Consider the following 111,558-nt stretch of genomic DNA (forward strand, 5'->3'; position numbering starts at 1 on the left):
AGGGAGCTATATAGCTGTAGCTGAGAATGTGTTGCCCTTGTAAAGCCTGATGCAAAAGCAAACATGTTTTAATTTTCCACCTCCTGGGTATGGTGAATGCAGAAGGATTTAAAATCAAACATTTGTGGATGGGAAGATGGAGAAACTAAGATTTTTACGTTTGGTAGAAAATGTAATGTACTGAAAACCGAACAGTCCACTGAATCATAATTTTGATGCATAAATATTTTCTATGTTGAACATTTCTCTTAAAAACAGCCACTCATTCTCAGAGAGTGTGATAATTAGCAGATTTGAATGATGCAGTTATTTTGCTTACCAGATGCAATGAAAAATGAAAACATATTTTACTTTTTCACAAAAAAATTAACTAAATATAACTAATATTTGTGCCTGATGGTGCATTGTGATTACATTGTTTATAGCTACTAACAGGGGGCTATTAACAGTTGATAGCTTTGATCTCAAAAGGCTAAAAGGATCTTTTCTGAAGGGAACGCTCATAGAAAATGATAAATACATTAAAGTTCTACAAGACTGAACAGACTTCTCTGCATCTGTGAATGAGAGCTGCTTGGACCACGCTTACTCCCTGCACCTGAATTCATAAGTTCAGTTGAGACCTGCACTGTGATATAAAGTTTCCATCATAGCCTTAGTTGTGTGTGCTGCACTTGTTGGAGTCTAATTTCTGCATCTTTGTTTCTTTCCTCAACAGGGTACACTACAACTCATCTGTTTAGCCTGTATGCAGATTAACATAACTTTATACTGTTTGTAAAATCACACCGAACATTACCTATGCAATTTAATACTGTCCAGTAAAAATCTTAAACTGTTGACCGACATGCTTCTCCTCTTACCCTGTAAATACATTGCCAATAAAGTCAATTTTGACAACAGGAAAGTTGTCAAAATTGACAACCTCAATTTTGACAACCTTAGTTCTAAATTTGAACAGGTCAGCCTTGATTCTATTCTACTTTAGTTCAGTCTCTTCTAATTATTTTAGTTAATTTTTAGTCCTCAGTTCTTTTGTCTTGAGTTTTGATTTGACAGTCCCCTGTTTATTTACTCTCACCTCCTCTGCCTGTTCTTCCTCTTTCTCTCCTTAGTCTGCCTTCTGCTCTCTCCCCTCACACCTGCAACCCATTAGCTAATCAACCATTCTTCCAACATTCACTTTCCCGTCTCAAATCACATCTCTCCTCCTCTCACTCCTTTCTGTTTTTTCCTGTTACTTTACCAGGTTCTTGCTCCCTGTTACATCCCACCGTGTGCTTGTTTTTTTTTTTTTTTTTACTTTTTCATTAAATCCTCGCCACATGCTGCCTCAATCTGATCTGCATTTGGGTCCTACTCCACCTACATCGTAAAAAAATAAACAATTTTTTAAGGACAAAGGACATATTTTCTTTGACATATTTCTTGACAGTAGGGCAGGAAGGAATACTAACATATTTGGTGCTTTGTTACACGCTTGTTGCACAGGGCTGCTTGCAGTATTTTCCTCTCGCTGTCTCGGCCCCTCCCGTCCTGCCACACTTTCAGAAACGCCCCTGATTACGTCCGGTTTTCCCCCGAATTCACCTGATTGGTCCGCTATTCAAGCTAGTTTGTAATGATGGCAGTTTCCCGTGTGATACTAAAAACCGACGCCACCTTTCCGCCAGTATTGCCTTGCACTGCAGGAACTATTACAATAAAACTGGAGGTTTTGTAATCCCTCGCCTGTTCCTAATGCTGAGTAGCTACAATCACTTTGGACTGATTAAAACAAAAGTAAAAATACGTCTACTTTTGTGCGCCAGCTTCTCCGACGTGGCAAGCCGAAAGTCCTGGAAGCGTGTGACGTCACCGAGTTAAAAGTTACTAGTAAGAACTACTAAATTTTATGTTACTGAAATAATCATCTGTGCTCCATAAAATTAAAATGTTATACTTGTCCAGTGCAGAAAAGAAGAAATGGATTCCTGCTTCAGGCAAGACTATCACGTGACCTGTAAGTTTTTTATTTTGTTGTATTTTGTTGTTGTGATATTTGTAATTGTAAGCATTTTAAAAGTGCACGTTATATTATATATATATATATATATATATATATATATATATATATATATATATATATACTGCTCAAATAAAATAAAGGGAACATTTCACTTTAATTTTGTGTGTGGCTCCAAATCCAGGCCTCCATTGGTTAATAAATTTGATTTCCATTGATGATTTTTGTGTGATTTTGTTGTCACCACATTCAACTTTGTACAGAACAAAGTATTCAATGAGAATATTTCATTCATTCAGATCTTGGATGTGTTATTTGAGTGTTCCCTTTATTTTTTTGAGCAGTGTATATATATATATATATATATATATATATATATATATATATATATATAAATAAATGGAAATATTTTGTTGTCATTCTTTGTACAAAAAGGTTTACACTTTTGCAATGTCCATGTGTTTATATAAAAATACAAGGGTAAATAATTTTTGCAAATCCTTATAATCTTCTAATGTGTGGGGTATAATTAGCATGTTGTCTTACATTGACTTCCTCCATTCAGTGTACTAAACATGGCTAATAAATTTTAAAAAATAGCTCAAAAGCTTATTTTAGGGAAAAGGCTACTGCTAATGGGGGCAGAAGCTATTGCTAATGTGAATGCACTGTCTTCTGATTTTTACTTTTGCAAAAGTAAAAATCAGATGCACTTAGTTACCAGAAAATGTGCTCATCTCTTAGCAACCGATTAAAAACAAATATTGTTATTGTTCAAAAAAACATAAGATTTCTTCTGCTCTTTTGAAATACTACTTATTTTATACTACTTAAGAATTGTGCAGTTGGTGAATTTTGCAGAAAACAAAATGTTTCTTTTTGTTTTTGTCATTGATGGTAAATATATTATAAAACAGACATTCAATACAAATCTTATTTATACTTCGTGGCATTTCATTACAAGAAGAAAACGCTCATTTCTTAACACTAAAGTAATTATTGTTCATAAAACATACACTCTTTTGAAATACTGCTTATCTGCTCAGAGAAGAAATTTACGGTTGATAGATTTTGCCACAGCAAAGATTTGATATTTACTTTGTGGCACTTGGTTACCAGAAATCGCGCTCATCTCTTAGCAACAGATTAAGAGCAAATATTGTTATTGTTCAGAAAAAGTAAGATTTCTTCTGCTCTTTTGAAATACTACTTATCTTACACTACTTAAGAATTGTGCAGTTGGTGAATTTTGCAGAAAAGTGACAATTATAAAACAGACATTCAACACACAAATTTAAAAATCTGATTTATACTTCTTGGCATTTCATTACCAGAAAAAAAAAACAACAACAAAACACTCATCTATTAACACCAAATTAATAACAAGTAAATTTAAACGGGGCCTGCCAAAGTGTGCTCGTCGGTTGAAACCCAGTGTTGTGATGCAAAAAATTAGCATCAGTGCTAATCCATAATGTAGTCAATAGTATGTGGAGAATTACAAGAATGCCATATTTAATATATTTAAATCAAAACCCAATAAATAATTATCTATTGACTGATATGAAACTCTTACATTGTGATATGTTTTTCAGCCATATTGTCCAGCCCAACTTTGAAGTAATTGAACACATTGGTCCTCTCATTTGTCCTTGAAATTCGGCGTGCTGCTTAACGTCCCCATTTGTATTTTTAGTGCATCTTCTGGCCAGCATCATCAAGGGTGAGATTTTCATATACACTTTTGCCCGTTTCATTTAAATAGTTCAGAAATCATTTTATCCCTGCCCATTAATCTCCCATTTGACTAATTATCACTGTTTCTAATTACAAAGCTTTTAGTTGAAGTGCTTCCTCTGCCTGTGCCTCCCTTTATTATGATTTTTTTTTTTGGTCTTCCACTCATCATCTTCACATTGCCAGTCACAGTGAGGACTCATAGACTAGCAGTGAGCAAATGCTTAATGAGCGACAACTCCAGCTACAACAAAATGATTAAAATGATCTTGAAATAGACATTTAACTCAGCCAATCTTTACTCCTGAGCAGAAAGTGACATTGGATAAATTTTTCTGCTTTGCTATTAAAGTACCACCCCCACTTTTTTTTTTTCCTTTTTAGCAGATGTCTTGGTTGGAGCTGGCTGCACATGTCTGGCCATCAAGCTGCTATTTCTGCCCGTGCCAGTCGCTCCAGGATTGCAGCTATGAGAAGAGAGCTTTGAAGAGCTGTCCAGGTGAGAGCTTGGCAAAGGCAAAGTGTTTCCGCTCTTTCACAACACAGAGTGCCCTTCGAGGACTCAAATTGCCCTGCAGTGTTATGGATAATACTCAAATCCCCACTGAAATTTCACAAAACACACATGCAGACATACAAAAATCCCATTTGCAATGCAGACATACAAAAAGCTGGTTTGTGAGTTTGCCTGCACTCACACTCTTCCAGGAACACAATTAAGTTCAAGTTAAAATGTAAGGTTGAAGCATAGAGGGAAAGGGGAGGAAATTTGTCTCAGACTGCATTCCCTCGGGGCTGTTTCAAACAGACTGGAATAATGATGATAACAAAAGTAATAAAAACTATAAAAGTCTATTTCTCACTCTGGACTTAAGTCCTTCCCTTTTTTCATTCTCATTTATTTTTACTTTTTCTCTTTGTTTCCATCAGATTATATAATGCAGATTGTGAGCACATATGTGCTTGAGTGTGTGCTTGTAATTATTGGCATCAAAATTTGCTTTTCTTTGTCCAACCAACTCTGTAGATACACAGAATGTAGTAAAAGTTAATTCCAAGTTGGGCTCAATAGTCTGAATACTTTGGAGCAATCTTGTGCAGGACTGATGTTTCCTCAGGGCAAAAGTTTATTTTTGTCTGTCTCCATGTATGTGCTTTGCACCAGGTACAACTCTAACAGGCCTTCTTTTTCCCCACCTCAGAAATGGATGATCATGAAGTGTCTCTGGTGTTTGTGGAAAGCCTATTTTCTGAAACTCTGATGTCCTTCACAGCAACTCGCGAAGAGCTTTGTTTGAGAATTATTTTGCTGGCAGAGGCCTTATGCATTGCTTGAGGAACAAAAACAAGCAGAACAAATCAAGTGTTACGCGCAAACAGGCATTAAACAATTTACATGCACAACACCATTAAAAAAAAAACAAAAAAAACAAAACAAAAAAAAAAACAACTAGAATCAAACGCAGACAAAGATCTTCTTACATACATTTTAAATTAACCCCTGGAATCATTTGCAGCCTGCATGTTCACAAAGATGCAAATTGCTTCTCCAAGAGAAACACTGTGGGTAATAAATCATTTCCCGCTCACGTAATCTCAGAGATGACAAACTACATATATCTCAGAATGCTTTTGTTCATGAAAGTATGCATAAGCCTGGTGACATAAGTTTTTTTTTTTTTTCATTTCTGTTGAGATGGTCTGTGTGTGTGTGTATAAATACATCTGCAAGCCGAATCAAAGGAGTGTGTGAACTGCGACATCAAGACCTGGAGACACAATTTTAAGCCACAGCCCCAGGATTGCCTCTTCACTTATTAAGTTAAACAAGCCAGATACTCCGGTGCACCTGGTGAGCCAATGTGAATGGATGATATGATGATTCATATGCAGCAATGCATTTCCATTAAAGACTAGTATTTGAAACATTGTCTTATGGTAAGATGTCAATACAGATAAACACTAAAAAGTCTTTGTGATTTTTTTTCCCAGGAAGAATTGAAAACCAAAGTTTACATACACCTAACAAAAAGACACATGCATTTTTCTCAACTTCTGAAACTTCTCTTGTTTTAAATCAGTTAAAATGATTGAACTTATTTATATTTGTTGAATGTCTGAAAACCTAGTGAGAATGATTTTTAGAGATTTTCTTGCAATTTTCTTCAAATTCAGAAATGTACATACAAATGATTTATGTTTCTCTAAACAATGAAGGAAAACCCAGATGATGATGTCACAGCTCTGATCCACTGATAGGATAAGAGTTAATTTGGAGACACACTTATGAATGCATTTTAAGCCCACATCTGGATCAAAGAGTTTTTTTTGCTCAACACAATTGAAAATTCTAAAGAAATCAGCCAAGATATCAGGAAGGGACTTGTGGAGCTGCAGTCTTCTTGCTCATGCTTCGATGAACCAGACTTGGTTTGGTGTGATTTAACTTCAGAAGGTGAGAAAACAATTGCAGGCATCTTTCTATTCCATGTATGTAAATATATGGTTTCAACTGTCTCTCAAGTTACCCCAAGCAGATTTAATGCGTGTACCCAGACAGATTAAAAGTTGAATTTAAAAAATAAATAAATAAAAAGACATGTCTACATGTCTTTTTTTCTTTTTCTTTTTAAAGTCCCAAGAACCTTGAATCTTCACCAGCGTGTGTAGACTGTAATCTCAAATTCTGTTTCACTTGTTTTTGGGCATACATTTTCCAGGTGATACATGTGATTTATGATTTTACAACTGGACATTCTCACTACAGTTAGACAAATATATTGATTAAAGCTACGCTGTGACATGAACCATTTTTTACACCAGCATACAAACTAAAGTAGCAGATCCAAAGTCAGTCTCATGCCTAAATTAGAGCACTTAGTAGCAAAACATTGTAAACGAGCCTTAATGAGTTTCACCAGCCTTTATTTTCTGCACTATTAGACAGCCCTATGGCAGTGCTGAGATATCTGCCGCTCCTGCTGGGGCTAATATCCTCTAACCGTCATGATGACACTGCCACCGGGCATCGAAGCTCACAGGTAATTGCATGTGCTCAAGACGCACAAACAGACCTAAGTATGTATGCACAAGTCATGCAGGAGACATTGCAAATGTGGAACAATGTGCTCTTCACAGATTACAACAAAATTATACTTTTGATAACCTTTGACCACCAGACATGTGCTGGGGAAAACTAGCACTGCCCATCACGCTGAACATGCTGCTCCCATTGTGGAACATACAAGTGGCAGTATCATAATAAGGGGATGCTTTTCTTAATTAAGGACCTTTTTCAGGCATAGTGGATTGGAAAAAATGGATTAAGCTAAAGACAGGGCAAGCCAGCAACAAAACCTATTTTAGACAGGGAAGGACTTTCACTGTCCAGCAGAAAATCAATCCTAAATACACAACCATAGTTACAATGGTTAGATCAAAACTCATTTGTTAGAAAGGAACATTTAAAGTCTAGGCCTAACCCCTAATGAAAATGTGTTGCAATCCTTGAAAATTGCAGCTTAAGGTTGCTTCCAATCTGACTTAACTTGAGCCAAAACTTTCAGTTACTACAGCTACAAAAGGGTAACATACCCTAAAACAGTTGGAGCTTTAATCGCAGCAAAATGCAACTAAATATTGACTTGAGTGGTGAAACAGAAATGCGAGCTACAGTTTTAAGATCTTATGAGAAAAATGTAAAATCAATTCATATTTTACTTTAACTTTGTTTTGTCACATAAGATCCCAATAAAATACACTGATGTCGATAGCTGTAGTGTGACAAAATGTGAAGAGATTTAAGGGATATCAAGACGGTGGCAGCTTATTATATACTTTGTTAAATGCATTAACAAATGCTAATACATTTTAATAAAACACTCCCTTTCCTGAAGGAGATTCACAATTTTTAAGTGGAACATAATTTCTAGTGTGTGTGCGTGTGTTTGTATGTGTGCATTTATACAACATTAATAATCTCATGACTCATCTGAATACTTAATCTCCCTTTCCAAAACAGCTAAAATCATCATCCATAAAAAAATAAAAAACACTAATAAAAAACCCCATCATGTTCATATTTGCAAATCTGTCAGTCCCCTAACAACGTTTGCCAGGAAGTCATGGAGATGAGTTATCCGAATGTGGGACGGCATCAATTAATCATACGATATTAAATAAAGTGACAGATACTCATATCAGCATTTACATAAACAGAGTATAAGTCGAAACATAGTAGCTTAAAGTATTGATGATGCTAAGAAGTCAATTTACGCTTTTTTCTTCCCGTCATCTTCTTTTTATTCATACTAGCACTTATTATGAGGTAAGTATAGAATTAACTTTTTAGGTTATTGTAATAAAACTGATTACTGGCAATGCTTGAAGGTTTTCTTTAATGTTTCTTGTTTCATTTTTTGTAGTGGTTATGAAGTTAAAACTGCACAAAATTATGTTCACGTTCACTAATTATAGCTACTCAAAAGTAACCTGATTTTGGAATACTTTTTTTTTTCAGAGAACTGTCTGGACGGCACAAAAGGCTTGTTTCTCTGGATTCAACACAAAATATGACACTTTTATTAGACTGTAAAAACTAAGAGCTGGCAAACATTAAATTACGGATTTTTGTCCGTCTGAAGTGCCATTGACATTCAGGCAAACAGCTGTTTGGTTGGTGAGGTTAACTGGTTGAAATCTATGTGTACCGCAGATGTTTCTGAAGTGTAGGTGGCTGTGTTGATTCTTATAAATTTCATTTGACAAGTTTCTATTGTCCCAAAAGACAATTATGTTTCAGATGACTACACTGCAGCATTTAATGTTCTCTGAGAACATAACCAGATCAATTAGTGGTGCACTATATCCTGTTCACATCCAAGTATGCCAGAGTAAAAACAATTAAAACTGCGAGGATGCATGGAAACCAGGGTGTCTGAAGGCCATTAAGTTATTAAATTGATTGTGTCAGATTTAGAGCCTTAAATTGCATCAAAGAGTAACTAAGCCCCAAATCAACTTTTTATGCAGGTAAACTGTCTAAATCGGTCCTTAAGGGTGCGATCAATATATTTCTGTGCAATTTTTTACATTTTTGTGTACAATATTCGGCCTAAAACTGTGTTAGTGCTGACTTTCATGCATTGAACGGTGGCTGCTGCAATCAAATTTTTCCATTACAACAGCACTGCGTGGTTGATGTCTATATCACTGGTATAAAACCATCTCACTCAGACACATGCTTCAGTGGCAATTGCAGAGTTGGAATAGCCAGCATGGCGAGCATTGATTGATCAGCATCTTTCTGTGCTAATCAGATCACTCTTAACATCGACACACAGCAGGAACATTTCTTGAGATTATCTTCAGAACCATGCCAGCAATCAGGGCATCCTTAAAATTGTTGGAAGAAACAATAATCGGTATAAAAACCTTGCTGTGTGAACTTGGCATCAGTTAGCAAAGAGGCTATCCCTACACATACCAGATATGCTTGGACACAACAAAACAGTTTCAAGATTTCTTCAAAATATCTCTACTTCAGTCTCTCAAAATTTCAAGTTGAACCAAGTTCAACCTTCTCTTCTAGTTTTCTTGTGTTCCTGAGATCACATTTCAAACTTTTCTCCAATTTTGTTATACTGAAGCAAAGAGGAAGAATAAATCATCCACAAAAGTTGATTGTTGTTTTCTAATACTTTGCATTCTCTGAACTGTTAGAAGTGAACTTAATTTCCTGCAATTTTCAGTCTCATAAGACTTTTAATATACAGCATGTGGGAGATATGAAAAGTAATAAAGCAGTTGTTCCTTTTAAACCTTTTATTTAATTTCCTACGTCTCTTAAATTTATGTCGGCTTTCAGGAATTAAGCAGTGCTTTTGGATCAGTTTTATGGCATCTTGAGATCTATTTCAATCTTTTTCTGATATCTGTCAGTCTTTGAAATGACCAACAAAACCAGGAGAAGGTCTACGTAATTTGAAAGCTCATTCTCAGCGCTTTTCAGATATTTAAAGGCAACAGTGTCAAAGCAATACAAATTCTTTCTAGTGAGTTATTAAGAGCGTCATATATCTTACAATTTATTATACAATCTGATCCTTACAGTTAAATTCAGCATGTATTGTTTATTCCCTGGTTTTGCGTGTAATCACTTTATTAAAGAATACAACATTTACATTTAAGTTTGACACAATCCAGTTAATATTTACATTTTAAGACATTTCAAATCTCTCAATTTCGAAATGACAAAAAAAAAAAAAAATATATATATATATATATATATATATATATATATATATATATATATATATATATATATATATTTATATAATTATTGACATCACTGGACCAGTGCTTGCATGAGCGAGAGTCTGCTTTAGCAAATACTTTCATCCTACAAAGCCATTTTGAGTGACCTTTGAAAAGGTAGTTCTGCAGATTATGTTTCTCTTCTGTTGTTTAATGACTTTTCCATATTTGTGAATTAAGCATGTGTACATTTTATAGAAAGGAGTCTATGTGTAGATGATGGTTACATGCTGGAGGGATTACAGCAACTGTAATAGGTGGTTAAGGAAGTGATAAATGTTGCTTTAGTACAACTGAATGCACCCTAATCTGAGGGTATTTTCACATCTTAGTACTAATCGTCTTAGAGGAAAAAGCAAACAAAAAGCCATTCTTAGTCAAGGAAGTAGGAATGTTCAGCTTAAAATGTTGATTTTGTTGTCTGTTTTGATGTGAAGATTTAGTTTCTCGCTGACCTTTTTTTAGGAATTCTTTAGCCGTCATAGCACCATCAGATTGGCACAGGAACTGTCAGTCATTCTGAAGGAACCTTTGGCTAAATGATAATGCATTATAAAAAGGCATTGTCAAAAGGATTATAAGATGTTAATTTTAAGTACTGAATGGCTGTATATTTACAAAGGCAGCTTGCATGATGGATTTGCATAACAATTTTGACTCAGAGACTATTGTGTTGCACATAAGTATAAATTTTACTATTTTATCTTTTGTCTTAGTACAAGTGGAGAGGAAAAGAAACAAACAGGCATTAATTTCTTGCTGGAATCTCGATCCCTGGTCCACTTCCTATTTCCGGTTTTCCTTCCGTCACACTGCAGCTAATGGAAAACACCTGTGCCATTAGTGAGTGGTCATTTCTGGCTCGGGTAAGAGCTTCAGCTTCACAACTAAACATGAATAAATTCAAAAATGACTCAAAAACTAAATAAACATGAAACACAAACTTAACTAAACCCAAAGAGAGATAGAGAGAGAAAAAGCAAAATATGCATGTTACCCAAATGATCACCCTCTACATATATAAAGATACTGAATTTAATTGAATTATAGCTGTGAATAATTACTTGATGTTTTATGTGTAATTTGGTTTCATCACTATTGTCATTTTTTTCTATTTAAAATGGGCTGTTTGAATTGAAAACAGCCTCGGACTGCTCTTGCGTTGATTGTGGATTAGTTTGCCTTTCGTTATTTTGCAATGGAGTGTTTAGAAAGTCTCATACGGCCATATGTATTTATGTGTATTATTTTTGCATTTGCTCAGTTTCTTCCCCACCTTTCTTTCATTTCTTTTTGCCGTTACCTCAGCTCTCCTAACTCCCACCTCCTCTCTCCTCCTTGCTGAGTCGAGGGCAGGGTAGGGGGAACTGTCTCCTCTTTGAGAGAGGAGCAGTTTGATCTCAGAAAAGTATGGGGAATCTGGATAGCATACCTTGCTTTGCTTGAGGGAATCTGGCTTTATGTATGTGACTGTGCAGACGCCCACATGTGTGTCTACATTAGATTCTAGAAGAAGATAAAAGCTGCTACCTCGACACTGCTCAGCTGTGCTAAGTAAAGCTACAGGAATAGTTTACAATTTTCAGCTGCACAGCGGCAGCTTTGACTTCATAAATCTCTCAAACTGCTGTCGTGATGAGTCACATACATCACATGTCCTCACCTTATTACCCACAAAAATCTACCTTCTATGACTGCATGGGTGTTTTTACTTGGACCTTTTTGTTAGGTGGTGGAATGAAATCCAGTGAGAGATAACAGCAATAAATCATGACATCACAGCTTGGAAGGACAAAAGATAAAGAGAAGATCACACCTGAAGATTTCTGTGCCATAATTTCTTTTCACTTCAGTTTAGCTACAGAAATTGTTCAGCTTTTCAGTTTTCTGAGAAGCAGAATAAATCAAATGCAATGTTTGTCCTTGAATTTAAAAAAAAAAAAGCCATTTTGTTTTCAGATGCATGACCTCACTATTTGATCAACTCTCATTATTTCCTGCTGTTATGCATCGTTCTGAAAACCTCACTTCCCACACATTTTCAAATGCTATTAGATAACCAATAAGTTTTGTCTCACAGAAATATGTATTTCTAAATGTGTGTAGCTTTTAGACTAGTCAGTGATTTTTTTCCCCTAAGGCTTGTGTGTGCGTCTTGCTGCCGTTATCATTTTCTTCCTGTGCATTTGGTACAGGAGTAGGTGATGTGTGATAGAAGTGCACTAAGCATCAAGCCAAGAGTTGCATGTTGCTGGATGATTGTGTTGTCAGATGAAGCAGACAGAAAGTGGGAGACAAACAGAGTTGAGAGACAGCATTGAACTGAAGTAACCCTCCTACAGTGTCTCACACTTTGAATTTAACAAGGATTTACCTGAAGTTTAACTTTCTTTGTGTTGCAACCTGAACTTTTTCTGAATATTGAAGCTGTTTTAAGGTAGAAATGCAACAATAGTAAAGCTTTCTGCAGCTTTACTATTTGAGATAAACACCTCTGTTAGAGGTTGAGGTTACATGGTATACTTACTGAGCAGTGAATTGTTATAGTGCAATGCTTGAATGACAGTTATCTATCATTTTTCTTTGACAGAAGCTGTCCCGTTTGTCTTTATTTTCAAGTGTTCAAGATTCCATGAAAGTCAAAGTCTTTCAGTGGACATGCCAGGGAATTTTCTGCCATGCCAGGGAATTCTTTTCATTCTCCTGTTTAGCTACAGGAGACTCAACATGAAGGTATACATGAATTATGTACCTATAATTTTTCATATGGAATAACTTTTCCCCCAGTCAGTGATGTAGGCTAATGTTTTGCACTGTTTTCACTGATCTGCCTAACTTGTATTATTAGTTTGGTGCACCCACATTTTTGACTTTATTGCATATATTACTGCAGTTTTGTAGGTTCACTTTTATAAACTACCATCCATAAATTAAATATTGACTTAAAAATGATAATCAATCCAGTAAACATCAATTTATTTATTTGAAGCAGAATTTTACAATACAGGTAACTTACCGAAAAGTGTTTAAATATAAACTTAACGTCTCATATTTTGCAACATAATTTCAAACTTCCACGTTTATTTTATTTTATTTTTTCTGGATTTATTTGTTGCTGATCAACATGTAGTAATGCATTATGGTTTAGTGGAAGACAAATTATAAATAGCAGTCAAATGTTTCATATAAAGACTGCAAGAAGTGTGATTTGTGGCTCAGTTAGACTTAAAAAAAATGGTTTTAAAATGACAAAACATGAATAAGCTAATACGTGCCAATAATTTAGCAAGATGCTCTGCATGGAAGGGAAACATTCAACATGATCCATTTTTATATCTGTGGCAGAAATGTTTCATTTCTTTAAATTTGAATTCACTTTAATGCAGTTTTAGAAATGCTAGAACACTTTTCAAGACATGATACAGCATGACAGTCCAAATCTGACTTATTGGTCCAAGTTCTGCTTTGACTCCTCAACCGAAGGGAAATAAACATACATCTCACTGATTTCTAAGTTTTCCACCTTGGGTCAAAGGCAATTTTTTATACTTTTGGGCTTTTGAGTGACACCTAATTGTATGCCCTAAAAATTTTTTTATTCTTTATCCCTTTATAAGTAGAAAAAAAAATGAATACAACAAAATCCTTTTTCCAGTTGAATATAAATATTTCATACTTTTCTAAAAATAAGTAATGCACTATTCTCCAAACAAACAAATAAAAGTCAGTCGATGAGTGTACTTTTCTGTTGAACTGATTTACTCTCCCGCTCAGCTCCATGCACCTTTCATACGCAGTGGGGCTTCTTTGCATAGCCTTGATCCATGACTGAAGGCTGACTTCACTCTACTGTGTCAGAGCTTAAGGTGTCACGCAGGCACTTTTATCTAATTTTACCTCACATTCTGCTCCTTCTTTTGTACAGGCATCTAACTCTTTTTAAACTTGAAGCATATGTCATTCACAGTGGACTAACCTCACCTTGAAATGCACAGACAAATGATCAGTTTTGCCTCTTGCCACTGATTGCCATGCAAAAGACATATCACAAGCTCAGCAGTAAATGTCATTTACATTCAGCAGTCAGGATTCTGATCTTTTCTTAAAAGTACAGCAGCTATGGTTATGTATCTGTAATGATAATGAGAGGAAAGGAGAGGGAAGTCCCTTCATATCGTTCCTTGTCCGGTGTAATTTGGCAATCTGGGGTGCACCATTTAACACACCCCTACTTAAGTGTTCACAAAATAGTGCACAGGTGTGCTCCATTTTTAGCTGAGTGTTTTTTCCTGTTTGGGTTCTGCTAAAAGGTAGTGAAAATGAAAACATACACAATGACACCCAATCACACACACCATTAAGAAAGCTGCTTATACATACTAATAGAGTTACTTTATCTGTCTGAGTGCTTTTTTTTTTTTTTTTTTTTTTTTTTAAATACAGTTTCGTTCAATTGGCTGGATGCCGACATACGGACAGCTACAGTGGATGGGGATGAGGTACATGAATAAATACCATGAGTTTATCACTAGCAGCATGCGGTCCTGTTTATAGGCAGTCTGAGGGAATTCAAATTGACTCCACTCTGGCTCCGACTCCAGGTTTCTATTGTTAGACCTAAAAAGATCGAGTACCTTTCTCTTCCCCCTTCACGCTACTGACTACATTTTCCTAGTTTCTCCGCTCGTCAGACTTCCCAACTTTCTGTTCATAAAAAGATGTTGAATGAAATTTGTTCAGAGGAACAGACTTTAACACTTTACAGTCACGGTAAAAACCAAAACGTAATGCTTAATTTACAAAAGCATTACTTACCATAACTCATGATCATCCAGTTCATTAATAAATAGAAAAAAAAGTATAATTTGCTTTGACAAGTGACAATGTCAAATTAAGTTGTTGAATATGCAATAAGAATATTAAAAAACCTGATCATTTTTGGAATGACCTCTTGTGGATCTTCCATGATTTTAATTGCACACACATGTTGAACTTAAAACTGAGTTTACTTTTGGTCCCTGCTTTGTCCTGTGCACCATGTTCTTGTCCCCTGACATGGTCTTGATTGTTCTTATCATTATTGCCTGGCTTTTGTTGGTGAATGCTTTGAGGCTTATCTTTAGTTTGGAGTCTGTTCTTTTGTGTATTGCAGCTGAGATTGAGTCCTTTGTTTGCTTTTCTTCTGTTTGTTTAGTTGGTGTTATTTCTTGTTTTATTTTCAGGGGCTTTTCCATGGCTCATGTCCCTCCTGTTCAGTTTGTAAAGTTTGAATTATTCTTTTTAGATTTCTGTTTGACTCCGTTATTGGTCATTTACGATGATGTCCTGAGCTGCCATCATCTTAACTCACATCACATAATGCTAATAATAATAATTTCTGCCAGACTCTCTTTTGATGTACAGTCTTGTTTTCTGTTGGTTTTATCCTCAGCTCAATTCTTTTATTTTTTATTCAAATTCCTTTTCCCTGATTTTGTTTTTGCTGTCGATTTTCAGTTTAAAAAATATTTTATTTCTGTCACTGATTAATCTCAAGCCTGTTTAGTCTCAGTATTTGGGCAATCTTCCACTGTATTAAATGGAAGTCTTTGCAACAGAGCATTCATACAGTCACCTACTAATCTATTTCATAAACTACACCATCTATTGATTGGGATGCAGAGCTCATATTCACCACATCATAGATTAGAATAGACTTCCTTGGTGGTGAAATTCAGGTGTACAAGCAGCAATGTGACAGATAGTATGAAAATATGAATGAAAAGACTGTACAGGGAAGGAAAAATATAAAGAAACACAATAGACATTTGTTATAAATAGAATGGATAACTCATTGCAATGATAAACTGTTTGAGCTTTGTGTTCTACCTGGCATTTAAGCAATGCTCAATTGCACTGGTGTTTGTTTATTTATAAAACAATCATAGGTAAGTCCCTCTTAGCTTTTCTCATAACTCAACATTTCCAGCAGCTGGTGGTGCTGAAGTTATGCTCTGGCAAGTTCAGCACCACAGTTACCCCAAAGGTCTAAACCTGCTGTGGTCAGTTCTTAATCCGGCTTCATGTCCCTAATTTGTCCCAATTACTGGAATAAGCTGAAAAAAAATCCTTAACTTGTTATACGTACATCCTATTGTCTACCTTTGGAAACATATTAACGATGAGTGCTTCTGAACTTTGGAGCTGAATGTATGACATTCAGACATTTGGAGATGGATGAATGTCATACATCTCTGAATGCATGGCATTCATTATGCATTATATTTTCTGTGTGTGTGTGTTTTTTAAAACTGCTTAAAAGAGTGTTTTTTCTAATATGATTGAGTGTATTAGCTTCATAAAATAAAAATAAAAAAGGGGCATGTGATTACATATTGCAATGGCAAACACATAACTCAGATGTTGAGAAGCTACTGACTATTTGGGAACAATGCACTGCAAATGAAAACAATTCAAAATGCTTAAGTCAAGAGCCAAGTGGAACCAATTATGTCTTGAAAGGTTCATTTCATCCACTATTTTATGAGTGGCTGTTAGAAAGGCTTAAAGGCTTTAACATCCAAATCCAATACACACAGGTGAAAAATGGATGATCTCTTGTTTCCTTTTTTCTCTTGAGCAGAGGGCAGTAAGATGTTAAAGTCTTGACAAAATTGAAGGAACAATGTATTGTCAAAAGTAGAGTACTAGGCCATCATAAATGAGAGAAGAAAAATAAGGGATAGACATGATCACAGTAGGAAGAAATTTGTATGAATAAATCTAAATTAAAAAAATACTCCACAGTAAAAATCTCAAACATGTTTGTGGTAAAATGTAATTAAAATTGTGGATTTTATAGGGTAGAAAGTGACATCCTGTTCCCTCCCCCCCACACCTTATTGGACAGAAATAGGGAAACTCCGAAATGACATTGTCAAGACTAAGTGACAAAAATGGCTCGAACCCAAAAGGGGCACTGTCCTGTATAGGCTGTTTCACATTAAGAATTTATTCCAGAATATCTATTAATCTGCACAATAGCCCGCACAAGTCAAATATTTATTAGCTCTGATTAGGAAATTCATATTTTAGATGTGACTGTGTCTCATTCTTCTCGGCTCATAAATATTCACATCATTCTTGATGATAACTCCAGAAGATGTGAGACGAGACAGATTTTCTCTGTCAAAGATTAGCCTGTCCAGGCAAGTAACAGATCTTTAAAAGTTTGTTTGAACTTTATTTCACTGCATGTAGGAATAACTGCTGGATGAATATTTGGGACGCTTGTTTACATTTAGTTTAATTTGCAGTCCTGGTGGGTTGGAATATTTTTGCTTTTACATTGTGTTCTACTTAAACTAATGGCAGTTTCTGTGTGTTTCTAATGGAGATCAGAAGTGTACATATACTCACCACCAACTGGATAACTGGACGAAGAAGGTGGGTAACAATTTTAATCCGTAGTGGATTTGTTAGTGTGAACAAACTCCATACTAGTAGCATGTTGTCTTTAGAGGCTTCAGACGCCTCCAACTGTGTGCTGCACAGGACATGGGGACTTTCTCTTTCGCTGCATTGAAAAACTCCTAAGACACTCCACCACACAAACACGCAGAAAAAGCAAAGTGATGTGGTGTTTCTCCCTGCTGCTCCATCTCAGTATTAAAACTACCCTTTGGAGCAGAGTGGTAGAACATCATTTTGCAAAATACTTTTAAAATTTCACATGCATCAACCAATCAAGAGCTGAGGGGCTGGCGGGGGATTTTTAGAAATTTGTGGATTGAAAGCAAAAGAGAATTCAGAGTGTTGGCCAGGCCACCATGTGTCCAGTGGGTTTAATGAGCCGCTCTCCACACACCGAGACAGGCACACAACACTGAACTTCAGGCGTCAGCTGTTGTCGCTTGTTGGTCTCTCATATGCAATTAATAAACCATTCCTGGTAAGTTTTACAAAGCTTTTGTGTTTTCACCTGGTTCACTTCATCTTGAATTTACACTTGTAGAATTATTGTCTTATTGAGAACTTTACCTGACTGCCCTTTAGATTTGTTCTCTGCTTTTGCTGCGAGGGAAAGTGTTTGACCTGTAATAAGCTAATCCGTGTGCAGCCTCGGTGAGAGACGGTGTTCTCTCAGGCTGAACCATCACTGCAAAGTCGCCTCTCACTTAATGACTTTGCGCTTCATGGAAAAACCCGGCCAAAAGAGATTACATATAAAAAAAAAAGGCAGAGAGAGAAAGGAGGACAGAAAAAAAAGACACTAAAAAGCAATGCAGGGAGAAAGAGTGAGGGGTGAGCAGCGGAGCATGTCAGGTCTACTAAGGCTGTGTAAATTGGTTCGGACTGGTGTTGATCTTGATTACTGATTGCTCTTGTGACTGTTCTGTCCAGCAAGTCCTCCAACCTGAACTAGGAAGGAGATTGTTTTCCATTCCCTCTTTGATTTGACCCAAAGACATCTGATGGCATGTATTAAACTTATTTTTACATTTTTGGTTAAATGTCTTGACAAATATTTACAGTCACTGTAGATTTGCTATATAAAGCAGGTCCAGTAAATAGAAATTTTGATTGTATACACATTTTACTTTACAATGTTTGTTTTTCCAAGTTAAAAAAAAACAACAAAAAAACATTTAGGATGCCTTACTTCTTGTAATTAATAATTGTTCCAGGGGGGAAATGAAATTCATTATATTGGAAAATTATTTTCTGAACTTTTGTGTGTGAAATGGTGCCTCCCATTTGCCTATTCATAGATTATTTTACACTATAGAATAATTTTTAAACCCTTTGACAGCTGATGATTTACAGTAATTGTGTGTCATGTTGTCAGTGTCTACTGTATAAGATGATATCATATTTCTGATATTGGGATTTTGCTGCTGTTATAACTACAATAAATGTAAACAGTGTGTAAATTACAGCCTTTGGGAATATTTTTTAAAATGTATTGTAAATCTAATTTAAGGACTTACAAAGTATTTATCTTCATAATTTGCTAGAACATTTAACTACCAAAAGAAACAGATGTATAGTGGAATATATGGACAGGAAATGTTAAGTACATGAAGCTATTAGAACACAATCAGGATTAAATGACAGCACTTGAGTATGCTTTCATGTCGCCTTTAGATTTTATATGCAGCAATAATGTTTGCTGCATATTCATGAATTGGTCAATTTAGCTTACAACATATTCAAAAGTTCTTTTATTAGTATTTTTATTAAGATAAGAAACAAACAGATTGTAGCCAGGGGTGACCAGATGGTGGCAAACTATTGGATTGTAGCCACAGCTGCCCTGAGACATTCTGAAAGAGGTAAGGCTGCCATGCACTGGCACCACTGGACTGTCTGACCATCAAGCCGAGTAAAGTGTCTGGACAAAACGAAAGAGAAAGAGTGAGGGATCGAACCGGCAACTCACCTATTACAGGATAAACTCCTATCACCGTTGCTCCCAAAGTAATCAGTTTTACACTTCCTTCTTGTTCCTTGTAAATTGATTTCTTGGCAGCAAGTCAACCGTGACAACACTGAAAGTTTACACTTTAAATTGCGGTACACCAAGATTTTGAAGAGAGGTTATAATCTGTTTGTGTTACACAGATAAATAATAAAACAATTTGACGCTTCTCTTTCAGAAACTCAATTTCCGAAAGTTACATTAATGATACATCGGCATATATGACTTTAATATATCTAACTTGTGATATTAACTGCTATTTGTTGGCAAAAGGAATCTGTTCATAAACAGATAAGTCAACTTCAACAGATATTCTGTGTACTAAAAATGAGCAGTAAAGTGGTACTTACTCAGTTATCAGTCACAAAATATGGTTGGTTGTGGATGATCCATATGCAGACAAAGGGCATCAGAAGTGGAGCAAAAAAAAGTTTAATAAAACAAAATGCAACTTACTAAAAGAAAGTAGAAGGTCCACAATCCAGAGAAAATAACTGAAGATAATAAAACAACAAAAAAAAAAAATCTGGACCAAGATGAGCTGTATTTAGCAGATGAACCAGTAAAGAACAATGAAAGCTAGTGATCTTTTCATATCTCCACTCTTGACGGAAGAGCAGAGCATGACATTGAATCCAGGTGAGGTAATCAGGGAATTAGGAACAGCTGTGGAACAGAGCGAGCAGGGAGATTAAGGAAAGATTAATAACTAACACAAACAAAGCTGGACTACGCCCAAAGAAAGTACAAACCAAGCGGGAAAAGACTGAGATATTGCAAGAGAATTACAGCCAAGTGCACAAAGAACAAGAATAAACAATCTGCAAACGAATGAATGAACAAAACTAATAGCAATAAACAACTGAATATGGCAATACATTTTCCAATAATAATTAATCAATCCAGAAATAATTTGAGGAACTTCAAAGAAAACCAAAACATTTGTCTTTCAGTTTACTCTATTCTAATTTTAAATCACCCCTAAGACAAGCAAACAAATTATTAAATATAGCTAAATAACACTACAAAGATGCAATTGTGGTGAGAAACTGTTTCAGATGAGAGCGTGGAACCCCTTTTGATGCAAATGTCTTTCTGAACCTGAAAGCTAACCAAAGCCAGGTCTAATTTCAATATCAGATGCCTAGGTCCAGAAACAATGCATTTATTATGCAGGCAGGTGTTGTTCAAATAAAAGGTAGATCAAGATACTGACAGCTCTGTAAAATGTAGTCCTTACTAAGCAAATTAAATAAGTATTTCTTTTTTGCCTCATCATGCCTTACCCTCTTTCTTCTTCTCTGCCAATTACAGGCTGAGTGGAATCAGTTTTGTCTCCGCAATCTCTCGTCCTGTGACCCCTAAACTCATTCTCATTCTAAACTACTTTTCATTTGCTAACGATGTGGCAAGACTTCAGTCAGCAACTCTGAATATGCAAACGGGGTTCCAAAGGTAGAACAGGTTTTATGGAGATGTGCATCCATCGCCGTCGCTTCCACTTACACGCTCTTCTCCGTTTTTGATGACCGCGCACTCCATGTGTACAGTAACAGTATTTTTTGCGAGTTCATTTACTTTAATTGTGTTTGTATGTGCTGTTTGTGTGTGTGTCTGTTTGTCTGCGTGCTAACCTCTCATTTAGTCACCCCTCATTTGGTCATTATGTCCACTAATGCAGAGTATGCATGGCTCTACTCATAATCACACTTCTCTGATATGCAAAACAAGCTCTCAACTGCACCTGGCATACAGACACACACTTCTCATCAGCAGCAGACTCCTCTCTCTAATTTGCTTCCTGTTGAAATGTAATTGGAAACTACTCATTCAGACAAAGTGCAAAGGGGTTTTTTGCTCAATGTGGCTGTGTGTATTTGTATGGAACAAAGCCTTTATTCAGCAACAAGACACAACAGGGAATTGGAAACAGGAAACAGGCTACAGATGGAGATAATAGAGTTGTTACAGGTGTGTTAAATTTTGCACATGCAAAATAAATTTGCCATTGTCTGCATCAGTGTTGTGCAAAGCACCCTAAACAACCAGCACATATATTAATTCAGTGAAATTACTTTCAATACACATGGTAATTAATCATTTTTGCGACTATTCATATTAGTTCCAATGTCCTAAATTTTATCTGTGTGTGTGTGCGTGTTGGTGTGTGTTTGCGTGTGTGTTTATCTGTCTGTGTGAGCACAAGATAGAACAGAAGGTGTGAAAAGCGGATGTGACCACAGGCTCCAGATAAGACAGCCAAGCCTGTCTATCCACAATTCTGCTTTTGCCCGTCTCTTCTCCTTGACTAAATCTAAATAAGATCAGTTGGGTGTTTAAAGCCCTCTCAGCGGCCAAGTCCTCACATCTCCTCCTAATCGATTCAGCACATATCAACCCCTGCATTTTATTGAGTTAGGTTGCAACTTAGGTGGTGGAGCATTAGGACGTATGATGTAGGACAGTTTACATAAATAAACGAAATGTAAAAGAAACCAAAATATCTCAAATTAACTTCAAAATAAGTGTTAGGTTAAATGTAAAATGCTTTGTGATGCCTTTACATTTGGCGTCAGCATAAGAATATAGACCCTAGTCACTTTCTTATGTACTTTCTTATGTAGGTTGGACCCCTTTTGTCAGCAGAACTTTCTCATTTATTATGGCACAAGCTAAAGACGATATTGGAAACATTTCTCATTTGTTTGCTTTGACTTCACAGCATCATACAACTGCAGCAGATTTGTCAGCTCCACATCCTTAAATCTCCCCATCCACTGCATCTCAAAGATACTCTAATGGACTGGGACCAGCTGACTGTGGGGTTACACTGATGTGCAAAAAACCTATTATTGTGTCTTTAAAATAACAGTCTGAGTTGGTGCAATGGCACATTGTCACATGGTGCATTCTTTTTCTGTTGCCATAAGTGGGTGGACACTAAGGTTCAACTTGAACCAAGGACTCTAAAGCATGATGAGAAAATTTCCATTACTACCAAAATCTGGAACTGTTACAAGACAGAATGGATCCATCTTTTGATTGACTGAATTTTGCAGCTAAAATTTCCCCCGACCTGCGAATTTAGGTGAACTGGTGTGATTTGTAGCCTTGGCGTCCTGTTCTTAGTTGACAGGGTTGGCACTCAGTGTGGAACTCTGTATCTATAGCCAGTTGCTTAATCTGTCATTCATTCAGAGATGGTGTGAAAAGTACCTCGTTTGTAACAAGTGGTTGTTTGAGCTGCTATGGCATCTCTGTCATTTTGAACTAATTTTTTAAATTATCTCTGACATTAACGGGATGGCATGGTCTTCCTAACTGCCACACACTTGATTCTTCAGTAAACCGAGAGTTGGTTAGGTGTGGAAAATCTCAATAGATCAGCAGTTTCCTTCCTTATGATTGGTTTATTCAATATTTATGTAAAACAATTTGATGAGGTGTATGTAATAAAGCAGCTGGTGAGTGTAAACTTAACATGTCCTTATAAAGATACACTAAATATATTTGGGATTACGGTCCACCCTTGCCCATCCTGTCCAGATTGTCTTTCAGTTTGTAATATGTTGTATCTTCAGTGGTTGCTCTGCTGCATGTGTGTCATATATTGAAGCAGAAACAAACCCCACATACCTATCTAAAAAAAGGTTGGGAAGGGACACATCACCATGACAACACAGGGAGGAGTAGAATGTACGCCATTAAAAAGATGGAAGCAATGTTGTGTATCTAAGTCTCTCATTTCTGCGCAGAGGCAGAAACATATACCACCGTATGTGTGTAGGGATAAATTATCGCACGCTCGCATGAATGCAGAGAAACGTACACAAGAAATATACACACACTCAAGCATCCTTCCAACACACAACCATGTAATGTGCACATCCTTTGTGATCCATTTAGTCTGTGCTTGCCTAATTTGCCACAGTGATGACAAACTCAAGTAATTTCTTCTACGTCTTTTTATTCCAGTTCAGTGAACTCTTGAACAATTCAGTTTGAACTTTTGATTACTTGCTGCTCATTTGCATAATTTTGGTTTAAGCCCATAAGTCCTCTGTTAAACAGAAATAGAGTGACTGGTGGAGAACTTTCAGCTGTTTAGAAACAAGTTCTACATTTACTTTTTTATTTTTGCCCTGAAAACAGTTTGATGACTAAACAGATCTTAGTTATTGAATAATTTTTACAATAATTCATCTTAAATAAATCATTATTTTTAGCTTTGAAGTTAATTTAGATGCTGATCGAACTGTGGTAAAATGACACTTTAATGCTATGTTGGATTTTTTTCAAGTACAAAGTTTGTCAGAAAGAGTAAAAAAAATAACAAAGAGTTAACAGTGTCATCTGGTGGCCGTTTTAAGTATTGAAGGTTTTATTGAAAAAATGTTCTCTGCTTGTTTACCAGTTTTAGATTCTCCCAATGGGAGTGCATGAAATTTTCCCTTTGTTGTGCTTTGATTTCTCTTTATTTATTTATTTATTTATTTTTTAAGTTGGAGGCCTAGAATCTTTTTAAAAATCTTCATGTGTCTGTATGCACATGTACACAGGGAGAGACTCGCCCACTCACACAGATGCAGGCCTAGGATAGCTGTATTTTTCTGTGACATCAAATTTATTTAATCAGTTCTACACAAGCTACCCAGCTGTCCAGCATGAAGTGTTTCCCAATTATCTTAATGTGATTTGCTCCCTGCTGTTGGGTGCTAGTATTCTGATTACGATGTAATAAGATGACGCTGGGTGAAACACACGCATACTCACGAACACAGACATACACACTCTTTCTCTGCGGTGCGCTCGTGTCGCAAGACAGACACCCTTAGAAGCGATGGGACAAGCTATAACAAAGAACTGGGGAGAAAAAACGCAAACCAAAGGAGAATAGGGGTGATAGAATGAAGAAACGGGATGGATGTGGGGTACAAAGATACAGACAGACAGAGCGCACTGTTCTCAAAGCAAAACATACGTCCAGCAAAAAGGCAGAGCAAATTTCATCCTAACTGCGTGTTGACAGGGTTGACGAGACATTAAATGCGCATTAGGCAGGGGGGATGTCACAACCCCTATTGGGCAGACAGAACATAACAAGACAGAGAGAGATGACAGATCAGTATATCAACACTGGGCCCTGTGAGCTCTCATGAATCCCTGCAGGCAGCCCTGACTCTCCCAGTTCCTCCCTTCAGTTTAATCCTACACGGAAAAATACTAAAGAGATTGCAATTTTGACACCTATGTGACTTTGTAAAGACTGTCCGGACTCGACTCAGGCATTAACATGACATCAAGTACGTGGTGGTGAAATGTACACTTTATGTGTAGTGTATCACGGTTGAAGCAAAAAGCAGAGCAGTGAGCCTGCTGTCATCGGGGAGGCACAGTGACAAACGAGGGGAAGGAGGGTTAAACTACGGAGAGAAAAATTGTGGTTCTCTTAGGTATTCTTTAAAGACCAAAACAGAGGGCATGGCTTGAACCCCTGAGATGCATCCTTCCTGCTGACTTATCTTTGGAACATGGTGCCAGAGGACAGAGGATTAAAATGTGTTGCTGGTCTGTTTTTAGAGCCTTGAGGCTACAGGGACAGGTAACACAAATAGCCAAGAGCCCTGGAGTTGGAAAAGGATACAGAAGCAAAACATAGTAGATGAAAGAGCTTGGTCAGATATTATCAGGTTGTTTGTGTATGGCAATTAGCGAGAAGATGTGTGTGAATGTGAGTGTTATTTATTTGGAGAAAAGGGGAAAATGTTTGTCACAATTTGGGAAAGTTGAATTTCTTGTGTGTTGATAAAAGGCAGCGCCTGTGTAAAGGAACTCTATGAAAGTGTTCGACTTAAACCGTTTCACATAAAATCACTTTATCTTAGATGTGGAGATAAAGTGGTCCATAACTTTGAAGTGGTTTTCAAACTTCTTTTTGCAAAAAAACTTAAAAATAAAATAAATAAAAATAAAAAAACCCCTGTAAATTCTCATGTCTATTTATATTTATATTTAGCCCTGGGATCAATAATTTGTAAAATTGACTTTCACTGCAATTATAGTTAAAATAGTTAAAAGTTTTTTTTTTTGGGGTAGATCTTCACCAGCTTTCCAGATTTAGTGACAGGAATTGCCACAATTGCATATTAAGTACATCTGGACTGTGAATAGGTTAGTGTAAAACACAAATAATAAAATGATTATATTTTTCTAGTTTTTTTCTAGTCATACCATAGTGTTTTACAGCCATTTTCACCCAGTTACACTCAATAACCCAGTTGATAATTATACCTGAGCTGTGGATTTCAAAAGCTTCTCCAGAGTTATTCATGGGCCTCTTGTTGGCTTCTCTGATTAATGCTCCTCTTACCCGACCTGTCAGCCTGGGCGGATCCCCATGTTTAGGTTTGCAGATGTGCCACATTTTTTCCATGTTTGTGTCATATGAAGAGCAATGCTCCACAAACTTTATTGAACTTGGGATGTTATTTCATAAGCCAAGCATGCTTTAAACTTCTTCAGAACATTTCTTCTTGACCAGTTCTGTGTTCTTCATTCTCAATTATCCTGTATGTTACTTAATATTTTCTAAAAAGCCTTAAAGGTCTTCAAAGATCAACTATGTATGCTGAAATTAAATTAACTTGTATTGCCAATTTAGCTGCCTTGTAGAAGCAGTAATTGCAATGAATTTTTTTTAGGGACATCAGAGTAAAGAGGGCCGAATACAGATCGATGTCAGACTTTTAGGGTCAAATGGAAAATAAATAATATAAATAATACCATGAAAATAAATTCCTCTCTATTTGTGTTGATGGTTTATAACAGGGGTCCCCAAACTTTTTCCTGCGAGGGCCACATAGCTGTTCCTTTCTGTGGTCGGGGGCCGGTCTTAGTTTTTGCAGTAAAAAAAACAAAAAAAATTCTTGTCTAGGGGGGGTGGGGGTTGTTCTCTGTATTTGAAACTGTCGAGCGGGGGGGGGGGGGGGACGACACATTCGCGCTTTTGGATAGATTTTTACCCAGAATGCAAATGGAAAAAACCGTGAGTGAAACGGTGACTGACGAGTATATATTCCATTGAGGGAAAGTAAGTTTCACATTTGCTTAAAAGCCCCCTGGTGGTTGAAGAAAAATCCACATATAAACCGGAAAATACAATATATGAAAAAAAACACTGAATGCTCTCTGGTATGAGCAGGCGGGCCGGATCCGGCATTGTTCAGGGGGCCGGACCAAATGACGTGGCGGGCCGGATCCGGCCCGCGGGCCGTAGTTTGGGGACCCCTGGTTTATAATCTCAATACATTTAATTTTATTGTGTTTTATGGTTGCAATATAACAGATGTGATATAGTTAAGGTGTTTTTACAAGACAAGACTTGTTTTTTTCTCTGCCAGTACCTGCACTTTTCTCATTATATTTCAAACAGTGATTGTTACTTCAGCTTTAACTTGGTAGCAGTTGTAGTCTGACTATTTCTAGCTTGCACTAGAATTTAAGCAGCTTTATTTTCAGGGTTTTATCAGTAATTACCTGTTTGCTCAAGGATCTCTTATTGTATTACCTAATGTGACAGCAAGATCTAAAGTGTTCCAAACATTAACACATTTATGGTAATTCACTGCAGATTTTTCTGACACATATGTGTGCATCGGTACCAAAAGAGGGGGAATAAATGATCTTATTTTGGGACTGACTGCCCACGTAAGTACAACCTGATCCCATACTGAACTGCTGTCATAAAGTTACATTGCTGACATGCTAATGGTATCCCTGTCAGTGTTTTCAATTTCACAGTCAATGGCCTCCATGTGGTTAGGCTTAATTGTAGCATTATCAGGGGAGTTTTGAATCTGTATGTCTCTCTGTATTCACAGGTATGCGTGTGTGTGTGTGTGTGTGTGTGTGTGTGTGTGTGTGTGTGGGGGGGTTTGTGTGTGTGTGTGCAATTGTGTGTCAAAAAGAGAGCTGAGCTCCATTTCAAAAGTTGCAGCTTGAATCTGAGATTGATGTCAACACTGAGTTGAATGCATTCTGGTAGGAAGTTGTTTATTATTTTATGTTTTTTATGTTTTTTTTTAAACATAGCAATTCAAGACACTATTAATATAACCCTTTCTATTTTATACATGTACATACCAAAGGTACACATAGGTATTGTCCAGCACTTTATGTATTACTGATTTAAGAAGATGCAAGTCATCAGAAGTTCTAATACTTTACTGGCAACTTTCTGTGTGTTTTAGATGCATATATAATGAAATTCTGAAATTTGGGGTTCAGGGTCCTCTTTTATTTTCAAATGGATCCTACTTCACCCTTTTATTGGGAGAAAAATGTACCTAACAAGTTTAAAACTTCCTAGAGTGCAGAAACAAACAACACTCCATGATTAATTGCTCCGTCGGTAACTGTGTAATAAAAGGCCTAAAAAACTTAATCTATTCTCACAGCAGCTTGTTTGCACACTGAAAGATTAGTTGGAGTTCTCAAATCCTAATCTTTGATCTTCTCATTGTGCGTAGCAGAAACACTAACTCAAGTCCTCAACCTGCCTTCTTTAACAGAACTGCGGGAATGATTATCTAACTATGGGCAAGAATAGACAAGTAGCTTTTCTCTAAGATATTTCCTCAGTAATAAGTCCCCAAGTTTTATATACTCAGCTGACTTTTAATGCAGAGTTATTGTTGGGATCAAATGTATAAAAATGTATCTGAAGTTGACCAAAATGTACTGAAATTAGTTTGTCTTGTTTAATGCCCCAGGTTGAATTTATTATATTCTGGGTTTATATAAATGACCTGAGTTTAACTCACATAGGGCTTTATTAAATGTTGTAGCTTGCTTTTTCCATTTTGAAGAGTTTGTAAAAGAAACAGGTTTCTGTCAGATCACATCAGTTTTTCACACCAGACAAACGGGAAGTGCTGAAAATTTGATAAAAGATCATAAATACTGGTGATCTCCAAAATCTAAGTGGAAAATAAAATAATGTTTCAGTTAGGGTTTATTACATAGAGACTGTTAGAGGTGCAGCTAATTGTGAATTGCAAAAAGGTATTTCTGTAAAATTCGACTCTTCTTTCCTTCAATTATTTACCCAGTGATTAAATTTACTTAAACTAAATGCTGAGTTTCTAAACATTTTTGTTTGAGATGCTATTGCAATAAAAAAGGAATTTATTTTAATACTTTTAACAGCTTTTTTAGGAGAAAAAAGCACCTTCAAGTGTCCTCATACATGAAGACACTTCAAGCTTTTTAAGACATCCATTTAGGTTGTTTTTGTGTCAAAAGGTAAAGAAGTAAACAAATAGAGAAATGCCTTCAGGGGCTGCTTCACAGTTTGGGTATTTACTTCAGCAATGCTTGAATCGGAGGTACTTTTAAGCCAAATTACTCAGAAGTTTCAGGCCTTGAGGCTTTCAAAAGCCTAAATGACTTGACCTGCTGGGCTCAACATAAAACCTGAGAAGAAGATTTTGGGTGATCACAAGATAATACCAAATATCTACTCAGTTGGGACTGAAATCTGTGGTTAAGATCTTGCATAACCTCTAGTCCTCACCACCAAGATATTAGTAACAAGAGGGACTCTGTAAAGAACTCCTCTGTGGACACTGTTTGGCTTTTGTGATACAGGCTTACAGTATTTATGTTAGTTTTCATGAATGACAGGATCTTCCAATAAACTACATCTTTCAGATTTAGAAAACTATAATAAAAAATAAACTTTAGACTAATATTGTGTCTTTAATCAAACACTGGATTTGTCTAAACTACAATGTTTCATCTGCAGATGAAAGATCTTGTGAAATTGCCTTTATAAAGAATGTTAATGTGAAATACATATTTCATATTGTTTGAGGTGTGTGCGGCTCACAGACATCAAACACATAATCAAACTATTTCACTGACCAGACATCAAAGGTTTCAGTTCTTTTCCGGCTCCATCTGTACTCTCTTTCCTTTCAGTCACTCCCCAGACACTGGGACATTTTTGGGTAGTCAACGGACCATTTCCTTTTAAAAGTTATAGTAAAATTTAGTGGTCTCAGAGGGAAAGTGAGCTCATGAAACAATGTTGGTAACAAGAGAGTGGGAGTGATGCTCAGTTCTTTCCAAGTGATCCTTGAAAGGAAGCCGCAAAGCACATATTTTCATTTGTTTAAACATTGAAGTTCAATTCATAAAACCTTCCTTTTCTCATTGTGGTTGGTAGTCAGCCATTAATCTGAAAGTGGCTTTACACAGGAAGCTGTGTATTTATTGAACCATTTGTGTTGTAGTGTCCATGTGCAGAACACTCCAGGTTTATATTGTTAATAAAGAAGACAAGAGCTGTTTCTGTAGTGACCTCTGAAGACTAACAGTTCGAAGGGGAACTTTATACTATACAATTGGAATTGTATATTTTAAGCATAGTGTATTGGATACTTGAGTTGGTGTAGTGCAGTGGTGCCCCCAAGTATTAATTTCTGAGTACGTATATATTTATTTCTTTGGTTTTACATTTATGTCTTGATTGAAGAAGATGACTGACTCTGAATGGCTTTATATAAACTTGACATAACTCTCTGGGAAGATGGTGAGATTATTATGATCTCCTGATTTCCAAAAGGCCTAAATCGGATTGCTAATCCACTTTCAGAATGTTTTTTTATATATATATATTATTTTTATTCATTTAATGTGTTTATTTCCCAGGTGGAACAAGCTGACTTAAATTAAAAGAAGCTATTGACATCAATCAAATAAAGAAAAGATTGGACCACGCGGGTAGACACAAGTTATTTTTATTTTGATCTGTTTTTTATTTCTAACATGATAGCAGTATAGAATAACAGACATGAACTAGAAATGCAAAAGACACATACTTTCATACCACAATAATCTTAACATGCTTGAAAATTGACAAAGAATGACCACATCTCCTTACAATGGACTAGGAATGGGAGACACTTTTGCTACTTAATTATCAAAGCAGGCACAAAATGCTCCTGGCGAATATGAATTGGTGCAAAACTTCCTGTTTCAGACGGTTGCAATTTACCCCTGAAAAGTAAGGATGAAAAAATTTAAACTTCTACCTGTTCCAAAAAGAACAAAGTGGTTAAGGGATAAATTCACCTGCTTTTGTTTGTTTCCTGTAAAGAAACAAAGAAAGAATGAAAGAAAAAAAAACAATAAAAAATGAATACATTTAAATGTCACATTTGCTTACTGTACATTTTTAGGAAGACACATTGACTCACAGGCCAGTGAAGTTCAATACACATTGGAAACAAACAAAATTAAAATGAAACTATAAATTCCACACAAAAAACTATAAATTTCACACAAAAAGCACAAAGATTTTGCCCCTGCAAAACATAACAGTTCAAGATTAATTTCTTAGCTAACATGTTGTTTTTCTTCTTCACTTCTTACTTTACAGAAAAAAAGTCATCTCAGATATTCCATTAAAAAACATGCATATTTTAAAGTCCTTAAAGTTTTCCTAAACCACTGACTCAAAAAGAGTTTTTAGTATTTTAGTAATGCTAAAATCAGTATTTGGAGGAGGTGAGGGGCTGTATTATTATCTACATTCCTTGTGGGTATATGACCTGCGTTCATGTCAAACAGAAACGCGGAAACAAGTCCTGCACTGCTCAAGCGTTATTCTCTTAATTTTTTCCAGACTATTGAATCGACAGCATGTTTTCTCAAACCTGCATTCGACCTGACAGTAATGGCAGCATTATGAAAACAATATCCTTCATAGGCAAATAATGTCAACATACTTGAGGGGTAAGATGAAAGCTGGGTGTGTCCCAGGCAGTGATACGGTACATTCACTGTAGCTGCCAGCTATGTCCTTTTTAAGAGTCTGGAGAAAGAACAGAAATGCACACGAGGCAGTTGGTGAACTTCAGTCAGAAAGTGATAAACAGCAGGAGATTGTGCATCTAATGAGCTGTCTTCTTTTTTTATTCAACCCATGTGTCAGTTGAACAGGTGTGATGTATCAAGCTGCAAAAGATTGCACTTGAAAACTTGAAAGTCTCATTCCCTGAGAAAAAAATGATTTTTCTCTTTATTTCTGGTGTGTTTGGAAGCCTGCATCTGTGTGGTGTGCCTGCATGCACATTGAGACAGGAAGCTAATCAGCTGCAAAGCATTCCATATTAACGTGATATATTACTGCTGTGACGGCTAAATCTGATCTTGTAGACTGTCGGCAGAAAGAATTAATCTACTTCAGTTCTAACTAGTGACACATGTTACAGGCATTAGGATAAGATATTTCCTCATTGCTGACTAATTGTGGTCCTCTTCTGTACCCTGAATACTTACAGTGTAGATGAAGTCTGCTCTTTTACTTTGAATTAATTGCATAAATAGAACAACATATTACACATGTTCCTTTCAAACTCAAGCATGGAGTTTGAAAGGAAATTTAGTGACAATGCAAAATAACTGAATGACTGAATGAAATACCCAGTGTATCTAAAAAAAACTATGGGAGCAACAGAAAGCTAATACTCACACAAGGGCAAAAGGGTCAAGAAGTTAAGAGCAAGGCAGGTTAAGCTGTCAATGAGAGAACTGCCATTAATATGTTCTAACTTTGGATATATTAGATCACGTTGCATTGAATATCAACACTTGTTTTTTATGAAAGCAGATGAAACAGCTGGCTAGCCAAAATGCTAGCCAGCTATTTCTGGCTAGCATTAATGTCATAAATCATGTCGGTGTTCTACACAGCAGATAGTTACACAGTTACACAGTCTCGATTCAGTGGTTATGATGGCAACACAAATGCCTTGGCTATGCAGCTTTGTATTATTTCCAGAGATAAAAAAAAACCTCTTGTTAGCAAACTAGAAACAATGAATACTCTCTTACACACTCTCATACGTAAGTATTCAGGTGACCCCATGGTGGACATCTTGTGATTGATTACCAGCCTCAGGCTATTGCTTTCTCTGAATTTCCTGGGTTTTAACTCTAGCTTTCTGGAAAGATCCTTGCCCTTTTTTGTTGCCATGAACTCACCAGGTTGAAGTCATGATTCATGCTGGGGTCTTCCACCCACTAGAGATGAGACTAGAGGCAGTTCTGCAGCTGGTTTGACATAAAGACAGAGGTGAAAGAAGATATGTCTATAATTGGGTTGACGCCTTATTTCTTGCATTCACTCTAAGTGTGACTGTATGTTATATATAGAAAGTTATATGTGCAGATCAGTTCTGTCTTTGAACAATTAGTATTTGCTCAATTTGTGTGACTTATATTGGCAAAAAAATTACATTTAGTATCGACTAAATTTTTTTTTCTTGATCTATTTTCCAGCAGTGGTGACCTCTATATGGCTTGCGATAAAGAACTGTTGCTGAAAACGACAACAACAACAAAAAAATATTCCGTGACTTGCAATATTATTTTCTTTCATGTAGTGGGATCACTTGAATCCCAGACTGCCAGATGGCTGGCAGTTTCTAATGTGCTTCATGCAACTTTGTATCTTAGAGTAACCACCTGCACAACTTGTGCTTTGGGAATGAAGAGAGTCAGCCGTGGAAAATTGTCCCTGAAGTTTGCAAGTATGAACCGACTTTGGATTCACTTGAGATAAATGCTTTTTCGGCAGTATCTCAAGAAAGACAGATATGGAGCGAAGTGGCAAGTTTACATATGAAGCCAGGTATCCCTGTAATCATAGATTTTAACCTTGCCTTTTTGAAGTGCTTTTTGAATATCAACTCTATTGGTGTCCTTAAAGTATTATCAGGGACTAATAATTATTGGTTCACATAGACCTTCAATTTATAATCTGCTAGAATCCTATTCAAATGCTTGAAAATGATTTGCATCTGTGTGGTTTGTATGCATGAGACAGGAAACTAATCAGCTTAAATGTGCAGGGAAATTCATGGGAAATGCACAAAAAATCTGAAAAGTAAATAATGCCATCAAATTAAAAAATGCATGCTGACTTTTATCTGTCATAATGTATATATTTGCTTCTAATTCATGCTGCACTTTCTTCGTGGAGTTTTCATGTTTTTCCACTAAATACAAGACTTCTTTTTTTTCCCCAGGTTGTCTATTTTTTTCTTCTAGAGTCTAAAATCATGTATGTAAAAGTAATTTCAAGGTCATTAACTAACCCTATTAATGAGTGTGTATTAAAGGGTGTGATTGTGTCTGTGTGTTTGCCCACTGATGGACTGGTGAGCTGTTCAAGGCATATTCTGTTTTATACCAGGTGACAGCTGGATTAGGGTCTAGATTCCCTGCCATCAGGAGGGTAGGAATTGATTAGGCATCTTCATAATTGTACAATGCATTTGAGCTACTAAACCAGTTTTATCATTTCCATTGATTCACCATGAGCACCTACAAAAATGTGTTTGTGAAATGGAAACAAGCATATTATGGTATGTACCACAACACTGGGTTTTGTAGATATTACAGAGGAACCAGTCTTTACTCGTAGAGTATAGTCTCATTGCACGGCGTGTAACCTTTATATCTATTTTATATGTCACTGTTGAAAATTAGGGACCTCAAATAACCTTGTTATTTGTTAGTTTGCTAATTGCGTTCCTTCTTTTAAGAGCCATGTGGTATTGGTTTTGGTGGCATTGCTCCAATCTAATGAGCTATCCCTTGAGGAAGAAAAAAATAAAACCCTACAGATTTATAACCACCTCCTAACTGAATCTTGAAATTGACCCTGTAATTTGAAAGGTTAAAAATTTACTGCAAGCAACCCACAAGCTCAGCTAATGACCATTACTGGAGACGATAAGCAGATAAAGGGTTTCCTATTACAAACTTTATCACTCCTTTTCTTTCTCTTAACTCTGTCCTGTTTCTCCCCTTCCTCTTTACTGTCATGCAAGTGTCAAAGTCAGATGGCTTAATGTCAAAGAATAATGTTTGTTGTTTGCAGAAGATGACGTGAAAGGATGCGCATCAAAATGATTGTTTCGGCCATTGTTTTTATTTGAACTTCCCACATCCTACAATGCAAAACTCTGACATTTGTCCTAATTCAATGACTTGTAGGACAAGCATTCAGACTGAAGTAGCTTTGGCAAACATCATCCAAACAGAATGTAGGTACTTCAGGCAAAACACACAAAATTTAGACAAAACAAAACATGTTGGAAATAAAGTTGTTGAGTTACAGAACCATAGATGAGGTCGCTTTGCAAATAATTATCTTGGCCACAAAAACCATCTGAAATTCAATTTATCCCATGCACTGCAGCTTGGCAGTTACATTGGTTTAACAGTTCAAGATTACGTACCGAACACATATTTGATACTGTTTTCCACACAGCAGTGCAGCTGTATTCATGCAATGAGCTGCTGAAGATTATTGTTGCGTGAAACGATTTAGTGTTACCAGGCTGTGACAGTGTGCAGCAGGGAGGTGTGCTAACATGGTGCAAAAGGGGATTTGTACCGCAGAGAGTGAAAGTCCACATTTAGAACCGGGGGCTGCAACTTTATCTTTCTCATATGCCACCACACTTGTTTAGAGATGAACCCGGTACAAGTCATTTCCTGTTTCAGCACCAACACCCTCTAGGTTAATGAGTGCCACCGTTGAGGGAAACCCTGCCACCACTCCTACCACATTATTCCACTCTGTCCAATTCCTGCTTTCACTTCACAGTGACTCATTGTACAAATCATTCCTCATTTCCTCTGCAGTAAGGGTTTTGGGCTCTGTGGTGGCAGTCAGAGTATGCCAGACAGCCGCTTAACACAGCACTCATTATTGCCTAATGGACGTAAAGGTGTTTTAATGGCCAGGTCTGGCCGGTTCAGCTGGTCATTTTCCATCTGCGGCTTTCTGTGAGGCCCTTATTACAAATGTCGTTCGAGTTTTACGCAACTATTTACAGATCCAGATCCATGCTCATGCAAACCAACATGTGTCTACGTCTTGGATATCTTGTAAACTACTGAATAAAATGTCTTCAATTTTATTAACTCTTCTAACTGCTGTAAATTGTTTCCAATTTGCTCAAATTGGTCAGTTAAGTTTACAGTTTACAGAGGACCTGAATGTGTTATAGAGTCACCTCAGAATGAATTGTGACCATATTAGCACAAGAATTTTCTTTAACTTCTTTAACAGTGCAAGGGCTCAACAGTAATAAGAACGCATTGGTAATTGGGTGCTTAACTGCTCTTAATTGTTCTCAATTGTTTTAAAATACTTTAATAGAGTGATTTATTGCTGCCAGCAAACCAGGCTCCCTCAGACATCTATACTGAGTGTCCTAAAGTGAAGCATGGAGATTGAAAACACACCTGAGGCAGACTTTGGGGATATGGGACTCACGCTTCAGTGAGCGTGCACATTATCATCAGTATTTTCCTCTGAGACCTTCAGGAAGGTCATGTAAATGGATCCTATTGTTGTAATGAATGGGTGCAGAAATACAAGCCCAATATCAACAGACTGAGTGGTGGGGGATCAGTGGAACGTTAAAGAGGATTAAAAGTAACAGTGGAGTTGATGCTAGCTTGTATCAGTAACTTGATCACAGTCCAACTTTGTTTCTAGTGTTAGCGTGTCTCCTCCAACTTTGCGTGAAGGGTTAGCAGCTCGAAACAGAGGCCAGCTGGTGCTTGATTAAGTTAAATGAATTACATACTTTCTGGTATTTCCTTTTGAAAGAAATACACAAGCACTACGGGAAAACAGTACCAGGGCTATTCTTCAGTAAGCAAAAGTTTCATTGGCACATCAGACTGTCCCCAAACCTAAACATTTGCAGCATAACAATGAAGAATACACGGCTATATGGATGTATTTTACATTTTAGTTTATTTTTTCTGTCTTTGCTTATCCTTCTTTTGTTCCGTGTCTGCTTACATTTAATGACCACGGTATTTGACAAGACTTAAAATGTACTAAAACAGCAAAGAGTGTACACAAATTTAGAACAATTAAATTTATTTTTCTGGAATTCCAGCAAGTAAATAGTGTGTCCACACACGCACTATTTACTTGCTGGAATCAGGTCAACAAATGTTTGCTCCAGTGCGCTGAACCTCAGCTCTGTCTTTGCAAGCAACTGGTCTGTGTTTATGAATGTGGGCCCACCTTAGGGACGGGTCCCTCACTTGGTGAACTTAAATGTTTGGTAATCTGTGGGAACTCTGTTGTAAACCCAGCCTGATCAAACTTATCAGCAGTTGCCTCACATTGTTCTTCCTCTCCCACACTCTCATTGCTTTTAGATTTAGATATGTATCAAAAGTGTTGGAAAAGAAGGAAAGTGAGTAATGGAGAAATGATCAATCTGCTGCTGACAAAAATAAAACTATTCAACAGAAGCTTAAATAAGCTGCTGCGTCTGACACATATAGAAATACAAACACACTTAATATGATGAGACTGCCTGTTCTTTTCTGTTGTTTCTGTGTTCAAAAGTAAAAAAAATTCCAGATCCCATTTTAGAGCATTTGTCTTACAGAGAACTGACATCTCTACAAAGTACTTCATCTGTTCTCTCTGTCTTGTCTTTTACAGTACCAGTTATTTCATCTTTTAAAAATTATTATGTAGGCAGATTTCTTAAAGGTTGGGTGAATCACTAAAATACTTCATGCACCCATATTTCCTACTTACAAAGTTCAACATATGCCCACACATATCTGCCATGAAAAAAAATATTTACCACCATAAAGTTTTCTTTGGGTTTTTTCCGTTTTTTGTTATCCTTTTTTGCTTCCCTTAAATTTTTCATCATCTACAAAAGTGAAACTCTAAGAGTGCATGGAAAACGCCTCCATGAGGTAACAGAAGATTCCCAAACAATATCCAAACTACGAGCCTTGCCTGGCTCAGTCAAGGCCAATATTGGTGTCTACTGTTGACCTGAAAGAACACAAAAGCTCACACACATCTTAAGAATTACTGTGTCTAGGTGCCAGTTTGATATTTTACTTAGTGATGCATGTTTGACATCCTGAAGGCCCCATATTCTTCAGACTTGTTAATATGCATGCAGAAAGGAGCAGATGTGTGTTTTTTTTTTAATTAGCAAAAGTTTATGTAACTATAGATGAGATCTGTCACACGACATGTATTTGTCTGTTACTGTTTCCAAACCTCACTCAAGAGTAGGGTGGTCGAGAGGTTAAAGTCATCGGCTTAGATTTCTGCCAACATATTTTACATGCTTCTATTTGTTTTTACTGAACAGTCATCTTTTAATAAACACTGGAGATAAAATTAAGTATAAAAATGTCAGATTTTTGAACTATTACTAAAGACTCTGGATTTATGCAGTCCAAACTGGTAATGGAGGGAGGAGGCCTCCTTGATAATTTAACACAGAACACAGCTGGACCGTATCACACAGACACACACAAACACCACTCACACACACACGACACAGGGGAGAATGTTGTTAGATGTGTTTTGTTGAAAGACTTACTGACAATCTGAGGTTGCATGTCTACCTCCTACCCCTAAGGGTCTAATTCACACTCTTTTCCTCTTTGTCTTTCTTCTCTTTCTTCTAGGAAGCACCGTTGGCTAACCAGATGAGATCCCCAGATGTTTTTCTCACAAGGGAGGAATGTGAGGACCTGTCAGGATTTGGGACAGATGTCAGACGAGCTATTTAATCTGGATGCACATTTTATACAGTGTGTCTGGATCAGACGTAAGGAAAAGCATGACCTAACCCACAGTTATAACTTATGTATGACTTGGAGATGGTAAAGGTGTCTGATCATTAATCTCCAAAATCCCCTTTCCATTGTAAAGCTTAAGCATTGTGGCTAACACAGTCTTTTTAGTGGACAATTTTCTTTAGAATATTAACCAAAAAATAAAAAATCCATAGTGGAATTCTTCTTTTACCAAGTGGACAATTTAATAAGTCAGAACGTTAGTAAGATAAGTTTTAACAGTAGACATAAAAGCATTACAGGTAGCATATTCTTTCCTTAATTTGTGCTTTCTAAGGATTTCACCATTTGAACATTATAAATATTAAGAATAATTCATGGCAGCATTTGACAACATTAAATAAATTTCTTTTTCCACAGTATATTAATTGTGTGGTATATGTACAATGCTGTGAAAACAGCTTGCCTTTTTACAAGAGGGAAAAGCTATTTAGCTAGTACAGCATTTTAGAAACAGAATACCAAACATGGTGGTTGCAGTGTGATGGCCTTGGGCTGCTTTGCTGTTTCACGACTTGATATAATTCCAGGAACCATTAATTCTGCTCTCTAACTTAAATTTATGAAGGAGAATGTTGTCCAGTAGTGATATAAGAATTTACCATTGGACAAAAATCCAAAGTAAGTCCACTTTTAAACTTCTCAAACTAAAAGTTTTGGAGAAACTGTTCTGAAATCCAATTGAGATGCTGTGGTCTGACTTTAAACAGGTCACCCATGCTTGAAAATTCTCCACTTTGGCTAAATTAAAACAATTCTGCAAAGAAGAGTGGACCAAAATTCTTCCACTTAGATGTAGAAAACTCATTGCGACTTATAGAAAACACGGTAGCTGTTCACTTTAGCTTTGGTTTTTAGCTTTGGTTTTTAGCTTTCGAGGACAGTTGCTTTCCAAGGTTGATTTGAAAACTGTGAATTAGCTTAAAGTTTATATGTGGAGATAAGAGAGGAAGTATCTGTTCAGCTGTGTGACAGAGTCAAATAATAAAGACTATGTGTTGGGTTTCTCAACAATTTTAACTACAACATAATTGACTTTCTCAAAGCAGTTACATTGACAAAATCAATGCAAATGTTACACTGACAAAACTCTGGCATCATAAATTGTCTGTCCATGCTGCCAGACAATTGTTATAAATCAGTTGTCTGGCAGCATGCAGAAGAATAAAACAGACACAGCGCGATAGACAAGATCGTGTCGCGTCTTGCAAGCTGTTGCTACAACAAAAACATTCATGAATTTTATATATTGGTCATGATACTAACTCTCATATCATCCCAGCTTTTCCGTCAGATCTTTTAATCCTTAACTACTGAGACTGTTTCTGTGCAACCTACAAACCTGTGCATGGATAAATAAATAATCCCATGCTCAGACACTTATTGCACACTAACAGATTCCAGAAAAAAAAAACTAAAAAACAAATAAATGTAGGTAGTGGAAAACAAACTCATTTATTTTCTCACCATACTCTCCTTCCCACTCTTCCCACTCTCTGAGTTTATGTTTTTGTTGCAGTTTCAGGATAATGGGGCAGTATGTTTTGTATTTACCTTTGGCAGTATGGCTTAGTGAATTCCAAATGTTTCTTTTGAAGTATGTGTGTGTGTTTGTGAGAATGCCTCTAATTGGACTCTGGGTTTACAGCTCGTACAAGACTGTGATGTTTGAGGCTTCAATTGTTTGCCTCCCAGTTAGAAAAATGCAGTAACCATTGTTTTCTTTCAGTCCGTTTATGTGCACCTGTTTATATTTCTCATTTTGTGAGTCCTCAGATCAGTTGACACATTCATATTTGGGTATCAGACTCCAAAATGCAAGATTTATGGCACATTTTAATCCACTCTTTGATCAAACAATGTTTTTTACTCTACAAACTAAATATATGATTTTGACCCTATAAAGATCAAGCAACCAACAAAGTGTCTTCTAATGACTGAATACATTACAGATGCCCTTACATTAATAATGCCCATTTCCAATACTCTTATACACCAATTGTTGACATTTATACCTTTGTACATTTGCTTCTCTTCTTGTACATTTCTGTTGTCTGGGAATGTTCAGGCCCCTTCATTCCTTGTGACACATCTACTTGATGGCTAATAAATGACTCTTATCCCTATTCATTGATAAGAGACAGTCATTGACAATTAGCTCTGCTCCATTTGCTTTAGAGTAGGACTAGTCTGTTGGCAGCTCCTGTTATTGAGATCAATCAGTTAAAGTGTAGCACTAAAGCTTGGAGGGCAGTATGCGTGTTTGTGTGTGGGTGTTAAACTCCCTGTGTGATCAAGCCTGGATGACTGCCCTCTTGAGATCTTGAGCGATTAGTGTGGAAATTACTCTCAGATTGCTGTGCATTGTGCCCCATAGACTGCATGTGTTCCTGTGCAAAAAGCCATCTCCCCTAGGAATACGCACAGGCATGTAAGAAAAGCTGTTTCCTTCTTTAAACACAGAAGTATTGCAAAGTCACTAATTAATGGCAAATAATATGTAAATTCCTGTACTCTTATTTCATTCCAGGGTGCCCTTTAGCTGAGTCAAGACTAAAGGTTAAACCTGAGTATTTTACCAGCTGACAAAAAGAGAAGATAAGCCTTTCACTATAACATGATATTTTTGCTCTTACTAATCCGGGAGCACATATTTCATACACAGTTGGGCTATTTACTCTTAAAAAAGTATAATTGCGGAGACGTCTGCACTCCCTGGATGTCTGTAATCTTCTGCTAAAAGTTGCTCCAACAGTTTGACAGAATGGAAATCACTTTCCAGACTTGTTAGTTGTTGGAAACTTCTGCAGCTTCCCACCTAATCCAGAGTTAACATTGGAAGCATGAACACAATTAGACATTGTGAAAATTACTGGGGGTCTTTTTATTTTTTTTTTAGCAAAATCATATATATGTGTGTGTGTGTGTATATATAGTATTTCTGTGCAAATCTCCACATGACAGGTTATGGTATGTGAATAGTTGCATTTTAAGTTACCGTAAACCATATATTTTACATAGTGCAAAAATAACAAAAAAAATTGCAAATAAAAATGAGACAAGTGATTTACACGCTGGAACCAAATAAATTATTTTTGTTATGTCTCTGTGAGGTTTTTCTCTTTCTGCCTGAACTGATTTCCAGAAAACCCCCCAAAAACAAACAGAAAAAAAACATGGGGTTTGTGGAACATTGTGGCTTCTGAGAAACTTCTACCACATCCAATACAGAAAAAAAAATCCACTTAATTTGTAAAGAGAAAATCAACAAAATACACAACTTAAAGTAAAAAAAAAAAAAAAAAAAAAATGACTGGTGTCAAAAGTGATGATAAAAGTTGCATTAATATGCTATCCCTAACCAGCTTCTGGTCTTCCTTTTAGATTAAATTGCCATGACATGTTACATCAAATCATTGTGGTTTTATCTGTCTGGCTTAATTCTAAATTAATACTTTTGCTGCTTTTTAAAGTATACAGCACCACAAAAATAGTATAATGGGGCTATTTGTGATTCTACAAACACATACAGGGGAAAATATTTGCTGCTTGAGATAGGGATCACATTGGCTTGAAAAAAACATTCATAAGATTTGAACAATTTCAAATTGTATTTTACTGACATTTTATGCAACAGACAAACACACATGACAGTGATTTGAAAGGACAGGAGTTTATGCTTTTCAGAGTTCCTTGTAAAGGAAAATCCATGCAATTCCATGCCTATGTGGACTAAGCTGAGTTACTTTGCAAAGGAAAAGGGAGGTGATCTCTAAATGTGGAAAAACAGGTAGGGTGATACTCTAAGCTGCAAATGTTAGTATTTGCATGTATTTATCGCCTTAAAAAAGGATAAATACACGTTCATACATGGTCCCCCAGCATTTAATGTAACTCCCGGCTGAGTGGGCCGGGATGAAATACACCTAAGCTCCTCTTTACAATTTATGTCATCATTGCTGCTCATCACTAATAGTTTTGCTATTGTGCGTGTGTTATCCTGAGGAAGTGGACACCCTGACATTGAAAACGGTATCCTCCCAATCGAGTGGGAGGATAGTGTTTTAATAATCTATAACCTATAATCCTCTCGAGTAGCTTGGACGCAGTCACATCTGCCAAAGAACACACCCAAAGACTGGAGCAGCAGTGGGTCATAAAGGTAGGAGAGGGTTATATCTGACTTAACGTGAGTTGGAAACATTCTAACTCTCTTTTCTTGGTTCACAGATCAAAGCTTTGATCTCATGTGGAAGGATTTCTCTGTATTCTTGGCACTGACCATTCCACAGCTTGCGGTCATAAAAGAATGGACTCACTCCCGCCTGTATGTGGAGACATATAAAACAGCCAAGTTCACATAGGAATCACCTCCTCTATCAACTCCACACTTCGGTCTGTAAGTTTTCTGGTCAGCAAAGGTATTCCACTCTGCAGTAAGTTGCTGCCTGAGCTGAATATTAAGTAAAGCTTCAAGTTTACATGGTCATGGTCTTTGATTTGATATACATTAGTACATGGTTATACATACATTAAAACTTTTGAAGCATTCAAAGACTTATCTCCAGGATTGTCATGTATTTTAAAGAAATCTAATTCTATTAGGGTAAAATGTCTCCAAAGGCAAAATATCATGTCCTGGTTTAAAGAAATTCAAGAACATTTAAGAAATAGTTTATCACTCCAGTTAAGGTTACAAAGCTTGGTAACACTTTATTTGAAGGGGGGTAAATAAGACTGACATGACACTGTCATAAAAACCTGTCGTGAATAAGCCTTCATGAATATTTATGACTGTTGTCATAAAGCGTCTTTCGGTAAATTATGACACTTTTAATACAAAGTTGACATTATTCAAAATGTCTTTGTTACGACAACTTGACATTAACCAATAAGTCATTACTGATATAAATTTGTTATAAAAGTATTACTGATTGCACTTTAAAAATTAGGTAACTTTATGTTATTAAAGGTAAAGTTTAAACAGTAATGATTTCTTGGTTAATGTCAAGTTGTCATAACGAAGACATTTTGAATAATGTCAACTTTGTATTAAAAGTGTCATAATTTACCGAATGACGCTTTATGACAACAGTCATAACTATTCATGAAGGCTCATTCATGTTCATGACAGGTGTTATGTCATGTTTATGAAAGTGCCATGTCAGTCTTATTCACCCCCCTTCAAATAAAGTGTTACCCAAAGCTTTGACGATTGGTTCTGGATACCAGCAAAGCCACAGTGAGAACCTTTATCCATAAGCTGAGAAAATGTGAATCAGCGGTGGAGTTTCTCAGAGATGAGCTAAAATTACTTCAAGAGTTCATCCATGACTCATCTAGGAGGCCACAAAAGAACATCTACAATGCCTCAGTACAGTGATGTCTGACTGATTCAAACAAACAAACAAAAAAACTTACAAAATGAAGGTATTGTTATAACCTAGACAAAGTGTGGACATAATGGGTTAAGAGGCTTTGGTGTGACATGTTTAAAAATGATTGAATATGCTTGGAGTAAAAATAAATCTGCAAAGAAAGGGTTTTAGAATGGAAAAATCTGATTGCCAGCTAATTTAGTGGCAGCTGTTGTACTGGTAGGGATATGTTACTTTGCTTGTACTTCTGACTGGACCTTTGTTTCTATTCACTAAAACTGAAGGTGCAAGGGTCTGTCCAGAAATAATAACCACTGCTGTTTTCTAGTTATTCATTTCATGACTCTCACTGTCCCTCCATTCGTATTCCTCTGCTTTTTCTTATGTTTTATCATGCTGTTTTATCACATGCAAAACACACAGCAATAAAAACGTGATTTGAAAGTTTGTTGGCATTTAATCAACTCAATATTAACAAACTATTCAATGTTTATTATTGTAAAACAGCTCTGTGAAATTCTCCTTGTATGACTTTGGCTTTATTGTAAAGTTAAACAAATTTCAAAGGTTTGTCCAGGTCAAGAAAGCAAACCTTTAATAAAGTTTCCAGACTCATTAAAATGCAAGCTGATTACGTGGGAGTTATTTATAATAGCCTATTATTTTCTAAAACGAAAAGAACTATTTTGTTCCCATGTGTTTTTCCTCATATTTAGTTAAGTAAAAATATCAGCAAATACCTGGCTGGCAGCGGTACAGATGCCGAGGGGCCCCTCCCCTTCAGCGGTAACATAACTGGGAGGCTGCAGTCAGTCTTTCCCGGGGCGAGCCGCCGCACAACCTAATAATCCATCCATCTAAAACACACACCAAGCCTCACAGAGGACCGGGAGTTCAAGAGCGCTTGAACAAACACTGAGGGGAGTGGAAATATCTTGGGGACGTGCTCGGTGCACTCTTCTTTCACATGCGAACTTGTGCAAGTGCAACATCCATACTGGTGCTTTATTTTCTTGTGCGTCGGCCAACTTAAAAAGGAAGAGAAGCGGTTCTGCGGGCTTTTGTTGCGCACGGGAAGTTGAACGCGCTTTCAGGTGAGATGAAAACCGCATCAGCATGCGATATTACATACCGACCGATATCTTAAACTGCGTTGTGCCGTTTTGAAAATATTCTTTTCCTAAAGATATGCCTATGCATTTGTTAAGCAAACGTTGCTTATCTGTGGCAGAGTTTAATGAGCCGCTGTATGCACGTATTATGTGGCCGTTTTGTTGGTGTTTAACATTTTTTTAAATTGATTAGCTAACTTAGATCATTTATTTTAAACGTCGTTTTAGACTATAGGGAAATGTCTAGTAATCAGTTGCCAACACTATATCATGTTGTTATCCACTAGATGCAGCTGTCTACTAAAGGTTTTTAGAAACAAAACTTTTAAACCTTTAAAGAATAATAATAATAATAATAATAATAATAATAATAATAAACCTTTTGATTAAAATATATATATATATATATAGATCTGAAATGCAAATCATTTTTTTCAGATTTGTTTTCCTCCAAAACTGGAAAAAAAATGACCTATGTCAATCGTGGCTCATCACCCAGGGTGGGATGACCTGAGGGCGTGCCATAAGTTGTGTTGCAAACAAGTGCCTGATTCTTATTTTGAGGTTCAGTAGGGGTTGTAAGAGAGTATTAATTTACACCTCTGGTTGTTGTGGAGATGCGGATTAATAACACTATGTTAAAGGGCTGCCTCTCTTTTTTGAGAAATCTGGATTGAATTTGATAATTTGTTGTTCATTACCTAAGTCCTTAGAATGGTCAAACCTCAGAATAATGAGGTAAAAAACCTCAGAAATTCTTTATATCTATCTGTCCATCCCAGGCAGCTAGCTATAATTCCTCTTATAAAGCATAAGCTCTCAAACAATTTCATATATGGTTTTTTTTATTCCTTAATAGCTTTTATTTGAAATTTCAGTGGTGTGCCAGTATTACTGCAAGTTGAATTGCTTAAGATCACATGTCACCTGCATATCCATTCTAAATTTTAATTTAAGCTGTCTTTAAATCCTCAAATTATTCAGTGACTATTGTGTTATATAGAGGTATACGTACTGGCACACTGAACTAACACCACCCACCTTTAGTTGAGTACATTAACATATAACAACAAACATGGGCTACTCACCAAATAGAGATGTCTATATTTTATGGGTTCAGTGAGTCACTCCACTCACTGTCCATCTGATTTTGATCCAATTCCTTAGAAGGAGCTTTTTATTGAAGGGAGTGTTTTGAGTACAGTGATAAAAAGCTGATGAAGGAAGGCAGCAAAAGTAAGAACTTACCGTTGTGTGAGTGCTGATTTTGCTGGCTGTGTTTCAGAGTTTTTGGTCAGCGTGACAGAGATTGAGAAGAATTTCTACTTCAGGCCAAACGAATAGAACTGCTACTTTTACAGCGCTCCTTTGTATCCTACACTCTATTTACATATTGAGATGTTGCCAGTTGCAAGCTACTGTTACCGTCAGAAGCGAGTCCGATTTAAGATGATCGCAGAGATTTTAACATGTCTGAAGTTACTGCAGTATAAATTAAGGGAAATGTGTGTAAGGAAAAAGCAACCCACAGTTTTCCTTTGGTTTTTATGACATGTCTGGACTGATCCAAAATCTCTATTCAGATGTGATTTTAATGTTAATGTGCTGTTTCTGTTACGCTGAGGCCTTTGTTTGGACAGCGATGAAAACAGCTGAAATACAATGGTTTTCTCAAGCCAACAGGTTTTTTAATGTGTTATTCAAACATGTTATTGTCACAGTGGGAGCCTGCCTGGCTTTATATGATTATGGATTCCAGAAATCCTCAGTACCAATAAACAAAGCAACTAAAGGTACCTAATGTTAGTATGAGTCTACAGTAACGGTTAGGTGCCAATGACTTGCAGGCAGACAACTTGGCTGAGTTTGGCCTCTTCGAAACTCTTTGGTGTCTCTGCATTCTCCATATGTAAATTCATTTTCTAAAGGTTTGTGTGAACATCATCCGTGCTGCTTCGCTTGAGAAATACAGACAACAGTGGTACTCTTGAGAGGAGACGGTGCATTGCATGCATGGGTGTTTCCCTGTACCTCTAGGCAATCAGGGGACAAGTGAAGGCACTCCTATATGTCAGTCAACTGTTGTGTCCAAATGCTCCCATCAGCCTGCCTTTAGGATGGTATTAACTAATGCTCACAAAAGTGTCAAAACACACAGACACCTCTGCACATTTAGACTTGATCCCTCAGGTCATAGCCTATTCAGGATGTGGAGAATTACTTGATTTGTTGTCAACCTCCAACAAGCCTATCATCATGTTTATCTGTTTTGTCAGCTTAGTTACATTGTTCCATCTCTGTTTTTATTAACTCTTGACTTTTTTCCAGTCAGGAGGGTTTTTCTTTTCCCCACTGAAGAGTTGACTCACAGATCAAGTATCACTTCGAATCCCACCCCCCACTAATCTCCCTCCTCCAAATAAAAAAACATGAACCCGTTTTTGAATCAGTAGACATGCGCTGGTTCTGCCCAGTTACAATTTATGTTGTCTGGAGAACTAATTCACAACATTAAGCATAAAGGGAGTCTCTAATAAAAGGGACACATACATCACTGTCGATTTGGGGTGTTTGGTTACCATAGTATGCAGTTTCCTGTGGCATTATATGACAGCTGTTTTGAGATAGCACATTTAGAGATGGACAAAACATGGACAGACAGAGCCTAAGGGCTAGAATTTGATCCATATCGATTCCCTTCAGTAAAGAGTTCTTGTGGCATTGGATTAGTATTCACAAAATTTCAAGAATAATTATATAATTATCATGTGTGGTTAATTATTCTATGTAATTTAATAAATGTGTTTGTATGCCACTAATCTCGGATTACTATTCAAAATACACTCATATACTTATTTGTTGTGGAGAAAGTGCTGTCCTGAGTCAACAATGCATAGACTTCTATAAGAGAGGCAATCATGTGTAAATTAACCCAACAAAAAAATGGGAAGACAAACTTCTGTAGGAGACGCTGCCTTTTCTTAAAATAAATTAAATAATTCCTTTAGTCATCCTGGGAGAAATTTCAGATTTCCTTACCTCAAATGTTTTGCTCATACATTTGCAGACTACGTAAGTTTAATCTAACTGTGTTTTCAGCTCCAAAGCCTGACTTTGTCATCATCTGGATGATTTAGGAGTTTAATCTTTATATGCAAGTGGATATTGTGGCAATATTCGGTATTGAATCATTGGGTCCAAACATAATTTCCCAAGAGAAACGCATGCTCAGCAAGGCGATACTTTGTTGTAGTTAAAACATCAAAAAAAGTTTGAGTAGACTAGACAGCGTAGAAAGTACCAGAGGTGGGACCAGGTCATTATTTTGAACATCTCAAGCAAAGATAGTCAAGGCAGAGTCAAGTCCCAAGTTTGAAACTTGGAATTTCTTTCAAGTCTTTTTTTAAAACAATCTTGTAACTATGATGGAAGTTCAGGAACAGAAAGAATCAAAGTAACACTCCAGGTAATGGTTTTGATGAAGGGATAACATTATAACATAAGGCTCCAAAAAGTCAATTTTACACAATAACGCCCTTTTAAACTATAAATTTTCTGAATAAACCCTCAGTAAAAATGCAAGAACAGATCTCCATGTTCAGACTGAGTACACTGGCTGCAGTAAACAGTATATTTATTCTCCATATGATTTGCCAACACAGATCTCATCAAATATAATATCCATCCACTGACATAACTAGATATGTATTAATGTTATGATTGAGGTTCGGGGCGAGAAACTCTCTTCCTTGAGTTGAGGTGAAGAAACATCTTTCTGAAACATCCGCTTGCAATCTTAAGCAAACAAGCTGCATGTTATTCTTGGATGCACTTGTAGGACTTGGGTTTAAAATAGTGTGACAAAAATAGCACACACGTTAATACCAAACAGTACCATTAAATATAGCCTGGAGAATACTTACTAATCACACAAAATTAGCTAAAGTCAGCTAGCTCATCATAGCAAAAGAAAAGTAATGCCTCCCAAATTCACTTAGTCGTTAGTGTAACAATCCAAGTCAAGTCACCAGTCTGAACATTTTTTCAAGTCAAGTCCAATATTAATGACTCAGGTCTGACTCGACTCCAGGTCATGTGACTCGAGTCCACACTTCTGGAAAGTACTAGCAAGTTGTGATACAAAAGTTGCCAAGAACATGTTATTGTAATATAAGTCAATGTGAGCTTTTCTGTTGAGAATCATACTTTTAAGTACTGAGCACATTTTTAATATTTACTTCTTCTCTGCAGATAGTTAATTCTCAGACTACACTTTAACGTGACAATTTTCACACAGATTATGTGTGTTGTTAACACTTATTTGACAGAGCTGATGTAAGCTCTGTACCCTCAGGATAAATGTTATGAACAAGTTATGGAAACAAACCCCAGAGTGCTATTTTCAGTCATTTCTAGTCCTTCAGTTTGTTATTGGAAGTTAAATTAATGACTACATCTCTGATATAAACTGTTTATTTAAAGCATGATGAAATAAGGAGTAAGAGCTTATCTGAATGAATTATGGCTTTTACAGCAATCTGTAATTAGAGTGATAGTCCAGAGATCAATTTTTGGAGCACTGCATGTTACCGTCGAATAGTTTCTGGAACTTGCAGGTTACTTTTACAGAATTTAAAAGTTACTTTCCAGAAATTAGCAGGTGATTTCCTAGAACTTGCTCTAGGTGAAAAAAAAAAAAAAAAAAAGCTAAATTTATAAACAAACTCCATTTGATTTTGTAAATTAATATATTTTTTTCTTTCCTCTTTCATCTGGGTAGTGGCATCTGGTCTGACAATTCCAGTCACCTTGTAAAACCACAAAACAATAGAAATGAAAATAATGGAAGGAGGAGAGAGATGCACCTTTTCAAGCTGAAAATACAAACTGTTTTGAGTTGGAGTAGGGTTACACTGTACACTGTGTGCTGGCGACAAAGTGCTGTTGTTATGCCCTTGAAAATAGGGGAGACAAAATAACATGCAGCAGTATAATGCAAAGATGAGAGAGTGTGAAAGCCCCCTTGTGGAGGATGAAGTCATTACAAATCGATCCCAAAATAGGCTTATTAACTGACTGCAGTTTCCATGGAAAATTACAAACATTACTACAGCAAGAAAAATGACACCTTTCAAAAATGTTTGTACTGTATTTACATTATTAGTTTCCCGTTAAGTAATATGAATTAACATTTACTGTAGACATTTTTACTGCCAATTGTAAAGCTGAAGAGCTTGGCTGGACACTAAAGAGGACATTCTTCCCTCAGACATGTTTGACTCTCCCTGGGTGTCATTTTTATGTTGAGGCTATAGAGGTTGTCATAGGCAGCTGCTGAATGTAACTAATAAAGTAACTTGTGAACTAACTAAGTTACTTTTAAATAGTCAGTAAAGTTATTAAGTTACTTTTTCAAGGAGAAATTGGTAAGTAAGTAAAAGTAACTATGGCATCACTGTTGGTAAATTACAAAAAAGTAACCAGTGTACTGGATAAAAGTTCCAGGAAAGTAGTGTGTACTTTCCAGAAAGTCTAACATCCAGAAAGTAACCTCCTGTAACGTATGGATACGTATTATGCAATGTTATCTAGTTTTTATACTTAATTCCTTTTGTACATATCCGGAAAGCCTGTTGTTTTAAGGTATCTTTAATGTACCCAGGGGGTAACTGGTATTATAGCCAGCAGAAAAAGCATTCAACAACAATAAATACAGTACATACACTAAAGAAAAGCATCACAGTATAGACATTGAAACATAACTGCTGACAGACACACACAGATATGGTGTGTGTAGCATGGTGGTATAGTACATTTTCCCACTGAGACATGAACTCACACACACTCACAGGGGAGTTACATGCTTGCTTAAATGCGGGGGTTAAAAAAGATGACTGACTATTGCCAAAAAAAATAATTTATGTCTTGAGAGTTAGAAACAATTACCTATGTTGTTCTGCCAGGTCACTGCCTGTGGTCAGAGAATGAAGACAAATAGCCCTGCTAATGCACTCTGTCCTGTGGAGATGGAGGGCCTTGATAATAGCGTATTAAACAGGGCACCTGGGTGTTGCTAAATGCCTCATTAGGGTGAGGGATTGGGGGGTGTCTTTGTGTGAAAATGCCTGTGGCCAAACCATCTGCTGCTTTCTTGTGTGGCAATTTCTGCCACGGATATTATGTCTTTGACTAAGCTAATTTTAGATGTCAAAGTTTCCTAATTTTCTTCATAAAGCGTCTGATTTATTAGATTCTGCCTGTGTTAAATAATCGAAGCTGTGCAAGTTGCGCTTTATGGTCCGCGCCTTGTTTGATGTGAACTCAACTAAAAAACATTTATATTTCATGTAGTATCTCTAAAAGAGACAAACGTCTTGTGTAAGATCAGAAGCCAGCAGTGCTTGGCTGGCAGGATCAAATCTGTCACCATCTCTATCAAGATTGTTTCCCATCACCCCCTGCACAGACTGCCAGCCAAGCCGCCAAAGACAACAGGGACTGAAGTAGTCAGGAAACAGCAGTGTTAGCGTAACCTGCATGGTACAAGCCATCTGGTTTTTTGTTCTATTTCTCATGTCTCCCTTACTGTTCTCATACTTCTTCATCTTTGTTACTAGATTTTTGTTTGCTTTTGGTGTTCTGTGTTCTTTCATGATTCTTTTCGCAAAAGATGAACTGTTTTTAACAGATCCCGACGTCACGATTTGTTCTGTTAGGGAATTCTTGCAGAAGTTGGCTGCACACGTCTGTACTCAAGCTCTCAAAACAGATCCATTACTCAAATGCTTCTCACTTGGATAAAATCATGTCACTGTCATCCTGGAAATACGTTAGAGGGGATAAGCATTACCATCCGCACCATCACCATTGTTCACAAAGTGCAAATGCCGCATGGATTGAACCCTTCTCCATCTTTCTCCCTCTCTTTGCTCATCCATCACAGGGAGCTCTGTATCTGTATTTCTAACCCCAGAGGTGTGAAGTTGTCTCAATTTGTCATCTTAAGTAAACTGCAGTGTGTTTATCAGGGCCTAATAGTCTTGGTTTTAAAGCAAAGGGAAAGTTGGATCAATGCCACTTTGCCCTTGTGAGCTTAGAGTACATTAAACAGTAAAAAAGCACAGAAAAAAAAATCCACTCTACGATTAAACTTTAAAGACCAGATGACAAAACAGAAGGGCGAAAGTAAAAGAACCCAAAATAAGATCTAGTTTCCCAGCTTAAGTTTTCTTCCTCTTGATCATGGACTGAATATATGTGTTTTCATTATATAGCTCATCATAAATTATTCAAAAGGTGCTGCATACATAAAAAAAAAAAACGACAACATTGTCCTTGAAAGCAACTTTTATTGTCTTTTATTGGTTCCCTGTGCAGTCCGTCCATCTGGAAGAAGCATGTTGCCTTTCAGATGTGTAGGTTACATTTGCATCCAATCTATTAATTTAGCTTGACATTGTTTACAGCCTTGTTTGACAGGTTGATGTGTGCAATCTGCGGTGGGTGTGGACGGAAAGTAATGAGGGGTGCTGAAAGGTCAAAGGAGGATTTCTTGTGATCTACTGATTAATTTCTTCATCAGTTGTCTGCTTAATTGGAAGCCGTATGGCTGTAGGGGGTGAGTTCTAGTAAAACTTGTGATACTGAGATGGGACTCTTATGATGGGGTGAAGGTTTATCATGGCTCTGATATATCTAACAGTCAAAAAAATTAGATTAGGTGATTAGGTCGTTTTATAGTTCTACACTGAAGTCCAGGCAGTGTTAAAATACTTATTTTTAGTCTTTTTTCTAACCCACCAAATTGGTTCATAACTTGTTACCTGAAGTTTGATTCTAGTTTTCAGCCAAAAAAAAAGTCAGTGTCCCTTGAATTTCTTACTACTGGTTTCTCAGAGTGTAAAGTGATGTATGTATGTTTCTCCCTCAAGTCTCTTTAATTGGCTACAAAGTCCTCAACAAGTCTTTTGCTTGGTGTAAATGAAATTGCTACTGGGTCGTCAGGCAGTAATGAATCTGTATGCCATGGACAGAACAAGTAAAGAAATGAATAAGATATCTGTGTGAACAGGAAATGGAGAGAGAAGCTGAAACAGGAATGGTCTGTGGCGAGATAGCAGGGTGTTGCTGTTTGGTTGGTGTGACCTTTGTTTTGAGCAAACGCAGTAAAAGAACACAAAAGGAAAGCTATTGACATACAACAGCTGATGTAGGATGAGCAAAGGAAGGGGAGATGCTTGATGGGCTCCATGGTGAAACAGCTGAATGGTGACAACACAGATACACATCTTTTGTGAAGTTAGATGACACTGCACGTTGCTCCACCCTGTTGACTCTTTCCACTGGTCTCTCCCTTCAGATCTGAGAAGAGTGAAAACAGAACAAGGCTGCTGCACGCATCATGGCAACAGAAGACTCTTTAAGTAAGAGGAAGAATAAAGCTTGGACTCTGTTTTGCTTGCCTGTCTGTAATTGTGGCAGGGAAGGACGAAGGACTTTTGTTTCGTTCCACCCACTGGTTCTGTTTGTGGGGCTTATTTTGTTGGCCAGCCTTCCTTTTGGAGCGAGCATCAAACAGAGTGTCCCCAGAGTCAAACTCAGCAACAGAGGTAGGACGTTAAATATTGTTCATGTGTCTGTTGATTTTACTGTCATTGCATATTTTTTAATCTCTTACCTAAACATGTGTTTCATCCAGGTAAAAACAATGTAAAATTAAACTAAGTTAATCATCTCTGAATTGGCTTTTCATAAACGTTTTTTTTTTAACTCTATGAACAATGGTAAAAAAAAAAAAGAAAAAAAAAAGAACCATATAGAGAGCATTGTTGCAAAGCATCACATTTAAGACTGACAACCTGTCATGAATCCACTTTTGCCTCTTAAATGTGTGCTCACTTTTGTTGTAAATAATTTGGGGCTCAAGGTGTTACAGTTTAGATTTGTGTTGTGTTGTAGTTCAACCAGTTCTTTACTAATAAGTTATCACTTTTATAAATATTGGGTTATGTTTGCGACACGTTCATGTAGCTATAAAAAGGACTTAAAGGGCTAGAAGGAAGACAGTCTCACATTCTGAAAACTGACATTTGAAATCTTCCCGTGAAAGCCTAGTAATGGTCGATTTGTGGTGAAAAGGCATAGCAAATGTCTATCCCTGCTTGAGTTATTGTGAAGATGCTCATGACGAATGGATTGAGGTAATTGAGAAGGGGCGCTCTCACATCTGAGGATGTTAAAATATACATATTCTTGGAAAAAATTCTACTTATATTTCGCCTGGAGCCTCAGTCATGGGGACACACTTCCAAGCACTCCAGAGTTCAAGATGTTAAACCTGAATGGCCTCATCCAGTGAAACATGTAACAGTTGATTATAGTTACAATGCCAAAAAAAAAATGTTTCATTTTGAAACAAAATACTATTGCTACAGTTTTTCAATCTATATTTTAGTTATCTGCTACAGTTTATGTCAATATTTCTGTTGATTAAGAAACAGCCATTCAATCTGCTCTCTAATATAATCTCTCTCACATTATCTGTCAACTCTGTTCATGCATTTAACCTTAAATTAGGTCAGTTTACTTTATGCCACTCAGGAAAAGCAAAAAAGGGATTGCACTCTTAAAACCCACTCTAAACTCCAGTGCGATCTTTACTTCAAAGTCCTCATCTGTCATTCAATGTGCGAGCTACAAAAAAAAACCTACACAAATGAACTTCAGTCTTGCTCCATAAAACTGAATCCCCACTGTGACCTAAAAGTAAACTCACCCTGACTTCAACCTCTGAAGGCCCTCTTTAAGTTAAGGCTTCCAAGCCCCCAATGTGGCTGGGAAGAGACATACACGTGTGTTTTTTAGGAGTCCAACATAAATACATTCAAGTAGCTGCAGGAATAATGACTGCAATGGACAGTGTTTATTTAGTAATAGGGGCAAGCATTTAAATCTGCTCTTTGTCTTATTTTATGTTTCTTTTAGAGGTAGTTAATAAATTATTACATTTTAATTGAGATACTTTTATATTTTATCTTTTCTTTTTCTCCTTAGCTTTGTGAATATGACTGACTTCAGAGTTTATTCATGCGTCTGACTATTAAGAGGCTTCTTGTAGCATGAGGAAAATTTGCAGTGAAATGCCCATGTTTGGCTTTCTTGGCCAGCCTAACCGAGGCTTTAATAAATCCATCAATAGCAAATCCTTGCCTCAGCACTCATAGCATGCGCACGCCGTCATCATCTCATCAGTTCGTTCTGGTAAAATGCAACACCGACCAGCAGTGATCACTCATTGTACATCACGTCACATCATCCCCCACCCGCCCTGTGAAAACACAGCCTCAATGAGTGAAGGGTGAAACGATCAAAGTGAAATCATCCCTGTTTGAGTGAGCATCTTCAAAACAAGAACCTTCAACTGTTTGAACTCTACCCGGAAAGTCCCACACTGATAGACAGGTTTCAGCCAGCGTCATAGTTAAGCTGCCCTGGCTCTCTGCTAATGCAGAGGGAAATCATCTAAACACAATGTCAGTGGCTCTAACTGTTTTATCTGCTGCATTGTTAAAATGGGATTTCCCCAAACTTTTAACTACCAACCCCCCACCCCCCAAAAAAACAAACTAATATCTAATTTTTATCATAAATATTTGTTTTTATTGGCATAATAAAATGGCCTTTGTAAGTCAGGTTTTGTCATCCACTGGGGTGGACAAGGTTTCCATCTCTGTATTGACAATCCATAAAATAGTGAATGCAAGAGATGCCACAAATTAGCTCATGAACCAGTTCTTATCAGTCTGCTGGAAGACGAAGGCCTGAGCCATGAGCCATTTGTAGCAGAATGTTGGATGGCGTTCGCTGCTTTGTTCAACTTAATGAGCAGAACATAGCTTTTATTTCTAGCTTAACTATAATCAGATGTTAATGATCTGATTATTGCCAAAAGCGAGCCAAACATATGCCGGCATCTTCATTGCAATCATTGTTGTCATTGTGGCTGCAGAGGAAGGGTTGTGTTAATTACTGTTAGATATGAGTTTAAAAGAATCAGTTGAAATAAATGGAAAAATCACAGTAATAGTAACCTGCATAATTCTCCATATCAGTCTTTGACCTTTGGTCATTCAACTTATTAAGCATATCTATATCACAGCTTCACTAAATGCCAGGTGGGGAGCCCAACAAAAGTTTGTCAGGTTGCTGAAGACTAGGTGTGGAGTACAACACTGATGAGCAACTGCCACACACACTGTTTCAATACACTTGGTGTGTGTTTACAGAACAGATTACTGCTAACCAGAGGCTAGAGGGTCTAATCTCTCTTTGAGGTTTAGACTACATGGGGCATGAGGTGTGTAGGAGAGAGAGATATGACTATGTGGGGGGTTTTGTCCCGGTGAGGCCTGTGTATATGAGGAAGGCATAAGGCAGCTTGGTGTGGAGGGTTCCCAGAAGTTCAAATATTGAAGGTTGCTAACCTCTCCAATCCTTCACACCAAGAGTGTAATCACAATGTCAATCTTTTCAGAGTGACTCCCACAGGACGCCCCTGCTCTGAAGTGTTTACTCAAGGCATGTTGCTATACTGGCGCACTGAAAAGAGCTTGGTGATGGAAAAGATTTCCTCAGATCAGGAAGATCAAAGACTCAGTGCCGAGACCAACATGGAGCTGTGCTCACCTCCCAGAGATCCCTCTATAAAATGAGCTACAGACAATGGGAAACCAAGACGAACTGTGAAAGCAAACTGCAGTTGAAGCGAGATAGTTAAATAAATAGTCACTGTTGAACACTAAACCATGCTAAATATTTGCTGTTTTAAGTTTGTTAGTATTTCCAAAATTATTTCTATTTTCTGAATCCCAGAATATTAAGGTTCATGTGTAGATGCATGTTAATAAATATCTGTTTTAGAGATCTTGTATTACTTTCCATGTAATAAGACTATTAGGTCTTCAAAACAAACTGACAAGCCAGGATGATGGCTCTGACAACTTTTGAAAGGTTAATTCATAACATTTAGTTTAAACTTGGGTGAAAAATGTGGAAAAGATACCAACCTCAGAAGGAAATGCGAAGGACCGTTTGATGATGCTGGCGAAAGCATTATCCACCGTAAAACAAGTTATTTATTGAAGTATTTTGAGAAGAGAGCACTTTCCAACATAGATGGCATCATGAAGACATAATATCATGTGTTAATATGAATGAAGCCTTGCATGATGTAATGTCTGAGCAACATATGTTCGCCGTTCCCTTATCAACTCTGCAGCCACAGCTCACGTTTATGATGCCCAGTCATCTGAAAATCTGAAAATGACGCTTTCTGGACAATTAAAGCAAAGTTCAGTAAAACACACAATCGCCTGAAATATTTGCTTTTAAAAACTCAGAATTGAACTGTTAGGTGCTTTGTCCTGAAAGGCAGTGGTAGAGACATGTGCACTTATCACCAGTGTCAATATGTCAGCTCTTCATCACCGAGTGTAGCTGGAGTGTTGAGCCAAGGTGGATTAAGTAAATCCAAGATGAATTCAACACACTGTGTTTTTCTCCTAATCAGGCAACCTTGTACTGGTCTGCAAACAATAATGTTCCTCCACTGAAATGTGCACTGTAATTTTATCCAAGATGGTGCATTTTTTTACTTGTAAGCTACATGTTTGCAAATAATTTTAATCTCCTTGTTCGTCTCTTTCTTGTCTCGGATCAGAATTGCTTCAGGCTGGAAGTATCTATCTGTTTGCGGGCCCTGCCGATGGCCTGCACTCCCACTCTCTGCTGCTGGATGAGGAGAGAGGCAGTCTTTTGCTCGGAGCTAGGGATCACATCTACCTACTTGACCCGGACAATTTGGGCAAAACCCCAAGGAAGGTAACAGCTATACGGAGGAGAAATATACAATGCGTAGAAGGCAACAGAATGACTGAAATCTGAACTACAAACAGTTGCTCATTTCCTGCATCCAAGACATTGCTTAGGAAGACCTCAAACTATTTACAGGCTCTTCAAACACTCTTTGATGGAGCAGTAATTGTAGAAAATAAATTAAAGCATGATTCCTCCATGCGTATTATCTGAACTATTCAGTTTAGATCTATGCTTGTAGACACTTAAAACTCCCTGACCTCAGGTATTTGCTGTGAGTAGGAAAATGGAACATTCAGTCATTTAGTTTCATCCCATGACACTTGAACCTCTCCTACCATTAAGTGGGCTGACGTAAGGCACTTTTTTTTTTCCATTCTAATTTGGCTGAAAGGCACTCAGGCATGTTTTGTTTTAGAGAAGCGCTCACCTTTCAGTCAGCAGCAGTCTGCATCTGTCTGTCTGCTGAGGTCAGGGTCGCCATGTTCGAGGGCACATGCGTGCACGCTCTCCGACAAATGCGCACATAAACATACGCACACTCGCCATTTTGCGTCTACACAAACACATGCGTTCAGATGGGTGCCATATGTTAGAGATTGTGGATGTGAGCGTGTGTTTATGCAGCTGAGGTTGATCCATCAGTGAACGGACTGTTTATTTGATCTTTATCAAGTTGTTCTAACTGATAGTCATGCTTTCAAAGTGTTGCCTTTCTGGTCGCCTCTTGGGCCATCGAAGGTGATACCGACAAAGATATGAACCAAAAGTTTTAATCTTTGAGACTTGTGCGATCGGCCCAGACTGTGAATGTGATTCCTACCTGCACACGTAGTGTCTCCGAGAGGAGATGCAGCTGATATAGGATGAACAGAAAAAGAGCATAAATATTCCAGGCGTTCCTGCCTTATTGTTGATCTTTGGTGTGCTGGAAAAGTTTTACTATATATTTTTTATGCTTGTGTAGAAGCAGTGACAAAACCAGGTGCGAAAATACTCTGTATATGCTTTAACCCCTCAGTTAAGCCTTCACACATCCACCGATTGTATTGTAACACTGTAGTTTCTGTATGAATTCCTTTTCTATGAGCAGTACTGACGATAGCTCTCCTTGACAGGGCTACAGGAGGTATCAAACTAAGCAGATAAGCCAGTTATAACACATGTATGAACAAGGTGGGGGACATTGAAAGGGTATTGGAGAAGGGCTCTCTGTCCTTCCAGAGCTTAAAACGTTGATATAGGTCAGACGTTTTTTAGTTTGAATTTTGAAGCACTGGGAGTACGAATAGTGAAAGACTTAGCAAGAACACAACTTTTTAAAAGTAATTCAGAAAATGGTGAAATCTTTGAGCAGATTCTGCCTTTGACCTTTGCTTGTTCTCTCTACTGTCTTTCATGTTGGCTTTAGGTCTGTAAGCAAAAAAAGAAACATATGTCTGGCTTTAACCTGTCTGGTCTCAGAGTTCAGTCTGCTCTTGTTTTAAGCTTTAAAAAGCCTCTAAAAGGGCTTCAAAAGGCTCTTGGTTGCACTAAAGCTGACATTAGGTTAAGAGGTCAAGACTTTTCTCAGTTCTGCATTTTAACAAGCCCTATAAAATCCTATATTTTGTCTGTTAAGTAGCCAATATAGATATACTAAGAAAAGGGAGAATCTGCATTCTCCCTGTAAAATATGTCAACTGTGTTTGTAGACTATACAAGATTATTGATGTCATTGCAGATTCATTATGATGTGCTTACTTTACGTGGCTAAGATATGCAGATTACAATGCGAATGACAACATGGAATCATTATGGGGCTTAAGCTTCATATTTTGACAACACCGTTGAGCCGGAAAAAAAAACACTCACATACTTATCTGTCATTAGATCCACTGGCCTGCTCTGAGAGACAGAGTTGAAACATGCAGAGATGCTGGGAAAAGTACAAACGTGAGTACTTTCATAAAAAACGTAACAATCTTTTGATGGAATCTTCATTCATTAGTCTGCCCACAAGCTGTATTGTAAATTTTCCAGGCTTTTCATTATATTTATTGTCCTACTGTACCTCATCTTTCCTCTGTTTTTTTTCTGTCCCTGCTTGTTCCAGTTGGAATGTGCTAACTTTGTAAGAGTCCTCCACAATTACAACCGGACACATGTCTACGCCTGTGGGACAGGAGCCTTCCACCCCACCTGTGCTTTCATTGAAGTTTCTGGGCAGAGAGAGGTGAAGTATAAATGAGTGAATATCAAATGAAAATTCCTTGGCTGTATTTCATGGGTTGGGTTAACTAGTCTTGGAATATCACTCTCCTTTAAACCACAGGATGGTGTTTTCCAACTGTTGCCTAATACAGCAGATTCTGGCAGGTTGAAGTGTCCTTTCGATCCGTTGCAGCCGTTCGCCTCAGTCCTTTCAGGTAAATAACATCCGTTTTGCAAACTTATACAATGAGTCATGTTTATTTACGCAGAGCCATATACTTTCATACAAAAATTTGCATTCCTATGTTTATTTTCTATACTGTCCTCCTGCGAAGCTTCTGTGTTAGAAATAGACAAGTTGACATTTCTCAGGGTACAAGAAAGTCATCTTGCTGACAGTCATAAACAACAAGTGTTTGGCAGCCTTTCTGCCATTTGTTGCATATGCTAACAGAAACCTTTTCTGCTTTGCATATTTGGGTTTACATAAGTTAGACACCAGACAAAAGAAAGCAGCTTTTAATGAATACTCAAGTTTTTGTCATGTTACAGTCTAAAACTTAATTTATTTTTTTGTGACACATATAAGTGCACAATTGGGAAATGGAAGGAAAGCGCTACATACTTTTAAAAATATAAATCAGAACATTTTGACATTCTGATGTCCTGAGTCCACAAAGCTGCAAGCCTTTTGGGGTATGCCTATTCCAGTTTTTGCATGTCCTGAGACTAACATATGTTTGCCCACTTTTATTTACAAAATAAGTCAATGTGATTGAATAAAGTGTCTGCCTAGACATTCTTCATTTGGTTTGGGTCTGGATTTTGTCTAGCACATTGTAAGACATGAGTATTCTTATTTCTAAGCCACTGCATCGCAGCGTTGACCATGTGTTTACCGTTGATGTGCTGGTAGAATATAAGCCTTTGCAACAGTCTCCCCTCACTTTTGGTCTCTAGCATAAAATATAACAAAATACATTGAAATTGGTGGTTGTAACGACACAACGTTATAATCAAATATCTCTCCAGATCAGTACCTGTATGTGGGCACATCATCAGACTTTCTGGGAAAAGACACTACGTTCACACGCTCCTTAGGTCCTCCGCCTGACCAGCACTACATACGCACAGACATCTCTGAAGACTACTGGATCAACGGTATGTACACCCTTGCACATCTCCACATTAACATGCAGAGTGCACTCAAAACTTGTTTGCTTTTTTGTAATACTTTCAGCCTCACTGCAGACACAAAGAGCCGCCTGTACCCTCAGGATGATTATTGGCATTCCACAGAAAAGGAAACAGTCTACTTATTCATTTCACTGGAACTTTTATATGAATGCCACAACTGAACGGGGGCCACACCTACAGGGGAATTTACAGTGTGCCACAAAGTTCAGAGTCTGAGTCAAATGCACACACACATAAAAGCATGCACAGTCACTGAGCAGGGAGCCCTCTCTGCATGTGCGTCTTCGGTTTTAAGTGTTTTACAACCACTGACAGACTGTCGTGTATCAACAGTTGTCTCCAGAATCTAAATCTTTGCACATGGTCTCAACATTTCACAACCACATGGTCTGGGATGTTTGGACTAATTTTGTCTGTCTCGGCCTCGGTGTCTCTTGGTGTGTGTAAACAGCTTGTGCCGGTGGTGGGGCAGACAGACAGCACCCCATCTCGTTGAGCGCCTCTCTTCCTGTGAGCCTGTGCAACATCTTCCCAGAGCTAAAATGACCTCCTGTCGAGCGTGTTAGAAGCAGTTTATTAAGCTGTTCTTGTTGGGGGAATCACCCTCTGGTGTTTGGCTTGGCTTAAAGACGTTGAGCTAATGTTGATGTACTGTCACTGAAGCGGTCAAACTTTTTGTCCTGTCCCTCCTCTGAATCTGGATGGAGATGGAAACATGCTGTTTCCATTTATTGCACCTAGCACAGTGTTCATTACTTTTCTTCAAGTTGATCAGTGTTTACTTTATGATATGGGTAAAACATGAAATACAGAAATCATTAGTTAAATACGAAAACATACTTTAGATAGAAACAACAAAAGAACAACACAAACTCCGTTTTCTTTAGCCCTCTATTTCCCTTCAGTCATTGTGATAGTCACACCACTTAGTTTTTTTGCACCACATTTACATTTATCGAAATTGGGTGTCTGCAATTGAGGGCCTCTCTCTTCGGCCAAAAGTATTATTAGGACACAATGAATAGAGTAAATAAATTTGGATTTATGATAAACTACCATATATTGCAATACTGGTATTGTATGCTTTGAAATTACTTTCCAATATTCTTTAAAGCCTTTGTCCAAAGGATGTATACACAGCAACAATATTGGCAAAACTTTTCATCGCCAAATCTGCACAGGTGAATTGTATCACATACACTTACTTGGTAGAAATTTTAACCTTCCTGCTGTCTTAGAGCGACACTCAGGAGGAGCTAGCATAATTGGCCAATTGGATCGACTCTAATTGCCCTCAGTTCCCACACCTAATGCATATTTATGGAAGCTGAGATGCTAGAGCTCATAGAGAGTGGTCAGGATCTTATGTGATGGTAAAGAAAGAAAAGAGCCAGGAAACTGTGTATATGTTATTGAAATTCAGTTTCACCTACTTCACCTTCTCCGACATTGCTAAACAGGCATGTATTTAAATGATACTGACTGAAATGTTCTTAAAAAAAATCCAAATATTCTTTCTGTTATTTTATTTGTTTATGCAACAAAACACTAGGTGTTTTAATGGCTGATATAGAGCTCCACAAGGCCTATGCTATGTCAAGTGAAACAGGAATTAGCTGTTACCATGAGGTGCACTGTAGTTTAAAAGCCACATGACATTAGGTTTAATGGAGAAACCATTACCAGTCTCTTATGTTCTCTCTTCCTTCTTTCCTTTCCTCTGTGTCTGCAGAGGCCAGGTTTATTTCTGCTCATCCCATCGCTGACACTTACAATCCTGATGATGACAAGATATACTTTTTCTTCCGTGAGGTGTTGTGGGAGGGCAACGACAAGAGCATTCTCTCCCGAGTGGCTCGTGTGTGCAAGGTGAGATATTACTTGAGGAAAGTGTGGACAGTGGGAGTTTCTCAGAAGAAGCGGCAGCACAGTGCCATGCAAAAGTATATATATATATATATATATACTTTTTCTCTCTTAACACACAATATTGATAGATGTTCTATGGTTGTTGTTTTCTTTTTGATCAACAAAAGATGCCACATATTCTTAAAATGGACATAAAATTATTCATGGTTTTCAAAAATGTTGGATAAATACAAATACACACTTTACTTTTCAGATTTGCTTTCTGAAAAGCAAATCTGACAGACAAATCTAGACATACAAATGTCTGTCTAAAAATATCATTTTAGACAGGCATTTGTGCAATAAAAAAACTCTTGTTTGCACAGGTGGGACCTGTGTTGTTGCATTGACCAATCAGATTGTTAGTTATTATGAACAATATAAGTTACATCATGCAAAGAAAGTTGTAAGATGTTATATTTGATGATAATGTTAACAGTCAACCAAATTATATTTAACCTCACAGCGAAGCAATTGTAAGCTTAGAATGACAGGGGACATATTTATAATTGGGGACCTTAGTGAAGCACTCAAAGTACCATTTGTCACCACAAATGGAATTCAGTGGTTTGTAATTAGCATTCAAAGATATATTGTTAAAACTCGAAGGAACAGTTGTCAGCATGTTTATATCTTGGCAGACGTCTGCAGGGCAGGCAGAAAGGAGATTCTTTTTTTTTTTCCCTACCATCTGATACCCTGGAGTAGTTTTTGCTTCTTTTTTCTTACCTTTACATTCCTTATTGGTGGATGACTATTTTCTCCTATGTGAAAGGACATACTTAAGGGCCCTTAAGATTAACTCACTTTGATGACGGTCACCATGTGAAGCATCTTTCGAAAGTGCATGCATTTTTCAAAAGGGGACACTTATCCGCATTCTTGTTTTTGAATGTACCAAACCCTATCCGTCTTGTTTAACTCATCCACTTACCTTTCCATGCCCCACTTGAGAACCCCAAGCAAAGCTCGGTCAAACATTGCAATTTGAGGAAAGTAATTCATATGCAAAGATGAAACATGAGATGTTTTGTAGAAAATGCTTTCATTTCAGAACTCCCTTCAAACAAGCTCCACTTCTATTTTTTTTCCTCTTAGTTTCTTCTTAAATATGACAAGTATATAAAGTGCTATATAAAGTGCTCATTAGTGCTAACTATGCAGCAGTTCTAGGAAGGCCCAAATATAATGAATAAATAAATCGCTATAAATCCATACCAGAGGTAACAAAGTCCAGTCCTTAGAAAGCTACTATACTGGTGTTGACTGTGCTATAACCTTTAGATGCATCCCTTCTCCAGCACTCCTGAATTAAATTCTGGCCTATCAGGCCTGTGCAGAGCTGCATGACATGTTAATGAAGGAAATCGGCCATTTGATCAGGCTATGTTTGACATGGGCACCATTGATTTAGAGGTAGTTAATACGACTTAGAAATGGAATAAATTTGCAAATGAGTAAATAAATATGTCACTGTATGTTGTACATGAATAAATAACGTAATTTGTCTCATAAAATGTTTATCCACTATGTGTAAAAGTCATAATAATTTCATGAACAGTTTTATTCGTCCTTCTTCGTCCTCCACCATGAAGTTAACGTCGCCTCCCTAATTAGAGCCTAACATTGGCAGAGGATGTCAACTTCAGGCCGACATTTTTTAAATGTATTTGATAGTCCTGCTCTACAGCTCAGAATGAATTTACTTTAGTGCCAGCAGTATCCACTGTAGTCAACAGGTGGGGCTAAAAATTTGATTGTGAGATTGTTCTGTCATTGATTTCCTGTCCAGGTTAACAAGTCAGACATTAAAATTTATCTGTTGAGCAAAAGTTAATTACATTATTTATGATGCACTGCTACACAGAAACCATGAAGAAATTAGTTAAATAAAGAAATACATATTTGGGAATTCACAACATATTAAATTATTATTATTATTATTATTATTATTATTATTATTATTATTATTATTATTATTATTATTATTTATTTATTTATTTATTTTTTTTTACTGATTTTAATTCTTAAACATTTAGGGCAATGCACTATAACTATTTAAAGAATCATTAGCGCTTCATATCATTGTATCCAAATGTAAAACAATAAATTAAATTGTACAACTAGGGCTTTGTAAGTTATTAAATTATTAATCTGTTTATTAGATTATGACATTTTTAGGGCTTTGCACATATTTAGGCATGTTGTTTAAACAAATAGTGAGCGTAGTCAAAGTCTCTGATGTTGTGTGCACCTCCACTATGAAGATCACTTGGACTCTACAGCTCTATTAAAAGTTCCCTCATGTCATTATCAGGCCATGGCTTTGTGACTACTTGCTGTTGTGTTTCAGAATGATGTCGGCGGTCTTCGGAGTCTAACCAATAAGTGGACCACCTTCCTCAAAGCCAGGCTTGTGTGTTCAATTCCAGGACCAGATGGTGTGGACACACACTTTGATGAGCTCCGTAAGTGACTATGTGATTCAAAAGTGAGTCAGGACAATAAAATGACTTTTATCTTCTAACAGTGTTTTTCTGTGAGCATTGTATTTAATGAGCAATTGAATCAGCACATGCACAGTGGTAGATGTAGGCAATAATAGATTCCAGGTGAAAGCTGTAGAGTGGTGTCATTTAAAATAACCTTTGTGTTTCTCTACTTTTTTTTTTTTTGAAGAGGACATCTTTCTGCTTCCTACCAGAAATGAAAAAAATCCCATAGTTTATGCAGTCTTCTCTACTTCCAGGTAGGTCACGTTTTGTATCATGTTCACAAACTTCTTCTTTCACCCCTGGCTTACATTGTTCTGCATTTGACCGTTTCTTTAAGTTCCATTTTCCGGGGCTCAGCAGTATGTGTATATAGCATGGCAGACATAAGGGCGGCGTTCAATGGACCATATGCCCACAAAGAGGGGCCTGACCACAGATGGGTGGAATATGAGGGGAGAATACCATATCCCCGTCCTGGAACGGTATGTTGTCTGACACATAGATGATTACAGAAAGAAAAATTGGGTCCTTCCTGGCTATAGATGTTATTTGGACAAGTCGGGGAACAAAAACACCCCACAGCTTTCTTTTAAATTACAAAATCATAAACATTAACTAATTTAAATGTTGAGGATTAAAGGGTGAAACACTGAAGAAGCTGTAGGGTATGTTATCATTTGCTTACTCAGCGTCATTACAAATGACCTAACCTTGGCTTTCAGGAGGTTATATGACATGTTAATCAGGTTCTCATTTAATTTGTTTAAGAATTCTAATCAAGGCAGTGAACAGGATGCTTGGGGGATGTGGTGCTTTATAAACCTCAGGTGCACAATTGAGTGAGGGCTCAGTATGAGCTATGGCAAACAATAAAGCAGGGAAGAGGGGATGCACAGATGTTTCACATTAGATTGTCATGCAGTTGTCATTTTTACCACTAGATGGAGACATACATAAGGAAATGTGACAAAAGGATGTTCTTAATAGTTTAAAATCTATACAACAAAATATCTCTAATAATAATAATAATAAATAAAAGGGGGAATCGTTTTTCTTTTGTTTTTTAGTGCCCCAGTAAGACGTATGATCCAAGAATCAAGACTACCAAAGACTTTCCAGATGAGGTGATCAGTTTTATTCGATTCCACCCGCTGATGCACCACTCAGTTTACCCCCTGGCTGGTCAACCCGTCTTCACACGTGTCCGAGTGGATTACTCCCTGACTCACATTGTGGTGGACAGGGTTATGGCAGATGATGGGCAATATGAGGTCATGTTCCTGGGAACAGGTGAGACTTTTTTTTTTTTTTTAAACACCAGAGGGCAGTGGCTCACATAGACTCAGCAAATGCTCATGTGTATCAACAACTAACATTTTTAGCAGCTTAAGACTCTCTTTGTGTTCAACTACTAGTGATGTCTAGACAAAGACTGGATATACTGAATATACAATCAACTATACACACAATATGCATGGCTTACATAAGAAATAAAGCCTTTGAAATCAAGGTGATACGAATGATTTCAACACTTTATTTCTGTCTCTGCTGCAGATGCTGGTTCTGTTCTGAAGGTGGTGAGCATCACTCAAGAGAAGTGGTCAACAGAGGAAGTGATTCTTGAGGAGCTCCAGGTCTTCAAGGTGAGATATACAGCTTAACCTTGGACACACAAATATATATATATATATATATATATATATATATATATATATATATATATATATATATATATATATATATATATATATATATATATATATATATATATATATATAAAGATTTGCTTTCAGACATATTGTAGTAATTTTGTGGTTGTCAATGGAGCAGCTGTCTCATAAAACCACAATGTGGTTGCCCTGCCTTTCTAATTGCCATGTCTTTTGTTTATTCAACATCACCTATTATTTTTTTCTTAAACCAATGCAGCAGTGTTTTTGAGGTGTTTTCCCATCTTGTTTCTACAGGTTTCATCTCCCATCTTAACACTGGAGATTTCTTCTAAAAAGGTACATTACCCAGGTTGCCCTCACAGCCTTACATCAGTGTGTCTACATAAATGACATTTCTGTTTGCCCTTTCGATAATTCGCACCTCATGCATTCCGTATGTCTCATGACACATGCCTGATGTGTCACAAGACAAGCTTTTTATTTGCCCTTCTCCTTGCTTACGGATGCATCCAGGTTGACACTGCGTTAGACTGTCCTCCTTCTCCTGCAGCTCTTTCACTCTTCCATCTAATTGCATTGGGGTCAGAGGTGTCAGTAGACACTTCAGCCCCAATCACAACTGCTATTAATCCTGAACACTGTCTGACCTGTTTGTGCCTGCATGTTGTTGTTTCCAGACATGTCAGGCCGTATCCTTCGAGTTGCATTTGTTGGCATTTTGAAGCTAATAAGATATTGTAACATACAATTAGTAACTAACGAACACCATAATGTTGGATACAAAGTGCTTTGTTTTGTAGTTGTGCTTAGTTAAGAAAGTTACTTTAGTGACGCCATTTTTCTTTGTAATCACCACAAAAATTCCCAGCTTTTGACAGAAAGTACTCATTACATGACAGAGGAAAAAACTGTGCTCTCCTCTACATCAATAGTAAATTTCATCTTGGCCACAGTTTTAACAGTTATCAATAACTTTCTGGCATAATTTTGGTGGAAATATTTAAGTTTCACGCCTACGACCAGCACCCCATAGATAACAACCTATATATGAACACTAAAGAAAAAACATACAATAAAACGTGTTGAGCTTTCTCACAACGCTATCGTCTCTTTGTCTTTTGCAAGAAAAGTGTTCCACAGCTTAAATTTCAGAAATATTAGAGCATGAGTTAAAGTGAAAATTTCAAATGTCATTCTTATTCGTATAAAGCAAATTAGTGTTCACAGATATCTAAGCCGCATGATTAAAGGATAAAACAGTTATTACACTTTTCAGCTTCTGACACTAAATCACATTTCAAAAACTGTCATAATTCTCAGGGCAGCTCTCCTGTTTTTACAAAATCCTCTGATATGGGAGGAAAATTCCCCCAATCACTGATAATTTCAGGTGTTAAGGAACTGACTCGTCTAGCATCTCAAGGAACTTCTCATTTTGAAATATAACGAACTGCCAGAGAAAGCAGATGCAGTTATGGGAACATCAGAGGCTTACGGGATTAACCCAGAGTTATGACTACAAAACGGCCTAAAGAAAACATGAAGACGAACATAAACAATCAATAAAATAATCAACATTTTCAATTCAAAAAACATTTTGCTGCTAAATTAATGAAGAACACATCAGCTAAAGAACAAAAACATTTAATTGTGTTTACTCGGTTATTTAGGTTCGTCAACCATCAGACTGGTGCAAAGTGCTGTTATTCCCATTCAGCTTTTAAGTGTTTCAGGAAACCCTGATTATTCACATAATTTCTTTAAAAAAATATCTTATCATTCTTCAGTTGTTCAAATGTCAAAACTACTTGGGCTTTTTTTTCATCCATACAAAATGTCATTTCAATGTGGAAAGACAGCAGTTGAAATAAATCATTAAAAGGTCCAAATTAACATTGCATTTATGCCAAAAATGACTGAATGTTAACAATCTTACAGGAACCTTGTGTAGCTTTTCTTTTTAAAACAAATTCTACAATAATGCTGTGTTTGATTTTAGCAACAACTATACGTGGGTTCCAAGGAAGGCCTCGCTCAAGTTTCCCTCAGCAGATGTCACCTGTATGGCCAGGCTTGTGCTGAATGCTGCCTGGCACGAGACCCCTATTGCGCGTGGGATGGACACACATGCTCCCGATATGTCCCGGCATCTAAGAGGTGGGACAGAGAGGAAATGAGATGCAGCTGTGCAGTTCCTACGTATTATTTTTTTTTCCGGTACATGTTTGTGTTCTTGAAAGAATTGTTGTTTAGCTTGGGATTTTCTGAAAATCACATGTTGTGCTTTATGTTTTTATTAGATCTTTTTGGTATGAGCAAATTGTTTTGTAGAGAGAAACTGTTTTTGATGTGTCCTCTAAAAATGCTTTGGTTAGAATTATTTTTTTTTTCCACAATTTATTCCGCACCCCGTCTCAGTGTCACCATTGTTAAACAAGCTGTGTATGTCGTTTACCCATGTTTTTGTTATTTGTCCTTTCATGCATGTGTCTAAATGCTACAGAAACAAGACCCAGCAGTTATGGGTCACACTGCCTTATTATTAGACCGTGGGGATGCTGTTTTTGTTTTGGAATTAGTGGAGGCCCTGCTTTCTTGGTTACCCCTGATCTTTGAAAGTAGATCTTAAGTGATTATGTGCTACAGATGTCCCAGGAGGAAGTGGAGGAAGAAACAATATAAACTAAAGGAGCCCAAGTGAGCAACATCACAAAAGAGGACAAGTAAACTCTTGTCTGGTGTGAAATTTCAGAATTATTTCCTGTGAAGCTGTTTGACAGAAAAAGAAATAGAATTAAACATATTGAACTTAAGGTCGATGTAACATTTCTACTTCAGGAACCTTATCCTGGGGCAGTTCTGTAAATCCCACTGTTTCCACTGCAGTTACTGCTAAAAACTGATCAGTGTTAAAATGTTCCCCATAAAATGGCCCTGGTAGGAAGACAGCTGTTATGAAATTTCTCCTAACCTCCAGTAGGGATATTTAAGGAAGGAAGGAGCATGTCCAATGGGAAAAAAATGTTTCCATGATATATTTCAGTCATCCAATTTAAAGGGCTCTATGGCTCATATTTTCTGCTAACTTCACCTGTAAATCACAAACTTGATGTGTTTTCTTTTTGTGTTGGCATTGAAAGTGCATTCTTAAGTCAAAGTAATATTTGGATTTTAATCTGTTTATATTAGAATGCTGTACAGTATTTAAACAGTACAGAATAGTTCACCATTATAATCATCATCAGAGGTGCTACTCATCTTTTCTGTTCCACAAATGCAGTCAAGCTGGAATTCTGGTTTATGAAATACATTTTACTTCATAACACCACTGAAGTCATTGTTGAATTGACTTTGATGTAGTCAAAGAATCATCCATTATGTTTTTTTCCGCCCTCTAATCACAGGCTTTTACGCTTGTAAGAGGGGACTTTTCCTATTTTCCTCCTTCACTTGACAACACTACTCTGTTGCAAGTACAGAGCAGGAGGATAAAGAGAAGCATCAAACTGTCAACAGATGTAATGTAAAGAAACCACAGCAGCAGCCAAAACTGAAACAAATAAAAGACTTGGGCAGATTAAGTGTTAATGGTAATTAGGTTTCTAGGTTTGAAGATTCAGAGTGACATAATTCATACATGCCAAATCAGAATACAAGTAAATGAAATGCAGCTTCTTCAGTAAAAGAAAATACACCTGCATACCTTTTATAAATAATAAAGGAAACAAATTGAGATGTGACTGTAAAACATTTGGTGCTTATTTTGCATTCTGGTTTGGCATCCTTGCCTGGGGTCTTACTGTTTGGAATTTGCTTGTTCTCCCCATGTGGATTCTATCCAGGCACTCTGGCTTCCTCCCATAATCCAAAACATGACTGCTAGGCTAACTAGCACTAGGCTAACTGGTCTGTCCCAGGCTTGGTTGTTCTGGATTACCATTCAGTGACCGCATGACCGTCCACAGAGAAGCAAAGGCATCTTAGAACTGTTTGTAAAGCAAATATAATTTGTGTAAAATAAGCAAAAAGGGATGCCAATGTAAATCTATCAATTTAGCTTTATCAACAATTGTGTCCATTTGTGTACATGATCACTGCATTTTTCTACTTTCACACTTGTGAAATTGTAAGATCTACTAAGGAGATTTACATTTCTTATAACACCAAGCCATAAACTACAAGAAGGGTACAAATCATTTTTGTACATGACTGCATGAAGCTTAATGAATGTAGATGTGCATTCAGCATCTTTGTCTTTGCTTTTCAGACGTTCCAGAAGACAGGACATTAAAAATGGAGATCCTGCCATTCAGTGCTGGGACACAGAAGACAGTATGTAGACTTTATTCTGCTTGGAGACTTATACTATAAATCACATTAACATTTCCCACTATGCACATTACTCAGTTGCTACAATGCAGGAGGAATAATTAAAAAGATTCACAGTTGGATAATTACCTATTTTTGTTTTACGTTTTCAGGTCACGGTGGCGGCAACGTGGAGGAGAGAGTTCTTTTTGGAGTTCAGAACAACTCCACCTTCCTTGAATGCATCCCAAAGACTCAGCAGGCCCAAATCCGGTGGTACATGCAAAAATTGGGATCTGAACGTAGGGAAGAGGTCAGTGCTCATGATAATCCACAGATTGTTTGCACAAACCAGCCAAACACTCTGGCATGAACAGTTTAATGTCTTCCCAACTTACTCCTCTTTCTCTAAGATTTCTGAAGATAGCCATTATTGCTTTCTTTGGATGTACCTGAGTTCTTTTTTCTTTTTCTGGTGGATCAGAAAGCATGGACGTTATTGGGCCAAAGACAATTATTGCTTACAAAAGAATGTTACAGTGTTCAGAAACTTTATATTTGACTTCAGCCTCTCTGGCTCTGAAATCTGAGTGTTGAACACGTTGCTACAGTTTTCATCGCTCCCTGTGTAGCTGACGTTTATGGGTGTTTATGACTTTCCATAAATTTTTGCACCTTTCCTGTCCTTGAGGGAGGTAAGGAATGACTTACCTCCCTCAAGGAGGGAAATTCTGCTTCAATTCCCAAAGGGAAATTGAAGCAGAAGTGAAATGTGCAAAACTGTATTATGAAAGTGAATTTTAATCAATATTTTACTGTCACTACTTATTTTGTCAATGATCTGGATCTTGCAGATAAGGTGTGTGTGTTGTGTGTTGCTGTATTACTAAGTATCTGCCCGATACCAAGTAAATACTAAACTACTATCACTGATATGAATTTCGATACTGATGCTTTTTTCCTGAAATATTGTTATCAATGAAATATTTGGTGGTTTGACTTCAGTTAGTTACAGTTGTAATAAATATATTTTAGGAAAATAAAAACATTTTAACTATAAAATGACACAAATAGAAATAAAATACTTTTTTTTTTTTTTTTCAGTTTCTCTGGTCACATATTATATTGTGAAAGCCGAGAGAGACAGACAGACTGTTTGTGCAGATAGTGTCGGAATGAAGCTGTGCTTATGAGGGAATTGAACAGGCTGAATTTAAAAGAAAACATACCTTTGTAATGTTTGAGCACAAACATTTTAATTCCTGCGTATGTGCTGACATGAACTACTTGAGGAAAGTCAAGTAACTTGCTGAATATATAGAATAGAAGAGAAGTTGCAAATAAAAGTGTTAACTATTCATCTTGGTACCCATATCGATATATAGATTGATATACCCAGCCTTTCTGGCAGATAAGAAATTAATCCTTTGGATTAGTTTGATTGAGACCAACGAGGCACAACTCACAACTAAAATACTTCCCTCTGTAAAAACATGTTTTTCAAATCAACAACAACAAAGGTGTACTGTTTAGAAAAAAATAGTGTAGCATCTTTTCTAAGAAATCGATATAACTGATATTTTTAGTAGAAACTAGTTGATGAGGAACATGATAAAAACTCCAAAGAGGGAAAAGGCGCATGCTTAAAAGATCTATTATTTTCAAGTAGAATATATGAAAGTTTATGTTCAGAAGTTTTTCATTAAGTCTGATAGGGAAACATTACAGACTTTGTATTTGTTAACCAGAAAATCCAAAAATATATGTATATTTATATATATATATATATATATTTTTTACCTAAACAGAAAACATGTACAATGGTTTAAATACCTATTTTAAGAACTGCAGACAAGGAAAACCTAAAATTGTCAGAAACTACTTTGCATGCAAAGTATTCCAACATGTGAGCTGTCTTTGGCTTCAAATGGGAATCCAACAGCTGTTTTCCAACTGCGTTCTAAAACCCTTGGTCATAAAAATTTAAGACAAGCAGAGGTGCAAAGAAAAACATGAGGTGGAAAAGACGATTTAATGTGTAGAAATAGACTCATTAGCTATAATTTCCTTCACTGAAACAACAAAGATATGTTTATTCAGCCCTTCTTTCTCCTGTCCAAACATTTAAAGTCTTGTTTCTCCCATTATTAATTGCCCTCCTGCTGGCTAACTTACACACTCCTCATCTCCGACTCCAATTTTCTTTCCTTCTAATTCACCCTCTCAGCTGTCTGCTTTTGGCTTTATGTCTCGGGAGAGAATCTAAGTCCAGACAGGTGCAAAGGACTCCTGCCTTACAGACTCTGACTAAGGAAAACACCTTGTTCTTTTGTCTTTGGTGTGTTTGTCTGTCTCTGTGTTTATCTTTGCAACCCCACAGCGGAAACCATAACAAAACATTCGCAATGCACAGCCATGTGTTTTAGGATAGTTAACACAATGGGGTGTTTACTATGTTTTTGTCTAGGAATGCAGTGATAGTTGACCCGTTGCATCAAAGTAATGGTGTATAAGCAAAGTCTTCCTCTGAAGGTCCTCTAAGTTATAGAAAGAAGTAAAGATTAAATGAAATACATAATATTAATTGAGAGAATTGGTTAGTTTTGCAACAGCCAAGTTTAGTGTTTTATTTATCACAATGTGCAAATGAAATATTTAATGCAACAATAAATGTTTTAATAAAATACTAAAACCTAAGATCTCCTTCAGACTAAACATACAGCAACCATTGAATGTATGTGTATTTATCTGACTAAAACAATTACATTTCAACAGAAATCACTCACATTTGTTAGAAATTTTAAAAGTGACCTAAGTTCAGTAAAAAAAGGATTTTTAACAGAATATATTGTGGCTATGCTTCAACCATTTTAGGAAGAAAATCTTGACTTAGTGTGTAGCAGCCACGTCAACAAAACGGGATGGGGCTCATCTACAAAATGAGTCACTGAAGTTTTCTGCTAAACAAGCTGGGTGTTCACAAAGGACTTTGTCAAAGCACTTAATGGGAAATTGAGTGAAAGGAAAAAGTGAAATTCACAGACACTTTTGTGACCAATATGGCCCCACACTTTGTTCTTGATACAAGGGGGAGCAAACAACTCAAGAGCAACAGCAGAACGATCAAATTTAGAGTATTTTATTACAAAGAAAGTCACTTTCCAATAGTGACAATAAAAACAGTCCTTTTTCTTCTTAATAAAATCCAAAGTTCAGTAATTGTCCTTAAAAGAAGTCACCAATCCGAGGCCACCAGTTGGGCTCCACTCATCACGCTGCTCCAGGTGACGGCAATCTGCCTATAAGTCGCTCACTTGCCGATCCTCAGCTGACTCTGCGACACTCCAGCACTGTTCCGCTCTTTGGCATGCCACGCCTCTTTTCAGACTGGCCCAGCGGCGTGGGCAGGTTCCCTTCTGCCCAGATCCTCTGCACTGAGCCATCGGCCCACCTCTCGGCTCTCCGCGCCTGGCACACACGCGCCTGTTGTGTTTATAAAATTCTCATCTACAGTATTTAAGTTTAAAATTTTTCTCCTTCTCTGTTTTTGCTTTATTCTGACCAATTTCCACTTTAAGCCTTGAATTTCTATCCCACCCTAATCACCTCACACTTTCTATCATGATGCTGCTCAGTTTGTCGACTTGGTTTTCTTGTGCCTTTCATGTTGTCTAGACAGCTTCTCTCTGTGTTTTCCCCGCTGTGTTTTGACGGAGACATCCTCAGCCAGCTGCAGTCTGCACCTGCAATGTAATGCTCACTCTCCTCATGTGCTCCCTTGTTTTTATCCCACCGCTCAGGTTATTAAACATATTAACTGAAGAAATGCAGCTGTCATACTCACAACATCCTTGCAAGAGTGTATGTTCACCTAGTAGGGTCTGAAATATTTTACCATTAAGACATAACTAATGAGAAAGGCATGAATGATGATAAAATGCATGCCGTGTGTTCATTAAATCAAGGCTTGCCCTCTTTTACAACATGTGAATTTAATTTGATACTTAAGGTGTCAGGGTAACTAAAAGAAAATACAAATATGCATCTGGGTGTGCCTTCGATGCAGAATTGTTACTTTGATGTGCTGCATTGCCATTATTTTTGGAGTGGCTAAATCACACACCATGGTACAAATATACACAAATAAAACAGACCATCTGGGTGAGTTTAAATGTCTGGTGCTGTTTCTTAGTCACAGATGCCTTTATTTCGGACTGTGGAGACGCTTAAAAGACCCAAAATGAGCACATAAACGCTGATTGAATTGTTTTAAATTGAGAAAGACTTTTATATGTTCGGAAAAAACTCACGTTTTGCCAAGTCACTGCAGTGTATTAGAACACGGCAATGTGGTGGAGTAGGTAATATAACACATGTCATATTTATTTACAGCCCTTCAATGGCTGCAAATATGTATATATTTTATTGTGATTTATGTCACACACCAACACAAATCAGTGCATAAAGATTTGGTAAATGGAAGGAAAAATATAACTTTGACATTCAGTGTTTTCTTTGTTAATGTCAATCACGTTTCTTCAGCAGGAACAGAAAACTGTATAAATGCTTAATGGGTGCGAATACCTTTGCAGTGAACTGTAGACACTAACATTCACAAGGAACAACAAATCTGTCACACACATACAATTTGTGTTACTTATAACTTCAAATAGTCACAGGAGGACTATGGATGTTTACTTTTGAAGAAGTCAGACATGTGCAAGCAGTAACAGTGCACACACACACACACACACACACACACACACACACATGCACTGTTTCTCATGGTCCTTCATGGTCATCTTAACACTGCTGCATTGCTTGAAGTGGAAACAGAAGCAATGCCATGAGATTAATCATCTGGAGGGTAAAGAATGGCAGAATCCGAAAGACTGACCTGCTGTAGATGTCCAGGTTTCTATTCTGAGCTCTTGGATGAGTCATCAACGCAATGTTCGATCCAAGTTGGTAGGCTTGGAGTAATTCTGGAAAAGTTCCCATGTTTTTCCACATTTTCTTCATTTGACAATAATGGCTTTCACAGTGGCTCATTTCAGTCCCAAAGTCTTTAGGCCCTCCTCATGCTGAGATGGGTCATAAGGAGACTTATGATTTCTTCAAATCAGGGCATATTGCATTGTGTTTGAGATCTTTTACCATTGTTCATTATTGTTATCTGACAGGTTGTATTTAAGCAATAATTTGATTTCAGGTTGTCGTTGTATATTATAGATGTAGTTGGAAACTCATAAGTGTATCACAAAAGCAAAATTACAGAAATAGATTTTTTTCTTTTAGATTACATACACTTTCAATCTTAATACCATATTGAGTGGAGTTTTTTTTATAGCAGAAGGCTTTATTTGAAAACAGACGTGATCTTTTCATCTCAGTCTCTCTGATGAGTCTCTGACATGTTTGTTTTTGCCTCCCAGGTCAAGCTGGACGATCGTGTTGTCCACACAGACCGAGGACTTCTAATCCGCTCCCTCCATGCCTCTGATGCTGGCGTATACTTCTGTGTGGCTCAGGAACACACACACTTCACACACACTCTCCTTCGTCTCACGCTGCAGCTTCTCACACACGGACAACTTGACAAAAAACCCAAGCTCAGTGAAGATGTCGCAGAGCTGCACCATAACGCAGAGGCCCGTCAACGTTACAAGGACTATTTGAGAGTAATGAGCTCTCCCTTCGACTCCTTGGAAGAGTACTGCGATTCACTTTGGCTGGATAAGAGGGCCTCCAGGATGAGAGGGAAAAGTTTAGGACATGGCAAATGGAAACACATGCAGGACATGAAGAAGAATAGAAACAGGAGACACCACAGGGACAGAGAGGAAGACAAAGAGAGAAAGAGCCGAGGGAGGATAATCAGGGCAGTGTGAAGGCGAAGAAGAGGGACAAGACATGAATATTTTTATAAACAAACTTTGTACTGTACATTTAAGTAGGGGGTTAAGGGTGAAACTAGTGGGACACAGAAATGTAAAGTTGCTGCCCCAAATGAGGTTCTGACAAAGTTCTGCCAATTTGATATCTGACTAATTATCCAAATGTTTCTAAACCTTTACACAATTTTTTTTTTTTCATCTGTATGTTTATACCTTGGAAAGTGAAAACAATACCGATTGCACACATGGTAACTACACACAATTAGTTTATAGTGACAAAGCAGTTTTTGCAACTTTATCGTCTATAAGCTTTAAAGCCATATTTCTTTCTCCAGCTGGATTCCATCAACACAACATTGCTTAATAAAAAATTTTAAAAGTAAAATAAAAATCTAAATACTTAAAGAAAATTTGACGACATTGCATAAATGTTAAATGAGTGTAAATATTTATGTAACATGTACAGTAAGTGTAGCATTCCTCTTTTTCTGCAATACCGTTTTGTATTTCTAAAAAAGATATATTATGTTGTATTTCCTCCCTCCTGTTTGATGTAGACTTGATAGAGTTTGTTCATTTACTACTGTTTCTAAAAGATATTTAAATAAAATTACCTCACATTCGTGATCAGTTTTATTTCGTTTTTCCCATTATAGGCAGATATGGAATCAAACACAGTCATCGCTGCACTTAAAGCACATGAAAAAAAAAAAAAAAGGGTTAGGGTTAGTTCAGCTGAGCCTCTCCTGATTTAGCAACTCAATTCCCCCGGCGCTGTGCAGATGCCACAATGATTCAGGACCAGCTGGTCTGTTGTTCGATGCGAGTGTGGGTAATAGGAAGTGGGCATTTTCAGGAACATGAAAAACAATACATGTCTCTAAAATGTTTTTAAGGGAAAAAAAAAAGTTTAGAAAGCTTGAAAAGTAATTTAAGTAGCAAGTGTTATATAACCAAAAGCACCTGACCTGATTTACATTTTATAATTACATAAGATTCAAATCGATGGAGCATTTGTGCATTACATACTCCACACAGTAACATGTTTTCTTCTATACAATGCATTGCTGTGACAGCAGAATACGTACAAATTAAACAGGGTTGTTGATTAAATGAATGTTTAATTGTCGTTGGTGTAAGAGCTGGATATTTTTGCACTCGTCTACTTTGTGTTTATTCACAGTGAAATTTCATGCTTGCTATAACAGAAATAATAAATATTTTAGGCACTTCCTCCTCGTTTATAGTTTATTTATCAGTCAGCTACAGAGAGCAAACTGCTTTCTCCTCTCCAAAAAGGAAACTATAAAGGGACACCAGAGTAGCACAATAACAAGCAGTGAAAAAGCTCAGAGCAAGTCCAACATGTTCCTTTCACATTTCTTGCTTAATGTAATAGACTCTTAAGAAGTTTGTTTATTTCTAACATTGGCAGAAAACATGTACTACCTTTAGAATGCTGTAGTGGTCGATATGTTTTAAAACAAATCTGGGAGGATTAATCCCACTGTCTAGTAAAATAACTGCATGCTAGACGCATGCAGCTCTGCTTAGGCTTTTTTTACTAGGACTGTTCTAACTTTGGTAATGTTTTATCCTGGATAGAAAGGTTTGCTCAATAAATCCCATGGTTCTTCTTAATACGTTCCCTGTGCGTGGTTAACCCGGAGGTTAACATGACCTTTACATTTGAATGGAGAAAAGTCATTAGGAGATGATTTAGTGGTATGATATGTGGCTAGACAGGATTTCTAGAAGGAAGTGGTGAATTTGATGTGATTGGAGTAATGAGAGTCCTTTGGGAATCCCTGTGGAAGAGCTACGAAATAATGGCAAACACAAAGGCCCTTTAGCAGAGTACCATTAAAAAACATTTATTTACTTGTGTGCATTGATCCATATGGTCAACTTCACCTTCACATTCACATGTAGATCCTATAAATGCGAATTTATAGGATAATGTGAAATCTTAATCTTATTTTTGGACCTAGAATTTAATTTTGTCTGATGTTATAAACATGGGTTATTTGCCTTGATTTGGGTTTTCCCCCAACTGGCTTGAATTAAACCGGGTCTGTCAGCAAAGTTTTGAACGATGACGTCAATTTTCTGCACTGCTTTAGAATTGAAGTTTGCTGTAGTATATTAGCAATGGCAGTGACCGAAGTGAACAAAGCCATTCACATATTGAATTAACACTAAAAACCATTTCTTTTCAGTTTGGCACTTCTCTCTTCTCAGTGGAGGACGGTTGTTGTTAATGTTGTTTTTGGGTAAAAAATAAAAAAATAAAACCTGTACACAGTCCATGACTCCAGGAAGTAACCATTTCTCAATAGCTGAAAGTCTAGACCCTAGGAAAGGTTAGGGTAAACAAGAAACTCCTGCAAAAATTAAGTGGAAAATAAATGTGAGGTGGGAGTTTAAGGAATGTCTTAAAAATTAATGTAAAAGGTCAAAAAATTGGGAAAAAAGTGCAAAGCTAAAGTTATTCAAGGAACTAAGAAAGTTAAAATATAAGACTTATTGTGCTAAGACCTACACAACTCAGAGTGAGCACTCCAATGCTTATTGTTGCTGATGAAATACCTCTTCAAAATATTACGGGGAACAAAGGATTTCTCAAACATATGTGAAAGAATCAAGGCAGCACACCAGGTATAACATGATGTAAAGCTCAAAAATGTTGATTTTACATAATACTGCCCCTTTCGGGCATATTGGTCTTGTGATGATCAGAGGGAGAATAACAAGTAATTGGCCCATTCCTCTTTAAACTGCTGGTTTCATTGTCCACCTGGCTTTTACTGGCAAACTAGGAGCACGGCATGCTTACCCAAACTTAACAGATTGCCAACTTCTTTTTTTTTTCTAAAATCCATTTTCGCTGATCCCTTGAACCAGGACCCAGTAACGTCCTATCAACAGATTGTTGTCTCTTTTTTAACACATTCAAGCCAAACCAAAGTCACAGAGTGGTTGTTGTTAATGTTGAAAATCCGGAACAGAACAATATCTGGATCAGGATCTGGACTGGCCACAAATTGCAGACAGCAGTTCAGAAATAGACGACTCGCGGGCCGGATGTGGACCGTGAGCCGCCATGTTAGGGCCACCGACCTCGAATGGCCCTGAATGTGTGACTGTTTGAGGGTCACATGTTCTTATACAAAGGACTTGTACTGACAGGCACTTCAAGCAAGGCTGTGTGAGTATAAAACTTCAGGGTCCTATTAAAATTCATATGTCAAAAACTCAACACCCAATCATCATGGGAGGCTGTGGTTGCTAAATCACCAAGACTAGAAAGGGTATTTCAGAGGGCCTTTATGAAAACTGTGTGCCTTGTTGCGAGTGAATGTTTTCATCTGATATGTTCAAGTACACCACATTAGTGTGAATCATTTCAGGCGTTTATCTTCTATTATTGTTTAGTGTTGGCTTCTCAATGCCCAAATTAAGATGTCTAAAGCTATGACAGCAGGATCTGAGGCAAAGGGGGAAGAAAATGAGCGGAATTGAGATGTTAGACGATAGAGTCATTTCTCTGTTTTTATTAAAGGGTCTTCTGCAGCTGTGCAGGTGTGTGCTGTTCAGGCGTTGACAGTCAACTTCTGGGCCAATGCATAGGCAACCAAGTGTTGCAGAGGTCTGTTGGGCTGAGGAGTATTAATGGCTGCCTGAGGGGTTTTTAGAAAATGAGGTATGTGTGCATGAGCTGGAAACAGTTGTTCCTTCAGTGTAATAACTACCTGCACTCCCTTCTGCCTAATTTACGGACATAGGTAATCTCTCATCTCTGCAGGATCTGTGGCAGGACGGGCAGGATATAGTGAATAACGTGCACCATGTACTAGCTGTTATATACTGCATGTGAAAAAGCTGCTTTCAAAAGACATATAAATTCAGGAAATACCTCCCTGATCTAGTGTTCTCTTGTGTATTAAGCTGTAGGTCTGTATTGTTGGACTCAAGGCTTTTAGTTAGGAACATTATCATCTCCAACTGGGCCAAAGGTCACAAAAACATCAAAAGACTGCTATGCATTTCAGATAAAGGTTGTAATATGTTGTATTCAGGCTCCCATCATATGTGAAAACACTTAAATAGTTTTTTGTTCTTGTCTTGAGCTCATTAATGTCCAAATACATGGCTAATTTTAAACTTTGTGACAGTTTAATGTTGCGGGACTACCTTCAATTTAATTGCTCTCTGAAAAATATCTTATTTCGTCCAACATGGAAATGTCAGTCAAACAAACCTTGGGAGACGTCCTTAGATTTAATGCAACAGCCTTGTCATATATTACTCATTTTGCCGGATGACAGCTACAGAATGTTGAAACATGTGCCTTGCTACGCTACACATAAATTATTGAAGAAAAGACAAAAACAGTGTTGTTGCGTCCAAAGTATTTGGCAGTCCTTCATTTGCTTTTCTTTATTCAATCTTAACACAAAATCCTTCCTGCAAAGAACAGAAACTGACTGTACTCTTTAGTAATATTAAAAATGAAGTTGACGGGATATCATTTAGGATTCCCTTGTCAGACATTTTGCCTCTGAGACTATATCAAGTAATTTAAAAAAACAATCCATGGATTATTGATTTTAAAAAATTAAAGCGCAAGAACTTTGACTGATGGTATAAAGCCCAGAGATAAAAGACATGTCTGGAAAAACAGATAGTCTGTTTTCTCATACAGAAGGATTTTGATTACAAATAATTAAAATGATTAGTGGTGCAGTTGGTAGCACTGTTACCTTGTAGCAAGAAGGTCCTGGGTTTGATTCCCGGCCCTGGTCTTTCTGCATGGAGTTTGCATGTTCTGTGCATGCGTGGGTTTTCTCCAGGTACTCCGGTTTCCTCCCACAGTCCAAAAACATGACTGTCAGGTTAATTGGCCTCTCTAAATTGTCCCTAGGTGTGTGTGTGTGTGTGTGTGTGTGTGTGTGTGTGTGTGTGTGTGTGTGTGTGGGGGTGTGTGTGTGTGTGTGTGTGTGTGTGTGCATGGTTGTTTGTCTCTGTGTTGCCCTGTGATAGACTGGCGACCTGTCCAGGGTGTAACCCGCCTCTCGCCTGAAATGTTAGCTGGAGATAGGCACCAGCTACCCTCCTGACCCCACTAAGAGACAAGGGTGTATAGAAAATGGATGGATAAAATGATTCCTGTTTTCCTTTACAGAAAACAGAACTGTGACTAAGATGATTATAACTGAAGTGATCCCTTATTTTGTTAGATCAGATATGCTAATGATTAATTTTAAATGAAAAAAAGTTTTGGTTAAATGAGTTGTGGTTTTTGAGAGAGAATATAAACTGTGCAATGTATGATAGAATGAGGTGTGACAACTGCTGTGGAATAGTGGTGAAATAAAAGCACATGACAGATGAGGAACTGGCCTTAGAGGTTTTCATGAAATAAAGAGAGATATAAGGAAATAGAGGGGGGAAGATCATGCCTATTGCCTTTATTTATACCTATACTTTGTGAAAACGGTTCAACACCTCATGAGGTTGTGGTTCGGATTGGCCATCCCTCATCAGCTTTCGAATAGCTCCTGATCAGGTTTAAACTCTGCAGGTTTAGGAATCTCACTACTCTTTGGATAGAGAGCTGGTGAAGTGTTAACCTCTCAAGGAGGTTTTAACTGGAGAGGGGCTTAGCCCTTCAGACAATGAAACCCCTTATCATCACAGGGGAAACCAAGGAAATAGTGGATTTCTGCCTGCACATCTGGGGACCCGACATTGGCATAATAGACACCTACAAGCAGAAGAAAAGGCAGTTCACAGCTTCTTTTGTCTCCTAGTTGGAGTCACTAAAGGAGCTATTACTGCCATTAACTTTTAACTTTTCTTCAGCATAGAAAGTATTCCTGGATTGCTGATTGTATTTTTTTTGTGTGTATGCTGTTTTCTGAAATTCCCAGCCTGTTCTGGCAGATGGTTGCTCAGACTGAGCCTGGTTCAGTTGGAAGTTTATTCCTGCTAAAGCGGCGTTTTCCTTTTCACTGTTCCTTGAAGATGCATGATCACTTTAAAAGGAAGATTACGGAGTCACTGTCCCAGTACAAGTGACTGTCCATCGTTGCTACATGTTCATCCAGGAGAAGTAAATACTGCAAGTCAGTGATTCAATGCGATATGCTGGGTTTCCTTCCTTAGATAGATACGTTTAAAAAATAAGCTGAACATGATGATTGTTTGAAAACAAAGATCAATTTGGAATGCACGTGTCTGACTCAAAATGTGATTTTATGCTGGACTGAATCACATCATATGTTGTGAATTGGTGCTTTTATATATTAGCTTAATTGAATGGACAGAAACAAATTCCACAGTATTTTAGACTTTAGACTCCAAAGTGAACTTTCTCTCTTTACAATTTTCTACAACACTTTAAATGCAACTTATTATTTGATTTGATCAGAAAATATTAATTGAATGTGGCAAGGTGGACTGTAACCATAGCTCTTTTATTGTGTAAATGTAACCAGATACAGCACTGTTGATGTGAAAACAAGTCTTTGGTAAAAGGGAACAATATCTAAACCCGTCATGTTCCCCCACCAACTACTTTTTATGCAAGTGGTGTTAAAAAATGCAGTATTTTGTTCAATCATAATAAAAAGTGTTGCCTCTGAAAATATTCCGCCTTGCCAATAAGTTGCACTTGAAACAGAACTGGGAAAGGAGCTGCACTGACATGTTTCACTTCCAAGAAGTAGATTTGATGCAGCGCTAACTGCCATGAAAGGAGGCCTAGCATTACTCAAGAATATGTTTAGAGGTAGTCTGATTCATTCTAAGTGTGTTTTACAACCAGCTTTGCTCAGATGAACTATGAAAACCTTTGACATTTTTCTGGTGCTTTTTGGTTTTTCCTGTTGCAATACTCAAAGTAGTGTTCTCTATAGCATATATGTCATAATCTGAAAAAAAGAAAGCAGAATCATAAGCATTGCTTTCTTCCAAAATTATGCAACAGTCAGTCTGATGTTATTGAAATTCAAGAAGTAAATGGTGGCAGTAGAGGGTAGAGAAAACTGTTATTGAACATAATAAACAATAGCCTATGTGGCTGTCCTGCGTCTGCCCTGTATTGTAGAAACCCCAAACCACATCTAGTGCCACGAAAGTTAATGAGCTGAGTAAACATGAACATTTTCCAGAACCGTGTGGTCCAGAAAGGATTTTCAGATATTTTCCTAGCATCGGTGTAAAGAAAGTACTCAAATTTCAAACAGGATTTTTCACATGAACACACATTTTTCCTATTTATTTTTTTTAAACATATCAATAACTTACAGCTTCCAGATAGTCTGGTGGAGTAGAGAATATAGCTCTGCCAAACTACATGTCATGTATGTTTATTTGATTCTTGTTGGTTTTGAGTGACAAACATGAATACATACTTACTTTATTCCTTAGCTCTAATGTAGTCATGCCAATTTCAGCCCTGGCAGTGAATATAGTGGTAAAAACACATAAAAGAGGGAATTTTTAGGAGCCTGTTGTTTTAGGAAACACAGTTCAAGGGATTAAAAGTCTGAACACCTCTCATTGGCTCTAAATAATCAGTTCCTGAACTCAATATTTGGACATATCTAAAAATCAGTTCGTGAGATCCTGAAACCAAGATTTTATACTGCTTTCCCATAAATGTACAATTTTTAAGATCAAGGTCAGAAAAGGTTGAAGAAGATCATGTCGACACCATGTAGAACTCTTAGTCCTCAAAACTCTGTAAATATCTGGATTGTTCATCTGTAATCTCTGCTTGGCATACAATTTTGGTTTTTTGGGCCCTGTGTGTTGGGTTTTTTGTTTCACAATGAGGCGACATCTGAACTAAAGGCAGACTACTTGGACAACAGCTCTGTCTTATATTGAAGCCATGCTCTTTTGTGCAATAAATCACTAGAATATTTTCTGAACTAAAACTTTCCACAAAAAATGTATTGATTTAACCAAAAGCACTACTTTATTTTGCTGGAAGCAAGCATCTAATGGACCAAGTTTAAAAACTGGAGGAATCACATTAATTAATATAAAAATTGGGGTTTAATTTTCACCTAAAACTTATATTTATAAAACAACTTAGAAGCTACTTTGATTAAAGAAAATGACCCCCCCTCCCCACCCCTATTCAGCAGGAGCTGGTGGTGCAGTCCAGTTATCTTCTCTAAATAATTAGGTGCTCAAAGCCCTGACCAGAATTTTTGTCTAGAAAAACTCCCAAAGGTCAAACAAGATAAGAAACCAGTAAAACAAATGTAACAAGAAATATTAATAATAACCAACCAAAGATGAAAAATGAGTTGATAAAAATATATAAGTGACATAAATGTGAACCATTTTTCCATCTTTGAATTTTATGATGTACAAAAAGCAAAGCCCAGAAATATGTGCCGAGGTTAGACAGCTTGGCCTTGGCCTTGGCCTCAGAGGAAGTGGTCTTGACGTTCACAGGCTGAATGTAGCAAACTTACGGATAATAGCCACAGCTGCCCTGGGGCACACAGACAAAGGCACTGCTGCCATCCACCGACACCACCAGGTACTCTGACCACCAGCAGTAGACAAGGTGGGTGAAGTGTCTTGCTCAAGGACACAGAAACAGAGGTGGACATTGTCCATGTTAGCCAAGCTGAAGTGACAAAAGGCTGGACTGTCCCTCAGCTGTGAAAATGATTGATTTATTTGTTTATTTTAGCATTGTAGACCCCATTTTATGAATCATTAAACCATATTAACAACAACAACAACAACAACAACAATAATAATAATAATTGTTATTATTATTTTATGTTGAATGACCTGTAAATATGACAAATGCAAACTTGTGAGGAACATGTGAGATGGGTCTCTCACTAACTGAATGCTGATGAAAGATTCTTCTTGTTGATCCACATTTGAAACTGTAGCTGGGGAAAGTTATGAAGAGTCACAGTGTGATTCATGTGATCTGCAGTAAACACTTAATACTCAGTCATCGCACAAATTATACTTTTAATTTCACATGCTTCGTGTACTCCCATATCAAGGTGGAGTTAATGTCTTATAGTTTAGCTGTAAATATGCCAGATGAAGATAGACACTCTAATGTTAACCCTAATGTCCAGCAGTAAAAGTATTTCAGTTTGCATATCTCCCTGAGTGTGTGCGTGTGTGCGTGTGCATGTGTGTGTGTGTGTCTCATGTTGCTGCTGGCATCTGCAGATCTAAGTGGGAAACGGAGTGAGAATATCCATGAAATGGATATGCCTTTCAGTACAGTTTGATGCCGCACCTTGTTGACCTTTTGCCTTTTAATCTGGTTTTCCATTTGGTCGCATATCTTTACCACATCTTTATTTTGCACTTCTGTGGCACAAACAGCCCTAATCTGATTTAGCAAACATTCTCCCCAAATTATGCAAGACATACAAACTCTAAGGACATCCGCCACAGGCTGATCTGAATGATTGTGAATCTTTTACCTAAATACTTAAAGTCTACTAACCATTTTTTTTATCCCACATGCACAATATTACAGTTAGCATTTAAAGAGAACAGAAACTATCTTCACTTACCAATTCAAATGTACCCTTTTGCTAAGGCTCAAAACCTTTCAGGAAATACAACTTCACTTCCAGGAATAGTTTTATAGGTTTATGCAGCTCATTACTGAACTATAACATTGTAAATAGCGGTAGGTTCTAACTATTTCTTTTAGATGTTAAAGGGAGTGAGGTGCCACAGTTGGGGAATGAAAAGCTTAGTTAAATTGTTTATCACTCTAACAGCTGCAGCAACATGGGTTTTGACTTGATCCTGCTAAGAGAAGTGAAAAAGCATAGGCTTGTCAACATGTCTCTGCTAAATAAGTGTAGTTTTGCAATATTTATTTCCACTCAAGACGTTTTTTTAAGACATGCCTGCATATTTATCTCAGTCCATCACTTTAATGAGGGCCACGCTGGCTGTTTTGGAAAGAGAATTAGTTGTTGTTATGTAATAACACATGCACACAACAGTCCACTCTGTTTTTGCACATGGATGAGTTCCAAACACAACAGTTTTATTGAAACCGAGGGATGTTAAAGTCCCCAGGTGCCAGTCTAAGTTCACAAACACGTTACAAAAGACTAAATCTGGCCAGTGTTTACCCGAAAAAACCAATGGAAAATGGCAACCTCAATAAAAACATAGTCAGACTAATTGTAGAAACTATACATACATATCTTCAGGGACCCAACTAGCCACAATTTTAAGACATTTGTAGACTTCCATCACACGTATGTTAAAATACAATTTGTTGTTAGGTTCTGTGTTTTGAGTTCGAGTTTTTGTCTGTCTAGTCCTGTTTTCCCCTGAGTCTCTGTCTTGATTGATCCCAGCTGTGTGTCGTTCCTGTGATTACCCTCCCAGTGTATTTAGTCCCACCTGTTGTCAGTGTTCGTTGTCGGATCCTCGTCGTGTCTATTGTTGTCTGTCGTAGTCAGAGTCGTCTGCATCAGTCTGTCCGTCGTCGCAGTGGAACTGCTAAGTCCTGTGTCGGCGTCAGCTCAAGAGTTTCAGTCCGTTATCCAGTTGCTACCGGTGTTAGCTGTGTGCTTCCTTCTGCCGTGCTGCCTGTTGGACTGTGAGCTGCATCAATAAATTCTTCATCATTATCACCTTCATACCTGGGTCTCAGCGTTCTATCCTCACCACCAACCACACACCATGACAGAAGGATCCGACCAGTAAAGGTGAGGATCGCGGCAAACATCATGGACCCAGCAGACCGTCGCTACCTGATCGGCGAGATCAGGAAGTATCAGGCTGAGTTGGCAAAGCCATATTCCGCGGCCGGACGGCTAAACGCAGCTACCAGGATAGCGATCCACCTGGAGAAATGGGCTCCGTTTCTCCCTCAGGTGTGGCTGGGGGAGTTACTCCCGGATATAGAGCAGGAGTTTCAGACGGCTAAGGAAGTGCTGTCTGCAAATTCCCAACCTCCCAAGCTGGATTCTCGCTCCACCACCTCTGCTCCGGTTCTACCCGTGTCAGCTCCAGTCCCTCTGGTTCCAGTCTGCCCGTCTCCAGCTACAACAGTCCCCATGGTGATGGGGTTTCAAGGAGCCAGGTTGTCCCCGGGACGTCAGGCGGCACGGTTAGTGGCGTGGCCCGCCCCCGAGTCCGCTGCCGGAGTGCAGCCCCCCGAGCCTGAGCTCCCCGAGTCCGCTGCCGGAGTGCAGCCCCCCGAGCCTGAGCTCCCCGAGTCCGCTGCCGGAGTGCAGCCCCCCGAGTTTCCTGAGTCGGCTCCCCCCGAGTTTCCTGAGTCGGCTCCCCCCGAGTTTCCTGAGTCGGCTCCCCCCGAGTTTCCTGAGTCGGCTCCCCCCGAGTTTCCTGAGTCGGCTCCCCCCGAGTTTCCTGAGTCGGCTCCCCCCGAGTTTCCTGAGTCGGCTCCCCCCGAGTTTCCTGAGTCGGCTCCCCCCGAGTTTCCTGAGTCGGCTCCCCCCGAGTTTCCTGAGTCGGCTCCCCCCGAGTTTCCTGAGTCGGCTCCCCCCGAGTTTCCTGAGTCGGCTCCCCCCGAAACCCCAGCCGGCCATCCTGCCGGCCCGGCGGACCCGCCTCCACGTCTCGGCTTTCTGCGCCGGAGACGCCGCCCGCCGGACCCGCCTCCGGGACTCCGGTTTCTGCGCCGGAGACGCCGCCCGCCGGACCCGCCTCCGGGACTCCGGTTTCTGCGCCGGAGACGCCGCCCGCCGGACCCGCCTCCGGGACTCCGGTTTCTGCGCCGGAGACGCCGCCCGCCGGACCCGCCTCCACGTCTCCGTTTCCTGCGCCGGAGATGCCGCCCGCCGGACCCGCCTCTACGTCTCTGTTTCCTGCGCCGGCGGAGGAGACCGCCGGACCCGCCTCCTCGCTTCCTGCGCCGGCGGAGGAGACCGCCGGACCCGCCTCCTCGCTTCCTGCGCCGGCGGAGGAGACCGCCGGACCCGCCTCCTCGCTTCCTGCGCAGGCGGAGGAGACCGCCGGACCTGCCCAAGGGGATCCGCCTCCTTCGCCGGCGACGCCCGCCAGACTGTTCCCCTGGGACTGTTTATGGGCTCTTGCCCTCCGTCCGTCGCCCCTCCGCCCACCCTGATGGGTTGTTTTCTGTTGTGCCTTTTTTGGGGCGTCTGGTAGCCGCCCCTTGAGGGAGGGGTACTGTTAGGTTCTGTGTTTTGAGTTCGAGTTTTTGTCTGTCTAGTCCTGTTTTCCCCTGAGTCTCTGTCTTGATTGATCCCAGCTGTGTGTCGTTCCTGTGATTACCCTCCCAGTGTATTTAGTCCCACCTGTTGTCAGTGTTCGTTGTCGGATCCTCGTCGTGTCTATTGTTGTCTGTCGTAGTCAGAGTCGTCTGCATCAGTCTGTCCGTCGTCGCAGTGGAACTGCTAAGTCCTGTGTCGGCGTCAGCTCAAGAGTTTCAGTCCGTTATCCAGTTGCTACCGGTGTTAGCTGTGTGCTTCCTTCTGCCGTGCTGCCTGTTGGACTGTGAGCTGCATCAATAAATTCTTCATCATTATCACCTTCATACCTGGGTCTCAGCGTTCTATCCTCACCACCAACCACACACCATGACATTTGTACTTAATTCTGGCATGACAGCATGGCTTTGCAAAAGCTGTGAGAATTGGCATTTTCAAGCACTGTCAGCTTCAGTTTCATGTTGTAAAGACAAATAGGAAGAAAAAGGCTTTCCAGATTCAGGCCCATTTATAGTTGAGAAAATGAAGGCTAATCAAAAAACAAAAGGTCCAGCCTGAAGGGTCTATTGTTTATACCTGTAACTGAAACATAACTTCCAGAGCTCTTCAACTCATAATTTGCTTCATTATTCACTCATTATGGCAAAGACCACAGCCTGGCGATCGTAGAAGGTCATCATAGAGCTTCCTTCGCTTTAAAAACAGACTTGTCTGATGGATGATTCTGTGCTTTCACGAAGGACAAGCTGCCAATGCCTCTCTCATGGTGATAAGGCCCATTTCCAAGCATTTGTCTTAATGAACTCATTCCACATCCATTGCAGAATAATTACTTTTCTTAATCATCACCAGGCACATGGAAGCCTATTATGAATATTGTTTATGTTAGGTTTTAGAAACTATGAACTTTTATATGTATGTGGTGTCTTTATTGTGCGTCTCTCTTATCGCTGCTGCTTGTCTTTACCTTGTCTTTTAGAAAACCAGCCCATATGGCACGGTCACTGATGCGTTTCCGAACCCCATGTGCATGTGGGGTTGTCATGTTGCCTCATGCAACATTCCTGTTATCCAGCATAGGGACTTGCAAACTCCCACTGCAACTATGCAAGGTACAATATTTCTTCCCCTCTCAAAGTGCCAGCCTGGTAACAGGTACACCAGCCACCAATTTTGGCAAGCATGAAGGGCACAGTTATCATCAGAACAGAAGGATATTCAACCTACTTCACCTTCTGCCAGTGACAGATGACTGCACTCACTGCCACTTTATGGCTCTTTCTGCAATACTTAATAGTGAAATATGTGAACGAATGAGCAGGCCATATATTTCACATGAGACATGGAGGTCACATTTAACCTGCTTTGAATTTTATGGTGGTTCAGATTTCCATTTAATGTTGTGTGTGTGTGTGTGTGGGGGGGGGGGTGCGTGTGTGTGTGTGTGTGTGTGTGCGTGTGCGTGAGGGTGTGTGTGTGTGTGTGTGTGTGTGCGTGGGTGAATGTTGCTGAATAAAAAGAAAAGAGAAAGATGAAGATATAAAATTTGTGATCATATAGTATGGCATCCTCAGTTCTAGATTCCTTTTTCCTAGAATTTGTTATTTTCAGTACCTTGAGTTATTTAGGTATTTTGACCTGATTTAATTCTCTCCTGCTGGTTGTATTAACGTCTTGACATTTACTTGGATTTTTGAATTACCAATGAAATTAAGAATATTACGACTCGTTCAGTAAATTTATCCCTGTCTTACAATTCTGTCTAAATCTGGGATTTCTTTTGGCACGGTCTCTGACTTTATGACTGGGAAAAACATCACTAAGCTGCCAGCAAGTACCTTTTATTATGTAAAGTTATATTCATCCTGTAAGATAAATATACATGATATAGATCCACAACATAAACATCAAACTACTGTGTATAATCCTAGAGGGATCCAAGAGAAAAAATGTCCCCAATGCACTTCAAACTGGCTTTGTTTATGCAAAGTGTATGGTAATGGTTATTCTCTCATGTCTGTAACTGTTAGATTGTTCAGATGAGGGAAAATAAGGGAAGATGGATTACAGAGAGGTATTACTCTGCTGTATGATTTGTAAGGCTAGTACTATTATGCAGATGAGTGGGTTATATGTTGTTAGGCACCAAACAGCATGTCATTATTTCTGTAATGGCAGTGGAACGTTAATGTTATGGCTTATGCAGTAATGTGCTTTGTCTTGCCACACGACTCACCCTTAGCACCAATTAGCCACCTGGTACTGCATCTCACATGCTGATATATAGCCCAATCTAACCTAATTCTCTATTCTATGTTGTGCCTTATTTCAAAATGTTGATTTTCTTTGTCTTGGACAGATTACTCTCACACACTGTAAAAATGGATTCTAGGCTTAGGTTGGTGAAGCTTCGTGAGTTCTTTTTAGGACAAAAATGTAGCATTATAGGATGAACAAAAATTGGGTTGATGTCTTATGTGAAGAAGTCAGCCATAGAAAAGCCATTTCAATTTAACAGTTGTGTGCTGCAAATAGTTAACTAAATAGTCAGGCTAATAAAAATCTAAACTATTCACTCATTAATCCATCCATCCATCACCATACACGTTTATCCCTATTGGAGTTGCGAGGGTTTCTGGTGCCTGTATCCCGCGGTCAACAGTCGAGGAGCGGGGCACACCCCGGACAGGTGACCAGTCCATCACAGGGCATCACTGATTAATATGTAAACTAATTTTAAGAATAAACAGAACAACACCAGCTGGCACAAAACTACAACTCTGACAGCACGTTTCTCGTTGTTCATTGCGATCTTCAGATATGTGCTGCTTGCAGGGCTGCAGATTCACTGGAGATTTGCTCCAAAAAAGTTGACATGTACTCCTGGCGTTGCTCAAGATTAAACTCCTAATTATGCTCCTCCACAATGAGCAGCTCTCTGATAGCAGACCGCACCTTTTCGGGTCCACTGCGGTGGTTAAGATGTTATGGTTTGGTTTGGAGTTTGTAAGCTCTGTCTTTACTCAAGCAGTGACATAAATCATGGGCCAATCAATAAATGCGATCTGGTGTCAATCAAATTGCTTGCACGCAAGAGTATAGCCTAAAGAGGTTACAAAGCCCATGGAAGAATCTTGCAGGATCTACTAAAGGAGATGTATCTGGGCAGAGAACACTGGCTTTTAAAATAGCTTATCTGAAAGTGAAGGGTATGATGAACTCTCTAAACGTTTTGTTATTTAAAGCTACTTTAAAAACTTGCAGTTAATTCTCATGTCACTTTGAATCAATTTAAGTTTCTCTCCTGTTTTTCTCAGACCTAAACCTTAAATGTCCTGGTTTGTCTTTTTCTGCAGTCTATTGGCATAAAAAAAGAGCTCAACCTAATTTGGAGTGACAAGCTTAAACAGAGCAAAACCAATTACTACAATTATCCAATTATTTCAAATGATATATGATTATAAGATATCATCACCAGTAATACTGCTGCCCATTTGAAAAGCTACTCAATATTAGGCATTCATGTCTCTGGTTTCTATATGTAAACAAAGACACTTACATTCAGTTTATTTTTCAGCCCAGGTCAATTTCCTGTCGTCATATGATTATACAGGCTATGCAGGCCTGTTTACCTTATTTGAGCCAGGGACAATGATGAAGCTGTCAGTTTCTGTGGCAAAGGCAGCAGCTCAGGGTCCCAACCTATTACCTGACATGTGAGAAGAGTGCTTATGTGTTCCTGTGTGGTTGACAAGTGACAAGCATAAATCACACTGCTAGGCATCCACTGATATGTTGCCATTGGAACTCCTGCGTCCATCTATCTATCCATTTTCAGATTCACACCTCCAACATCTGAGTCAACAGGGGCACAGTAGTATGTCAAAGCTACAAAACTACCGTTTAGCCAAGTCAGGCTTCTAATCAGCAATAACAGCCTGCGGTCTTCAGGAATCTGAAGTCGAGAAAACCCCTTCAGCACTGCAGGAATCTTACATCCTGATGATTATCCCATCTCCTCCTCCTCCTGTCTCCTCCTCTCATGTGCCTATACTCTTACACTTCTTCTCCACCTCCTGCTCTTCATCTTTGCCACCGGTCTCCGGCAATTTATTACATCGGACCCTGTGATGACAGACGTCTTAAGCACAGATCATTATTTATTACATTTCAAAATGGAGGCTAGATCCAAAACAGTCAAGTGGTGCATATTTGAAATGCAATGTATAGAAGCAGCTTGTACTGAAAAGCAAGTGTCTTCTTGTCATTGAGAGCTTTGGTGGGGGTCAGTGGCCAGGTCATGTGTGTATGTCAAGCAAAAGAGATGTTCACTGAAGGACGAAGGCTCCTGTGTACTCATAATCTCCCAAAAGACAAAGTGTCACTTCCCCACTTTGCCTCCTTGCTGACTCCTTCCCATTTCCCCCCAGCTAGCGGTAGTACAGATGGGACTATTCTTAGCGTCAGTGATAAGCTTGTTTCTGGGGAGCAGTCACAGGCACTCTGCTACGCACAAATGCACATAATTAAAAACTAGATAACTCGCTGGTAATCTCTTGAATTTTTACCTCTCTGAATTAGACATGAGGGTTGTTTACAGACTTATCCATGATTCAGTTTTGGGAGTGAGCACTATTTGATGTCACTGTTGAAAGAACTTACCTTCACTATAAATAAAGATAAGGATTACCTTAAGAAGAAAATGTGGCACTGCTTTCTAGGGTGCTGCTGGAGGCTATCTACTTCATAGTATCACTGTGGGTTGTAATAATGTAAGAATTTTGCATTATTATAATGCAATTTACAGAAAGATAGCATCTACAACAAACAAAGGAAAAATCAATAGAAGCACAGAAATGAGACTAATGTAGCCACAGGCACCTGTTTGTGGACTGAAACGGTGAATTAAATAAAAAAAGGGAACATCACCAAAGGAAATCTACCCTAGCATTGTGACGGTCACCTTGTTAGGCCATAAGCACCTGCACCCAAGAAAATCCCTTTAAATTAAAGGAATATGATGCCCCGTGATGTATATGTGGACCACATATTTAAACAATTAATATTGCAGTTCATGAAACAACGTTGTAGGTTGTATTGAGCCATTGATGTATCACCGAAACAATGCAAGGAGTGTGGGATTAGTGGTGTAGACGTCACAGAACATCAGCTATTGTGCCTGAGAACCTTTTTTTGTTTTTGCTTTGTCAGTTATAAGATGACTAATAAAAGTATTTAAAGAGTTTGGCACCCAGTCCGTGGGATTTTGTTTCTACGACTGACGAGGACCTGCATCTGCAAGTCGTTGGCAGACATTTGAGTTACAGACTGAGTCTGAAGCCCCCCACTTGCTATTCCATAAACAGTTTTTAATTGTACTTTACGTGATTTATGGTAAGTGAGAGGGATGGAGCAGTATCTCTCTGTCTCAGCACTATTTTGACACATAAAAAGCTGACTGAGGTAAAACAATGCTGGTTTCTGTGGCTATACTGAAAATTATTGATGCTCCTAAAACAAAAGGCGTTTTGTATCGTTTCTGTCCTTCTCAAGTTGCCTGGTAAGAAATCATTACTCATTTTGATGTAAATAAAATTTCATTAGGTATTTTTGGTTTTCATCACAGCTGGATAGAAATGTTGCTGTTATTGGTTTCAACACAGTCGGTGTTTAACTGGAGTAATCTGGTGGATTGGTTTCAACAGTTTTGTTTTTTTTTAACTATCAGAGCCACAGCTGCATGATCTAAAAATAAATCTTTTCATAATCACATACACTCTTTTGCATCACTCTACACCACAAACTGCACAGTAATGACTTTTCACCTTTTTTTTTTTACTACAGTCAAAACCAACTTTTTGCTTCACAACATAACAGAACAGACAAAATCTCTTTTGTTTTTATGTTTGTTCTCTGACTTCATCTTCCATCTGAGTGACACAAAGGTGACTGTTTTTGTGGCCTTTGGCTCCATTATAGTAGAGTAATATTTTAAAAAATTAAATGATTGCTTAGGGTTTGTCTGTACTTCTATTTCTCACTGTCTGTAATTTTGAAGACAAAAGCTGTAGTGCTTACTCTCTGAAGACCACAACTAGGCCCTTTTTCTATACCTGTGACTGAAATTGGGCAACATGTCTAACTGGGTGTTAGCGTGTGCTTTATTAGTCACGCTAAGATACCCATGTCCAGTAATCTGAAAAGTCTGTTGGCATGTAGCATCTCATAACAGGAGTATTGGCTTTCAGACCACACAGTAAATTGATGTCCTCTCCACCTTCCCTGAATATAAAATCTTCTCATTACCAAATAAAAGTACCAAATAATAGCCAAATAGTTTTCATTTTCAGTTATTTCTCACTAATAGGTATTAAAAGAGGTAGTATTATGTAAAATTGTTGAGCTTTTATTTTTAGCTCTATTTAATGTTAATGTGATTCCCTCGTCCAAAAACATACTTGGAGTGTTACTTTGATTACTGAGAAATCCTTTAATTTCCTGCAGCAGCCATTCAGGTGTACAAAATGCTTGGTTTCACTGAGCGCTGCCTTTTCCACGCAGCTCCTCCTTGGAGCTGCTGTCTCCAAACTGAGCTTCTGTCTCAAAGAGCGCCCCTTCCCCACGGCGCCTTGCACCACCTGCAATTAACAAACACCTGGTACAACTGGGCATCTGCCGAGTTCATCATATGAGCTGCTTGTCAGTGCAAAGCTGGTAAAAATATTGTTAAATGCTTAATGGAGAAATGTTATGATGATGTGCTGAAGGCGGGGAGTTGGAAAGAGCAGGAGCTTCTTAAAGAAATAGACGCCCAATTTCAAGACACAATGCAATGTCAAATTTATTTTAAGTCATATTTTATATATACATCATATTTATAACAATTGATGGTAACCTAGTTACCTGACTGTGCTATAAAATGACCTAATTAAAAATAACAATTGGATATGTGTTCAAACTGCTCACAGTACAAAGCAGGTGTGAAAGTAATTAACATATTTACGTGAATATTTCTTTAAAATGAATTAAACGATTGTTTAGATGTACTAATGTTTTACACGACTGTGTATTTCCAGCAATGTCTTGAAAGTCTTGAAAGGACAGAAAAAAAGCGCTTCAACAGGATGCATAAACAAGGTCACAGTGCAATTGGCTGGCCCCCCTATGGAGCTGTGAATGTTTTCTCCATGCTGGCAGGGAGTGTGTGAAAGGTCACAGCAGAACCGGACACTACAGTTATTGTCCTGAAAAGCCTGACGACATATTTAGTCTTATCACAGACAAATGGCTAGCTGGAAGTTCTGACTGACCAGGAAGAAGCTCATGTGTTTGTATCTGCATGTAAGCATTCTTATTGCTGTCGAACATTTATTTTGTTAGAAAGGGAATAAAATAATTCAACTTTTATGCCAAAGGTTGAAGAATGTTAAGAATTAAACGTGACTAATCTATGGAAACCCCAACACAAAAAGATGCTTCAAATTCAACTTAAACATTTTGTTTTCAGTAAAGAAATTCAACTGCTACTTTGGGAATTATCTTTAACCTGAAACATATGTTGAAAGTTGAAAGGCCTATGTGCAAAGATTTACTGGAGTATTACACGTTCACTCTGAGTCCAAAACCATCGGTGGATGTTAAGAAAATATTGTTGCTGTAACGTTCAGTTTTTCATTCACTTCATCAAACAGCATTATTTTCTTCTGGTGTTTTCCATGTTGGCTTTCAACATTTCGACTTTTTGGTAACATAACCTAGTCCAAGCTGCTATCCTAGCCTAATGCTGTCAGTATAAATCATAGGCAAACAAGAAACAAGTGCAGTACAATTAGGAACACATTGCAAAACCAAAACAGGGGAGGTGAAAATGATTTAGATTTTATGTTTCCTGATCATGCTGAGTGGCACAGTTAATACCACTGTTGCCTTAGAACAAGAAGTGTCCGAGCCATGGGTCTGTCTGGATGGAGTTTACATGTTCTCCCTGTGCTTATTTGAATTCTCTCTGGGTACTCTGGCTTCCTCTCAGAGTCCAAAAACATGATGGTTAAGTGTGTCTAAATTGTCCTTAGGTGAGACTGTGTGTGTCTGGTTGTTTGTCTCTGTGTTGTGCTGCAATGGACTGGCGACCTGTGCAGGATATATCAGACCTCTTGCCCAATGACTTCTGGAGATATAGGAACCCTGAAAGTGACTCTGCAAGAATAAGTGGTACAGTCTCTATATTCATAGGCCTCTCAGTATAAAGGGGCAGTATTGTGTCTTTTCCATGCATATAGTGGCATTTTATAACACAGTCAAGTAACTGTTACCATCAGTTATTATAAAAATGTTGTTAAAATTTGACTTCATAATCTAACGCCTTGAAACTGGGCTCAGTCTCTTTAAAAACTCCTTCACTTTATGAAACTCTGCCTTAAAGAAGTAATCACATAACTCCTGTACTAATCCTTTTGCAATGAGTTTTCCAGCACTGCGATGAGATGTAGCTCATATAACAGACTCAGCAGATGCACAGTCCTACCAGATATTTGCTAATTGCTGCTGGCTAGTCTAATGGATCTGTGCGGCTCTCTGTCTCTACCTGCAGAGCGCTGAGCTGTAAAACCTGCTAGTATTTTTTTGACAGCTGTGTCCACACTTTATTGACTAGAACTGAATTAAAATGTGTTATGAGCCACATTATCAATAAATTATCTAGCAAAAGGTCTTTCAATAATGTTGATTCTGTGTATATATCATTTTCTTTTGGATTCATAATACCTTCACGTTTTGTCACTTTGGTTCACAAGGCAAAAAACAAATGTTTATGCTTATAATGTGACCAAAAATGATAAAAGTTAAGGAGGTATGAACAGTTTTGCAAGGCACTGTTATTAAGTCTACCTACAGATTGACACTGACTATGCTATTTTCTCCCATAATTACTTGCAGAGCTCTTAAGCACACCGATCTGTAGCTACTCCTCTTCTACAGTCACCTGCAGTTTACACAGTTGTTCATGCAGTGCAGATTCAGTTACCAAACATTTCCGCTTTAGGTTGAAATAATAAATAGAGACACCGGACAGGTCAGATTTGAAAGTCTGGTATGTATTTTCACGCAGCTAAACTCTAATGCCTTTCATATGGTTCCACTCACTACTCAGCAAGACACACACTTACTTAGTATTTGATAGACATTTGATCAGATATCTACTGTAAATTTCTGATGTGTAATGGTATGGTTTTCTTTTTCATTTTTTGCAAAAATGCACACCTAGGTCTAAGATGTATAATTAAAAGCTACACTTACATTTTAATCTGTGAAAAAGCTACGCTTTGAGTCATGCCTGGTGAATTTGTCAAGGTGCTTATATATGACAATTGATTTTCTTTGTGCAAAGAAATCTTAATATTCAGAAAATATTTTTGAAACCAGCAATGTTAGTGAATTTGCACAAAAATTAATTACAGATTGAAAAATACTCTTGACACAAAGACAAAGGGGCTGGATCCAGAACTGGCAACAAACCAGTTACAAGACAAACTCCTACCACCATCGTCACCATCGTCAATGCTAAAGGTCTGAGTGGTTTATTGCATTGACATACATCAGAGCTGTAGGCGGGGCTCTGTCTACTAAGTGCCATGTATAACAATAGTAAATCCTGTATGCTACCAAATATAGTGTTGATACATACATGAACAAATGCATAATGTCTATATGCAAACCTAAGTGTCTGTGCAACATCTTGCATAAGGATTAAAGCAGAAGTATGTAGCATTTATAAAAATTACAAATACACTGCTCCATCAGAAACAACCAATCAGCTCAAGGGGAAGAAGTCTTAGCGCTGTCAATCACTCTCGTGCACACGTTGCTTACAGCCTCTGCCTTTCTCTCTGCAACGATAAAGTTGGTTCACCACAGCATAGACTGCCATGAATGTTCAGGCTAGTCAGCATGGTCACCGATGACCGCAGATAAACTGTTTTCCTGTAAGGGTAAGTTGCTTCTCTGCCATTACCACATTTAGCAGCAAGTACACAAGGTTGACTGACAGCACTAAGACCTTCTTTTTGGTCCTGATTAGTTGTTTGTGACCGGGAGCAGTGCACTTTTGCTCCTGGCAATATTTGCACAGGGAGGAGGTGGAGGAGCTCAATCTTTTCATAGATTATCTGTCTCATATTAGACTGTTACAACATGGTTTTAACAAGTATGCAATAAAAAACAATCAAGACAAGGCAATAAGGCAATAGCAGTGGAAATTTTTTTTTATTGGGACAATTTATCTCTCGCCTCCTTTCCTTATGAAATTACTGTAATGGAAAATTAGTAAGACAAACCTTTTTTCATATGGTATTTTTTGGTGATATCTTCGTGAGCTGGACCACTCTTTTTGACTTTGTCCTCATTAGAGCAAGACATCGCAGATGGGCAGTGGTTGGTACTTAGAACAAAAGTGCTTTGTTAGCCAACCAAAACCTGAAACTTGCGTACATCTGTGTGCATGCACAGACATGAAACCGGCAACACAGCAGCAGACTGTGCTAGGGACAGGGAACACTATTAAAATTAAATGCTGCGTGGCTGTGGTATTTCATTCAACGTGCTGACAGCTGTCCAACGTTTCTGTGGTGACGCTAGATAACTTTATGACCCTGGTGAGCCCAGCTTGGCACAGAAACCAGTTCCAGACGCCCACCTCACCGTCCACTCACTTTTCACATGCACTTCATTCACAACCTTGGATGCAATAACCAAGTTGCAATTCCAACTATTTGGCAAATGATTTTAACCACTGTTGGGGCATGTAGAGCTTCCAGTCATTCCAGTAAAAATATTAATGTTGTAAAGTAATAAAAACAATAAAATTATAGACAAACATTAAAATGTTTTTGTAGACTCCTACAATACATCAGATCTGTTTTGACTACAGAGGCCTTAGACGTGGTTCTTAAAAGAAAATATTGCATTTACTGGTCATTCACAAGCCAAAGGACCGCATTATGAATATGAATCTGTTCCCTTGGGAAGCTATTCATATAAAAACAGAATAAGTTGTTCAATTCAATATATGGATTCCAAGTCAACATGTGGAACCTGGAGAAAAAAGAAACATAGTTTCATAAATAAAAAAGTGAAATGTTTGTTGTGCATTTGCATTCAGGCCCACTGAGTTACCACTTACTAGAGCCACATTATGCAGCAATACTCTACCAAATTTGCCCATCTAGAAGTCATAACTTTTTGCCATCCCCCAGCAAATGGATAATTTACAAAATCATGCAAAGTTATCACTTTTAATGGACTTTTAATGCAACTTTTAGAGCAACTTTGCATTAAAAGTGTCATTATTTACCCAATGACACTTCATGACAACTGTCATAAACATCCATAAAGACTTCTTCATGTTCATGACAGGTGTTATGTCATATTCATGACAGTGTAATGTCAGTCCTATGCACACCTTCAAATAAAGTGTTACCAAATATTTTCATATACATAAATCAGTGTGATAATCTATCAAAAATCTCTTTGCAGAATGAATTTGTTCCTTTTCATAAAACAATCTCATCACAAAATAAAAAAATATGAAGATTTGGTTTATTTCCCCAAATGATGAACTATTCAGAGTGAACACTAAAATGGTTTCACCACAGTTAAAATCATAGATTATGGAAAAAGCTTTTAGTAAATGTGGCCAATTATTATTTTATAACAGAAAAACTTATTCGTTGATGATTTAATGAAGTAAACAACAATTCAAACAAAGAAAGATAAAACCCAGATACTAATAATAAATACTGCTACAAATTAGACTGAAAGGGGAATGCTTATTTATTCATTAAACGTCTTTAAATGAGCCTTAATTCATATTCTGTTATCTATGGTTAATCTGAGAAGGGAAAGCTTGAGGGAAAAGAAAAGAGGAAAAGTAAACTATTTTCCAGAATGAATCCTAATCTGCCAGCTTTCATCACCAGAACCAGGAGGGATAAACCTGAAAAGATTCCCTCGCCAGTCAGACATGGCTGTTTACTTTCTTGGAACCAACAAGCCTTTTTTGCTCCAGTGTTTCACCAGCTTCCTCTCTCTTTCAGCTGGAGAGACAGTCAGCTGTCCTGCTCCAACACCTATTCAGTCTGCTGCAGGTCACTTGGAAAAGGCAATGGGTACTACTTTCTTTTGGCGCTGGCTTTTTAATGGCGGCAGGGACCGGGTGACAGTGCTTAACAAAAGTTACTGAGAGAAACTGAACCAAGGCATGGAACAATGAGCTGTAAGACAGCACAAATGTACTAACTATGTACTTCTTGTTATGCCATTTTTTTCTGAGTGTACGACTCTTTGTGAACTCTAGTTTATTTTAAAGTGCTTTTGTAAGTAATGGTGGCATGGTTTGGCATGACTCTCATTTCATTTTGTTCACACACAGAGTTGGGATCAGCAAGCGGCAAGACACCACAAATGTGCTAACAATGCCCGATTCAAATACTGCAACCTAAAATGATACAGTGTGTCCTTTGGAGATCTTAGATCCACAATATGGATTTCTGCCATCAAAAATATTAGCTTAGATTTGTACTGATGAAGTGGAAACAGTTTTTATACCAATGAAGCAATCTTTGCCCGGGCATGTCACGACTCTTTGCTGGCAAGTTTCTAGACAAAACAACTCCCAAAGAATAATTTGGGGTTAATATATTGTATGGATGCTACATTAATATCAAAATATGCAATTTTGTTTCACTGTATTAAAACAAACAAAATGTCAAATTTTTGTGCAGTTTGCAAATGTACTTAAAACAAATAAGTAGACTAAGAGATCTTTAAAAGCAACACTAACCTAAAGAAATTCTTAAACAATCACTAACATCTATCAGTCTGAAAGGATTCATAATGCCTAAGGTCTTTAGTGAAGCAGACAATTGTGAGATTTTATTGGGAAGCTACTTTTGACTTTGGGGGAGGTTGGTTTTCATAAAATTTTAATAACTGAAAGTGTGATTGGAAAACAGCAATTTGTATTTTGTTAACTTTTCTTTGCCTGTTGGTACCATATTGATGATCTGAAACGTCTGACTATGAGAAAAATCCCTGAAGACATGTGTTAGGGGACAAGTTCTTTTTGCAGCACTTTATAATGATTTGCTTATATTACAGTTTACATGGAGCATAACAATGTCTCCCTCAATTTCTTCCCCATCTTTCGTCTGTTTCATCCATGTAGCTAAAAACACTTTTCACCAGTCAAGATGCACACACTTCTAAACTCCTATGGTCTCTCCTTTTATCTCAACCACTCACAACTTCCAACTCTAAATCTGCATGCTGCTGAAACAAATGGGTGATCTGCTACTTTACACATGCTAACCCGCTGCCGCACTGGATATTGGAATTGCTCTGAAGGAACAGGAGATCTGGCAGGTGTTTTACACAGCTGACCTTAAAGTGGACACTTCAAATCACAGACTTGGACTGACTGAGATGCGTTCTAATGCAAAGGGACTTAAGGCAGGTAAGTGGTGTTAGTTTGGACTGTTATTCTGAACAAAAGTAACGTCATAACCATGACTTTGAATGGTAATTTCTAATTAAATTATACAGTGCTTATTTAGCAAAAACTTAGCAAATTTATCCAAGACACAAAATGATACCGCTGCCAATTTAGTCACAGAGCTATAATAATTATAAATATATATATATATATATAATTAATTTTAGTGCATAGTAATTAAGATAAAATTAATGAAGGTAAAACTAATTAAGAGATGATGAATTGACATGTCTGTTGCACCAATTAACATATAATCTACTGCCTTATCTGCTTTTACAGAATGTTGACTGATAATCAGGTATTTAAGAATCATCAGAGCATTTTATTTCAGACTGACTGAACAGTAAAGTAGATTTGATGCTTTCTTTTATCTGTACTTCTGCAGATAAGCTTTACTGCTCATCTGAGTTGCTTATGTTCATCTCATCAGTATTTGCAATAAGTTTTTTATAAAAGGACATTTGCTAACATTTGTAAATGTTAAAAAAAAGTTTATCTTTGATACCCACAATCCATTTATCCACCCACTTATCCTTTCACTAAAATTAAACATTGGGATGAAATGGTCTGTTAATTAGTTCTCATTGAAACCAGCAAATTTAGTGACACAATGCTCATTTTTCAAGCTTACAGTTCAGTAACTATAGGAGATGTGCTCCAAAACAGATCACTCACCTCTCACTGCACTGCAGCCCTGTGCCCTGTCTCATTTAAATTGAACGTGCCTAAACATTTTATGCTGGAGCTCAGTAAACAAGAAAGTTGAACCAGCCGTGTTCCTTTGAAAAAAAAGAAAAAAAGACAAAAAAAGAAAGAAACCCCAATTAACAATAATTTAATCATGCTGTAGAAAAAAATCCCTGATTGACTCAGTCTGCCAAAATGCAATACCCTAAACAGTGTAACCCAGTTGGATGAAGACATAAAAGAAACACTGTCTTTTGATTGGTGATGGCAAGTTGCATGCTCTTTATTGTAATTACTGACAGTATGGGTCAGTTGACATGGAGACTAACTGGGCAAAAGCTAAAAAAAAAAGTCCTTGCTATAGGAAGATTGTTTTTATATCTGTGAGCTTGTATGAAGTGAACATTATTACAAAATGTGTTTTTGTGTTTTTTAGGAGTCACTTAAGGTTCTACATATCTGTGAACTATAAGTATGCACCCAACCAGAATAGCACAAGCCTTGGATGAGAAACAGGGATAGGGGGTAGAGAGGGGAAGGGTGAATAGACTAGAATTTAGACTTGGAGAGCAGTTGATGTGTTGTTGTCTTTGATGCCTTGGCAGGGCCTGGTGCCCGGCTAATGTGGCGTGATACATTGGCTACTGAAAGCAGGGCCAAGGGTTCCTTCCTTGGCATGTGTATTTGGGTTGGAGCTTAATTGGACAGCTGGACCCATTTCCTCACATATTTTCACGAAAAGGGATGCTCTAAGCTTCTCTTTTCTCCTGCTTTTCCTCTTTTAGTAGTACTGAATGCTTTTTTGATTCTCTCACAGCATTGCCTTGGCATTCGTGCAAAGAGAGTACTTACTATCACTCCTGTAATCAGAGATTGAAAGATGGATATGTGTTGCTTCTCTGTTCCCCTCAGGAAACAGCCTTTCTCACTCAACTGTGACAAGCTCTGTAGTATTGATACCTTACCAAGGGAGTTCACACAATAATATCCCCCTTTTCTTTCTGCAGGACGTATATGTAAGAGGATGTCTTTACAAAAAGGGTAGAGCCTGCGGTCAGTGAGTGTCCTATATAAACTTACATGCAGGCTTTTTCCTTAAAACTGAAACCAAGCACATTGTTCTTTAATGACACATGAGTATGCCCGCAGGTTTATCATTTTTATATGTTACACTGTGTCATAATAACTATGATCATATAAAAACTCTTTGCGTAATCCAATTTGTCAGACATGGGTGTAACAGGAGTGATTGTGGTGAGAGGGCATCCAAATGTACGATCAAATTACTCAGTTATCTCAGAATTTAAAAAGTTACCATTAAAACTCTCATTAGCGAGATATTTAAAAAGTTAGTAAAGCTCAGTTGGGAAGCTGTTTTCGACAACATTCACGTAAGGTACCATAGTACTGAAGAACAAATTAAAACATTTTGTTTTATATTTTAGCTATGAACAGTTTGTGCGTTGGTAACAGCAGACAGAGGCCATACAAAAGCAGAAGTTTCAGAAACAAAGTAAAATACACTTCAATAAAGCTAATTAATAGTCACACAGGTACCTGTGATATTTAGGATCTTCACCATTGTTTTGTCATGTTGTTTCTGTAGCTCCTCTGTATCTGGAGTTCATGGTCTTTCCTCTCAAATTTATTTTTCCGATGTGTTTTGACTTGCACAGTAAATTTCCATTTTTGCCATTGTTATATATTTATTAAAAAAGCTAACATATTTTCTAACCCCTGAGTATTTTGGCACGGGGGGGAAGAGTTTGGACAGTTATTTCATATTGCTATAAGCAAACTTGACAAACCACATTTGCAAGGTAAGGTAAGGTAATTTTATTTATGTAGCACATTTTCAGCAACAAAGCAATTCAAAGTGTAAACACAAAACATATCTAATATGAGAACTGAACAATCCCACCATTTAAGGCAAAGTCTAGAAATGATTTAGAAAATACAGTTGGATTAATTTGAAGTTTATAAAGCTCTCAACCTTCTCGCTTTGGTTTTGTCAGATATTTCCACACTCCAGACCAGAAAGTTAGAGCTCCACATTGACCTCCTTTATTTGAGATCAAAGCGTTGTCAGAAGTTTAATCCTCAGCGTTCAGCATTAGTTTTAATGAATTCTGACCTCTCACCCCCCGTAAGCTTTAGCACATTCTGACAATGGCAGATAAAAAAAATGCAACTACTCTTTAGTAAAATCATATAGGATCTAAAAGTTAAGGGCCGTTTTCATAAAGGAGAAAACCCAGAAGCAAAATGATGAATGAATCAATGGGTTTAGTGTGAGTTAGAAGAGCAGAGTAAGTGGGTCAAGAGATTCTGAGTAACGGAAACAGTTTCAGGATGATGAAATTGGGAAAAATGCCCTTGTTTGTTTCGTAAACTACCCTGCTGTTGGCTTAACCAGTAATGTTTTGAAAAAGATGCTTTTAGAAAGTCACAAGAATGTGATGCCTTGAAAGGGTTATTCTAATGTCTCCCTCTAGAAGGTATAACTTTACTTGTAATTTTCAGTTTAACTATTTCTCCCCACCTTTTTTCATAAGGTAAGCTACCCAGAAGACTTTAATTTATGAAGAAGGGCTGAAACTTTACAATAACATCTGATATGACAATTCATAGTTTAAAAGAAAATAACTTTGTGACTAATGAAGAGTCCTTATTTATACCATCAACATTACTTCCTTTAGCACAATTGTCCACATAATCTGCATATTTCTTTTTTCTCCCCTCCCCCTAGATATTTTGTTCTTGATAGTTTGGCAAAATAGCAAATGAAACTTTCTTTAAAATTATACTTTTCATCCAATTTTGGATTAGTTTGGCCTTTTTCTTCCTACGTAATTCTCCATCATCATCTCCCTTCAGTGCTCCATCTGGGATTTCTCCCTTTGTGCTCGATTTCTGCCATCGAATTTCAACCAGGCCAATCAGCGAACAGAAGGAGTTGTGAACGATGACGCCAACTATCTGTGCTGTTCTGGAATTGCAATCTTCCTGTCCAAGGTTGTTTGCCAATAGCGGTGAAGCGGTGAACAAAGTCATTCAGTTCATGTTGGCCACACCTAAATATTGAACAATTAAAATCGGAGCAAGAGGAATGTTGGCAAGGATGCTGTTTAAAGAAAAAACAAAAAACATACAACTAGGCAATAATTCAGTGAACTTAAGAGCCTGAGAGAAACTATGTTTATCTTTTCTTTGTGCAGATGAGATGCAGGTAGCCCGGAAGGCTTACCGGGTTACCTTAAATATTGATGGATGATGATAAATTCATGTTGCTGGTGAACTGCTGAAGCAGATCCAAACAGACACTTATCCACAGGAGCAAATACCCACCTGTCCAATAAGTAAATAACTGTGTTTCAGATAATGGTAGAAACAAAAGAAGTTTGTGTATTCTTAATGTATTTTTTTTTTTTCGTTTTACATTAAACTGATTTCTATGAAAGGAGTGTGGCTGTTTAAGCATTAGTGTTACACTGCTCCCACTAATTTATTCATAGTTTTAAGTTTTCTGCTCTATTTTTCATAAAATGTTCAACAAGCAAGAGTAATTTACCAACGATTTGTGCTTTCCTCAGTCATAAATAATTCATTATATGCTTTTTTTTTATTTGTGCCCTACAATCAATGGTTTTCTTTCAAACCCTTCTTCTTCAAATATAAAAATATGTTTAGTTACTGAATGTGGTCAATGATATTTCTAAATATGAATGTACTGTTAGTTGAAAATTAATGTAAAATTGCAGTTTATTTGCCTGAGCTTTAAAAACCATCATTGACTGTGTCCATCTTTTGTTTTTCTCTTCTTTTTTTTTCCCATACATGAGTTTTGTTTCTAGCAGCTGTGGCTTCAGTGTGAGTCACTTATTTTATTGTTATCAATTGGCAAATTACCACTTCTAAATGGGGAGATCCAGATATAACGAGATAACGATTTTGTAAAGGGCAGGTGGGTGGAAAACAAACCGAATTTCCTCGTCTTTAGCTCGTGGTTCGTTTTGCTGAGGCAAATTGTCTCATTTGGGAGACTGTATTCACAGATTTGAAGAGAGTAGGTGGAGGTCAGGGAGGATGAAACAGAGAAAAGGAACGGTGGGTGCAGGGTCGGACTGAGGAACAGAAAAAAGAGTGATGAAATAGTTATTATACTGGAGAGGATATGGATAAAGAGAGAAGTACAAATGGGCTTTTATGTTGCCACTGCCTTGTAAACAACGTGAGGTTCAAAAAAAGGAGAAAAGAAAAACAGATTGTGCGTGAAAGGATGGGAGGGCTTTGGTGGTTTACTTCGCAGGCAGGGATTGAAGTGAGGTGGTTAGGAGGGATTATGTGGCGAGCTGAGTGAACTCTGAAGGTGGGGGTGCAGCTTTCAAAGGGGTATCGATAGATCTGGTGTTGTCCCCACTTCACAGCCCTCATCAACCCCACTTGCAAACATACCACACCTCTTCACAAGCCGAAGAAGTCCCCTCTTTCATGGTGTACTCGCACACATAAGCTGATGAACTCTGAGATGGTCAGAGTCCTCTAGGCTCTCTGCCTACTGAATAGAAGAGTTTAGACACTACTGAATTGGCCCTTCAGAAAGGGGCATTATTCTTTAAGTACACAACTTCTTTGGGCTCTGTAAAAACCCATGCATAGTCAAGGATATGGGCCTCTTTTCTATGGATTGCTGGTGTACTTGTATGAACTGAAGTTTGGCAAAGTTGAAGTCACATTTACGGAACCATATGAAACCGGAAAAAAAAATTTATATATACTCTCTTGGGTTCAAAAAAGATGTCTGAGGAGCAAAGTTAGATCAACAACCAACACAAAATGTCACTGAGAATTATAAAACTTAACTTTTTAAAGTAAAAGTTTAACTTGAAAAGCATTAGATGAAAGAAAACAAAGGGATACCAGCTTTTCATAGACACTGGACTATTAAATGAACAAAAAGTACATGACTATGCTTATCAATATTCACAAAGAATGATCAGAAGAATTCCCAGTTCACTTTTACTAACAAATGCATTTGTCTGACAATTAGTTAATGTGTATGAAATAACAATTTTGTTCTCAGAGAAACTGCTCACCAACTAACTAATTGACTGACTAACAAGATTTTTTGTATGACATGTCAACTCTTTGCTTTTACTGAAGCCTCTAAGCTCCGCATAGCATACATTAGCATAACCACGAGGCCCATCCCATTTCTACAGGATTAGTTCAGCTCTCCTCCCACTGTCTGATGGCTCTTTATCTAGATCGACACAGCCTGTTAGAGGTCCTCACTATACCATTACTACTAGAGGCATTATCATTCACCGCGAGAAGGAATCAGCTCATAGAGACTTGCCTGTTTAGCATGAGACTGACATCTCATTTGTAACGGTTTAAAAAGGGTCTCCCCTTCAGATAACAACAGACTAACTGGTAAATTCCCAGCTTATCCATCTATGGGGCAAAGGCTGATTGGTGATCCAATACTAAGATATTTTTAGGACACTATTGTTTACATGCTTTCATACATTTATTATCATTTCAAAACTTCTTTTATCTGTTTTATAAAGATTAGTGTTGCTAACTGAGCATGGTGTTCTTACGCATACCTACATTTACTTCACATGACCCTGTTGGTAATTGATTAGTACTTATCTTAACTTATTTCCAAGGATGGTTTTATGTACTTTCCAGGCACCTGGTGCCATTTATGGCACAATCAGATAACTATGCAACATTCAGTTATTGTTAAAAAAATCCCTTTAAGTTGTCAAGCAACTTAAAAGAAACTTGACTTAACAATTTGAAATTGCCCTATGTCTCTTTAAGGAGCTCCTACTCTTTATGACACTCTGACAATCACAACAATCCTCCATTAAACCATTTACAACCATTCTTAGGAGCGCTGGTCTGAGAAGTAGTTGATAATATGAGCACAGCAGATCCACCATTCCAACTTGCTTATTGGTGCTGCTGTTAATCTGGTGGAGCTGAGTGAGGCTGGAGGCTGCATCTCCCAGGAGGAGCTAAGTGGAAATAGGCAGTGCTTTGTGAGAGCAAGACTTTAGGCAAGGAAAGATTCAAGGACCCCTCAAACACATATGAAAGAATCTCAGTGTAACACAGATGAGAAGGGTATTTTATATATTAGATGAATGGGCCAATAGGTTCGACTATCGGAGCATAGTGGGGTGTTTAAATGACACACAAAGGCAGTTAAATGAATTTTAAAAAAACAACTGGCTTTAGTGACATAAACCATGAAATTAACAAACAGTTATACAAGACACACAATTATGAAAATAAAATTACACACAATAAAATACAAAAAAAAAATAATACAAATACTTGGCCAAGTGCTAGTTCTCAGTTTTGAATCTTTTGGGTGCACCCTGGTAATCTGAATTCTAAATCGTAATAGGCAACAGATCAATCAATTCCAGTTCCAATTAGGTTCAGCTCAACACCATTCACATGAGGAGAATTTCCTACACAGCAGTTTGTTACAAAGTACCAAATAAAAACCAGTCCAAAAGGTGAGATCAGAAATTCCAGGATTAAACAATAAAAAGAAAAATGTCAGTCAGTGGTCTCACTCATAACCAACTGTGTGTGAAGATGTGAGTGGTGCCGGCCTACCACACCGCGGGGTGCAGCAGGACTCCAAATGGGAAAGAAGGAATCCAGGAATCCAGTTCTTTCTAAGTCCAGGTGGGAAGGCTCGCCATCAAAGTCACAGGAGGAATCCAACTCAGGAACAATCCAGCATAAACAAAAAACCTGACCTGTCAACAGACAGGACCAGCAGAATCATAGGATTTTATTAAGCTGTTCTAGCTTTAATCCTTAAATCATGTTTCTGTATATTTGACATCAATTACTGTAAATTACAAAAGCATTTCTTCAAACAATATTAAACATTACATTTTATCCAAAATCAGTAAAAGTTTACATTTTAATAATCAAATAGTTCAGATAAACAATATTATTCAACAAAAAATGTGATAAACAGAACAAAAACCCAAATGAAAGGCACAGAATATGCTCACCGATCTCAATGCGACACGTTAGGGACAACAATATGGTGGCTCTCAGTCCGGACCCGTGAGGCACTAGATAGTGTAATAAGGCATATTTTCCTTGCTTTAACCTTGATAATATGAGCTTTCATTGTGAACAAAGTAAGAATATAATATAAATTAGGTTTTACCTTCAACTGAACGGAGAATAAGATGAACTTAAACCGTCAGCCTAGTAGCCGTTAGGGCTAAACTAGTAGCCGTTGGCCGTTAGAGCTAACGAGTCAGCTCTAACGGTGTTCAGCAGAAAAAGTTAACTTGTCTTTCCTTTTCCTTTTTCTTTCCACTTCACGCATCCAGCTTAGAAGTCGGATGATCTGGGAAAGCGTTTGTTTAGTTATATAACTGTTTTAAAACAGAGACTCTCACGCTGCCCAGCTTAATCGTTTCCGGATCTCTCTCGCTTACACACTCAATGCTGCGGAAGGGCGGGTCTTGCAGCGGCAGTCTGAATTCTGATTGGTCTAAACTCACTGGAAACTAAGCTTCCTATTGGCTAGGTAGACCACCTAGCTTCCCTAACCTCTGTTTCTTAAAGAGGCATCCACATTTTATGTGGGTTACATCAGCAACACTCCAGGTATGTTTTGATGAGGAAATAACATGATAACGCCCATCCCTTAAACCGATTGTTGAAAGTGAACTGGGTCACCATCACCACATCAGAATGAATCTGACATATTTTGCCTATTATTTAGATAGTCCCATTTAAATCGCTGACAAATTCTCTATATTTCAACTA

General features: G+C 37.9%; 1 protein-coding gene and 2 long non-coding RNA genes across 4 annotated transcripts; 2 read left to right on the forward strand and 1 right to left on the reverse strand.

The window, feature by feature from the left end:
- The first annotated feature begins 794 nt into the window (after positions 1-794).
- On the forward strand, positions 795-38,605 carry LOC106924873 (uncharacterized). Of its 2 annotated transcripts, none has more exons than XR_015763049.1 (4): positions 795-1,875; positions 1,951-2,002; positions 4,127-4,241; positions 38,073-38,605. It is a non-coding gene; the product is annotated as an uncharacterized LOC106924873 (long non-coding RNA). The 2 variants fall into 2 exon arrangements; XR_001419718.2 differs by lacking the exon at positions 38,073-38,605 and adding an exon at positions 4,945-5,668.
- A 5,840-nt stretch (positions 38,606-44,445) lies between these two features.
- Positions 44,446-77,902, forward strand: sema3d (sema domain, immunoglobulin domain (Ig), short basic domain, secreted, (semaphorin) 3D). Its single transcript, XM_014994490.2, has 18 exons — positions 44,446-44,715; positions 53,093-53,342; positions 57,452-57,612; positions 59,479-59,541; positions 59,702-59,821; positions 59,921-60,014; positions 60,832-60,960; positions 62,729-62,865; positions 65,258-65,372; positions 65,584-65,653; positions 65,737-65,881; positions 66,467-66,689; positions 66,954-67,042; positions 67,367-67,408; positions 69,072-69,229; positions 71,340-71,404; positions 71,554-71,693; positions 76,816-77,902. Exons 2-18 carry the CDS (start codon positions 53,135-53,137, stop codon positions 77,269-77,271), a joined length of 2,415 nt encoding a protein of 804 aa, XP_014849976.2. The 5' UTR covers positions 44,446-44,715; positions 53,093-53,134; the 3' UTR covers positions 77,272-77,902.
- A 32,056-nt stretch (positions 77,903-109,958) lies between these two features.
- Positions 109,959-111,254, reverse strand: LOC106926002 (uncharacterized). Its single transcript, XR_001419969.2, has 3 exons — positions 110,948-111,254; positions 110,787-110,849; positions 109,959-110,522 (listed from the first exon to the last, which is right to left on the reverse strand). It is a non-coding gene; the product is annotated as an uncharacterized LOC106926002 (long non-coding RNA).
- Positions 111,255-111,558: the final 304 nt, after the last annotated feature.

The sequence above is a fragment of the Poecilia mexicana genome, unplaced genomic scaffold, assembly GCF_051168715.1.
Source record: "Poecilia mexicana isolate PSO_F unplaced genomic scaffold, ASM5116871v1 scaffold_6, whole genome shotgun sequence".
Taxonomy (NCBI): domain Eukaryota; kingdom Metazoa; phylum Chordata; class Actinopteri; order Cyprinodontiformes; family Poeciliidae; genus Poecilia; species Poecilia mexicana.

Coding starts and splice junctions, on each gene's coding strand:
- sema3d (XM_014994490.2), top strand. CDS start 53,135: ATGGCAACAGAAGACTCTTTAAGTAAGAGGAAGAATAAAGCTTGGACT. Junction 53,343..57,451: donor AGTCAAACTCAGCAACAGAG/GTAGGACGTTAA, acceptor GTCTCGGATCAG/AATTGCTTCAGGCTGGAAGT. Junction 59,542..59,701: donor ATGCTGGGAAAAGTACAAAC/GTGAGTACTTTC, acceptor TGCTTGTTCCAG/TTGGAATGTGCTAACTTTGT.